The 141,190-nt window shown below is 48.0% G+C and overlaps 3 protein-coding genes and 1 long non-coding RNA gene across 14 annotated transcripts; 2 read left to right on the top strand and 2 right to left on the bottom strand.

Moving 5' to 3' along the window:
* Positions 1-24,250: 24,250 nt before the first annotated feature.
* On the bottom strand, positions 24,251-30,340 carry LOC113921931. Its single transcript, XR_003519867.2, has 3 exons — positions 29,475-30,340; positions 26,318-26,664; positions 24,251-24,828 (listed from the first exon to the last, which is right to left on the bottom strand). It is a non-coding gene; the product is annotated as an uncharacterized LOC113921931 (long non-coding RNA).
* On the top strand, positions 30,328-60,144 carry GTPBP4 (GTP binding protein 4). The gene is made up of 17 exons (XM_027593414.2): positions 30,328-30,479; positions 35,198-35,368; positions 37,912-38,015; positions 38,100-38,236; positions 40,089-40,189; positions 42,242-42,334; positions 43,097-43,288; positions 43,370-43,435; positions 45,315-45,404; positions 46,147-46,257; positions 47,996-48,073; positions 48,348-48,399; positions 48,797-48,897; positions 49,982-50,179; positions 51,269-51,334; positions 53,262-53,405; positions 54,137-60,144. The coding sequence occupies exons 1-17, from the start codon at positions 30,432-30,434 to the stop codon at positions 54,287-54,289; spliced, it is 1,905 nt and encodes a 634-aa protein (XP_027449215.1). The 5' UTR covers positions 30,328-30,431; the 3' UTR covers positions 54,290-60,144.
* A 10,634-nt stretch (positions 60,145-70,778) lies between these two features.
* On the bottom strand, positions 70,779-74,570 carry IDI1 (isopentenyl-diphosphate delta isomerase 1). Its single transcript, XM_027594629.2, has 5 exons — positions 74,332-74,570; positions 73,940-74,112; positions 73,675-73,767; positions 73,106-73,236; positions 70,779-72,379 (listed from the first exon to the last, which is right to left on the bottom strand). The coding sequence occupies exons 1-5, from the start codon at positions 74,460-74,462 to the stop codon at positions 72,065-72,067; spliced, it is 843 nt and encodes a 280-aa protein (XP_027450430.1). The 5' UTR covers positions 74,463-74,570; the 3' UTR covers positions 70,779-72,064.
* A 1,143-nt stretch (positions 74,571-75,713) lies between these two features.
* Positions 75,714-139,523, top strand: WDR37 (WD repeat domain 37). Of its 11 annotated transcripts, none has more exons than XM_027594626.1 (14): positions 75,714-76,678; positions 88,665-88,842; positions 99,032-99,128; positions 102,034-102,129; positions 102,476-102,540; positions 105,945-106,080; positions 107,170-107,241; positions 110,850-110,894; positions 112,600-112,676; positions 118,519-118,759; positions 120,049-120,190; positions 132,500-132,634; positions 133,085-133,199; positions 136,682-139,523. In XM_027594626.1, the coding sequence occupies exons 2-14, from the start codon at positions 88,705-88,707 to the stop codon at positions 136,811-136,813; spliced, it is 1,491 nt and encodes a 496-aa protein (XP_027450427.1). In that variant the 5' UTR covers positions 75,714-76,678; positions 88,665-88,704; the 3' UTR covers positions 136,814-139,523. The 11 variants fall into 11 exon arrangements, with proteins under 11 accessions (XP_027450427.1, XP_027450422.1, XP_027450423.1 ...); XM_027594621.2 differs by lacking the exon at positions 75,714-76,678 and adding an exon at positions 76,711-76,989; XM_027594622.1 differs by lacking the exon at positions 75,714-76,678 and adding an exon at positions 77,332-77,522.
* The last annotated feature ends 1,667 nt before the right edge of the window (positions 139,524-141,190 follow it).

Raw genomic sequence — 141,190 nt, 5'->3', positions numbered from 1 at the left:
GAACCGGGAATGATTCTATCTACACTTGCTGAAGGCCAAATAAAATGGCGGTTAATCCTGTCTGTCTCGAAGTTTTCATGTGTAAGTTCTTTGGATGTCTAGGTCTTTTCCAAATAGGTTAAAGTGCTAAAACACTGATTAGGTTTGTGCTTTTGAAGGATTTTTGGGTCTGTTGGTAAACAAAGTTTTCATAGGTATTTGTTAAGCAAGCTTTCAAAGTCTCTGGTAAAGGAAAACAACAGTTTTCTTAGAAATATTGAGAGAGTCTCTCATTAAATACACACTTATCCCCCCCAGTTCTCCCGAGGCTGAGAGAGAGCATGAGAGAGAGAGAGCATGAACAGGGTGGGGAGGGGCAGACGGAGAGGGAGAAGCAGACTCCCCGCTGACCAGGGAGCCTGATGTGGGGCTGGATCCGGGGACCCCGGGATCATGACCCGAGCCGAAGGCAGACACTTAGCCGACTGAACGACTGAATCACCAGGTGCCCCCGAAATCATTCTTAAAGGCCCAATTGGCCCCAGATATTCGGAAAAAAATGCAGAAGTCGGCTGTTCGCCCTGAGGGGACCCCAGAAGAGCTCTAAGGAGCTGCCAGCGGGTCTGTTACAATCGGGACCAAGAGCAGGAGCTAAAGAGGAAGTCCGAGGCTTTAGTTGCAGCCTTGAATGCTGTCGCCAGCTCAGCCTCCCAAGGATCTGGCCTCCGTGGCCGCCCAGGACACAGGAAGTGAGAATGTCCCCAGTGACAAAAACCAAGGCCCTGGAACCTTATCCTGCTTGTGGGGGTCACTGGAAATCTGAATGCCCTTGGGGACCTCCGTCTGCGAGGGTTCAGATGCCCAGCGCCCCTGATCGGGACTGATGGGGACCGGGGCTCTCCGTGGTGGTTCCTCCAAAACAGCCCACCACGGGGAACCCAGCGCCGCAGGCAATTTTGAAAACAGAGGGAAAACCGGTCGATTTCCTTCTTGATACTGGAGCCACCTTTTCTGTGCTACTCTCTGCCCCGGGCCAACTGTTTAACCACAGTGTTGTCATTAAGGGAGTCACTGGCCAACCCATAGCCAAATTCTTTTCTCACCTTCTGGGATGCACCCGGGAGACCTAATTTTCTCTCAGTCTTTCTTAATGCCTGAGGGCCCCACAGGTCTCTGAGGTAGAGATATTAAGTCTCATGGTCTGGAAGTGAGAGGACGCAGGTAATGTTACTTTCCCTATATCCCCTCAAAATCATAGTCCTATTGCATTCCTTCCACCCACCCTTCTCCATACAGTACGTGGGTGGTTCACTAAGATAGCCTCTATCTCTCGCCGGACGCCTGGCTGTACTTGGTCTTGCATTGTGCTTTGGGTCTTACCTCCTAAAGACCCTAAGCTGCTTTATATCTTCCTGAATAAAGGTCATCAAACTCCAAACTGTGGTTCAGATCAAGACTCACATGGGGGTCAAACCAGACTTACAGGGGACCCCTTGATAGATCAGGATGAGAGGCACCCTGAGTGTTGCCCCATCCAATGCCCTGAGCAGCAGGAAGTAGTTAGGGTTACCTCTTCAAGGGGGGCGGATGATGAAGGATAGCTGGAAGGCAGGCAGGCAGGGACACAGGGCCCCGCCCTAAGAGGGAACCACCCTTAAAAAGATTTTACGCCACCCTGGAAGGAGCCCTCCACCCTTTCCCATGTCAAAGATAGGTGACAAAAACCTGCCCGGATGACAGGCGCAGGGAGGGTTCATCAGATGAAAACAGCCCGCTAACAAGCCCATAAAAACCCCTAGACTTAGAAACTGGTGGCAACCCTCTTGGGTCCCCTCCCTCCTCTGGATCTTTGTACTATCACTTTGCTATCGCTCAATAAACCTTGCTTTGCTGCTTGACATAAGAAAGACAATAGGGTTTGAAGCCGACGGCCAAGTAAGATTTCTTGAGACGCCTTTGGTGCAAAAAGGTGGTTTTATTAAAGCACGGGGACGGGACCCGTGAGCAGAAAGAGCCGCACCGGGGTCGTGAGGAGTGGCCTGTGATATACTTTCAAGTTGGGAGGGGGTTGGGGATAGCGTGTCTCTAAGGAATTTTTGGAAACAAGGTTTCCAGGACGTTGAGGGGGCTAGTATTGTTGGGAAAAGTTATTTATTACTGTCTAGTAAGACCTTAGCCATGAGACCCTTCAGATGTATATCGGTGGGCCATATGCTTAGGGGGAGGGGGGTGATTGCCAACACGCATCTTGAGGGGTTTAGGGATAAAGGATTTTTCTAAAGGAATTTTTATATGTTAAAGTAGACTCCCAGGATCCTGGGGGGTCAGGCTACAGTTGCCTTTTGTTTGCCCTTAACAAAGTATTAACTTCGAGGCAGCCGAGGCCCTAGAGGAAGGTCACTCTGCCTCTTCCAAGGACTTGTCAATGCACTGTAGGTGGTAAGGAAAATTTCTCTTCTGCCTTTGTTTCCCACATCACCGCCCACCAAAATAAATAAATAAATAAATAAATGACAGAGAAAGACACACCATGCGAAATCTAATTTTTAAAAATGCTTGTGTGGCTATATTAATATAAAAAATGTTATAAGATTTTATAAACTTATATGAAGTACATAGACAGGCAAAAAGAATACACTTTAGAGAGGAATGGAGGTGCAAATTACTTTTTTTCAGGTGTTTTGCAACTACATAATAGAAGCAATTTATTCTTTTAGAAAAAGAATAGTTCTGCATAATGTTTGTAGTAAACAGTATTCAGATTTGGGTTTAAGCATCAAAATGTATGACATGGGTCTTAAAAAGGAAATGTTTTGGGGTAAGCAATGATCATCAAAAGGAAACCTGAAATTTGATACCCATCTTTATTGTATAATTTTTGCAATATTACATCCCTAAGAGGACTTCTTTAATTAAGCTAAATTAAGTATAACTTCAGAAACTTTTGGAAGATATGTTGAAACCCTTTGAAATAACTGAAGTGATATTCCAAGGTGTTACAAAACTAGGAATGGGAAATATTTTTTAATAAGTACATTTAGGTAGGTGATTGCATTTATTCCAGAGTACACCAAATTTAGTTATGTAGAAAGGTATATTCTCCTCATCCTTGGAATTTATTTTAAAGGGCCAGGATTAAAAAAATTGAAAGTTATCAAACTATAATGATACCAAAACCAGATACAGACATTGGAAGAAAACTATAGACCACCATCTCTTATGAATATTGATGCAAAAATCCTGAACAAAAAAAATTCAGCACACTGAATTCAGCACCATATTAGAAAGATCACACACCATTTCCATGTAGCATTTGTCCCTAGATTGCAAGAATGGTTCAACATATGAAGATTGATTAGTGGAATATGATACATTAATAGAATGAAGGAAAAAAAAAACCACATGATCATCTTAATGCAGAAAAGAATTTGATAAAATTCAATGCCCGTTTATGATGGAAACACTCAATAAACTGGGGCTAGAAGGAAACTTTCTCAACATGGCCCATATAAGAAAAACCTACAACTAAAATCGTACTCAATGGTTACAGAGTGAAAGCTTTAAAGTCGATACCCATTCATGATAAATACTCTCAACAGAGTACAGAAGGAACAACATCATAAAGGCCATTTACAAGAGACCCACCGTCATCCTCAATGGTGAAAAGCTGAGAGATTTTCCAATGAGATCAGGAACAAGACAAGGGTGTCCACTCTCACTTTATTCAACATGGTACTGGAACTCCTAGCCACAGCAATCAGACAAGAAAAAGAAATAAAAGGCAGGCAAATCAGCAAGGAAGAAGTAGAAAGTGTAACTATTTGCAGATGGCATGATACTGCTTGTAGAAAACCTGAAAGACTCCACCAAAAAACATTAGAACTAATAAAGGAATTCATTAAAGTCACAGGATTTTCTTTCCTGCCCTATTCCCTGTGCTGTCCTTTCCATCCGTGTGACTTACATTTTACAACTGGGTGTTTGTGCCTTCCATCTACCTTTCCTCTCTCCTCCCTCTCCCCTAACCTGCTCTTCTCTGGCAACCACCTGTTTGCTCTTTGTAACTATGAGCCTCTTTCTGTTTTTGTTTTGTTTTTTAGATTCCAGATATAAGTGGAATTATATGGTATTTGTCTTTCTCTGACTTATTTTGCTTAGCATGATGCACTCTAGGTCCATCCATGTTGTTTCTAATGGCAATATTTTATTCTTTTTATGGCTGTGTAATATTCCACTGTGTGGGCTTCTGATGGCTCACTTCTGGGCCCCAGAGCCTATGACAGTGCCCAGCATGTTAGTATGAAATAAACACATATTAAATGAACACATCTGTGTTGGGAGCATTAGCCGTGAGCTACCTGTTGTTCATCCTTGGGGTTGTTCTGTGCAAGTCAGGAATGGAAATCCTGTTCCATGACCCCAAAGGAGCAGCCCTGACACTTAGAACCTGGGACAGACATAGGGCCATAGCAGCTCATCTGAGGGCTTCCTGTAAATGGAACAGGAAGCTTAAATCACTCAGAAGTTTTTAATAAACCAGAGACACCTCCAATACTCAGGGATGGTGAGTCCAACGGCCCAATGAGACACCACGGGGCCCCAGCCTCATTCCATAGGCTCCCTGCACCAGGAGAGGACAAGCCCCTGCTTTTGAGGATCCTCAGTTGTAAAAGGGTTGGCCTGGTCATGAAGAGACATAGATTCAACCTGTGGGTTGACAGTAACGAGCTGTGTGGCAAGTCCCATACCATCTCTGGGCTTCAGGTTTGTCCCACGTGAAGATGGAAACTGATTAAATAACAATATGTCACTGATTAATTAGTTAATTACTTGACTAACATCTCTTGGGAGATGGCTATGCCAGGGATGGGTCTGTGGCAGGGTTACAGGGAGGCCCCTGTCCACGGTGACCACCTTGTGGGAGGCCCACAGCCTAGACTGCTTTCTCAAGAGAGTACTATTTACACTCAAGGGGATGACAGTAGTGACAGTCTTGACCTGGGGGTTATGATAGATCCAATTTAGGAATGGGGGCAAGGCCAGAGGAGTAGTAGCAACACACAAAATAACAGAAATTAGGAGAATCCGTTTGTTTGGCTCTCTTGTGCTTCACTATGAACGATTCCATTGCCTACTATTTTGAGAAACCACACCATTTGTATTTTAGGGGCTATATTTTTGATCATCATTTCTTCTAGTGTGCCAAGCCTATGAATTAGTCCTGAATCACCCAAAGATTCTCAATCCCTCCCTCTTGTCATCACCATTGTTCTGTTTGACAGATGAGCTACAGGTGAATCTGTGCTACACCAGGACCCTGTGAAAAACCTCTTACCCTTCACCTGCCCCTCTGGGGGCCTAGATAGGCCTGTGCTGGTGAGATACCTGGTGTATTTAATGAACTTGAAGGATACATGACATCCCGCAATGTTACATGTAATTTACCACTGAGATGTTCTGGTCTTATCCAACAAGGAGTTCTCAAACATCAGTATTTAACTCAGGTTAAATTTAACTCAGCCAACTTTTCTATTATCTATTGCTTGCAAAGAGAGGAAAAGAGAGAAGAAAAAGAGAGAGGGTTGAATTCTAATGAAAGGATTAAAATTACAAATTTAAAAATCCCATGAATATCTCAAAACTTCATTTTAGGCTGTTAGATATTTCATCCCTTCATCCACCCATGCACCATTCCATCTATCCATGCACCCACTCACCTGCCCATCTATCCATGCATCCACTCACCCATCCAACCATCTATCCATGCACCCACTTGCCCGTCCATCTATCCATGAACCCATGCACCCATCCATCTCTCCATGCATCCACTCGCCCATCCATCTATCAATGCACCCACTCACCCATCCATCTATCTATTCATACATCACATCCAAGCATCCATGCACCCAGTCGCCCATCCATCTATCTATCCATACATCCATGCATGCATCCATGCACCCACTTGCCTGTCCATCTCTCCATGCACCCACTCGCTCATCCATCTATCTATCCATGCACTCATCCATGCATCCATCTATTCACCCATCTATCTATCCAGCATCCATCCGTCCACTCACCCATCCAACCATTCATCTATCCATCTATCCATCCATCCATCCATCCATCCATCCATCCATCCATCCAGTATCTAGTGATTGTTTATCATGGTAGGATAAAATCATCAGAGAGACCCTCTCCAGTTCTAAATCTCTAAATTCTATGATTTTATGGACCCAGCACTGTTCTAGCTACTGTGAGGTATACTGAAATACAGAGCATGGATTTATCAGCTGACCTGGAGGTCACAATCTAGTTTGCAGTCAGACAATGGTTAATATTACCAAATTCTGGGCATTGATAATTGTAAGCTCGCTCACACACAAAATTTTTAAGTTGTGATTGCTAGCAAAGGAAATCAAAGTACATCACCAAGCATAGTGCCTTTCGTGTTGTTGGTATTGTAAATAACAACAATAGCTAATACATGTATTTATGGTTCTCAGCTGTGGGTGATTTTGCCTGGCTGGGGACATCTGGCGACGTCTGGAGATAGTTTTGGTTGCCAGACCTGGGTGGGAGGGTTAGGGCTGTAAGCATCCAGTGGACAGAGACTGTGGACACTGCTCAGCATCCTGCGGTGCAGAGGACAGCCCCACAACAAGGAAGTTTCCGGCTGAAAATGTCAGTGGTGCCAAGGTTGAGAAACCTGTATGTGCACATGTGTGAGCACCTAAAACACTGCCTAACATGTGCTGCTTTAACTAAGCACTTGGCACCTGTGATCTCCACCAACACAACAGTCCCATGGGCAGGCTACAGGCGTCAGGCTGCTGCCAACAATAGATCAGGATCTCAGTCGCTTGGAAGAACTCAGATTTATTATCATGTCTGTTAGTAGTCTGAGATGGGTCTCACTGGGCTAAAATTGAGGTGTCAGCAGGGCTGGTTCCATTTGGAGGTTCCAGTGGGGAGATCTGTTCCTTGCCTTTTCCAGCTTCTAGAAGCTTCCACATTCCTTAGCTTGTGGCCCTTCCTCCATCTTCTAAAACAGCAATGCCTCATTTCTCAGACCCTCCTTCTGTGGTCCCATGTCTCCGGGACATGGTGGGGAAAGATGTCCCTGCTTTCAAGAACTGGCATAATTCGACTAGGTCTAGAGAATTGAGGGCAATCTCCCCATCTCAGGATTCTTGTAACCTCAAATACATCCTTTTTCATGATATAAGGTAACACGAACGGTTCTGAGGGTTAGGACGTGGACATCTTTGGATGGCATTTTTCTTCCTGCCACACTGGGTGCTTTTATTTGTAATTTCATGAGGAGAACACTGAGGTACAGAGAAGCAAACAGCTCACTGAAGGCTCTGCAGATGCTGGTGGGGAGCAGGCTCCGACGGCAGCCCTTCGCTCCTGGCCTCTTGGTCACAAAGTCAGAACCTCTGATGAACAGACACACAGACAGACCAAGAACAAACTCTGACCTCGCTTGCACTGAGTCTTCTTGAGAGGAGCCTGGAGGGACATGGGTGCCTCGAGGGGGCAGGGACAGGGGTCTGAGTGACCCACACCCTCAGGTGTGCGGCATGGTTGCAGGGTCACAAGATGGCAGACACCCCTCTGTCCCCTTGGTCCTGCCCCTGACCTCTGGCAGAACTGACAGGACCTACAGCTCCTTTTTGTGTGTCTTCCCAGTCAGGTCCCTGGTGCCTCATTTCTTCCATTGGTGAATGTGTCTTGACTCACACAAACCCAGAGCCGGGCTGTGAATCAGCTACTGTCCCTCCTTCAAGGAGCAAATGTGTATCAGGAAGATGGCGTCCGAACCGTCCAGGACCGCGTACGTCTGTGCACGGAGAGCAGGTGGATGCAGCCCCGCGCCCAGGGGCCGGGCGTGGGCAGGGCACTCACCCGTTCTCACGAGCAGGAGGAGCCTGGGCAAGCGTGGGGCGGGGAGGGGGGCAGAAGCCAGCCAGACTATCCTAGGGTCCTGGTCAGAAGGGTGAGCGTTGTCCCACGGGAATGTAACGCGAGCCACATCGGTCATTGCCGATCTGGTAACTACTTTTCTAAAAAGTATGAAGAAACCAGTGTAAATTATTTTTGACTATACATGTATGTAACTGATGTAACTAAGATTTTATCTGTGTGATCAACCGCAAGTGATGACTGAGATTTTACACGCTTTACAGTAACTCTGCCATAGGAGGTGCAGCTCTGCGCTCACAGCCCACCTGGATTCCCACACCCCGGGGTGTAGACCTGGGGCCGGCATCCACACCAGGATGGAGCCTACGGGGCCATATTCATACCCACTGCGTGACGAATAAGGTGGGCGCAGAGGCCGATGGAAGGGGTGGTGCCCCGACCCCCCTCCGCGAGCCGGCTGGCATGCCGACATCTGTGTAGGTGGTGGCACCTGGAGATGGGTCACGACGGCGCCTTCCGCCCTTCACTGTGTGCAAACCCCAACCGCAGCACTTACCCAAACCCCAAGCCCGAGGCGCGCCGGGCCCCCGGGGAGCTTCATACAAGAAACTCTGGTCGGGCTGTGTCGGGCGGGGGCCCGGGCATCAGGCTTAAAACAGGGCAGGAAAGCCTGTGCGTCACACCCCGGCCGTTGCCAGGAACGCTCTCCTCTGACGCCCTGCGCGGGTCAACTCCTGGGGAGTTGGCTCGCGTCCTGACCCAGCACCAACCCCCCCCCCCCCGCCTGAACCTCCCCTTCTGGAGACCCGCCTGGAGTCCGCCTGTCACTTCCTGATTTCACCCCCGTGTTCGCTCTCGCGTCCGTGTTCCGAGGTGGCTATGTTACCCTGTGATACGCTGTTGTTTTCTCTTCAACAATCTATTATTTTTACAAGACAGGTATTGGCAGGGGAGCGCTGTGGAGCCCTCCAAGGCCCACTGCCAGCCTGCTCTGTGGCCGCAGTGAGCGCTGGCGGAGACGTTGACCCGCGCAGGGCGTCAGAGGAGAGCGCGGCAGGTGCTTGCTGGGCGCTGGGCGGACGCGGGCGGCGGGCGCAGTCTGCGCGCACCGCTCTGCTCCTCCGCCGACAAGCAGGAAAGGGTCGGTACAGGGGCCGGGCGAGGCGCGAGTTGCCACCTCCTGCGCGGCCCCGGCGCTTCACGTCAGGACGCATCTGCGCGGGGGCGGCCGCCTGGGTGCGGGCCCGCGTCTTCCTCCTCAGGCCCGGGCGGCCGCACGTCTGCCAGGCTGCAACTCCCACGGGAGGGGGGAGCTGGGGGAGGACGCCACGCCAGAGCACCCCAGCGTCTTCGGGGGGCGTGGCGGGTCGGATGGGCCCGGCAGAATGGAAACCCGGACCGACCCCTCTCCGCAGGTGCCATCCAGACTCAGGACCTTGGCAGGTTCAGTCTGATTTTTGTGCAGTGAGCACCGAGTGGAGTCCGGGACTCGGGTGGCTGCAGGATAAAGGTCCGGAAGGTTTTTTTGGGGGGCGGGGGTGCTGACAAGAGTCCAAAGACCAAGCCGCAGGGAGGCTTCCGAAGTGCCGCTGACAGGTTTGGCACGGGGCTTCGGGAAAACAGGCCTGTCACTTCAGAGCCCCAGTCGAATCCACCACGTTTGCTCACATTCCAAATTAGATTTGAAAACAGGGTTGTTAGAGTTGGAAGTGTATGGCCAACAGACAAATGAAAAGATGCTCCACAGCACTCATCATCAGGGAAATACAAATCAAAACCACAAGGAGATCCCACCTCACACCAGTCAGAATGGCTAAAATTAACAAGTGAGGAAAGGACAGATGCTGGCGGGGATGCGGAGAAAGGGGAACCCTCGTACACTGTTGGTGGGAATGCAAGCTGGTGCAGCCACTCTGGAAAACAGTATGGAGGTTCCTGAAACAGTTGAACATAGAGCTACCCTACGATCCAGCAATTGCACTACTGGGTATTTACCCCAAAGATACAAACGGTGGGATCCGAAGGGGCACCTGCACCCTGATGTTTAGAGCAGCAGTGTCCACAATAGCCAAACTAAACAATGGATAAAGATGAATGGATAGGGGCGCCTGGGGGGCTCAGTCGTTAAGCGTCTGCCTTCGGCGCAGGTCATGGTCCCAGGGTCCTGGCATTGAGCCCCGCATCGGGCTCCCTGCTCCGCGGGAAGCCTGCTTCTCCCTCTCCCACTCCCCCTGCTTGTGTTCCCTTTCTTGCTGTGTCTCTCTCTGTCAAATAAATAAATAAAATCTTTTTTTAAAAAAAAGATGAATGGATAAAGAAGATATGGTATACACACATGCACACACACAGTGGAATATTATGCAGCCATCAAAAATAATGAAATCTTGCCGTTTGCAACGACATGGATGGACCTAGAGGGTATTATGCTAAGCAAAATCTGTCAATTAGAGAAAGACAATTATCATATGATCTCACTGATATGAGGAATTTGAGAAACAAGACAGAGAATCATTGGGGAAGGAAGGGAAAAATAAAACGAAACCAGAGAAGGAGACAAACCCTAATCTTAGGAAACAAACTAAGGGTTGCTGGAGGGGAAAGGGGTGAGGGGATGGGGTGGCTGGGTGATGGGCATGAAGGAGAGCACTTGATGTAATGAGCACTGGGTGTTATGTAAGACTGATAAATCACAGACCAGTGACTCTAAAACCAATACTTCATCGTATGTTAATTAATTGAATTTAAGGTTTAAAAATTATAATAAATAAAATTGGAAGTGTAATGGGCACATTTCCCGATGACAACTTTGATGTTTTCCACAAAGCCCCCGGCTGGCATTGCCTCATCTAGCAAAGAATGCAAAGCCATTAAAACTGTGGGCGTGGGGCGGGATCCTAGCATGGCCGTGGCCACAGCCAACCCCGGGGAGAGTCCCCACTCACAGGGCGGCCGAGGGCACCCACCTCCCTGCACAGGTGAACCGCACTGGCCACTCGGAGTGCACGTGGCCCCTTGGGCTGACCCTCAGTGAGAGTGGGAAGAGGAACGTGCTGTGGCCACCCCCTCTCCCTCCGGACAGCGGAGGGGACACCAGCCGCAGCGTCCGGCTGAGAGGCAACTCCCACGTCCCCATCTTCGGGGACCTGCCCTCAGCGGTCACACGGAAGGGACGGGGGTTCCTGCTCCACGCTGCCTTTGCTCCTTCCGTGCTAATGCTTCCCTTCTGCTCAGACAGCATATGAACCCTGTCCGGAGGCGAGTACATGTGTGTGTAAGCATGACAACTCCCACACGTTTGTCTCTCCAGGTCCAGAGCCATGTCCTATCTGTTTCTTCTTCAGTGAGATGGCAGTTGGACTCAGTGGATGAACCCGCTGGTGTGTTAGTTTTCTGTTGCTGCCGTGGCAAATGGCTGCAAATGAGGTTGAAAACAACACAGGCTTGGTACCTTCCAGTTCTTCAGGCTGATCTGGGAGGGGTCTCCTCCTTTGCCTTCTGCAGCCTCTGAGGGCGGCCTGGTGCCTTCCATCTCCACGGCCGGCAGCGGCCGGGCGAGCCCTCACGCGGCCTGTATCTGACGCCCACCCTGCTGCCACCCTCTTCCCCTTCCAAGCACCTTGTGGTCTCCTGAGCCCACCCCGCGGAGGCCTCCAGGTCAGCCGGTTGGCAACCTCCATTCCACCTTCAACTTAGCTCCCCTTGCCACAGTCTGATGATGCGCGCACGGTCCCAGGGGTTAGACAGGATGAGGGCGGGGACGCTCTGGGGCCACTACTCTGCTGAGCTCACCCACCAATATGCCAGGCACAGTGGGGTATGCAATGCAGATTTTTTTAAATAAAGTAACTCAATCAATAGGCCTTGATATCCAAACTCTACTGAATCAACCCACTGTTTACCATTTTGTCTTGTTAATGGTTATGTCATTTTCTGTGCTTTTTCCTCATGCTCCAGACTAAGTCCTTACAAAAGCTATGGAAGTCTGCAGACACACCGCGTCCTGGGCAGCGGGCAAGCATGTGCACGCTCTGCAGTGGCACACAGTAGGTCTTGGCCTGGTGGCTCACCGAGCAGCAGGCGGACTCGGGCCGAGTTGCTGGCCGATGGGAGGTGCTGGGCTCGAGTCTGCTTCTCTTACCAGTGCCCCGTCTGCTCCCCGCTTGGTCAGAGACGTCCAGCCCGAGACAGTGAAACTGAATGATGCCCTTTGGAGACACAGCAGTACCAGGTCAGTGCTGGGGCGGGGCGGGGAGACCTGCTTTCCCTTTGGATCCTGTCTGGAAGTTGCTCCTCTCCCGGAGAACATGGACCCAGACGCACCCTCCGGGTGCTGCAGAGAGAGCTGGACTGTGCGCCGTGTGGCCCCAGGGTGCCGTTGGAGCAGAACATCTGGTATCTACTGAGTTTTTAAAGCATCGTTTGGTAGGAAGGAATCGATGGCGGGTACTTCGCAGGGCGCTGGAAGGCGGGGTGTGTTGGTGCACCAGCCCAGGGAAGTGAGTGAGAAGCACGGTGCATGGACGGTGTGCTCATGGAGCCTTGTCTGTGTCCCCGGCTCAGCGCGGGGCCTCACACAGCCCCTGTGCTTGCTGCAGGAGGTGAGGAGGCCGGGTTGCCACCCGTCCTCCAGCAGGCACCCAGAGTAGAGGAACTGGAAACGAGTGTCGGAGCCCACCGTGACAGTGTCGTTGGCCACGGGCCCGCAAGCTGTTCTGAGTGGGTCCAGCAGTTGTCCCTGATCTCTCTTCAGCAATGCCGTGTGGAAGAACCCTCGGTGATGTTCACAGGCCACGTGCGGGAGGGACAGGCAGAGCCCACTACAGACCGCATTCAGGAGTTGGCAGGAGGGCCAGTGGGCAGCACCCGAACCTGCCGCTCGCTACCCAGGCTGGGTTCCCGTCTGCAGGCCCTGCTGCCGGCACACACACGCCTGTCCCGCGCCCACGGCAGATTCGTTCACGGCTGGGATTCAGTTCACACCGAAGAAGGCTTTCTCTGCAACACCGGGAGGGGAGTCTCCAGAAAAACTTCCAGAAACGTCCCCTGTTGTGTGTGGTTGTGAGACAGTACTGGTCGCTGTGAGTCCTGTTGTCCCCACGCAGAGACTAGAGCAGGAACGGGAATCACAGCCTCCTTGCAGGGCCCTCCTCTGCTGCCGGCCCCTGACCCCTGCCACGCTGTCAGGGGTCTCTGTCCCGCCTTCTTCTCTCCCCCGAGACGCTCTCTCCAATCCGCCTCCGCAACCCGCATTCTGAGCTTCGCCCTGAACAGAGCTGGGGCTGCCTACGGCTTCCTGTCCCAGATGTGCCACATCCAAATGTTAGACCCTGCTCCCCTGGGCAACGGGGCCCTCCTGCTTCTTAACCAGGGTCTGAACCCGGCCCTCCTGCACGTGTGACGCCCCTGCTCTCACAGTACCCCCCCCCCGCCCCCACACACCTGCACTCTGGCCCCTGGCTGGACTCTCTGCTTCTGCCCAGGGAGGGGCTTCTCCTCCTTCCTGTTGCCCAGACGTGCCGGATGTGCCCAGAGGAGGGCATCTCACAAGCCCCTGGTTTCTCGGCCTGAAGGTGCCCTGGGCACCCCTGATGGGTGGTGGGTACAGGGGTGCACAGTGTATTTGCCCCTGCATGTCCATGCGTTCGTGACTCTGTAAGACAAACAGGAAGAAGGAAGGACCTGGCGGAGGCTGTGTGAAGGTGGCTGTGTTATGGTGGGTGTCACCTCACGAACATGGAGCTGGTTCCCTGACCACCCTCCCTGTCCTGCTCTTTTCTCATCTCTGATCCCATCAATAAGGCCAAGCACATCTGCCATTGCTGCACACTGCACAAAAGGTCTGTCCCCCCCGTCAGCCTCATGTCATCCTCAGAAATGCTGGTCTTTATGACAAATTTCAACAAAATCACATCACCCACTTTCTTGGACTTAGAAATTCAGGGTCGTATGGCTATGACTAAGTGTGAGAATTTGGAGATTGCATTAACATTTGAAGGGGGCCAGAAAACAGGGTTTGAGACATCCTTACTCCTAGTCACTGTCCAAGGAAGTTCCAAAAGCCCAGGACCTTGGCTGTCCAAAGGTGGGCCTTTGTTTATTTGGGGGAGGGGATGAGTCAGGAGGGTGGAGTCCATGAACCTTCTGAAATTGTTTGCAAAAATACATAGTGAGAACACATATTCATTGTTCTGAGAGTCCATAGCTCAACTATATTCTCAAAGGGCCCGTAACTCTAAAGATGAAAGGTCCACCTACTTAGAAGCCTGGGGATCCCGAGGGGGGAAGCTGGTCGTGAGCAATGGTAGATTCCAGAGGGGCATCCCCACAGTTTGCTCAGGGGCTTCTGAGCAATCATGTGTGCGCTTGGCTTGCATGAAGCACGCCCTTGCTAAGAGTTAGCTGTAGGGAACGTCACATACCCTGCACCCACATCTGGTGGAGGCCAGTGGATGATGGAAGGAAAGAGAAGAAAGGGGAGGAGAGCCATTGCTGGTCACCGCACTCTTGGTCTCGCTCTGTGCACAACCCTCAAGGCCCAAGAGTTGGGGAGAGCACTTGCCTTGCTCATTCTGAGGTTTGGTGTGAGGCTGAGCTACGGGGCATCTTGTATTTGTGCGGTCTGTGGAGACCAGCCAAGGAGCCCTTGCGAGCATGCCCTGCTGCTCTTCCCAGTGAGCACATCATCTCTTTAATTCTAAAATTTATAGGGGACTCAGATTGTGGCCAAAACCAAGATGACAGGTCACAATATGTCGCTCATTACAAGGCAGTGTTGGTGATGCGTGGGGTACACTGATGTGTGTGGTTGATATTGTTGGCAAAAGGAGTGTTTCTAATACCAGATTGTTGTGATAGCCACATCCCGAATTTCTGTTTCCTTATGGCTGGGACACCGTTGCTTCCTGGGCAGCAAATCCCAAGACTTCCATCAGAAAGGCTGAGGTTTCCCCGGAAGTCTGTGAAGGCCGCTTCCACACAGGTTGGGGGTTCCCGGGTGTCCCCAGAACATATCCTGTGGCCGTTTGCCAGACTCTGACACATGGGCCACCACCAGTGTGACTGTAGCACATCCTAATATGTGTCTTGGTTTTTAAATTTCAAATCTGAAACGTGCAAACAAGTGACTTCTAGCTGCAAGATTATAGCCTGGAACCAGGGGTTCTCAGGATGACTAAGAAGGGTGAATAGTTAGTTGCTGCCTGGTCCTTGGGCTGTCGGGCTAAGCCAGGCTTCTGGTGCCATCACAGCCTCAGACTCCAAAAGATGAACCTAACTGGACACAACTTCCCGTGAACACCCACCATCTCAGAGGACTAAGCTGTAGGGCAAACAGGGTGGGTAGCAAGGTTGGAGCACAGGAGGAACGAGGCGGTTCCACATGGTTGGTCAGACACGACACCTGCTGTGTGAAGGTGTGGCCGAGGTGGTTGGGAACAGCAAACACCCGCTCCGTCCCTAAACACTGTGAGGAGGTGCACGGGAGGGGCAGCTGGTGGAGATCCTGGGACGATGACTCAGCGAACCCTTGGAAACCACACCGCATGCTTGCGCCACACCACCGGTCGTCCTGTGCAAGCGAGCGTGGGTCAGAAGTGCTGGCGGGATGGGTTTGTCCCCGGGAGTTTGCCTCCTCCCCCACCAGCTGCTCCTGCAGACGTCACTGGGTCCCGCCTGCAGTGGAATGGAGAAAGTCCACTTCGCTTCCTGGTCCCTACATGCGGAATAACAAAACCTCTCCTGGGGGACGGTTGTGACTCTTACTGTGATAAATTATTAGAAGTAAGTTATGTAAAGCTCAGTGCCTGGCACGCACACTATCTGTAGGCGACTACCGTCACCTACTCCCCTGGTCAGAGAGCGGCATGGAGGCCATGACCATGTTTTCTGTTTTCAAAGGTCCAAAAAGATATAGTCTGACCCAACTGTAAAATGTCATATTGATACATACCTAGATGAGATTAGCAACGGGTGTAAGGGTTAAAGGAGTTGATGTCCGCGAAGCGCTTGGAACGCGGCCTGGCAGGGTCCGGACACACCCGCGTTGCCTGTCATGAGCATGTGCGCGGTTCTCCCACCTGTCACCGAAGGGTTCGGGAAAGCTGTGACATGGTCCTACCAAATGGGAACATAGTGGGGTGGGGGGTGGGGCGCTAGACCTGGGACTGACATTTAAACTGGGATTATTTTTACAGGTTCCCAGCAGCCAAGGAGAAAATAGCAAGTTTGTTAATTGGCGATGGTTTGCAATAGAGTTGCTGGTTTGTGTATTTACATAAATCTCCTGACTTAGTTGGGCTATTAGCATCCACCAGGGGCTGTCACTTGTTTTAGTTGCCCATGTGGATGTCCTCCCAGTGCTTAGTGCAGTGTCAGCCACACAGTTGGTATTTTATAAATATTTGTTGAATTGAAGTGATAACGTACTAAATTTCCTAAGAGTGTCCTAGAATTTCACATACCCTGTCATGGGGGCCCAGCCTTACCTACATTTTCAAATACAAAAATGCTGCATTTGAGGAAATGAAGGAAATGCTGTTTTCTCACATATAAGACAGGAATAACGAGAAGGGATCCCATGAAACGGTGAGTAGTTTGTCCACCTCTCATCCCCAGATCACGGCCCGTGGGGACAGAAGTAACGAAATCAAGGCCAGTCTGGTGCAGTGCGAGACAGATGGTGGACAGGGACCCAGAAGGTGTGGTCTGCGGTTAGCTGAGGTTAGGCCTGTCACTGGATGTTTGCAGAACTCACTTTCTCATGTGCACAATGAAATTCTTGAAGGACAGATAATTGACATAGGAACTTGGCCTCCCACTGACATTTAGTCACTCGGAATTGGCCTCATAAACTTGATTTTTTTTTTTTTTTTTACTTCTTGCCTCTTGATTGTTTTCCATTTTTTGAAGCGGAGTATAGTTGACATACCGTGTTCTATTGGTTTCAGGTCTAATGCAGCCGTGTGCTTTGCTCAGTGCTGCCCGTGCTGAGTAGGGTTCCCGTCCCTTGCCACAGAGCAGAGTCTTACAGCACGACTCACTGAGTCCCCTGTGCTGTGATCAACGAACGGTAGTGTATTTGAAGAACACTGAATTTCCCTCTATGTTTTCCAGTTGTACTGGGATATAATTACATACGACCGTGTGTAAGGTTCCGGTGTCCTGAGCGACGGTTTCACACGCATGTGTGTCCTGGAAGGCCTGCCACAGCAGTGCCAGGTGCTGACACCTCCCTCACCTCTCATAACGACCATCTCTTTCTTGTGATGAGGACATGGACGACCCACCCCTTACAGCTTTCAAGTATGTGACACAGCATTGTTAACGGTAATCATCACACCGGGGGTTAGGTCCCCGGAACTTACTCATCCGATAACCCAAGGTCTGTGCCCTTCAAACAACACCTCCACACTTCCCCCACCCACAGCCCCTGGCAACCACCGTCCTACTGTCTGTTTCTTTGAGTTTCATGTCTTCAGATTCCACAAACAAGTGATACCATGCAGTATTTGTCTGTCTGGCTTCTTCCGCCCAGCATAATATCCTCCAGGTCCACCCATGTTGTCACAAATGGCAGGATTTCCTTCCTTCTCCACCGTGTATATGTATATGCTGTATCTTCTTGGTCCACTTGTCCACTGATGGACGCTGAGGTTGTGTGCTTTGGTGAATATGCTGCAGTGAAGGTGGGGCTGCCGATATCTTTTCCGTGTCCTGATTTCATTTCCTTCGGACAGACACCCAGTAGTGGGATTGCTGGGTCACAGGGTAGCTCTATTTTTAACGCCTTGAGGAACCTCCATACTGTTCTCCACGCTGGCTTTCCCGCCAGCAGTGCACGAGGGTCCCCTGTCTCTGCCTCTTCACCAACACTTGTTATTTCCTGTCTTTTGGGGTCTAGCCGTTCTGACAGGTATGAGGCGGTACCTCATTGTGGTTTCGATTTGTATTTCCCTGATGACGAGTGATGCTGAGCATCTTTTCATGTACCTATTGGCCATCTGCGTGTCTTTGGAGAAATGTCTGTTTAAGTGCTCTGCTCATTTTAAAAATCAGTTTGTTTGGGTTTTTTGCTGTTGAGCAGTATGAGTCTCTGGATGTTAGCCTCTTATCAGAGGTATAGTTTACAAATATTCTCTCCCTTTCCACAAGGTCACTTTCTACTCGGTTAGTTGTTCCCTTTACTGTACAGAAGCTTTTTAGTTTCATGCAATCCTACTTGCCACTTTTTGCTTTTGTTACTTTGTGCTTTGGTGTCATATCCATAAAACCTTTGTCAAGATTTATGTCAAGGGTTTTTCTGGTTACAAGTGTTACATTTAAGGACTTAATCTATTTGAAATTAATTTTTGCTGCCTCCTCCCAAGACATCAGCACCACGAACTCATGTGTGACAGCCCCGGGGTGTGTGATGGCACTATGTGTATTCCTAATCCCTTTAAGCTCTGAAATAATTGCAATCATCCTTAAGCTGATATTTTGTAGAATAAATGTAGTAAATATTTGACGTGGTAGAAAATAATAACTTTTTTTACATTGACTTTTAAAATTCTTAGGTCATCGTATTAAAAGTGAATTTATTGTCATTACTAAGTAATATATTAAGGCATTTAAAAGTATGGCCCAGTGGAATCAGGTATGTTTGGTCTTGACATAAACAAAGATAATTCCCTGGAAATTTCATACAAAAGGAAATAAAACTCTGCTTCAACTCTGTCTCTTACACGGATAGATACAGAAGATGCTAAGCTACTGTAGGGGCTCAGCACGTTCACAGAGGCTGACGGTGTGGGAGGGCTGTGAGTTCTAAGGGGGATCATGGCTGTAGCTAGTGCTCCACGATACTCTAGTTCTCTGCAGCAAAGCACACCATCCCTGTCCGGAGCCAGTACCCTGTGGTGATGGAACAGATACCAACACTGTTCTACCTTGCTTTCTTTTTTCAAAAGCAGCGTTATGTGGGGCACCTGGGTGGCTTAGTTGGTTGAGCATCTGACTCTTGGTTTCGGCTCAGGTCATGATCTCAGGGCTGTGAGTTCGAGCCCAATGTTGGGTTCGCACTCACCGGGGGGAGTCTGCTTGGGATTCTCTCTTCCTCTCCCTCTGTCCTTCCCCCTGCTCATATGATTTCCCTGTCTCTCTCTCTAAAATGGATAAATCTTTTTAAAAAAAGAACAAATTCTTTTTTTAAAAAAGCAGCATTATGAAACTATCAGATACAGAGCATGTTATCATACTAACATCAGTTAGCTTCAAGTTGCTTTTAATAATTTTTCACTGCAGATTGTCCCCAACTTATGATGGTTCAACTTACAATTTTTTGACTTCACCGTGGTGTGAAAGCAATCCACATTCAGCAGAAAACATACTTGGAATTTTGAATTCTCTGATCTTGTCCCGGGTGAGCGGCATGACGATCGTCTGTGATGATGTGGAACAGTGGCTCACAGTCAGCCCGGTGATCACGGGAGTAACAGCTGATACACGGACAACCTCCTGCACCCAGACCATCATTCTGTCATGTTCAATACAGTATTTAATGAATCACATGAGATATTCAGCACCTCATTGTGACATAGGCTTTGTGTTAGGTGATTTTGCCCAGCTGTAGGCTGATGGAAGTGTTCTGAGCATGTTTAAAGCAGGCAGGGCTCGGCTGTGATGTCTGGTAGGTTAGGTGTGGTAAGTGCATTTTCAGCTTATGATACTTTCAACTTACAAGGGGTTGATTGGGACATAACCCCATCGTAAGTTGAGGAACATCTGTAGTCTCAGAGCTCAAACAGGCTTTTCGTCTAAATAGAAATAATATGAATCTCAAGCCTTTCATTCAGTGTTAGAAGGAACCCTGCCCACACATACCTTGACCTGGGCGTGCATTGATTTGGAAGAAGCAAAACATCTTTACGGTGAGCAGACTGGTTTCTGGACACCTTGAATTGCTTACTTAGGCATGGTGCTTTCAGAAGTTACGAGGAGAGGGACGCCTGGGTGGCTCAGTTGGTTAAGCAGCTGCCTTCGGCTCAGGTCATGATCCCAGGATCCTGGGATCGAGTCCCGCGTCGGGCTCCCTGCTCAGCGGGGAGCCTGCTTCTCCCTCTGCCTGCCACTCCTCCTGCTTGTGCTCTTTCTCTCTCTCTCTCTGACAAATAAATAAAATCTTTAAAAAAAAAAGTTACGAGGAGAAGTACATGAGCTGAGCTTGTCTTCAGAACTGCGGCCCCTGGGCCCCCACTGAGCTGCCCTGTGCTCAGGGTAGGCAACCGGCAGTGGTGGAGGGCTCTCCTCCCCGTGCCTACGCCCCCAGGGCGCCTGTCTTCGTGGGCACACAACACCACTTTCCTTTTATGAGCACTGTGTCACAGTTACATATGATGAATAGGTGAATCGGCGTTATCGTTTGCATTTTACAGATGAAGGAAAGGAGGCCAGGGGGGTTAAATAACTTGTCTACAAAGGAAAAGAAGAGAAATAAGCAATACCAAGCTCATTGTTGCTAATAAGGCAATTATGTTTCAGACCAGAGCGGAAAGAACCAGATCTGTTAGTCTTTGAATTGGGATCCAACAGTAACTGAAGTTGTTTTCCCTTGTAGGCTTGGTGACTTACTCCGTTCGGGCTGCTGAAACACCACAGATGGAGTGGCTTGTAAACCACAGGTATTTCTTCCTGACATCTCTGGAGGCTGGACGTCTGAGATCACTGAGGCATCAGATTCGGTGTCTGGTGAAAGCCCACTTCCTGGTCCACACACACGGTTCTTCTTCTGTGTCCTCACGTGGGGAAGGGGTGAGGGGGCTCCCTGGGGGCTCTTTCATAAGGACACTAATCCCATCATGGGGGCCCCACCTCATGGCCTCGTCACCCCCCAAAGTCTCCATCTCCTGAGGCCATCACCTTGGGGGTAAGGTTTCAACCCAAGACTTTTGGGAGTTGGTGGAGGTCACAAACATCCGGAGCATAGCAGCTGGTAAACATCTGGGGAAAGTGATTCTACTTCAGAGATAGGTTGAATATAGCTCTTAGCTATCTCATTCTGAATCCGGACCTTTTTGTTTAAAAAGGTTCTTTTTCTTTTACTTTTACTTCATGTCACCTCTCTCTGTTCAAGGCTGTCAGGTTTTTCCCTTTTGGTTGCTTTTAATATATTGTTCTTGTCTTTAGTGTTCTGCAATTTGACTACGATTTTTTATTAATCTCTCGGCACTTCTAGTGTTCTTTAATCTGTGTATTGCCATCTTTGTTGGCTCTGGGGACATCTTCGTTGTGAAGTCTTCACACGCTGCCTCCTTCCCTTGCTCCTCCCGTCCTTCTGGAACTCTTACCAGCCCGGTGACTGATCTTCCCAATCCTACTGGCCTTCTCAGTCTGTCGGCTTCGTATCTCCTAACCCTTGTGTTATGGGTCTCCACCCGCCCCCCGCCCCCCGCCATGACACACCTGCCCCAAGCCCAGGAAGCGAACCCTGCCGCCAGGGTCACCAGCAGCCCTGTCGAGTTAGCTCAAAGGCAGGCCTGGTGGCGGTGGGAGGAGAGACGGCTGGGCGCTGGCTGCCCTTGCCCTCCCTCCCGGCGCTGCATCCGTCTGTGAGAGGCCCTCCCTCCCACTCCCGGGGCCTGTGACACTCCTGGAGTTTCCACTCAACTGGCCCTTCGCCATCCTTTGCTGTTTTTTTAACTGGCCCACGGTCCTGCTCTCGGTCTCTTTTAAAATCTCCATCCATTTAAAAACCCTTTGAGTGTGCTATTTCCTATCTGAAACAGGAAATTTAATAAATCTCTTTATATGTTCCCCTGCTTTTCTAGGCTGTATCCTGAATAATTTCTTCACATCTACATTGCAGTTCCTTTTCATCACCTGTGTCTATTCTGTGTGAAATCTGCTTGTTCAGTTTTCATTTTCAATGATTACTTTCTTCTTTCGAATCAGAAACTTTGGGTTAGAATTTTGTCATCTCCTTGATTGTACCTTATTTTCTTCCTTCCTTTTGCTGCGTATATTTAAAGACTGTCTATTACCTCTTTACACAGAGGAAACAATACTATGTTGTACTCTGTGTCCAGTAATTCCAGGATTTGAACTCTTTGTGGTTCAACTTCTGTTATTTGTTGTTTCTGCTGGGTCTTGCTCTAATACCTTGTTTTCTTTTGGGTTTAATGATATTTTGTAGTACGCTGCTCATTTTCCATGGAAAATTATTTGTAGGGATTCTCTGAGGCCTGGCATGAACATCAGCTCCTTCGGGGAGGACAGCTTTGCCAGGTCCTCTGAAATCCTTGTGAGGCCCAGGGTTCAGTCACAACAACTCGGGGGTCCCCTTACCCATTTGCTAGTGCCACGTATGTACCCTTTGGGCCCCGCTCTGTGGGGCCAGTCCTCTGTTTCTTCTCGTTCGGTGGGCCCTGGGCTTTATTTCAGCCCCCTGCCACCAGGCTAGAACACCAAAGCAGGAGTTGTCCAGATCCGCAAATGCTGTGAGCACAGAAGCCAATGCCAAGTGCATCTGGGTATCATCAGCCTCCACTGGAAATGTCTTCCAAGTACTCTTTAGATCAATTCAAAGGACATCTAAAAATATTCTAGGTACCTTTCAGGGTTTGTGATATAAAACTGATCTGGGTCACCAATTCACCATGTGCCAGAAATGGAACTTCTTCATTGAAAAATTTGTTAGTATGTGTGTCACAGGTCAGCCCAGAATTGCCTGAATCTCTTAACAGTAAGTGAGCCTGAATTTAGTACCCATGCCAGCCAAGGGCTGCTCTTTTTTTCAACTTCTATAGCTTTTCATTTTTTAAATAAAATGGACTAGACCACATTTGCTTATACCAGCTATCGTAGAGTGGGCCCATGAAGTGAAAAGGGGAAAGACAGAGAGTTGTGCCAGGCGGAGAACATGGAAAATGCCCTGTGGATGAGGCCATATACACCAGGAGACAGTACACTGCCTGAAATACCCAGTGATGACGCGCTGTCCTTCTACCTCTGGATTTATTACTGAAAAGTTTTTAAAGTTCTGTATGACTCCATTTTCTCCATCCTCCAGGTGCTTATTCTAGTTCTTTTCCATTCTGAGTGTTTTAATTTACGTTTACTGAATATTGACATGGCACTCTGCTGTAGAAATTTTGAAAATGAGCATAACTCAATAAAATAAAAACAGAACCTTATGTGAATTAATCCCAGTGGAAAGTGAGCTTTGAAGACGGGTATTGCAGGAAGCCGACTGTAAGGAGAGAGGAAGCAGGAAGGAGCGATTCGTTAGTGTCCTCTCATGGTTGCCGAAGAACTCAGAACATCCACCTGCCAGTTCCCAGACATTCTGCGACATTTGTGAGGTTTTCAATGAATAAATAGTATGAAGAAGGTTTGTACCTGTATTATCCTGCGTGGTTGTGAGCTGGGGATGGGGGGGGGGGGTGAACAGAAAAGGCTTATTGCCTGCCCTTCATCAGTTTGGTTATAAATTCAAATTTTCTAGTTCAACAGTGTGTTTTGATACTCTCTTACATTTATACAATACTTGAATTATCAGTTGCGCCTACCCTTACAGAGTGACCACTTGAAAGGCCAGCACGGTGGGAAATAGCACTGTTTGCAAATACCCTTCTTGCCCTTCCTGCTGCATCCTGTCCCACGGGCTGTGGCTGGCCGAGGAACTGAGGGAGGAATACTTGACTGCCAGCCTCTCTCTTTCCCCAGCACAGCAGCCAGCAGGTGGCCTAGGTGGTCGCCTGGACGGACGATGGGCCTGGACCGTGCAAGACGAAGAGCACAGTGCTGCGACGGGGGCTCTGTCTGTTACCACGGCCTAGCTCGGACGACACAGACCAACACATCCTGAGAGACCAGCATGTTTCTATGTGGAACAAATACGGGGGAAGTCACGTGCCTGGTTGCTTCTCCAAAAGCTGGTGGCAGGGCTAGGGTGGGAAACGGAGTTGCTAGAACATCATGCTTTCGTCATGCAGCACTTCACAGTCAATAACTAAACTTGTGACAATGACATTTTGTCCTCAAAGTGGATATTCTTGCTGGTGTTACCCTGAGGCATGGTAGGCAGTGCAACTGTGAGCACCAAGGACTCAGGTGTCTGTTGCTACATGAAAATGTCAGTGCTTACGTTGGGTCTTTTTGGGTATCACACAGAATGTCAATCTTTTTTTAAAAGATTTCATTTATTTGAAGAAAGGGACAGAAAGAGAGAGAGAACAAGTTTGGGGGGCAGAGGGAGAGGGAGAAGCAGACTCCCCACTGAGCAGGGGGCTCGATCCCAGGACCCTGAGATCGTGACCTGAGCCGAAGGCAGACGCTTAACCAGCTGAGCCACCCAGGTGCCCCAGAATGTCAATCTTAAGGAATTCTGCCTGCAGATAATTCAGAATCACTGGGAAATTAGTCACACAAGCCAAAGTGCACAGATTACAAAACTTTGGTTATCACCTTTTATTTTCTTTTATAAAAGAGGCGCAAGATTTCATCAAAACTGAAGGTCCTTTAGGGAACTGTGAAATGGAGACAGTTTCAGCAGTGAGTTCCTATAACAGAGTGATGCATGTGCCATAGTTAATGCACGGAAACATCCCTATTGACAGCCGCCCACATGAGCAAGGGGGTCTCTTACCAGCATAGGCAGCACGGTCCTGCCTGCCCGTCCTTCCCGGACCCCACCCATGCACACACACAGTGCTTTGGTGAACTCCAGTGCCATGGGATCTTGCAGCATACGACCCCAAGAGCATTCCATCATGCATTTCCATTTGAATACCAAATAAAGAAGTAACACTAAAGAGGTCAAGAACAAAGGTACTCCTCAAATGCAGTGCGGTAGGAAAAGCAGCTTTGGATTCCATTTCCAACTGTGCCACTCAGTGGCTGGGTGACAGTAAACAGACCACTTGACCTCTCCAAAATCAATGTTCTTATCTGTAAAACAGAGAAAATCACGTCCACCTCACTGAGCTACTGTGACAAGTAACAGTTCCCTGGCATGTAGTAGAGATACCCTGCATTGCAATTATTATATAAGGTTAAATAAGAATTTAATAGAATAAAAATTCAGGGAATATTATTGTAACCAAGCGTCAAGAAGCATACAGATAACACTAACATACAGTTTTCCTGCATACCTACTATGTACCAGGCACGACGACAAAGGCTTTACACTTATTAATTTAGCCTCACACCAACCCTCTTCTGTACCCCCAATTTATAAGTGGAGAAACTAAGGCTTAGTGAAGTTGAGTGCCTTGCCTGAGATCGTGTGGGGTGGAGACAGGTCTCAAATACAGATCCTACAGTCTTAAACCACCGTGTAGCTCTGAAGAGCGTGTTACGCTGCCACTTTTGAGGGTGTTCTCATGCTATCACCACCCTCCATGGAATGAGGGCATGCCCCTGATGGATTCACAACACTGCCAAGTTAAGATGACGTCTGTCCTGTTGCTGCATTTCAGATCCAACAGGACTCACAGAATTGAGTTGACAGACACTGTGTGAATTTAGTGGTTACATTAACAAAATACACTTGCTGGGTACTATGGACTGAATGTGTCTCCCCAGAATTCACGTTGAAGAACCAATCCCCATGATGATGGTATGAAGAGGGAGAGCCCATGGGATGGGATGGTGTCCTTATAAAAGCGGCCCCAGGGAGCTCCATGCCCCTTCCAAGGCAAGGAAGGCAACAGCAAGAAGGTGACTCTTAGGAACCAGGAAGAAGGCCCTCACCAGCCTGCAACCATGCCGGCACCCTGATGGTGACTTCCAGCCTCCAGGATGGTGGAAATAAACATCTGTCCTTTTGAAGCCTCCCAGTCTGTGGTTATTTGTCACAGCAGTTCCAGTGGACTGAGGCACCAACTAACGTCATTAGAGTGAAATTCCCCTTGAGTTTTTAGCGCCATATTAAAGGAAAACAATGACAGGTCAACCTTTCATCTCTTTATCCTTCAGTGACTTCCCTTCATAACCAATCACACCAACAACTGAAAGACACACACATACAGACCTCTTATGGTTGGTTATGTCCCTTGGTCCAGCAGTTGAGGCACACTGATTCATGCCAGGAGACCATGGTCGGGAGACTGTGGGCCGGGAGACCGTGGGCCAAGACACTGGGTCAAGATGCTATGGTCAGGAGACCATGGGCCAGGAGACTGTGGGTCGGGAGACCATGGGCCAGGAGATTATGGGACAAGACACTGGGTCAAGATGCTGTGGTTAGGAGACCATGGGCCAGGAGGCCGTGGGCTAGGAGATCGTGGGCTAGGAAACTGTGGGCCGGGAGACCGTGGGCCAGGAGATTATGGGTCGGGAGACTGAGGGTTGGAAGGCGGTGGGATGGGAGGCTATGGGCCAGGCTGTGGGTGGAGAAACCAGGGCCTAAGCATGGGGAGCCATGGGGTGTGCGTACCTGCAACGTCATGAAGTGTCCTCCTGCCTGCTCTGTGTGCTCCTGAGCTACAGCTGTCACTTCCACATGGGGCAAGCTGGATCAGAAGTTGGCTTGCAGGCTGCAGGCTACTTGGGAACCAGGCCTGTCGCCTCAGAACACAAGACCTTCCATGTCCCTCATCACTCCGGCCGAGGCATCTACCTTGGCTGTCATAAGCAAGGTCCCATGAAGCTCCCTCATCTGCAGTGCGGCTCCGTGGGACAACACGAGCGGTACGGGGCCAGATTCCTATGTCACGGCCCCTATGGCAGCTTTCCAGTTGCTCAGTTCCAAACATTCCGGAATGCTCAGGGCACTGCTGCTTGCTGTGAGGAACGGCAGAAGGCTGAGACACACTCCCTGCTCTCCAAGAGGCAATCTCTTGGGAAATTAGATGGACCCCGGGAACATCTAGACAACAGCCCAAAGCAGCACAGATCCGTGCCAGATGTGTGGGCCAGAACAGTTTCTGGGGACCCAGGGACGTGGCCACGGATGTGCTGGAGCGGTCCTAATGCTTTGATACCGGACAGCTACCTTCGGCTGAGTGACTAATCCCCACACAAAGTCTCCTTTCAGGCAAGAAGCCTGGTCACACTTCCCTGGCACAGATGTTGCTGCAAGATGTACTTTTCACGTCAGAATTACAGCAACAGGAAAGTACAACAGAGGAGACCTGTTCCACAAAACAGCCTGGAAAAGAAACCTGGCTGAAGCCGCGAGGAAGCCCCGCAGGGCTCACCCTCTGAGGAGCCCTGGTAACCAGACACCTCCAGACATGTCAAAATCAGCTCAAGAATTGGTGAGCTGCCCTCACTGCAGGTGGCAGTGAGAAGAGGCCCCTATAGACCAGCAGCCTGTTCATGGATGAGTGGCTTGCTCTTAGTGCCCTGGGACACACCCTGCTCCCAGAAAGCCATTGTCAGCCAGGCAAGGTGCAGGTGGGAAGGGAAGGACGTTGATTCTCATCAACACCCGGGTGGTGTGGGATGTGAGGTACCTCCTCATGGGAGTGCTGCCCTGAGCCTGCGATGCTGGGGCCCTCAGACCCGCCTGGTGGCTGGGCAGCTCCTGGCACGGGGCCTGGTTTTCTCAGAGCCCCTCTCCCAACGTCACACCCACAGACGCACAAGGGGCGGAGGCTGCTTCATGCATCTCTTCTATTCACGTGCTAGTCCTCGCCCCTTACAAGGCTAGCAAATAACTCAGATTCTGCAAGACCCCACTCTCTGAGGGATGATTTCATTACCACCTGTGGGAACTGAGGATCTCTGATAAGAAATCTGGCATTTAACATACGTTATGGCAATGCTCAAATCATTGCCTTGTGCTGACCCAATAAAGTTTTGATATAAAAATTTATTAACTATTGTCATCATATTAACACCTCTTACTCTATGCCTTATGCTTTTGTGCACATGTCTTAGTCACCATAAGCGATCCTTTGGAAGTGGGCATTATTTCCCCATTTGGCAAAGAGGGGCCAGGGCCAAGAGTTGTTGAGTCTCCTGCCAGAGTTCACATAGCTTGTAGGGGGCAGAATCAGGATGTGGATCGGGGCCTCGGACTCTTCATCATCACGAGTCTTTATTGTTTTAGGCAAATAGGATTCCAAACTCATGAGAGAATAGTAAAAATGCCAAAGACCTGTCAGTTTTTCACTGATAGGATCATATAAAATTCTCTCGCATTTATTCTCTGATGCAAATGTTAATATACCTGCTCTTCGTCAAGAGTCCTGTTTTTGATTTCTTTCAATGAATGGTTCCTCTTCTCTTCTATGTGAACAAGTAGACTTCATCTATCATGCGTAAAACCAACAACATCACACATACTGACATTTTATAATGTTATCACCATTTTAAAGAATTCTGTGCCCTCCACGTGCTGTTTATATATAAGGATTGTGTTTACAGGGCAGTCGGATCCCATCTCATTTGCCCCTCAGAGCCATGTGACTTTGGGGAGAAGCAAGCCTGTAATCTCACATTACACCACATCACAAAGTTGTTGGGAATATCACTGACTAAAAAGGAAAACACTTGGTAAATGTTAACAACCTGTACAAATCTAAGAAGTTGCTTTGTTATTGCCTAGGGTGAAAAGCTAAAGAAAGGACAGTTGTATGCCTGAAGCCAAAGATTGGTTGGACTTATTGAAATACTGGAATTTTAAAAAGGAGGAACCAGCCACATAAGAGTGAGGGTGATGAGAGGCTGAGGGAAGGCACAGGAACCCAGGGGAGGGGAGAGCATGAGCAAAGCTTTGCAGAGCTGTCCTGTGGTTCAGCCGATGACTGTAGCTGGAGAGTCCTAATTATCCCAGAGGCTTCCTGCCGAAGAGCCGCTAAGACATGGGAGGCACGCTTATCTAACTTGCTGACTCACTGATGACACAAAGATGGGCCTTACAGTTTGTAGTTGAGACTCGTGAATCAAAATTGTTTTCAACATTGGAACATGTGCAAGTTAATGTAAAAATGATAGGACTTATTAAAAGGATCTAAGAAGATGACTGAGAAGCAGAGTAAGTAATGGTCCAGAACAGCGAGGCTGGGCCAGGCCATCTAGGTTCAAACCCAAGTCTGCCACCAATTGGCTGTCTGACCACAGGCTAGTGAGCAGTCTTGCTGTGCTTTGGTTTCCCTACCCACCTCTTGCGGTTGTAGGATTAAGTGAGTTAGTATGTGGTCAAGTGTTTTGAACAGTGCTTGGCACATGGTCACACCTACATAGGTTTACCACGACACGTGGTCCTGTGTTACCTGAGGGAGTGGCCACGCTGTTAACAGAAATTACAGTGGTGAGCGTCCAGATGCACCACCCTTATCAACCTGCTCTTCAGTCGGACGCCGGAGGGCTTGTCTCCACCTGCCCTTTTGACGCTAATGCTTTGTTGCAACCCTCTGTCTTACAACAGGCTTTTTCTTCTCTGCCCCCGGTTCTTGGGATCTAGCAAGTCCTTTGGACCATCTCTTGGGTTTGACCTCACATTTGCCCGTGGTGCTGTTTCACACTTGGAAGGAACGGGTCAGCCCGGCTCTTGGCTCCCAGCCACTCCCCTGTTTCTGGGGGGTGGGGGGTGTCAGGGTGCCGGCTGCCCTCTGGCACAGCCCAGGGAGGAGGGATCTACTTACAGAGAGAAGATGGTGAGAGTCTCTGATTTGGGGACATGCTGAGTTTGACACATCTGGAATCAGGCAGGTGGGCATTTCCCATTTGATTGGAAAAGTCAGTCTGGAATTGAGACAGCAGTTGGACTGGAGATGTCTGTGTCATCAGAGGGATCCATGAAGCCAACAAGCCAAGCTACCCTCAAAGAGAGACTCCAGGGAGGAAGAGCAAGGGGCGGAGGGCAGGCTCCAGGGAGGGCTGGGGGGCAGGGACGAGGTTAACAAAGGGCAGGGAATCAGAGATGGTCCCGGGAACGCAGAGGGAGGGTTTCAAGCAGAAGAGAAGAGCGAAAGCGATGACAAGGAATAGTCCGGGTCGGCGGGGTTGGCAGTTGAGGCTGGGTGGGAGGAGGAGCCCAGCAGGCAGGAATCAGACGCGGCCGGAGCCTCGGGGCGGGCGCTGGGCGCAAGGGGCGTGGGGACGCCGGCGGGGGTGGCCGGCCCGGCCGACTGCGGGGAGCGGGAGGGGCGGAGCTCGGACCGCCCCCTCGCGCGCCGCCGCCGCGCTCCGCTCCCGCGCTCCTCGCTCGGGAAGCTCAGCGCCGGGGCGTGCCGCAGGAAACGCGGAGCCAGGGCGTCAGTTCTCGGGGAGCCGATGCCAGGGGGCCACGACCCCGGTGCCCGAGTCCCCCGGGCTCCCGAGACACCCACGAGCCCCTCGGGTCCCCAAGACCCCTGAGTCCTCCGGGCCCCCCGAGCCCCTCGAGCCGGGGCGGCCTGTCCGGACCCGCCCCTCTCTCTCCCCGCCTCCCCTGCGGGTCCCAGCGACCTCCTCCGCGGGGGACCTCCGGCCGGACGGGGGCGCCGTGAGACACGGAAGCCGTGCCTGGGGACGCAGGGAGCACCCGGAAGTGACGCGCGGCCAGCGGAAGTCCCGCCCGCACGTCCGCGGCTCCCTGTCCCTCGTGGCGGGTCGCCGGCATGGCGCGCTACAACTTCAAGAAGATCACGGTGGTGCCGTCCGCCAAGGTAGGCGGCCGCGAGGGCTTGTCCGCAGCCGCCCCTCCCCTGCCGGGTCTCCAGGAAAGCCCGAGCCTGTAATTCTGGGGTGGGACCCCCCCGGACACTGAGGGGCCTTCTTCAGGCCTTAGGGCCCTCCCCTCCGGCGTTGGGGTCTGTCCGCAGGCATTAGGGCCCTTCCTCAGAGGTCAGGGTCCTCCCCTCCGGCGTTGGGGTCCGTCCGCAGGCATTAGGGCCCTTCCTCAGAGGTCAGGGTCCTCCCCTCCGGCGTTGGGGTCCGTCCGCAGGCATTAGGGCCCTTCCTCAGAGGTCAGGGTCCTCCCCTCCGGCGTTGGGGTCGTCCGCAGGCATTAGGGTCCTCCCCTCCGGCGTTGGGGTCCGTCCGCAGGCATTAGGGTCCTCCCCTCCGGCGTTGGGGTCCGTCCGCAGGCATTAGGGTCCTTCCTCAGAGGTCAGGGTCCTCCCCTCCGGCGTTGGGGTCGTCCGCAGGCATTAGGGCCCTCCCCTCCGGCGTTGGGGTCCGTCCGCAGGCATTAGGGTCCTCCCCTCCGGCGTTGGGGTCCGTCCGCAGGCATTAGGGTCCTTCCTCAGAGGTCAGGGTCCTCCCCTCCGGCGTTGGGGTCGTCCGCAGGCATTAGGGCCCTCCCCTCCGGCGTTGGGGTCCGTCCGCAGGCATTAGGGCCCTCCCCTCCGGCGTTGGGGTCCGTCCGCAGGCATTAGGGTCCGTCCGCAGGCATTAGGGTCCTCCCCTCCGGCGTTGGGGTCCGTCCGCAGGCATTAGGGTCCTTCCTCAGAGGTCAGGGTCCTCCCCTCCGGCGTTGGGGTCGTCCGCAGGCATTAGGGCCCTCCCCTCCGGCGTTGGGGTCCGTCCGCAGGCATTAGGGTCCTCCCCTCCGGCGTTGGGGTCCGTCCGCAGGCATTAGGGTCCGTCCTCAGAGGTCAGGGTCCTCCCCTCCGGCGTTGAGGTCGTCCGCAGGCATTAGGGCCCTCCCCTCCGGCGGTGGGGTCCGTCCGCAGGCATTAGGGCCCTCCCCTCCGGCGTTGGGGTCCGTCCGCAGGCATTAGGGTCCGTCCGCAGGCATTAGGGTCCTCCCCTCCGGCGTTGGGGTCTGTCCGCAGGCATTAGGGTCCTTCCTCAGAGGTTAGGGCCCTCCCCTCCGGCGTTGGGGTCCGTCCGCAGGCATTAGGGCCCTCCCCTCCGGCGTTGGGGTCCGTCCGCAGGCATTAGGGCCCTCCCCTCCGGCGTTGGGGTCCGTCCGCAGGCATTAGGGTCCGTCCGCAGGCATTAGGGTCCTCCCCTCCGGCGTTGGGGTCCGTCCGCAGGCATTAGGGTCCTTCCTCAGAGGTCAGGGTCCTCCCCTCCGGCGTTGGGGTCGTCCGCAGGCATTAGGGTCCTCCCCTCCGGCGTTGGGGTCGTCCGCAGGCATTAGGGCCCTCCCCTCCGGCGTTGGGGTCGTCCGCAGGCATTAGGGCCCTCCCCTCCGGCGTTGGGGTCCGTCCGCAGGCATTAGGGCCCTTCCTCAGAGGTCAGGGTCCTCCCCTCCGGCGTGGGGGGCCGTCCGCAGGCATTAGGGCCCTTCCTCAGAGGTCAGGGTCCTCCCCTCCGGCGTTGGGGTCCGTCCGCAGGCATTAGGGTCCGTCCGCAGGCATTAGGGTCCTCCCCTCCCGCGTTGGGGTCGTCCGCAGGCATTAGGGCCCTCCCCTCCGGCGTTGGGGTCCGTCCGCAGGCATTAGGGCCCTTCCTCAGAGGTCAGGGTCCTCCCCTCCGGCGTTGGGGTCCGTCCGCAGGCATTAGGGCCCTTCCTCAGAGGTCAGGGTCCTCCCCTCCGGCGTTGGGGTCCGTCCGCAGGCATTAGGGTCCTTCCTCAGAGGTTAGGGCCCTCCCCTCCGGCGTTGGGGTCCGTCCGCAGGCATTAGGGTCCTCCCCTCCGGCGTTGGGGTCCGTCCGCAGGCATTAGGGTCCTCCCCTTCGGCGTTGGGGTCGTCCGCAGGCATTAGGGTCCTCCCCTCCGGCGTTGGGGTCCGTCCGCAGGCATTAGGGCCCTTCCTCAGAGGTCAGGGTCCTCCCCTCCGGCGTTGGGGTCCGTCCGCAGGCATTAGGGTCCTTCCTCAGAGGTCAGGGTCCTCCCCTCCGGCGTTGGGGTCGTCCGCAGGCATTAGGGCCCTCCCCTCCGGCGTTGGGGTCCGTCCGCAGGCATTAGGGCCCTCCCCTCCGGCGTTGGGGTCCGTCCGCAGGCATTTGGGTCCGTCCGCAGGCATTAGGGTCCTCCCCTCCGGCGTTGGGGTCCGTCCGCAGGCATTAGGGTCCTTCCTCAGAGGTCAGGGTCCTCCCCTCCGGCGTTGGGGTCGTCCGCAGGCATTAGGGCCCTCCCCTCCGGCGTTGGGGTCCGTCCGCAGGCATTAGGGTCCTCCCCTCCGGCGTTGGGGTCCGTCCGCAGGCATTAGGGTCCTTCCTCAGAGGTCAGGGTCCTCCCCTCCGGCGTTGGGGTCGTCCGCAGGCATTAGGGCCCTCCCCTCCGGCGTTGGGGTCCGTCCGCAGGCATTAGGGCCCTCCCCTCCGGCGTTGGGGTCCGTCCGCAGGCATTAGGGTCCGTCCGCAGGCATTAGGGTCCTCCCCTCCGGCGTTGGGGTCCGTCCGCAGGCATTAGGGTCCTTCCTCAGAGGTTAGGGCCCTCCCCTCCGGCGTTGGGGTCCGTCCGCAGGCATTAGGGCCCTCCCCTCCGGCGTTGGGGTCCGTCCGCAGGCATTAGGGCCCTCCCCTCCGGCGTTGGGGTCCGTCCGCAGGCATTAGGGTCCGTCCGCAGGCATTAGGGTCCTCCCCTCCGGCGTTGGGGTCCGTCCGCAGGCATTAGGGTCCTTCCTCAGAGGTCAGGGTCCTCCCCTCCGGCGTTGGGGTCGTCCGCAGGCATTAGGGTCCTCCCCTCCGGCGTTGGGGTCGTCCGCAGGCATTAGGGCCCTCCCCTCCGGCGTTGGGGTCGTCCGCAGGCATTAGGGCCCTCCCCTCCGGCGTTGGGGTCCGTCCGCAGGCATTAGGGCCCTTCCTCAGAGGTCAGGGTCCTCCCCTCCGGCGTTGGGGTCCGTCCGCAGGCATTAGGGCCCTTCCTCAGAGGTCAGGGTCCTCCCCTCCGGCGTTGGGGTCCGTCCGCAGGCATTAGGGTCCGTCCGCAGGCATTAGGGTCCTCCCCTCCCGCGTTGGGGTCGTCCGCAGGCATTAGGGCCCTCCCCTCCGGCGTTGGGGTCCGTCCGCAGGCATTAGGGCCCTTCCTCAGAGGTCAGGGTCCTCCCCTCCGGCGTTGGGGTCCGTCCGCAGGCATTAGGGCCCTTCCTCAGAGGTCAGGGTCCTCCCCTCCGGCGTTGGGGTCCGTCCGCAGGCATTAGGGTCCTTCCTCAGAGGTTAGGGCCCTCCCCTCCGGCGTTGGGGTCCGTCCGCAGGCATTAGGGTCCTCCCCTCCGGCGTTGGGGTCCGTCCGCAGGCATTAGGGTCCTCCCCTTCGGCGTTGGGGTCGTCCGCAGGCATTAGGGTCCTCCCCTCCGGCGTTGGGGTCCGTCCGCAGGCATTAGGGCCCTTCCTCAGAGGTCAGGGTCCTCCCCTCCGGCGTTGGGGTCCGTCCGCAGGCATTAGGGTCCGTCCCCTCCGGCGTTGGGGTCCGTCCGCAGGCATTAGGGTCCTTCCTCAGAGGTTAGGGTCCTCCCCTCCGGCGTTGGGGTCCGTCCGCAGGCATTAGGGCCCTTCCTCAGAGGTCAGGGTCCTCCCCTCCGGCGTTGGGGTCCGTCCGCAGGCATTAGGGTCCGTCCGCAGGCATTAGGGTCCTCCCCTCCCGCGTTGGGGTCGTCCGCAGGCATTAGGGTCCTTCCTCAGAGCTTAGGGTCCTCCCCTCCGGCGTTGGGGTCCGTCCGCAGGCATTAGGGCCCTTCCTCAGAGGTCAGGGTCCTCCCCTCCGGCGTTGGGGTCCGTCCGCAGGCATTAGGGCCCTTCCTCAGAGGTCAGGGTCCTCCCCTCCGGCGTTGGGGTCCGTCCGCAGGCATTAGGGTCCTTCCTCAGAGGTCAGGGCCCTCCCCTCCGGCGTTGGGGTTCTTTCCTCTGGGTTAGAGACCTTCTGCAGACCTTGGGATCCTCCCCAGAGAAGACGGGGGTGGGGTGGGGTCAGGAGAAACTTTATGAAGCAGGTGCTTTTGAACGAGCCTCTTAAGGATTCATAGAATTCCTTAGATGGGGGGAGGGTACAGGTCCCCAGGCTTGATGTCTGTGTCCCTCCTGTTACAGTGTTGTGGGCGCCCGTCCACTGGGCAGTTCAAGTAAGAGTTTATATTCTCAGTGACTTTCCACATCTTAGGAAATTATAAGCAGTGGATTTTAGTTGTACTTGTTTTATATACTTTCAAAGTCAAAGATTTGCAAATTGAAATTGCAGGATTTTTTCTCTTTAATGTTTTTTCTGAGTTGTGTTTGAGTTACCTGATTAGTTTCAGAGGGCCCTGGGTGTTTGGAAATTAAGGTAACATCAAGAAAGTGTGGGATAAAATTTATTTTGGTAGCCATTTGCTAAGTGTTAAAGGCCAGAAACTATGAACATGATCAGAGTTGAATATAAAAGATTGAAGATTAGTTGGAAGTGTTTGTAGTTGAAAACATGTGGCACCTTTGTTAGTCTTTTGAGAGGGTTTCAGGTAAGTGGATGAAAAGTAGACTTTTTTGGTGTACTGTGTCTTATTTTATTTAATTGCAGGACTTTATTGACCTGACGTTATCGAAGACTCAACGGAAGACTCCAACAGTTATCCATAAACATTACCAAATCCATCGCATTAGACATTTTTATATGAGGAAAGTCAAATTTACTCAACAGAATTACCATGACAGACTCTCACAGATTCTAACAGATTTCCCCAAATTGGATGTAAGTGACTTGGGGACATAGATAGTAATGTAAATGTAAGCCATTAGATAATTGGTATTTCTGGCCAGTTTGTGTACTTATCTGACAAATAAGGAAGGAAACAAAATGATTCACTTGTCAGACTTCGTGAGTTAGTGGCAAAGCTGGGAACAGAGCGCGGGGTTTTTGATTCCTTAGTATTCTTCCTTTCCCCCTGCCAAACCCCACGTCAGAGGGCCCAGAGCTGTCTCTTCAGGCTTTCTCTGTCACTTCGAGGCCTCAGGTGCCCACCCAAGCTCTCTCAAAGCTGTGCACTCTGAATCTGGCAGCTCACCAGCTTACGTGGGCTTCCTCTCCTTCCTCTTTCCAAGGTTCCTTTTCCTGTGGCCTCAGATTACATCAGTGGCCTGAGGTCCACCACTGTTTGTGATCCTGTCGCTTCATCAGCCAGTGATGGTCAGTGAGAAGAAATTGTGTGGGGGAGCTGTGATTTGTGCATTGAGTCAAAACAGTTGAAATCTTCGCTGACAGCATAGTCGAGTTTGCTGTTGATGAAGCTGTAGAAAGCGAGAGCAGGCCCTGCTTATGAGGTCGCTGTGTAGGGTCCCACAGCTGCAAGGTGATTTGAGGTGGTGAAGGATGTGGGGTGGGGCAGCCATACAGGGTGAGAACCTAAATTTGCCACTGTCCCAAAACAGTCTGTAAAGCTAGGTTAAGGCAGAGGAGAAAAGTTCTTTTATGTGACAAGAGTTATGTAAGGTGACAGTAGTTCATTTAAACAATTACAGATGTGCTTAAGAGTAGAGATTTCTGCTAGCAGGCAGGCATGCTACAGGTGCTAAGTAGAGGCTAGTTGAACTCATGAATAGTTTCTGGGGAAAGGGTGGGTACCCTAGAAATTACCTGGAAGGAAACAGAAGAATGAGATTATTGGAAACTGGTGTGATATTCGAAAACACCTGATCTGAGCAAACAATGCTGTGAACTAATTAGTACCAGATTTTTGTAGTTCTTTGTAAGAAGATTCATCTTTCTTCATCCTTGCTATTTTTTTATACAATAGAAGTTTAAATTTGTGAACATTCTATTCCTTTTTTTTTTTTGAGGGGGTTGGGGAGGGGGAGAGAGAATCTGAAGCAGGCTCCACACTCTGTGTGGATATGGAACTTGATCCCACAACCCTGAGATCATGACCTGAGCTGAAATCAAGAGTCAGATGCTTTTAACCGACTGAGCCACCCAGGTGCCCCCTCCCTCCCGCATTTTTTAAACTAGAGATAGCTGTCTGAGAAGAATTTTAGAGTAGGAGGTTATGGTAGCTGCATTCGCAGCATGACTGACGTGTCTCGAGTTCTGTTCAGGCCCCGGGAGCACAGCAGTCATAGAGGCCCTGTGCTTGTCTAGTGAGGGAAGGACGGTAAGTGTGGAAATCTGCAGTGTGTCAGATGAGTAAGGAGAGCAGGGAGATTGTAGCAGAGGCGTGAGGGCAGTGAGGTGGTGAGCCATGCAGGGCTTGAGTTCTGTCTTAAGCCTTCCAGGTTGAGCCTGGGACGTGCCGAGCTTTGACTTAGCTTGTAGAGGATGAGCGGCCCGTGGGGTAGGAGGCCACTGGAAGGTTGGTGCACTGGGTTAAGCAGCTGGCCGTGGTGAAGAGTTGAGTGCTGGGGAGGAAGAGCTAATGGGTTTGCTCACAGCGCAGGTGTGGCCCGAAAGCACCTTGGACAGTGGAGTGGCCATCCATCCACGCGGGAACGGGGGGAGGTTTGTATGCGTTGATCAAAATGTGGGTGAGATATCACACAGAAGTGCATGCGGTCTGGAGCTTTATGAGCGGTCTGACCTGAAGATGTCTGTGCACTTAGATCCATGCCAGGTCACCCAGGACGTGAGTGTGGAGAGAAAAGTGCTCCCGGGAACCCTAATGTTGAGTGTTGGGTGGGAGCATGAGCCTGCAAGAGCAGAGATGGTCCCGGAGGCCAGTTGAATAGAAAGCATCAGGAAGCGTGAGTGCCCAGCTGTCTGCCATGCAGAACTCTGCAAAGATGAAAGGAGTTTGGGGAGGGGCTGATCTCATGAGCTGTTTTGATGGACTGGTGGAGACAGTCCTGACTAACTTGGGTGTAAGGGAAGAAAAGAGGCTTTCTTCATGATGTTTGCCAAGAGGGTAACAAAGGAGTAGAAGGGTTGTGGGTTCAAGGGGCTTGCAGACTTTTAGATTTGGGGGGGGTGGTGACGGCATGTTTGCAGGCCTGGATTCAGGTCTTGAGAAGTGGGGGAGGAGTCTGGTGCACAAATGGAGAGTTGGCTGGGTTTGTGGATGGGGTGAAGGGGGCACAGTGTTGGGCCCAGGCCAGGTGGGCAGACGGAAGTGAGCCCTGAGCTCACTTAGATGTTTCCTCAGAGAACTAAGCAGTCATCAGTCGGGAGAGAGCGCTGGGGAGAAGATGCAGGGGTCTGAGGAGAGGAAAGGTGGGGTGTATTTCCCTAGGAAATTATCCTGCAAGTATTGTTGATACAGCAGGACGAGAAACCTGTGCCGAAAGACCAATTTGTTTCTGTTTTAGGACATCCATCCATTTTATGCTGATTTGATGAACATTCTCTATGACAAGGATCATTACAAGTTGGCTCTAGGACAAATAAATATTGCCAAAAACTTAGTGGACAAGTAAGGTATTTTCTTAATACAGTATCTTTCAAATTACTGTCCAAAGTGAGAAACATCTCATATATTTGTTTTTATTTCTTTAAGTGTGGCTAAGGATTACGTGCGGCTCATGAAGTACGGAGACTCTCTGTACCGCTGCAAGCAGCTGAAACGCGCGGCCCTCGGGCGGATGTGCACGATCATCAGGAGACAGAAGCAGAGTTTGGAATATTTGGAGCAAGGTACCTATAATACATAAGCAAGAGCACTGTTTAGTGTGTGCTGTTACGATACTTGATTCTTGTCAAGAACTCATTTTTGGAATTTTTTTTTTTTTTATTTTAGACTTAACAGGGTCAAATTACTTTTCCCCATCTAGCCTATGAGAATTTCTGACAGGCTAGTTACTATTGAAAAAGCAGCTGGCAGTTAAAATGCTTATAAATTATTAGTACTATTAAGAGAATTTGTTTTTCGTATTTCATACATAAGGCACATACATTATAAATCACAGGAAAATACCAAGGAAATATGTAAAAAAATAAAATGACCCATAGTTTTAACCTATTGACATAGATTTAAAAAAAAAATTTTTTTTTTTTTTTTGCAAAAAATTGCAATATGGGGCGCCTGGGTGGCTCAGTCAGTTAAGCGTCTGACTTTTGGTTTCAGCTCAGGTCATGACTCACGGTTGTGAGATCAAGCCCCTGTTGGGCTCTGTGCTGAGTGGGGAGTCTGCTTGAGATTCTTTCCGTCTGCCCTTCCCCAGTCTGGTGTATGCATGTATACTGTCTCAAATAAATAAATCTTTAAAAAAGGAAAGCTTTGCAGTGTGTGTTAGCATGAAATTGCTACTCCAGTTTCATTACATGATTGTTTAAGAGGACAGTGCTGAATTAGTGTAGTATCTCTAATGAAACAGTTACATGCCTTTTTATGTATATTTTTATGATACAGATGTTTTTAAGTCACTGTGTTTTGTTCTTCCCCCGCCCCTCATCTTGCAGATGATTTGTAACAAGTTGTCCAACTTGACTGTTTTGACAGTGCTTCCAAGGATCTGTTTTGTTTGATCTTTTTTTTTTTTTTTATTAATTTTTTTTTTAAAGATTTTATTTATTTATTTGACAGAGAGAGACACAGTGAGAGAGGGAACACAAGCAGGGGGAGTAGGAGAGGGAGAAGCAGGCTTCCCACAGAGCAGGGAGCCCGATGTGAGGCTCGATCCCAGGACCCTGGGATCATGACCTGAGCCGAAGGCAGACGCTCAACGACTGAGCCACCCAGGCGCCCTTGATCTTTTTTTTTTTTTAAGATTTCTTTATTTAGGGGCACCTGGGTGGCTCAGTCATTAAGCATCTGCCTTCGGCTCGGGTCATGATCCCAGGGTCCTGGGATCGAGCCCCGCATCGGGCTCCCTGCTCCTTCTCCCTGCTAGTGTTCCCACTTGCACTGTGTCTTTCTCTGTCAAATAAATAAAATCTTTGTTAAAAACAAACCAAAAAAGATTATTTATTTGACAGAGAGAGACACAGCAAAAGAGGGAACACAAGCAGGAGGAGTGGGGGAGGGAGAAGCACGCTTCCCGCTGAGCAGGGAGCCCGATGTGGGGCTTGATCCCAGGACCCTGGGACCATGACCCGAGCCGAAGGCAGATGCTTAACGACTGAGCCCCCCAGGCGCCCCTGTTTGGTTTGATCTTGAGGATAGTCTAGTGATGGTGCGGTGCCTTGCAGATGACGCAGGTGGTCTTTGCATGGAAGTAGCCCAAGGCCTAGGCAGGAATCGGTGGCATGCATGTTTGCTTCAGAATTGCTTTCTGTATATCATCTCACTTAGTAAGAGTGGTCTGGGCACTTAGACATGTGATTCTGGGGAGGGACAACCAGATTTGGGAAATACTCTGTGTACTGTGGTGTGTCTCCAGCTAATCCTTTTTCTATTCATATTTTTTCTGTTAACTCACATTATAAATGTTGGAATGGGGTTAATAAAACCATGGGCCAGGAGTACACTAAGTGAAGCAGATCGTAAAGTTTGACTTTCTCCATTGTTCTTATGAAATTAAGCACATGTAATGTAAACTTCTCACAGTGCGGCAGCATCTGTCCCGTCTGCCAACTATTGATCCGAATACCAGGACCCTGCTCCTGTGTGGATACCCGAATGTTGGCAAGTCCAGCTTCATCAATAAGGTTAGTTTGGGGACGCTTGGGTGGTTCAGTCAGTGAAGCGTTTGCCTCGGCTCAGGTCATAATCCCAGGGGCCTGGGATCTAGTCTCACGTCGGGCTCCCTGCTCAGCGGGGACCCTGCTTCTCCCTCTCTGCCTCTCCCTCTGCTTGTGCGTGTGCTCTCTCCCTCCCTCCCCCCCCCCAAATACATAAAATTAAAAAAAAAAATAAGGTTAGGGATGCCTGGGTCACTCAGTTAAGCGTCTGCCTTCGGCTCAGGTCATGATCTCAGGGTCCTGGGTCGAGCGAGCCCCACGTCGGGCTCCCTGCTCCGTGGGAAGCCTGCTTCTCACTCTGCCTCTGTGTTCTGTCTCTCTCTCAAATAAATAAATAAAATAAAAAAAATAAAAATAAATAAGGATAGTCTGTGTCTGGCGTTAACAAGTGACCAAGGACCTGAGGCCCAAGGGCTGCTGTGTCCTGTCCCTGTGGGTTGGAGGATGGCCGGCCAGTGAGTCCTTGAGTCAGTACTACCCTCGGTGTATGCAGCCCTTTACTCGAGGGGAGGATTGCATCTGTCTGAATCCACATTTATGTTGCTGTTACGGAAAACATTGTGTTTTCTGGTACGTGTTCCATAAGTTTGTTTGGGATTCGAGACATTCAAGTTTGGGTTTGTTACACAGAGAGCCTAGTCTGGGAGCGGTAGCACCAGGAGAGCTAGTGCCGACTGACAGGTGGCACTTGCTGAATTGGACTTCGTGAGGTATTTCGTGGGTGTCACCTTGCTTGATGGGACACTTCTCACATGAAGTATTTGGTCCACGTTGTGGGGAGTGGCTGAGTTGCTCTTTACTTGAGTGAGTTTATTAATTGGGACTCGACCCTATTTAGTAACTTGGTCCTTCAAGACAACTTAGCTGAGCTTCAGGGACCTGAACAGAGTAGAAACAGCATTTAAAAAGGGGCGCTGAGGTGGCTCAGTTGGTTAAGGGTCTGACTCTTGATTTCTGCTCAGGTCATGATCTCGGTTGTGAGATTGAGCCCCGCGTCAGGCTCCTGTTCACTGTGGGGTCTGCTTGAGATTCTCTTTCTCTCTTCCTCTGCCCCCCCCCACTTGTGCTCTTGTGTGCACACACTCTTTCTAAAATAAATAAATAAATCTTTAAAAGAAAATAAAAGGTCGGTTCATAAATAAATAACGTAAAATATCAGTTCATAACCCACAGGAGCTCAGGTGCCAAACAATAGCAGTTACATAGGTGTGAATGTTGCTGCCAGGAACCCTTCCACTTTGACCCTATTTGCAGGTCTTTATTTTGTCCCCAAGTTGTGCTGACATGATAGGCTGAAGCTCTGCGGTGTCTGAGCTCATGGCTCGAACGCTTGCGAGCCAGTGGCCCCTTAATCCCTTACAATGAAATAGTAAACAGTTGAGTCCCTCGGTTGCACTGACCACATGTCGAGAGTTGGTGGAGATGTGTGGCTGGTGGGCCCCATATCAGCCGTGCAGGTACAGAGCGTTTCTGTCTGCACAGCAAGTTTGTTGGGGCTGGGGTGGATCAGAGCAGAAGCTGACAGACACTCTCCAAGTACTGGCCCCCCACCTCCCTAATAGCTGACGGGGACTGTTGCTGCCCTGGCCCGGTGGTGGGAGGAAGTAGATGGAGAATCTGTCTGTCAGAGAGCAGCAGCTTCTGTCCTCAGCAGTGTAATCATGCCAGGTCTCTCCTTGTTTGGTCTTGTTTTTTTTTTTTTTTTTTTAAAGATTTTATTTATTTATTTGAGAGAGAGAGAATGAGAGATGGAGAGCATGAGAGGGAAGAGGGTCAGAGGGAGAAGCAGACTCCCCGCTGAGCAGGGAGCCTGATGTGGGACTCGATCCTGGGACTCCAGGATCATGACCTGAGCCGAAGGCAGTCGCTTAACCAACTGAGCCACCCAGGCGCCGGTCTTGTTTTGTTTTAATGCCAAAATCATTCATCTCTATAACCCGTAGGTGCCACACTGACCTCTGAGACGAAATAAGGTAAGGAACTTGTGTAACTGTTGGAGTTATGATTGTTTTGTTTTAGGTGACGAGAGCCGATGTGGATGTCCAGCCCTATGCGTTTACGACCAAGTCTCTGTTTGTGGGGCACATGGATTATAAGTATCTGCGTTGGCAGGTGAGCGCTCCCACCTTTAAGCATAGAGCTCTCGTTGTTAACGGGGTTTGATTTTGGGGATCGCTAAAGAACTAGAGTGTCTCCCTAATTCCCAATGTGTTTAGGGAAAGACTCCGAGGAGGTGGGAGAGATTCTCAGGGTCACCAGGAACGCCCCTGCAGAGAAAACTCCCCTGAGCTCCCCGGCTGCCTGAGGGCTGCCTGAGGGCAGTTCTGGGGGAGGCAGCGGGTGGCCTGTGTTATGTTAGCAGTGGTACTTCCAGAGAAACAAGTCTCCTTGTAGTGTTGCTGACCATGTCATTACAGATGACGTTAGCCATTTAAAAGCATGGAGCAGTTTCCACAGTAGAATTTCCTTTCATAAACGGTGAGGTTGTTCCTAACACATGGGAGAGTTTCCCAGTTGCTCTTCTGTTCTGCTGTGTCAGGGCCCCTGGCTGGCTCAATCAGTAGAGCGTGTGGCTCTTGACGTTTGGCTCCAGAGCTCAAGCACCGCGTTGGGCACAGTTTGGCATATATCACAAGGGAAAGAGGAGTCCTTTCCTCCAGGTCATCGGCTAGTTCTTCAGTGAGCTCTGCGGGGTCCACTCATCCCCCATTCTGTCTCCATATTTAAAGCCTATTTGGTTACGGTCAGCTGGGAGATCTACGTTTTATGTACTGGTTCTCTGAGGGCTGGTTTGGGTGTTGAGTCCCTTCCGGGATGTGCTGGATAGGAGGTTTGTGGGTATGTGTGCTCTCGAGTAACACATCTGACCGTTAGGTTGTAGACACTCCGGGGATTTTGGACCACCCTTTGGAGGATCGGAACACCATTGAGATGCAGGCCATCACAGCCCTGGCTCACCTGCGCGCCGCGGTTCTGTACGTGATGGACCTGTCTGAGCAATGTGGCCACGGGCTGAAGGAGCAGCTGGAGCTCTTCCAGAACATCAAACCTCTCTTTATCAACAAGGTACAAGTGGGAGCCAGGACTTTCGGTTTATAACTTGCACCGTGAGGATGGTCATTTCATTAGTTGTCTTCCCTGTTCCAGCCTCTTATAGTTGTAGCAAACAAATGCGACGTGAAGAGGATAGCTGAGCTTTCTGAAGATGATCAGGTAAGTCACCTTAATGTTTTGAGTATTTCTTACCTACTCATTCCAAATCTCATTTCATACCACCGGAGGTTAGAAGGAATTTTAGCAATACTAGTCCATGTTTTTAGTCTAAGTTGAGGTAGTATCCTCAGCGGTTTATTGGTGGCAGACTAAACCTGGCCTTTCCTGACCTCTGCTCTGCCTTCAAGGCTGTGGGAATACCTGTGTGTTCAGCAGGATGGCACATTTAACCCACGGAAGGTCTTAACCTTGGTGCCTTAGAGGACACACAGCACCTTGACCTCGGAGCCCCGGTGCACTGAGCGGCACCTGCAGAGTAGGGCTGTAGGGAGGAGGGTTCCGGGGGTGTCATGTACCTGCTGCACAGACTTGTGGGGAAATGAGTTTGGGAAGTGAGTCGAGTGAGTGAGTGAAGGAGGAGGAGCATCTGTAAACTTGCCAGGACAGGGAGTATAGAGTGTTCGCTGTATTTTCTAGAGGCGGGTCGGGTGGTTAGCCCTCACTCTCCACACAGCTCACCCTGCAGCCCTGGAGAAGGTTTACACTGGCGCAGAGGTTCTCAGACTCTTGGGCACACCCAGGCCCGCAGGGTCAAAGCTTGGGAGGCGCCCCCCACCCGGGGTGGGTTACCCTGGAGCTTGGAGAACCTTGAAGAAGGTTATTGAAGAATAACCTCGCTGTGGCCCCATCTCCTGGAGTGCATGTCACTGACCAGCTCAACATGGAGGGTCTCCAAGGGGTGGCGTGCCATCCCTTCCCAGCGCCTCTGTCTTGTAGTAGTTGGACATGTCATACTTGCGAAGAGGGAGGGCTTTTTAAACAGCCATGCTGGATATCGGGCACTGCAGCACGTTCGTTCAGTTACTAATTAGGTACACACGGACATTAGAGAATTCACTTGGGTTGGAGAGGACCCAGGTCCCTACTAAGTGATCCCGGTTTTTAGGCGCTTGCACTGGAGGGGAGACAAGGGTAAAGCTTCGAAACCCAGATGTTAGGCTGAGCCAGCTGCTCAGGCTCCGAGGTCAGGCGCGCCCAGGCCCTGCCGTGTGCCTGCTGTGATGGGCATGTGGTCTCCGTTCTGCCTTCGCTGGTGCTAATAGCTGCAGCCCTGGGTGTTTCGTTAGCAGCGTCGACAGGCGGATTGAACAAAATTGGAAAGCACGTGGGCAGCGGATGCCATCGCGATGGTGCTGCCGGGGTAACCCAATGGCGTGGCCGTGTGCCCAGAGCTCTGGCTTGTTGCCCGTCTCATGTGCGATGAACGGGGTCACTGTGAGCTCAGAGGCTAGTCAGACCACGGTGTCCCCAAGACTACTGCTCTTGCGGGGGAGGGGGCAGTCTCCCTGGTAAGTGGGACCCCAAGGTGATTGTGCTGGCCTTGTTTGTGACAAGCTTTCCCGTCACAGGGTTGGCGTCTGTGTCTGGAGGAGGGGGCGCTGGTGATGAGGTGCACAAACGAAGCCCCTGCTTCCAAATCGGAGTGATTTATGTGTTTCCGTGTTGTTTTGTAAGGAATTCTCTTAGGTTGTAGAGGCCAAATGTTTTCTTTAAAAAGAGCGTTGAAAACATACTAAAAAAATTCTGTAGCTTGATGTTGCTGGATGTTTTTAGAAGATGATGTCTTACAGAAGAATGTTTCAGGAAGCCTCTGGTTTGCTTCTGTAGTCTGGTTTGATCTTCCCGGTAATGGGTATTTAATTGCAGAAGAATGTAGGGAAAGATCAGCATTTGGGGGAAATGTCCTTTAGAAGAATTTAGAAACGAACCGTGGACGTGCTAACTAGCATTTATGGAACCCGTGTGAAGAACAGTAAGAATTGTTCGTGGGGAGGTGGAAATAAATAATGGCCCTTTCGTTTTTCTTTTGTCTTCCCAGAAAATATTTGCAGATTTGCAGGCTGCAGGATTTCCTGTGGTTGAGACTAGCACCCTGACGGAGGAAGGGGTTATTCAAGTGAAAACAGAGGTCAGTGCTTCATCCATCCCTTTGTCGCCTTTGTGGTCAGAGGAGTCCACTGTGGGGAAGGAAGCGTTCTCTGCAGGTGTCGTGGGTAGGGAGCCCTCGAGGCGGCCGGGCGGGAAAGCATGTGCACCACAGTGAGCCTGGTCCCCACCCGTCCAGTTGAAGTGGGTCTTGAGGGGACACTCTGACTCTGGCACGGTGGCTTCGCTTTTCCCACCGCCTGCTGTCCTTCCTGACCTGTCACGACCTTGTGCAGAAGCCGAAGGAGCAAAAGGAGCATGGAGAGAGACATTTCCCATTAGGTTTCACATGCGATTCTGATCACTTACGTTGTTTTTATGTGAAATAGAAAGAAAGGCAGGTTTGATGCTGTGGTTGACTCAGCTCTGGTGCTCCAGTCAGAGTCCGAGGGGGGCCGTGGACCTGGCTGGGGACACAGCACGAGGGTTGCTTGTGGCGGGGGGCAGGCGTGGAAGGGCCGTGGAGTGTTGCCTCGGGGTGCTGTCCCAGCCTGGGCTGGCCTGGGAAGGGTGCCTGCTCCTGCCTGAATGTGCAGTCTGCCCCGAGGGGTGATCCGCAGGACAGCACCAGCCACTGTGACTCCTGAGGAAAAGCATGTAGTGGGGTCCAAAGCTTTGGAACACAGTCTGCTGGTGAGCGGGGGGCTCTGGTTCCTGTCCCAGCCCCCGCCTCCAGAGCAGAAGGCGGGGTGTGTTGTGAGTCTGGCCCTGTTTCCTCACCTCAGGCTTGTGACAGGCTCCTGGCTCATCGAGTTGAAACCAAAATGAAAGGAAATAAAGTGAACGAGGTGCTGAACAGGCTGCATCTGGCCGTGCCGAACAAGAGAGACGACAAGGTGAGGTTGGCCTTCCCAAGAGCCTGCGAGGCAGCACCTGCCTCACTCGGGGCTCATGGGTGCTGTGCGCACTCACGCAGAGTAAAAACGATGTGTGTCCTGACGTATAAAGTGCAGAGGTACCGTCTGCTGCTCACTCCACCAGGGGCGCTTAGTAATGTCTTTCTGGTGTGTAAGCGTACTTTTATAGAATCAACATTCCTTAACATTTTTTCTGTGCTGAGGCACCTGGGTGGTGCAGTCACTTAAGCACCTAACTCTTGGTTTCAGCTCAGGTCCTGATCCTCAGGGTCGTGGGATCGAGCCCCAGGGCCGGGTGGGGGGTGGTCAGCACTCAGCGGGGTTCTGAGATTCTTTCTCTCTCTCTCTCCCTGTTCCTCCCACTTGTGCGCTCTCTCTCAAGTAAATCAGTCTTTAAGAAAAAATTTTTGTTGTTGGTTTTCTTGCTGTTACAGTGCTCAGTTGCACATCTTTATCTATAAGTCTTTGCTTTTAATTGCAGATGTATACATGAGTGAATTTTATAGTAGGGTGTTGAGAAGGTCAGCGTCCTCTAGACACCCTTCCTGGGTCATGCTGTGCATTTCCCGGATCTTTGATGCAGAGTGTCCCATTGCTGGAATTTTCTTCATGAATAGCGCATGCGAGCATTCTTTTATTCTTAAAGATTTTATTTTTATGTAATCTGTACACATGGGGCTTGAACTCAGAATCCTGAGATCAAGAGTCGCGTGCTGCACTGACTGAGCCGGCCAGGTGCCCTGTCAGGCAAGCTTTTTTTCATGAGCTTATTGGGCTGTTCTTCAGGTGATTTATCTTTTACTCATTTAATGTATAATTTTTTTGTAAAGGAAATCAGACTCATATGTTCTGTAGGGTTTTTTTTTGTTGTTATTTTAGTTCTTTGGTTGGCTTTTTGACTTGGGTTTCCTTTTTCAGCCTCAGATTACACATTTTTAATATGCTATTTAGTACTTAATTTTTTACATATATGCTATTAACTAATACTGATTTTTTTTGCAGCTATTGGTCATGCATAGGAAGACCTACCATTCATTCCAAAAATATTCCTTAAGACTATTTTTTTTCTATATTTGAATGGTTTCATTTTTTAAATTTTACCTGTTTTGAACAGAAGTTTTTGCTCAGTCTTGCATTTGTTTTGTTCTTGGGAAGTAGGCAGCTACCCACGTATGTTGTCATTTATCTCAAAACTGATGATCGAATCCTGTATCTTTCCATTAAGTTCTCCTGTATACTGGGTTTCTGTCTAGATTGCTTTTGTCTGCTTTGTTTCTTCTGTGTTGCTCTTTTGTTTGTAATTTTTCTCGAGAATCTTGTTTAGTTTTTCTAAATAAACCTTGGAGGGACACCTGGGTGGCTCAGTTGGTTAAGCGTCTGCCTTCAGCTCAGGTCATGATCTTGGAGTCCTGCGTCGGGCTCCCTGCTCAGAGGGGGGTCTGCTTCTCCCTCTGCCTGCTGCCCTCCCCCCTGCTTGTGCTCTCTCTCTCTCTGTTAAATAAATAAATAAAATCTTTAAAAAAAATAAGCTTTGGATCAGCTATGGAGTCTTTCTGTTTCCTTGCCCAGCTGGCCCTGCGCCCCCACACAGTCATCTGCTGGTTTGGAATTGGTCTGGCTTTGCAGAGGGGGAGCGTGCCTATGGTTTTTCGCTTTTATGTTCCTTTTGCGTTCAGAAAGGCATTTCATGGAACTCTTTCCGGTGGTGTCCCCTCAGGAGAGGCCCCCTTTCATCCCTGAGGGAGTGGTGGCACGCAGGAAGAGAATGGACATTGGGGAGCCCAGGAGGAAACGGGTAGGTCTGCTTCAGCGGTGCAGAAGGCCACGTGTGCCTGGGGCGGGCACGGGGCGTGATGCTGAGGGCATCCAGGCCTGTGCTGTCAGGCTCCGCGAGTGTGGACATGAGTGGTGGGGCCCCCGGGACATGGGAGCTGGGCTGCACGGGCGTTACACGGATGGGCTGGCGGGTTGGAGGAGAGGTCGTCTCCTGGGGGCGAGGAGGGGCTCAGCACTTGTGCACCTGGAAGGCCATCGAGAGCTGATGGGAGTGCTCTGCCCCTTTGTTGCAGGAACGAGACCTTGAAGTGGAGCTGGGAGATGATTATGTTTTGGACCTTCAGAGTAAGGGCTGATGTCCGGGTCAGGAAGCTGCCGGGGGGGTGGGGTGGGGGGCTTCAGTGCCTGTGCACCCTGAAGCTGCGCCTTAATCTTTCTTAGGGATGAGGTTGTGTGTGGATGGACTTGAGGCTTCTTGCAGGTGGTTTCGGGGGCTTCAGGAGGGTGGTGTTTAGCTGGTGTGGTGCTTGGGTGCTGGTGCAGGCCGCTGCTGCTGACGGTCTCCTGCCCCTGCCTTCACCTCCCACTCTAGGCCCACTCTAGGTCCTGAGACGCTGTGTGACCTTGGGCATGTGTTTCTTTGCTGGGGTGTTCGGTGCAAGTGCTCTGTTGTTTTCCTGGAGAAATGTGGTTGAAGGTATTAAAAAACTACAGTAAACCTAACCTTTCTTTTCTACTTTAGAGTACTGGGATCTGATGAACTCCTCTGAGAAACACGATAAGATACCTGAAATCTGGGAAGGCCATAACGTAGCTGATTATATTGATCCCGACATCATGCAGGTCTGTGTCTCTTGCTAAATTGTGTGATTTTTATTCCTTATGTGACTGTGAAGGTACTGGTACAGCTGTTGACCTACCTGGACTTGTTGCCCATATTCCTTCTACACCGTGAGCCTCCCCACCCCTTCACCAGCAGCCTGCTTGTACCAAGGGTCCTGGAGACCCCAGGACTCTCCTTCTTCTCTGTTCTGAGCCACGGACTGCTTCGTGGGGCAGGTGGACTCTGGGCCGTGAGCTCCCTGTCCTCCGACCTGACCTGTTCTCGTCTCCTGGAGCTTTTCTCCTTAGCGGTGGCTTCCTCCTATTGGCTGTTCCTTAGTGGGTTCCTCTTTAAAAAATAGAACCTTCCTTAAACCCTGTGTCCTCCATTAGTTGCTCTCCCGCCCCTCTCTCCTCAGTCAAGGTTTCTGAAAAGATACAGAGTAGTTCCTGTCAATGCTCCCTCATTTCCTGCTCCTTCCCAAGTGCTGCCCTTCATTTACATTCTCAGTGTGCAGGCCGCTCTGCTGGGCAGGCCCCTCCATTCGCACACTGAGGCCCACACTGCCAGCCCCAGGAGCTCTTCATGGGCTCCTCTAAGTAATCTCTACGCCAGACGTGGGGCCTGAACACAGGATTCCGCAGTCAGGAGTCGCACACTCCGCCGACTGAGCCAACCAGGCGACCGTAGCTTGTCTTCCATAAACTGTGTAACCAGCAGTGGCATTTGTGTCTGGGGTGGCCCTAGAACAGATAAAGGGGCTGTTGTAATCCCATATCCGCTCACACCAATACGTTTCTAGTGTTTCTGCAGGAGGTGCTCTCGTGTGTGTGGGGTAGGGGGAGTGTTGGGGAGTGAGTGAGGCCTGGGCTCTTTCACCTTGACGTCTTCAGTAATTGTTGGTAAAGAGAAAGAAACAGCACAGGACAGCTCATGGGGCGTGTAGGCTCAGTGCTGGGAGGTGAGCTCTCTGGCGTTCCTGGGCGGGACCGTGCGCAGGTGCTCATCGCCCCCTGTAAGGCTGAGGGGAACCGAGCTCCCACAGGAACATTGCTACACTTGAGAGTTCTTCATTGTTGCGTTTAATGACAATTCTTTTTTAAGAAACTGGAAGAGTTAGAAAAAGAGGAAGAGCTAAGGACAGCAGCAGGGGAGTATGACAGCGAGTCTGACAGTGAGGACGAAGAGATGGGGGAGATCCGCCAGCTGGCGAAGCAAATTCGGGAAAAAAAGAAACTGAAAATTCTGCAGTCCAAGGAGAAGAACACACAGGGCCCCAGGATGCCTCGGACCGCTAAGAAGGCAAGTTCTGTGTATCAAGAGCGCCAGGACCGGCTTGTGCGGTGCCTTGTGCGGTGCCGGCTTCTCATAGAGTCATTGCTAAATGCAACATTTCAACCAAAATGTGGCTGTGGCCGTGGGATTGCACATACTCTGTTTTGTTGGTACATACTGGCGTTTGAGGTGCGTTTAGCTCTGGTCTGCTGGATTCTGCTGATGGTGCCCTTTCCCGGTGACTTCCAGGTTCAGCACTGTTGGAGTCAGCCTCTGCAGTCGAACAGAGTAAGGTTGTGGTTTGGGATTTGTGGCAGAAAAGCCATTAGTCACCGTGTTCCTGTTCTTTAATTTCTCTGTGAGTCAGGACTCCTCTTCTGCAATTTTGCAGAAACCTAAGCCAGTCCAGTTTAAATCCTCGGGCAATTTCTTGGCTCCTATGACTGGGTGGAATGGGGAGAGTCACACTTTAGGCACAGATTGGTCAAATGATAGAATTCTTTCCGGTCTCAGCCCCGTCTTTGTAGTAGTTTTCTCTCCTGCTGTGTGCTCATCAGGGCGGCAGGTGAGGCCAGGTCCTGTGGGCACCCTCAGACCGCGGGACGGGGTAGACAGGATGGCGTGCAGGGCAGCTAAAATGTGACAGGAGAGGAAAGGAAACTGACGTTCCAGACGCCTCTCTGTGGACCTTAGTGTGTCTGAAGTACTGTTTTCATGAGATGGCAAATGAGTGGTTCTTGGTAGACTGGACATTGTCTGTGTCCCCTGTGATGCTCAGTGGGTTTGGGAGGAACGCTGTGGCTGGAGTTTGCATCTTGGGGCACATCATGTGACCTCAGTGTCAGGGACCCTTCAGGCAGAGACTTCCCTGCAGAGTCGTGCAGAATCCGAGGACATGACGCGTAGGTCGTCTTACACATGGCCACTGCCTGGGAGATGCTGGTTTCCACGGTTTTAATGCTTGTCCAAAAATATGAACCTGAGCTCCATTAAAAGATTTAATTCCTAGAAAAAACGTACTGTACATCATTGTAAAAGGCACATTTTCCCTTGAATTTTTTTTTTCTAAACATTCATCAAAGTAATTTTGCTCAAATCCCTTTCTCCTGTGTTCAGGTTCAGCGCAAAGTCTTGGAGGATGAGATGCGCAGTCTTGGTGTTGACATGGATGACAAAGACAATGTAAGTGCGTGGACGTGGTCCTGGGACACGGACAGCTCTGTCTTAGGACACCAGGCTCTTAAAAACCCCGGGGGCTGGCGGAGCTGGTTACAGAAGGAAGGAGAATTTGGAGTGTGTGTGGAGGAGCGGCTTGGAAGTGCTGACTAAGAGTGGAACGTGCTTCTCCCGCCACCGTCCGGCGGCCCCTCGGGATGGCTCAGGGCACTCGGCTCCAGGGCCCCTGTTGATGGTGCGGGGACTGTTTTCAGGCTCCGTTCTTGTTGACGCAGGAAGACTTGAGGGACACCTTGCACACTCCGTGTGGCCCTGAGTGTGGGGTGGCCCCAGTGTGCTTTTCTTTGTGGGGTTTGGGGTTTTTTGGGTTTTTGTTCTTTTTTTATTTTCTTTTTGTCAGTGTTTTATCATTTGTGCCTACATCATTTTCCATTCCAGGTTAAGGGAAAATATGAAAAATACCAAAAACAAGAAAGGAAAAAAAAATCACCTGTTTTTACAGCACACAGAAATAATCTAGGTTGACATGCTGTTTATACCTTTTTGTTCAGCTTTTTGTACAGAGGGTTTTAATCCTTCTCTTTTTTTCTTTAAAATGTATTTATAACCGTATTCGTATTTCATGCTTATTTCCCATTGTGGTATAGCATTTTTAGGATAATTTTTGACTAAAAGAGTCTTAGTTTATCCTAGGCTTCTTGGGGTGGTTGTTTAAAAATTCATTTGCCGTCATGCAAACAATGAACAGTATGTCAAAAACTAGTGATGTAATGTATGGTGGCTAACTTAGTAAGATAAAATTAAAAATTCATTTGCTGTCAACTCAGAATATAAGGTGATGTGTAAGTAATATACAATAAAGTAGAAATAATTTGTGTCTGGGAAAAATAAAATTGGAATAGAATGTCAGAGGACAAAACGTAAACTTATTTTTTTTAATTTTTAACTTGAACTTTGATTTTGGTGACTGAAATCTTCATGTAGCATCTTAGCATCAGTTTAGTGACCACATAGGTATATGAGGGTATATTTAGTCTCAACATGAGAGGAGCTTGGGCTGTAAATAGTTCAGAACTGTTTTCCTGGGGGCCCAACTATTAAAAGGTATTTCAGATAACTATTGAAATTCTGATTTTTTTTTCTTGAATTATGCTGTAGCATATATATATATATATATTAAGTTTTTATTTATTGTAGAGAGAGTGTGTGTGAGTGGGGAGAAGGGCAGAGAGAGAGAATCTGAAGCAGACTCCCCACCAAATGCAGAACCCCATGCTGAGCTTGATCCCAGGACCCTGAGATCATGACCTGAGCCAAAATCAAGAGTCGGCTGCTTAGGGGGACCTGGGTGGCTCACACGGTTAAGCGTCTGCTTTCGGCTCAGGTCACGATTCCAGGGTCCTGGGATGGAGCCCTGCTTTGGGCTCCCTGCTCTGCGGGAAGCCTGCTTCTCCCTCTCCCACTCCCCCTGTTTGTGTTCCTTCTCTCACTGTGTCTCTCTCTGTCAAATAAATAAAACCTTAAAAAAAAAATCCTATTTGTAATGTAAAGCAGTGTGTTAAGTGAAAAAGAATATTTGACCAGTAACTAATGTGACGTTAAAAGAGCTTTAGCGTATTCAATAATGACTTTCTTTCTTTTTTTTTTTTTAACGATTTTATTTATTTATTTGAGAGAGAGAGAATGAGATAGAGCATGAGAGGGGGGAGGGTCAGAGGGAGAAGCAGACTCCTCGCTGAGCAGGGAGCCTGATGCAGGACTCGATCCCAGGACTCCAGGATCATGACCTGAACCAAAGGCAGTCGCTTAACCAACTGAGCCACCCAGGCGCCCTTCAGTAATGTCTTTCAAAACTCTTGCGTGTCCTGTCCCCTTGTCAGTATAATTTCGTGTGTGTGACCCCAGCCCCGAATTTGCTATTCGTGCTTTTCAGGCCCATTATGCAGTCCAGGCCAGGAGGTCCCGGAGCATTACTAGGAAGAGGAAACGGGAGGATTCTGTCCCACCCACGTCTGTAGCCCACAGCCGCAGCTGCTCTCGGACTCCGCGGGATGTCTCTGGCCTTCGGGACGTCAAGGTTAGTCTCTGTGATAGGGGCTCAGGACACACCCTGCAGCTGTCGTTCAGAGGGTAGGGACCACAGGTGGGGCTGGTGCCCCCTGAGAGGCGAGCTCGGCATTCTGGACCCTTGTCCTAGCGGTGTCCTCTCGTGGGTGGACGGAAGCATGGTGTCCTAGGGCGCTGTGCTCAGAACCTGGAGCTGGAGCCCCTGCAGGGAGCGGTTGTGGTTAGTCTTTTGGGAAAGACAGTGGATATATACAGTCTTTTTCATTGAAACTTTTTTATTAAATACAAAAATGGTTAGTTTCAGCATTTTGAAAGTTCAGGTACAGGAGAAAGTCTGTAGACTGGCAAACCATTTACTTGATGGAAGCCTGAGATTTCCATCTCCTTCTAGAAATCTGGATTTTAGTAGCACAGCATTGCCACTTGTCAGATGTGAGCGGTACGGTTTCATTGGCTGACTCTGTTTTCTTGTTCGTCTAAGAGGGAATTACAGCCGATGGGCCTGATCTTCCGGCTCCTGGTAGGCACAGGATCTGTCTAGACAGAGCATTCTTCTCGTCCTTGTGTGCACAGGGTTGAGTTCTGCAGCCCCCGGGCCCCAGGGCAAGCTGCAGCTGTTGAGACTGGCCAGCGCTTCTCATAGAAGAGATCTGGACCATGGAGACAGACTGCTAACCGGTCATGACAAGGCACGTGGAAACTCGGGAGCTCACGTGTGTTGTGTGTTCTTGTGTTTTACAGATGGTGAAGAAAGCCAAGACTATGATGAAGAATGCTCAGAGGAAGATGAACCGCCTGGGGAAGAAAGGAGAAGCAGACAGACACGTATTCGATATGAAGCCCAAGCACTTGCTCTCCGGAAAGAGGAAAGCCGGGAAAAAGGACAGGCGGTAGTGGCTTCTGCACCTGCAGCGGTCTGGCTGGTCGGGGTGGTGCCCAGCCTCGTCTGGTGGGGGGGTCCCAGGATCGGGGCACCGCCTGTAAACCACAGGACACCTGAAGCTCTGGCTGCTTGCTCTCGGGCAGGGGGTGTGGGTGCAGGAAGGTGTTAGCGCTGCCCCACGGTACGGGTCTTACGAGTGGACGGTGGGTTCTGCATTTAGGGAGTTCTGGTCGCTTCAGATCTGCAGAACCGGAAAGATGGACATCATGTGTGTTTTGATGGAGAAAAATCTTTTCGCAGGAGGGATCTTTGGTTCATGTGTGTTGGTCTTTTATTGCGAATAAAACCTCTCTGCTTGTGGACACGGGCAGAAGGCTGCCAGCCCTGCCCTGCCTTGCCTACTGAGAGCCAGCGCGCCATGATTTTCTAGTCTTTCTCTATGACGTGTGTATCCTTGTAGCCTGTCTCCAACTAGTTCATCCAGGATAGACCTCTGAAAGAAAGTGGTTTTGGTTGATTTAGGGTTTTTTTTGTTTGTTTAGTTACAAATCACTATAGTTTGGCCAAATGAAAAGGGAAAATAAATTAACTCTTTGTTTTGAAAACAAACAGTCCTCTGTGGGGTAAAACTTCACCTCAGGCACCGCAGCAGCCAAGCGTGGCCTCTGCCTAACAGACCCGTTTTCCGGCAAGACACAAACAGCCCCAACGCTTCCGCACAACCACCTGCCACACCCGTTTGTGGTTGTCCTGAACAGAGGTCGCTGTGGCGCGGGAGCCTGACCTTGCTGCCATGCCGGTGTGCCCGCCTCCGCGTGTGCAGTGCCTGGTGAGCCGTGTCCTGAGCACGTGCCAGGCGGCCGTCTGCAGCGTTGTGCCCCGGAGTGTAGTTGTCTTACAGGTATGTCTAACATGTGCTGCGTTTTGGGGGTACAAAGTAAGATTTTCACATGTGTGTACTAAAACGCATGTGGTATTGGGGAGGCAGGAGCCCACGTCTTCGTGGGGGTTGCAGTTGCGGAACCGTTCTGGAACTCAGGTCTCTGGAGGCTTGCGTCTTGCAGGGAAGGGCTGGGCTGGCAAATCCATCAACTTTGGTCGATTTTGGCCCTTGTGGCTTTGGTGTTCACGTATCCCCCACCTCCGCCCCGGGGTAGGCGCTATGCCTCTATTCCTGTGGCTGCTTGTGTGAGTCAGAGGGACTGCTTGTCCCCCAAAGATCAGAGTTCTAGGTTTACATTGCTGATTGTTGCTTCTGATGGCGGAGGTGTAGACAAACAGATGGACCCCATTTTTGCAGTCCCCGTCCACAGAATCAGATGCAGGGGGGTTTAAAGAGCCAGCGCCTGTTTCTTTTTCCTTTGCTTTTTCCTGCTTTACCTCTTTTGGGGGCCAGACACTTAAGGATGAAGACTTTGAAAAGCAACTGCATGTGAAGGGAGTTTGGAAAGACCACACACATGCCCCGGGAACGACATGTACTCAGAGAAGAACTACAGAAACCTTCAGTGTTTACCCCTGGCTGGCACAGTGATACCCTTAAAACAACAAAATCCCGCCATTCTGGTGAAGGGAGAGTTTCTGATTTCCAGAATTCCCACATTATGAGATTTCAGATGTCCAGTTTTCAACAAAATCACAAGGCATACAAAAGAGTAGGGAAGTAAGGCCCATTAAAGGAAAAAATGCTGTCTCAGGAGGATGAGATGGTTTAAAACCACCATCCTAAAGACCCAGAGCTGAAGGAAGACGTGCATGGAGTCAGGAAAATGAGGTGCCCCCAAAATTCCAGAGCTGGAGAGTACAGGTAAAACCAAAAAGATAGATGGGATGATACCAAACAAATCTCTCTGCTTCAGAGGAAATAACAGTAAGGCACCTTATGAAATGGAGAAAATGCTGAAAATCACTAATACAGGGAAAAGAAGATGAAACCTATGTGAGCTCACTCCCACCAGGATGGACACTTAAGAAAACTGTGGTGTTGGTGAGGGCACGGAGAAAACATTCAGTTTACCATCTTAACCCATTTATAAGTGTACGATCCAGTATTAAGTGTATTCACGTGGCCGTACAACAGATCTTTAGAACTTTGACATCTTGCGGAACTGAAACTCTGACCCCATGAAACTAATCCCTCCCCATCCCCTGGCTTCCACCTCTCAACTCCCTGTTTCTGGGATTCTGACAAACTTGGATTTTTCAGGTGAACCATGGAGCACTGGTCCATTTGTGAATGGCTTACTCCCACGCAGGGTCCCTGCGGTCCATCCACACACAGGTCCGGGCTTCCTATCTTCTTAAGACTGCACTGACACTCCTGCATGCCCTTCTCTGCATCCATCCACCTGTCCGTCCGTCCATCCATCCCTCCATCCATCATCCCATGACCCATCCATCCATCCATCCATCCATCCCTCCATCCATCCATCCATCCCTCCATCCATCTCCAGACTGCCGGGTTGCTTCTTCCTAGTGGCTATTGTAATTCTGCACCGAAGGTGAGGTGCACACGTCGCCCGGAGATCCTACTTTGAATTCTTTTGGGCTTCTACCTCGAAGTGGGATTGCTGGCTCGGGAGGACTCGAACTTCTGAGGAACCCCCAGGCTGTGTCCCAGAGTGGCTGCACCAGTTTGCATTCCCACCAACAGTGCACGATGTTCCCCTTTTTCTCTCTCTGTCTGTCATGAATAAATTAAATCTTAAAAAAAAAAACAGTTTTGCCCAGGTGGCTTCACTGGTGAATTCTGCCAAACGTTTAAAAAACCACACCAATCCTTACTCTGTTCCCCAGAAACGAAGAGAAGGGTATGTTTCCTAACTCATTCCATGAGGCCAGCATTGCCTGGATACTGAGGCCAGACGAAGACACCACAAGGAAACGAGACCAAGGTCCCTGGTGAATACGGACAAGTCCTCAACTGAAGGCTAGCAAACCACCCTGAGCATGTTGGAAGGACTACTTGGCATGAGCCCGTGAGGTTCCTGGGAATCAAGGATGGCCGGCGTGCGGATGTGACGTGTCACGTTAACTTGGTGAAGGACTGGAACCATGGGACCTTCTCAGTGATGCAGAAGAAGCATTTGATCAAATGCAATACCTTTTCCTGATAAAAGCACTCAAAAAACTGAGATGGAAACTACTTCAGAAGAGATGGCATCTCTGGAAAGTGTACAACCACCATCACACTCGGTGGCAAGACTGAACACTTCCTCTGAGGTCCGGGGCAAGGCTGGCATGCTTGTGCTGGGCACTCCTGCTCAACAACACTGCGGTCCTAGCCAGAGCAGGGAGACGAGAAGACAGAGCGGGCATGTGCATTGGGAAGGAGAAAATTAAATCATCTCTGTTCACAGACCCACATGGTTTTATATGTAGGGAACTCTAAATATTTCATACTCAAAAAAATGAACTCAGCAAAGTTTGCAGGATATAAAATCAAGCTACAAAAATCACTTATGTCTCTATACACTGACAGTGAACAACCAAAGAAGTACATTAAAATAATTCCACTTATAATAGGATGAAAAAGGAGAAAATTTGGGGAACTAAGCAAGGAGGTGGAAGATGTGTTCACTGCAAGGCATAACACTGCTGAAGGAAATGTGGAGATGAACATACGCCAAGACCCGTGTTCGTGGGCTGGAGGACGTGATATCGCCCAGCTGTCCGTGCTGCCCACAGTGGTCTGCGGATTCGGTGTAACCCTTCTCTCAATCCCAATGATGCTTTTTGTCAAAATAAACCCATCCTTAAAGTTCACGTGGGAGCTTCAAAGAACAGCTGAAATCTTCTGAAAAAGAATAAAGTGGAGGACTCACGCTTCCTGATTTCAGAACTTGATTCAAAGCTGCAGCAATCAAGGGCGTGGGCAGCTGGCGTGAGGACGGCTGGAGGTACCCATGCCAGCAGCAAAGCCTGGCGGCCTCGCAAGCATGGTCCTGCAGCGCCGGGAACCTGCTCTGTGTGGAATGAGGCTTCTAAAGGCAACTGGACCTCGAGCATGGCAGTGGGAATGGAGATAGTGAATAAGTGATAGCAGAGGCACCCCATCTGGGGGCAGCCCAAGGAGAGGGACCGTTCCCCGTGGCAGCACTTTTCTAAGACCTTGTCCCGAGGGAGGGGCCGTCAGGTCTGCAGCTGCAGTGAGGGCCTCAGCAGTCCCTTGAGCACCGAGGTCTGCCCTGGACCAGGCCCGCCAGGCTGGCTGCAGGCCCCTGAGCCTCGCGGTGTTGGTGACAGCACCCCTGTCCTGGGCTGTGGGAGTGGGCTTCAAGCTGCCTGCAGCCTGCCTGCTCAGCAACACTGTCCTCTCCTGGAAATCTGAAGGTAGCTTGACTTTTGCTTCACTTCCCTCCCTTGTCCCAACCTCTCCCTCATCCTCTCCCAAAGATGTCAAGAAGAAATGTAATCTTAATAATTCATTCAGCAACTTCAACAGAACTTAATGCACACTCTGAAGGTCATCTCTCTGGTTGCCGCTCTCCCAGGAAAACTACCGCTCGGGGTTTCGGTCTCACACCCTCGTGTGTGTGTGATAACCTGCTTATAAAACCTGCCATTTCCGGTGTGCGCGCAGCGGCATGAAGAACATTCACTGGTTGTGCGCGTGTCCCCCTTGGGTTAGTGCATTCTCAGATGTCGGCTGGGTAAGCCAAAGCACATACTGATTTCTGAAGTCAAGGACATCGGTGAAGTTTACGTTTACCTCATGGATTGGCATCAAATGAAGACAAGGAAAGGCAGGACTGGGATTTTGATGCTGCATTGAGTGCGCTTACCCCTTGACTGTAGCTGGGGGGCCGCTGAGCTGTTTGCGAAGCTTGATCATTTCAGGTCTTGGTTTCAGGATGTGTTGGGTGAGACCAAGTAGTCCTAAATCTAGGCTAACCCTCCCACCGGGACAGGTCACTTGTGAGTATCTACCCATTGCTGGGAACCAGTAAGCTTTCCATGCTGGCTGCTGGGTGGAGCTGCTCTTCGGGGTCCATGGGGGTACCCAGCACTGTTCCCTCCGATCCTTTGCGGGGATGCGAGGGCTGACCCGTCCTCAGCCGGAGCCTTGAGGAGTGGCTGTCTGCACAGCGCTTCTGTATCAGCTGCCCGAGTTTGGGTGTGGAAAGCGGTGAACGTGCTCCAGTTCGGCCCTTGGCTGTAATGGAAAACACAGAGCATGCCAGCATTTCTGATTTTCCTTGTTCCTCGGGGTTTTGGCAATCCCTGGTAGCGTCGTTTCTGCAGAAGGGAAGCGTAAACATGAAACAGGCTTCAGGAATCATGCCCACTGTCTGGGTCTCGTTTTGTTCTGTTCTCTTTGATTTTAAGCTTGCCTTATTCCAGAAAGGATTTTAGAAAATATGGGGGAATTATGAAGGCATCTGTCTGAAGGAGGCGGCTGGGAGACCACTAAGGCAGGGATAGGAAAGGCATGAAGCACCATTCTCCAAGCAAGGGTACCAGGACCCACAGAAGCACCTGCCTCTTCTCTGCAGCTGGAGGACAAATACCGTACGATTTCACTCATGTGGAATTGAAGAAACAAACCAAATGAGCAAAGAGAAAAGAGAGAAATAAAGGCAAACCAAGAAACAGACTCTTCACTCTAGAGAACACACTGGTGGTCACCAGAGGGGAGGTCAGTGGGGGGATGGGTGAGACAGGTGATGGGGATGAAGGAGTGCACTTGCTGTGATGAGCGCCGGGTGTTGTATGGAAGGGTTGAATGACTACATTATACACTGGAAACTAATAGAACACTGTATCTTAACTATGCTGGAATTAAAATAAAAACTTTCTAAAAATGAAGTCCAGGGGTGCCTGTGGCTCATTCATTAAGCGTCTGCCTTCAGCTCAGGTCATGGTTCTAGGGTCCTGGGATCGAGCCCCACGTCGGGCTCCCTGCTCGACAGGAAGCCTGCTTCTCCCTCTCCCACTCCCCCTGCTTGTGTTCCCTCTCTCGCTGTGTCTCTGTCGAATAAATAAATAAAATCTTAAAAAAAAAATCAACAGCACAAGAAACAACAGGTGTTGGTGAGAATGTGGAGAAAGGGGAACATCGTGCACTGTTGGTGGGAATGCAAGCTGGTGCAGCCACTCTGGAAAACTGGAGGTTCTTCCAAAATGTTAAAAATAGAGCTATCCTACAACCCAGTAATTCTGCTACTGGGTATTCGTCCAAAGGAAATGGAATCAGGACATGGAAAAGATATCGGCAGCCCCACGTTCACAATATTACTTATGTAATGTTCTTCCCAAAACTGTTTAATCTGAATCTAGTCATGGGAAACAATATGGTAAATCAAAATAAAGTGCATTTTGGAAAATAATTGGTGTGAGATCTTTAAAAGTCAGAGTCGTGACAGACAAATGGGCTGGGGACCTGATGGAGATGGAGAGACGGGTGTGAGTGGCTGCGGGAGTTTGGGGGCGGAAGGACAGAGAAGTCATGGAGAACATGAGCTGGGGAGACATGAGCTGTTGTAGGGGCCCCCCCGCCCCCCACCCCCGAATGTGCCACCAGTGTACCGGTCATTTTGGATCGAAGCTACTGGGGAAAGAGCTGCTGGGAGCGCCTCAGGCCCGCCTCTGTCCCTTGAACGCAGGACATGAATCTCCCGTCAGAAAAACACCGCCCCAGACTGAGAAGTAAATGACAGGGCCCGTGAAGCCAAGAAAGCTGTAGAAGTAAAACCTTGTTGTTGTCCTAATCTTCTACCTCAGCCCACATTTTTATTTAGAATTCCATCCTAATTAAAGCTCCCAAACCCCTCTTTTCCTTACCCTGTAAATCCTGAGTTCCTCATGAACCCATCATCTTGCACACACTCAAGAAAACTTGTTTTTTTCCTCCTGTTAATCTGTCTCATGTCGACTGAGATTTTTAATTTTTTTATTGTTATGTTAATCACCATACATCATTAGTTCTTGATGTAGTGTTCCATGATTCATTGTTTGTGCATAACACCCAGTGCTCCACGCAGAACGTGCCCTCCTTAATACCCATCACCAGGCTAACCCATCCCCCCACCTCCCGCCCCTCTAGAACCCTCACTTTGTTTTTCAGCGTCCATCGTCTCTCATGGTTCGTCTCCCCCTCCGACTTACTCCCCTTCATTCTTCCCCTCCTGCTATCTTTTTTCTTTTTTCTTAACATATCTTGCATTATTTGTTTCAGATGTACAGATCTGTGATTCAACAGTCTTGCACAATTCACAGCGCTCACCATAGCACATACCCTCCCCAATGTCTATCACCCAGCCACCCCATCCCTCCCACCCCCCACCACTCCAGCAACCCTCAGTTTGTTTCCTGAGATTAAGAATTCCTCGTATCAGTGAGGTCATATGATACCTGTCTTTCTCTGATTGACTTATTTCACTCAGCATAACGCCCTCCGGTTCCATCCACGTCGTTGCAAATGGCAAGATCTCATTCCTTTTGATGGCTGCATAATATTCCATTGTGTATATATACCACAACTATTTTATCCATTCATCTGTCCATTCATCTATCGATGGACATCTTGGCTCTTTCCACAGTTTGGCTATTGTGGACATTGCTGCTATAAACATTGGGGTGCACATACCCCTTTGGATCCCTACATTTGTATCTTTGTGGTAAATAACCAGGAGTGCAATTGCTGGATCGTATGGTAGCTCTATTTTCAACTGTTTGAGGAACCTCCATACTGTTTTCCAGAGTGGCTGCACCAGCTTGCATTCCCACCACCAGTGTAGGAGTGTTCCCCTTTCTCCACATCCCCGCCAGCATCTGTCGTTTCCTGACTTGTTAAATTTAGCCATTCTGAGTGGTGTGAGGTGGTATCTCATTGAGGTTTTGATTTGGATTTCCCTGATGCCGAGCGATGTTGAGCACTTTTTCATGTGTCTGTTGGCCATTTGGATGTGTTCTTTGGAAAAATGTCTGTTCATGTCTTCTGCCCATTTCTTGATTGGATTATTTGTTCTTTGGGTGTTGAGTTTGATAAGTTCTTTATAGATTTTGGATACTAGCCCTTTATCTGATATGTCATTTGCAAATATTTTCTCCCATTCTGTCGGTTGTCTTTTGGTTTTGTGGACTGTTTCTTTTGCTGTGCAAAAGCTTTTTATCTTGATGAAATCCCAATAGTTCATTTTGCCCTTGCTTCCCTTGCTTTTGGCGATGTTTCTAGGAAAAAGTTGCTGCGGCTGAGGTCGAAGAGGTTGCTACCTGTGTTCTCCTTTAGGATTTTGATGGACTCCTGTCTCACGTTTAGGTCTTTCAACTATTTGGAGTCTATTTTTCTGTGTGGTGTAAGGAAATGGTCCAGTTTCATTCTTCTGCATGTGGCTGTCCAATTTTCTCAACACCATTTGTTGAAGAGACTGTCTTTTTGCCATTGGACATTCTTTCCTGCTTTGTCAAAGATGAGTTGACCATAGAGTTAGGGGTCCATTTCTGGGCTCTTGATTCTGTTCCATTGATCTATGTGTCTGTTTTTGTGCCAGTACCATACTGTCTTGATGATGACAGCTTTGTGATAGAGCTGGAAGTCCGGAATTGTGATGCCGCCAGCTTTGCTTTTCTTTTTCAATATTCCTCTGGCTATTTGGGGTCTCTTCTGGTTCCATACAAATTTTAGGATTTGAAAAATCCTATTTTTTTGAAAAAGGTGGATGGTATTTTGATGGAGATTGCATTGAACGTGTAGATTGCTCTAGGTAGCATTGACATCTTCACAATGTTTGTTCTTCCAATCCATGAGCATGGAACGTTTTTCCATTTTTTTGTGTCTTCTTCAATTTCTTTCATGAGTATTTTATAGTTTTCTGAGTACAGATCCTTTGCCTCTTTGGTTAAATTTATTCCTAGGTATCTTATGGTTTTGGGTGCAATTGTCAATGGGATCGACTCCTTGATTTGTCTCTCTTCTGTCTTGTTGGTGTATAGGAATGCCACTGATTTCTGTGCATTGATTTTATAGCCTGCTACTTGACTGAATTCCTGTATGAGTTCTAGCAGTTTTGGGGTGGAGTCTTTTGGGTTTTCCACATACAGTATCATATCATCTGCAAAGAGTGAGAGTTTGACTTCCTCTTTGCCGATTTGGATGCCTTTGATTTCTTTTTGTTGTCTGATTGCTGTGGCTCGGACTTTTAATGCTATGTTGAATAGCAGTGATGATAGTGGACATCCCTGCCGTGTTCCTGACCTTAGGGGAAAAGCTCTCAGCTTTTCCGCATTGAGAATGATATTCGCTGTAGGTTTTTCATAGATGGCTTTTATGATATTGAGGTATGTACCCTCTATTCATAGATGGCTTTTATGATATTGAGGTATGTACTCTCTATCCCTATACTCTGAAGAGTTTTGATCAAGGAAGGATGCTGTACTTTGTCAAATGCTTTTTCTGCATCTATTGAGAGGATCATATGATTCTTGTTCTTTGTTTTGTTAATGTATTGTATCACGTTGATTGATTTGCGGATGTTGAACCAGCCTTGCAGCCCAGGGATAAATCCCACTTGGTCAAGGTGAATAAACCTCTTAATGTACTGTTGGATCCTATTGGCTAGTATTTTGGTGAGAATTTTTTCATCCATGTTCATCAAGGATATTGGTCTGTAATTCTCTTTTTTGATGGGGTCTTTGGTTTTGGGATCAAGGTAATGGTGGCCTCCTAAAATGAGTTTGGAAGTTTTCCTTCCATTTCTATTTTTTGGAATAGTTTCAGGAGAATAGGTATTAATTCTTTGAATGGCTGATAGAATTCCCCTGGGAAGCCATCTGGCCCTGGGCTTTTGTTTGTTGGGAGATTTTTGATGACTGCTTCAATTTCCTTAGTGGTTATAGGTCTGTTCAGGTTTTCTATTTCTTCCTGGTTCAGTTTTGGGAGTTGATACATCTCTAGGAATGCACCCATTTCTTCCAGGTTATCTAATTTGCTGGCATAGAGTTGCTCATAATATGTTCTTATAATTGTTTGTATTTCTTTGGTGTTGGTTGTGATCTCTCCTCTTTCATTCATGATTTTGTTGTTTTGGGTCATTTCTTTTCTTTTTGGTAAGTCTGGCCAGGGGTTTATCAATCTTGTTAATTCTTTCAAATAACCAGCTCCTAGTTTCATTGATCTGTTCTCCTGTTCTTTTGGTTTCTATTTCATTGATTTCTGCTCTGATCTTTATGATTTCTCTTCTCCTGCTGGGTTTAGGCTTTATTTGCTGTTTTTTCTCCAGCTCCTTTAGGTGTAGGGTTGGGTTGTGTATTTGAGACCTTTCTTGTTTCTTGAGAAAGGCTTGTATTGCTATATACTTTCCTCTCAGGACTGCCTTTGCTGTATCCCAAAGATTTTGAACAGTTGTATTCTCATTTTCATTCGTTTCCATGGATTTTTAAAATTCTTCTTTAATTTCCTGGTTGACCCATTCATTCTTTAGTAGGATGCTCTTTAGCCTCCATGTATTTGAGTTCTTTCCGACTTTCCTCTTGTGATTGAGTTCTAGTTTCAAAGCATTGTGGTCTGAAAATATGCAGGGAATGATCCCAATCTTTTGGTACCGGTTGAGACCTGATTTGTGACCTAGGATGGGATCAATTCTGGAGAATGTTCCATGGGCACTAGAGAAGAATGCGTATTCCGTTGCTTTTGGGATGGAATGTTCTGAATATGTCTGTAAAGTCCATTTGGTCCAGTGTGTCATTTAAAGTCTTTATTTCCTTGTTGATCTTTTGCTTAGATGATCTGTCCATTTCAGTCAGGGGGGTATTAAAGTCCCCCAGTATTATTGTATTGTTGTCAATGTGTTTCTTTGCTTTTGTTCTTAATTGCCTTATATGATTGGCCGCTCCCACGTTAGGGGCATAGATATTTACAATTGTTAGATCTTCTTGTTGGATAGACCCTTTAAGTAGGATATAGTGTCCTTCTTCATCTCTTATTACAGTCTTTGTTTTAAAATCTAATTTGTCTGATATAAGGATTGCCACCCCAGCTTTCTTTTGGTGTCCATTAGCATGGTAAATGGTTTTCCACCCCCTCACTTTCAATCTGGGGGTGTCTTTGGGTCTAAAATGAGTTTCTTGCAGACAGCAGATTGATGGGTCTTGTTTTTTAATCCAGTCTGCTAGCCTGTGTCTTCTGATTGGGGCATTGAGCCCATTTACATTCAGGGTAACTATTGAAAGGTATGAATTTAGTGCCATTGTATTGCCTGTAAGGTGACTGTTACTGTATATTGTCTATGTTCCTTTCTGATCTATGCTGCTTTTAGGCTCTGTTTTTGCTTAGAGGACCCCTTTCAATATTTCTTGTAGGGCTGGTTTTGTGTTTGCAAATTCCTTTAGTTTTTGTTTGTCCTGGAAGCTTTTTATCTCTCCTTCTATTTTCAATGACAGCCTAGCTGGATATAGTATTCTTGGCTGCATGTTTTTCTCATTTAGTGCTCTGAAGATCTCATGCCTGTCTTTTCTGGCCTGCCAGGTCTCTGTGGATAGGTCTGTTGCCAATCTTATGTTTCTACCATTGTAGGTTACATATCTCTTCTCCCGAGCTGCTTTCAGGATTTTCTCTTTGTCTCTGAGACTCTATTAGATGTCGGTGTGTTGACCTATTTTTATTGATTTTGAGAGGGGTTCTCTGTGCCTCCTGGATTTTGAGGCCTGTTTCCTTCCCCACATTAGGGAAGTTCTCTGCTATAATTTGCCCCAATATACCTTCTGCCCCTCTCTCTCTCTCTTCTTCTTCTGGGATCCCAATTATTCTAATGTTGTTTCGTCTTATCGTATCGCTTATTTCTTGAATTCTGCCCTCGTCATCCTGTAGTTGTTTCTCTCTTTTTCTCAGCCTCTTTACTTTCCATCATTTGGTCTTCTATATCGCTGATCCTCTCTTCTGCCTCATTTATCCTAGCAGCTAGTGCCCCCATTTTTGATTGCACCTCCTCAATAGCCTTTTTGATTTCGACTTGGTTAGATTTTAGTTCTTTTATTTCTCCAGAAAGCGTTTCTCTAATAACTTCCACGCTTTTTTCAAGCCCAGCTAGTATCTTTAAAGTCATGATTCTGAACTCTAGGTCCGACATCGTACTAATGTCCGTATTGAGTAGGTCCCTGGCAGACGGTACTACCTCTTGTTCTTTTTGCTGAGGTGATTTTTTTTCGTCTTGTCATTTTGTCCAGAGGAGAAAAGATGAATGAGAGAACAGAATGCTATCAGGTTAACAACGTCTCCAGCAAATACACTCTATACAAATTAGAAAAGACCTGAAATCAGGGCACAAGAAAGGGAAAGAAAGAAGAGAAAAAAAAAAAAAAAGGAAAAAGAAAAAGATAAAAACAAACAAAAACAGAACAAAACAAGAAAAACCAGAATATGATCAAATATGATCAGGGTAGTGCATAGATCAGTGCCGCACACTAGATTTTGGGTGTATTTTGGTCTGTTAGAAGAAAGTGCCTGCTAAAATTTTAAAGGAAGAAAGACTTATATATGTACAAAATAAGGGTTGATACAATGAAGGGATGGTAGATGACTGTAAAGGTGATAATTATAAAAGATTTTATAAAAGAAATTGATACGATAAGTTGTTTGAAAAAAAGAAGATTTAAAAAAAGGGAGAGAATGTGATCAGGTAGGAGACTAGAACAAAGCCATACATTAGTTATTTAGGGTATATTTTGATCTTTTAGAGGAAACTATCTCAACATTTTAAAGAGAGAACAACTTATATATATATGCCAAAAATAAGGGTAACTACTATGAAGGGATAAAATATGACTCTAAAAATGAAAAATAAAAAAAAAATTTTTAAAGAGGGATTGATAAGATGTTGGTTGAAAAAGGGAAAAAGAGAAATTAAAAAAAAAGTTAAAAAAATTAACTTTGAAAAACTAATGAATCATGGTAAAAAAAGCCATGAATTCTATGTGCAGTATTCCCCTAGCGCTGGAGTTCTCCTATTCTCCTTGATCGGTAAACTTGGTCTTGACTTGCTGGCTGCTCGTGCTGATCTTCTGGGGGAGGGGTCTGTTGCCGTGGTTCTCAAATGTCTTTGCCGGAGGCTGAATTGCCCCGCCCTTGTCGGTCCGGGCTAAGCAAGCTGCTCGGGTTTGCTCTCAGGAGCTTTTGTTCCCTGCAAGCTTTCCGTAGGGCTTTGGAGGACGACAGTGAAAATGGCAGCCTCCCAATCTCCACCCGGAGGAGGTGAGAACTCGGGGCCCCGCTCCTCAGTGCGCCCCCAGAGAAAAGCAGTCCCTCCCATCTCCCCGGTCTCCGGCCGCACTCCGTGCTCACCCGGCCTGTGACCGAGCGTTTCTATCTCTGGCACCTGACCCCATGTGGAGTCTCCAAACCCAGCAGATCCCTGCGGTGCGCTCCCGCGCCGCTCCTCCCGGGGGAGGGAGGGGAGTCTCCCCGGCTCTGCCGCTTGTTGGGTCCCTGCTGGAGGAGCAGTGGCCCGACTGGGCCGCGGATCCCAGTTTATGGCCACCCCGAGCTGAGAGCCCGCGCCTCGGCTCCGTCTCTGCAGCCGGCTTCCCCGCTCTGATACCTGGGAGCTCTGCCGCACTCAGGCTCCCCCGGTCTTTCTGTGACCCCGAGGGTCCTGAGACCACACTGTCCCGCGAGGGTTCCACCCCCCGCTTAGCCACTGCAGCGACGTCCCTCAGCGGAGCCGACTTCTAAAAGGTCCGATTTTGTGCTCCGCGGCTCTAGCACTTGCCAGAAGCGGCCGACGGAGGCCCCCTCCCCCACCGTCTATCCTTCGAATATCGCCTCGGATTCACTTCTCCGCACGTCCTACCTTCCAGAAAGCGGTCGCTTCTCTGTTCAGAGAGTTGTTGCTACTCTCCTCTTCGATCTTCTGTTGAGTTCGTAGGTGTTCAGAATGGCTTGATCCCTATTCAGCTGAATTCCTGAGACCAGACGAAATCCAGGTCTCCTACTCCTCCGCCATCTTGCTCCGCCCATGTCGACTGAGTTCTTAAACCTTGAAGATTAAGGAAGAATTCTCCTTCTGTGGTACTGTATTTTATTTATTTTTAAAAAAATATTTGAGAGAGAGAGAGCGAGCACAAGCGGGGGGAGAGGGAGAGAGGAGCCGACTCCCTGCCCACTGGGATCATGACCCGAGTCCAAGGCAGACGCTTCACCAACTGAGCCACCCAGGCGCCCCCTATTTACTTTTAAAGTAGGCTCCATGCCCAGCGTGGAGCTGAACACGGGCCTTGAACTCACGAGCCCGAGATCAAGACCTGAGCTGAGATCAAGAGTCAGACGCCCCACCGACTGAGCCCCCTAGGAGCCCCCCAGGTGCTGTATTTTAGATGAAACTATTGTGTGTGTCAAATTTCCTTGTGCCAACTGGATTGTGCTTATGTAGAGTGACTTCTTGGCTATATTCTAAAGATGTCATTAAATCTGGAATAAGTTGTCAATATCTCGAGAGCAGATATGCATGTGGCAAACTTCACAATTGACAAATCTATGTCAAGGGTATATGGGGCCCCGGTGCTGGGCACAGCAGGGCCTGCAGGCCGCTGGGGGCTTCCTCTGGAGCCTGCTGAGGAGGGAGAGGACACTCACTAGCTGCTGTGTTGGCAACAGATATCAAGAGGCAAGAGCAGACGGTCAGGAGGCCGTCCAGGGATTGTCTCGATTCAAAGGAGCAGGAAAAGTGACTCAAAGTTCAAATCCGGGTTAATTCAAAGGATTTACTGACTAATTGGATACAGGGTGTGAGGGGGAAGGGAGTTAGAAGTGACTGCAAGGTATTTAGCCTGGGTGATGGGAGGACAGGGGTCGCCATTTCCTGAGAGCAGGAGGAGTGGTGCGTCCCAGGACTTGGTCTGCGCGGAGTCATGAGATCCTGTTTAAATATCCGGGCAGGGGCGCCTGGCCGGCTCAGTCCGTGGAGCGGCTGACTCTCGATCTCAGGGTCCTGGGTTTGAGCCTCCTGTTGGGTGTAGAGATTACTTAAAATCTTCAAAACAAACACACAAGGGTTGTCACAGACAGCCGGCCATGTGAATATGGAGAATTGTGTAAAGATTTAAATGTGGGAGTCTAGGGGCGCCTGTGTGGGTCAGTGGGTTAAGCATCTGCCTTCGGCTTGGGCCATGGTCCCAGGGTCCCAGGATCGAGTCCCGCATCGGGCTCCCTGCTCAGCGGGGAGTCTGCTTCTCCCTTTCCCACTGCTACTCCCCCTGCTTGTGCTCTGTCAAATAAATGAACAAAATCGTAAAAACAAATGTGGAGTCTAAAGCGTGAGAAGTAAGTGTGTGAAACTGTGAGGAACAAAGTTGTGTCAAGATAATTCAAATGTGCACAAGTTCACTCTGTGACACGTGAGTGAGAAGTACAGGCTTAGGCTGACAAGGACCTAGCTGAGGTGGCACGGGCTGTACTGAAACACTAGGTACCCCGTATGTGCAGAGGGGGGATCCGGGTGGGCATCTAGACCCACACAGGAAGTGGGGTTCCCCATCCCTGGGAATGCCCACCAGATGGGCCCACCCGCATTGGGGGGGAATGAAACCATCAAGCAGGTGTGCCCTGGGGAGCAGATGGAAGGACCACCTCCACCTGAGCATTACATGGCGTGCAGCCCAGGGTCCTGCTCACATGCCTCGGAGTTCTGTGCCTGTGCCCATCTGCTGGGGGCTGGGGCCACGCAGGGCAGTAGCACGTGCCCCCTCCCTACAGCGTCTTGGTTTTCACTCTGGTTCTCTGGCCAGCAGAGGCTTGAGGACAGAATAATCAGTTTTATTTATTTTTTAAAATTTTGAGAGAAAGAACCCTCATAAGCAGGAGGGAAGGGGGAGGGGGAGGGGCAGAGGGAGAAGCTGACTCCCTGCTGAGCAGGGAGTGGACCTTGATTTCAGGACCCTGGGATCACAACCAGGCAGACACTTAACCGACTGAGCCCCACAGGCGCCCCCAGAATAATCAGTTGTATAGAAGACAACTTCTGGCCCTTAAAGAGCTGTCAGACAGTTACAGATTGTGGAGACCATGAACTTTAAGCAGTTGAAGATAAAAATTTAAAAAGATGAAATATTAAAATATTAATCTGTTGATATATGAAGTTATTACATAGTTTCAAGTGCCTAAATTTTATTTCCCCGCAAGACCAAGAATTTAGGTTGATTTTATTAAAATAATTGTATTAAAAAAAAGCAGTCACTCAAACTCAATGTGTGGCATTCTCCTTCACATCTTGATAGTACTTTTTGGGGGGGAATAGTATTTACCATTTTAACTAGATGATATATACTATTTATTATTTATTAATTTATTTATTATGAATTCTAAGGGGTTCATCAGGTCAAAGAACATTCATCCTCCCGTGTTCTGGCCAGGCCTTTCAAGAAAACACCAGTGGTAACACCTAATGCTGGCTGAGCATTTACTGAGTGAGCTGAGGTACGCTGTCTGCTGGTGCTGCTGGTTATGGATCCCCTAACTTTATTAAAGGGTTAAATGATGGGATTGAAGTTTTATCAAACCAGACCACAATATTAAAATGTGGTAATTCTTTTTATTGTTTTTGCTTTTCAGAAAAATTAATACTTGACACCAGTCTTTCCTGAAGTTTTAAGTCAACTGTTCAGTGTTAACAAGAAATGAATTTTTCTACTGAATTTACAGAACATTTGTTAAATAGTTTCTTTTTCTTCATTATTTATTATGCAACATTCGAGGATAATACGGCTGTCTTAAGACTTCAGATCTGAGAAATCTATGGCAAGACTTTTAGAAAGTGCATTAGTCAAGGTACAATTTAAATATGAATATACACATATTCCATAACCCAAATCTATAACATGGACTATAATCTTTCTCCCTACAATATGGCCTGACTTTGTAGAACACTGGATTTCAACTGGGGGCGCCCTGTGACCTCCAGGAGCCATTTGGCATCTGGTGTCACCGTGACTGTCACAGGGGGAGGGGTGTTAATGGCTTTGAGTGGGTAGAACCCAGGGATGCTGCTACACATCCTACAACACACAGGATGAATTCTCACAACAAAGAATTATCCAACCCAAATGTCAACAGTGTCAAGGTTAAGAAATCCTGTTGTAGAGTATCACCCAATTGACTCAATTTCCATTTTACAAAGAACCTGCCTGTCCACTGTCATTTGGAAAGCACACGTTACTAACTAGCAAAACCTATTTAAAAGATTTAACCCGACCAGTATCATTACCAAAAGCGAAGTCTGACTTTTGGTATCAAGGTACTTCCAGCATGATTAAACCACAAAATCAGCTTAGAATGACAGAAATCAGGATATATACCATTTAATTTCCCTTGAACCTGCTCTACGTTTAATCTGCTCATATGGAAAGTTAATTTGGACTATTTTGAAGTAGCTAAGCAAATAGTTCGCACTGCACATTCTTCTAGACTATGATAAAAATGTAATGATTTATAAAGCATTTGGTAAAGAGCAAAGTTCTCTACAAGTGTGCTGATAGTATTTATCACAACACACCGAAAATGAAGAGCTTCATTTATTTTTTGGAGTTTGTTAGGACCATGCGATTAGACAGGTAACATTAATTTGCCCCTGATATTACAATAACCTCTCACAGATGTCTTTTACAAATAGCGGTGCACACATATGGGGTGTGTGATATAAAATTAACAAGCTGGTTGTATTTTCCATACAAATACTGGTTGTAAATTATCAATGTTTCAAGTGACGAATTCTTATGGGGAACCAAATTTTTAAAGAATTATGTTAAGTTTACTAAGTGGAGAAATTTCTCAGTATTTTACTAACCATTCATTTTCACATTCACATTCTATGTATTTTATGGTCAACAAACTGATTCAAATGATTTAAATTATCCCACCATTTAAAGAGGAAATCATTGGCAATAATCTGAAACCATGGAGTTAACTTAATTTCACCACGGGCTGCGTTTTTCAGAAGTTCTCTTAGCTCTTCCTTTGTCACATAACAGTAGCTCTTAATCTCATTGGGATCTGGATTCAAAGTTACGTTCTTCCTCACAAACAGAATGTAATCAATTTCATGTTCCCCCCAGATACCATCTGACTGAGCCTTGTAGTGAATTCGTGTTAGGTAATTAATTTCTTCTGGAGGAACCTAGGATGAAAATAAAACAACAGCAAAAACATCAATAACACAAGTAATGTAAATCAGCCCACCACATTTAAGTAAGATCCTGAACAACAGAACCATAGTTTTAGAATTAGAACTCTTAAAATATTAATCTGTTGATGATATATGAAGATATTATGACATAGTTTCAAGTGCCTAAATTTTTTTCCCCACAAGACCAAGAATTTAGGTTGATTTTATTAAAATAATGGTATTAAAAAAAAAAGCAGTCACTCAAACTAAATGTGTGGCATTCTCCTTCACATCTTGATAGTGCTTTTCGGGGGGGGAATAGTATTTACCATTTTAACTAGACGAGATATACTTTATTTACTCAGGTCTTATTTAAAGAGGACAATCCCAGGAAATAAAGATTATTTCAATTTACCCAATCAGATTTGTAGTTTATATTTATAAGGATTTTCACAAGAAAACTATCATCTTTGATCTGCTCAATTATAAAAATAATCAACTTTATATACTGGTTAACAGACCAATCCATTTTAACACTGAGCTAAATCTTCACAAGTAATATGAAGAAGTCAAAATTTAAATAATCTTTAACGGAGGTGCTTTCTAGGACCAATAACTCACAAAGTTATAAAGCAGAGACCTACCTTAAATTTAAAATTTTAATGAAAATGTTTTAACGTATGTTTGGATTTCTAAACAAGATTTCAGCTTGTACAGTTGTGTAGTAAAATTGGTTACCTCTTCCATGGGAATTCCTAATTCAGCCTTTAATCGCCTCTGTGCCGCTCGTCTTACTCCAATGGCCTCTTTTTCTTCCAGCTCTCCGGGATTACTTAACGGATGACTACAGCAAGTGTTGGTAAAACAGCCTGGAACATGTTAATACACATGTAGATTAACTTTTCCTCCAAATAGGTCTAAAAGATAAAAAAAAAAGTTTTAAAAGTAACAGAAAAATGAAGATTTCTAAATCAGTTATAATGAGCTATGGGTAATCAGTCTGTGAAACAGACAAGTGTAGGTAAGTTCTTTATTAACGCAGTCTTAACCAGAAAGATCAAAGAGTATAAAGACAAACCTACAACACAGATAAAAATATACATTAGAAATCTATGTGAATATACACATACTAGCCATCTTCACTGCTGGCTCATTAGCTTGTGCTCAATGCACACACTTCTTTATGCGGAATATGAAATGCTGCCATCCACAGGATTTCCCTCTGACTTTGGCTACCAAGCACGCCCCGGACCGAGTCACGCCGGATCCGGCTCCCTACAAAGTACTCCGGGCAGAAGCACGCTCACCTGGAAAGGTGATTTTAGCGTCTGACCTCTGCTGCAGCAGGAGCTTATTTTCCGTGTTGAATAAGAAGACGCTGAAAGCTCGATGTAATAACCCTGCGCGCCAAAGAAGGGAGATTACTGTAAGACAGCAGTTACCTGCCCCTTTCTCTACCTACGGTCCAGAGCCCCTGGAGCCTGCTGCCATCGTCGCCTACTCAGCGGGTCTCCGCCCGGCCCGGGCAGCGGGCACGAGGGGCCGCCCGGGCCGCCGCGCCTGGCCCCGCACCTCTGTCTATGTTCTCGTTCAGGTGGCAGTTCCGCTTGGTCTCCGCCCCGATCCGACGGTCCTCCTCATCGATGAGGATGCACATCTCCGCCAGCAGCTGCACCTGCTGCGCGTCCAGCTTGTCCACGTCACTCTCCGGCATGCTGGCAGCCCGCCGGGCCCGGCCCGTGACCCTGGCGCCGACAGACGAGCGGGGCTCAGGACCCCCCCCGGCCCCGGGAGAACCACCACCCGGGCCCCGGGGGACCTCCCCCCCACTCCCACCCGACACCGAGGGTCCCCCGGGAGGGGGCGGCTCGGCGCCCGGGACGCCGCGCAGGCGGGCGGCCACACTCGGTGCCCCGGGCCCGCGGGGACCGGCCGGCCGCCGCCCTATACCCCCGCCGGCCTACCTCAGGCTGCTGCCCTCTGCGTACCCCCGCTCCGCCGCGTTTTGCTCCCGCAGGCTCCGCCCCCAGGCCTGGGGCCCGCCCCTTCGGGCCGCGCGCCCAACCTGCAGGGCCCGCGCCAGAGCGCGCCACATGCTTCGCGGCCAATCGCGCGCCGGCCACGCCTGACGCCACGGTCGCGCGAGGGCGTGTGCAGGGCCTCCGTCACGGAGGTTCCGCTCTTCCCTCTGCCTTCCAAGCGCCGCTGTACGGAGCTCGGGGCCTTGCAGAGCCTTTTCCAGGAGGCCGCCCGGAGACGGAGGGCGGAGCGAGCGGCCCCGACCACGTCCGCGCGCGAGCCCCGCGCGAGCGCACGCTCCAGGTGCCCGAGCGCTCGGGCTCTGAGACGTCGTGACGTGTGTGCGCGGGGCCTTCTGCGCAGTTAGCGGACCGGCAGGCTGAGCTCCCGCCGCCCCGGGGGCGGGCTGCAGGAGGACCGCGCGGGACGGCGCGGTGCGTGCCCTGGTTCGGAAGGCCGCGACGCCCGCACGCCCGCACCGTTCACCCCTCCCCGAACCCCCCTCGTGAAGCCCACGCCTGTACCCCATGTCACACCCGCCCTACGGCCCACACGCAGACCCAGCACATCCCCCTCACAGCCCACACACAGACCCCACATCACACCCCTCACCCCACAGCCCATTAACAAGGCCTTGAAAAAGGCAGCGTGATAGTCTTCTAGGGACTCAACTGCCTTGATGTTAATACTTTGCTCAGGGCAAAAGGCAACCTCTGCCCAAACCCCAGGATCCTGGGAGTCTACTTTAACATATAAAAATTCCTTTAGAAATTTTCTTTATCCCTAAACCCCCAAAATACATGTTGGCAATCACCTCCCCCCACCAAGCATATGGCCCAATATACATCTGAAGGGTCTCATGACTAAGGTTTTACTAGACAGTAATACACAACCTTTTCCCAACAGTAGCTAGCCTCCTCAAAGTCCTGGAAACCGTGCTTCCAAAATTCCTTAGAGACACGCTATCCCCAACCCCCTCCCAACTTGAAAGTGTATCATGAACCACTCCTCACGACCCCGGTGCAGCTCTTTCTGCCCATGGGTCCCGTCCCTGTGCTTTAATAAAACCACCTTTTTGCACCAAAGACATCTTAAGAACTCTTTCTTGCCTGTGGGCTTCAAACCCTCATGCCTTTCCTATATCAAAACCACAGCAATGAACATTTTATACTGTTAAATTAACATTCATTGCTTTGGACTAAATTTCGAATGCATATTTTCCCACGCATGATTTTGTAATATTGGGTCACTTGGAAAATATTACTTCACTAATTAAGCAGATCTTGCAGATGTTGACACATTTCATTACTTAATACCAATCACCTTTAACATCACCACTTTCATCAGAAAAGTCCTGTGGTGCGTGGGTGGCTCAGTCGTTAAGCATCTGTGCCTTAGGCTCAGGTCAGGATCCCAGGGTCCTGGGATCGAGTCCCATATTGGGCTCCCTCGGAGCCTGCTGGGAGCCTGCTTCTTCTTCTCCTTCTACCTGCTGCTCCCCCTCCCCCGGCTTGTGAGCGCACACGCTCTCCCTCTGTGAAATAAATAAATAAATACATCTTAAAAAAAAAAAAGTCTTTAAGCTTTGGGAAGTCGTCAAGCCCCCGGTGGGCAGGCAGGAAACTAGCTACGTCCGTTTCATCAAAGTCCTCTCTGTGCCCCATGGCTCCTGGGCGACTTCGCAAACATTTATTTTCCACCCTCCTATGAGTTGCTCTCCCTTTTAAGTCCCAGACCCACTTCTCCTAGGTTCAGGGTGACCTATGAACCTTATTTCGACTGTCTTTGGAATCTCTCATGTTTATGTGGATTCTCATACATGCATAATTTTAATTAAATTTGATATTCTCCTGCCAATCTGTCTCATGTCTTCCACCAGCCAGAAGAACCTTGAAGGGTAGAGGAAAACGCTCCTCCTGGTGAAATGTTTGCCACAACCTCCAAAAGTCTGAAACCCTTACAGAAGGGTTTCTTAGTGCTAAGCTGAGCTTTTACTAAATGTGTAAATGACTTCAGGACTTATTCTAGTTTGTGGTTATTTGGGTCCCAAAATGTTAAATCTGTTTCTTGTGCAACCATCTTACGAGGGCTTCTTGAATTTGAATGGCGAGCTTTCGTTTTTAAAGGAAGGAGTGAGAATGTTGACCCACGTATCAGGAAACCGTTCTCTTGCTTTCCACGTACTGTAGGTCAGCTTTAACGCCCAGGCAGAGTCGTTCGTAAAGAGGGGGGTGGGCGCTCATGAAAGGTCTCCAGGCCATTACGTCCCTTGCCAACCTAGATCAAAGACGAGTAAGTCCCACCTTTTGCAGTGAGCAGCTGATTTTGTTTTTTCTTTTTAGCCAATGGCGAACAGATATTTCAGAAAGGAAAGTGGATGAGTCATCCTCTGCAGATAAAGCTGAAATATTAATAGTTCTACCTCCACCGGGAGCCCGTGCGGACCGGCAGCCTCCGCCACAGCCCCGCGGGGAAGAGTCGCGGCCGGCAGCCCTGCGGCCGCGGGGAGCACACAGGGCTGGACGCCCGTCAGCGGTCCCCCCGACCCGAGCCGATGGACGCGAACCTGTGGGGGTCGAGGGCCCCCGCGGGAGCCCGCCGCAGTGAGTACCGGGGGCCGCGCCCGCGGGCTCCCTGCGAGTGCCGGCGCCCCGCTCCTCCCAGTCCGCGGCTCGGCTCTCCCGGGCGCACCTTCGGGCGAGCACCTACCCGCTGGGGCGGGGGCGGGCAGTCACGGGCGCTGAGCAGCGCCACCGCGGCCCCCCTGCCCCCGGCTCCCCGCGCGCCGGGGCGCGGCCAGAGCGGGCGGTCGCGGGACTTCCGGCGCGAGCGCAGGACGGGGGCTGGACTTCCGGCGGTCGCGGCTGAGACGGAGGCCGCGGGAGGGACTTCCGGCGCGGGGCGGAGGTCGTCGCGGGACTTCCGGCGGCCTGGGCGCGAGGCGAGGCCGGAGCTTCCGGCTGTGCCGGAAGTGCAGGGCGTCGGGCTTGCCGGGTCGTGGGGCCGCGTCGGGGCGGAGATTCGGTGTCCTGCGTCTCCCGGTCTGTCGCGGGCGCCGTGTGGTTGGGGACGGGCGCGCTGCAGCGCAGGGCCCGGTTGGCATTGGGGGTCGGCGGGCACGGCGGCGGCAGGACAGGTGAGTGCCGGGCGGTCATCTTCCACCCCCGAGGGGCACCCGGGGTGCGGGGCGCCATGGCCTCCGAGCGGGACTGGGGGCGTGCCCGCGGGGCCTGCGGCTGCCCCGCGCCCGCCCCCCACCCCCGACCCCGCGTGCCCTGGTCCTTGCTGTCGGTGGAGGGCTGGGGTCGGCCCGGGGCGGGGGGACGGCGCCTCGCTCAGAGCCCCAGGTTACGTGGTGGGCAGGGGCGGAGAGGTCCGGTCGCGCAGCCTCGCAGCAGAGGCTCCCGTGCCCGGCCCGGTCAGCTGAAGCTGAGCTTGTCGTGGGGAGCGCGGCGGCCCGGGAAGTTTCATCTGTGTCCGTTCCAGCGAACGCCCCGTAAATCCAGGATGGTGGCCTCTGAGGTGTGACCTTAGAAGTGTCCCCGGAGTGGTGTGCCTGCGAGGTGGGCCCGCGCCTCCGGAGTGTCTTCTCCGCGCCCGGCCGCCGCGCTCTGCACGCTGCGCGCGGGCTGGGGCTCCGCAGGGCTGGCGCGGCCTGGCCTCGGGGCAGTCGTGCGGGCGCCGTGTCCTCCTTGCGCTGGGCCCAGCCAGCGGGGAGAGCGGCGGACCCCGGCCGCACTGCACAGCAGCTGCGCGACCTCTGCGAGCCGCGTCTTGATAGTGAGAAGGGCACGTTACGGTGTGTGTGCCACGCGTTCTTGCAAAGTCCTGGACACGGGAGAGCTTCAGTGAGAGCGCTTCCTTCCTCTTTTCTCAGCCTCTTGGCACCTTCCTTCGGGTGGCCCTGGTAGGCTGTTCACTTGCTTTGCACTTGCACGTGAAAATCTTGGGGGTCATCTTCCGATTAGTGGTGTCCCCCAGTTCACTGTGTGGATGAGGGACAAAACAGTGTCCGCAGGTTAAGACCGATGGCACGTTTCTGCAGGGGCCTCTCTCCATAGATGCTGCGGAGCAGTTGAGGTTGCTGTTGGAGCCCGCCCGGGATTGGCAGCACAGCGCTGTAACAGTACGGTGTTAGGGAGAGCTGGACTGAACGGCGGGTGGAAAGTCACATTTGATACTGTTAAATGCCGCACACAGATTACGTTGTTTAATCATTCTTTTGCATCAAGTTAACGTTCGTGAAATTAAGTACTCAAGTGTTCTTTTCTTGCTAAAAGAAAATGTTTAAAAGTCCCACCGGGTATGAAATTGTGAGTAATGTTTTGTACATGGGGTCGTGTGTGTGTGGCACATGAGTTGTGCAGACTTTATATTAAACCTACTTATTTGAAGGGTGGGTTAGGGAGGTTGAGTTTTTGGAGGGAACTATTTATAATTCCTTGAAAATAATGTTTTTTAAAAAAAGTAGGATTTTTTTTCCATAAACCTGTTCAATGCCTTATAATAGTGGGTTAGTACGAATAGTTTGAAGAAATATAATTATCTTTTGGAATTTCAGATATTTGTTTTTGATTATATTTAGGTAAAAGGCACAGCTTTTAACATTGGTTACAATAGATTATTTTTAGAGTAAAGACATTTTTTTTTCCCCTTTACAGTTCTTTTTTTTCTTCTCCCTGCCCCTCAGGGCCCCCTTTTTTTCCTTCTCCCCTTTACAGTTCCTTTTTTTTTTTTTTTGTATTTTATTTATTTATTTAACAGAGAGGGAGAGAGCACAAGCAGGGGGAGCGGGAGGCAGAGGCAGAGGGAGAAGCAGGCTCCTTGCTGAGCAGGACCCTGGGATCTTGACCTGAGCCGAAAGTAGCTGCGTAACCCACGGAGCCACCCAGGCGCCCCTCCCCTTTACGGTTCTATGACCAGTTTACTAAAGTGTTTGGCCTGTTGAACACTTGGGAACTGTGCCTCACAGCGTTGTTGGAACAATAGTGGCTGTTTTTACTGACCCTTGTGAGCCTCACAACACACCTTTTGGAGCAGTTCTTCTGTCTCAGAGGGACCTGCCCATCCGTTACCGTGTCTGCTGTACTTTCTAACTGCACTTCCCTCTTTGTCTAGCTTAGAGTCCATGCTCTATCAGTTCAGTATTCCTTTTGCAAACACCTGCAATTTCCTTGCCTCTCTCTGTGATCTCAACCTGAAAACACCCTAAACTTTTCAAACATTTAAATAGGATTTATACTAATACTGATCCATGCTGAGGTGAAGGGGTTTGTTCTCCCCGGAGGGTCTGGTGTGAAGGGAAAGGTGGTGTTGGCACCAGGGTAGACTGCTGGAGGAGGGAGAGGATGTGAATGAAGAGGGCAAGAGTAAAATTTTAAAAAAGGTTCAAGAAGAAAATTGTGTTGGAAAGATTAACAAAAGAAAAAGAGGAAATTGGAAATAGGTTATAACGAAAAACTAGAGGATCCTGCCACTCCAGTTTCTGAAGAATGGTGAGTATGGCTGAAGACCCGAGTGGAAGAGGCAGAACTTGAATTCACCAGGTCGTCTTCAAGTGTTAATAATACAGTGCTTGGCACAGGCATTATGAGCCCATCGTTGAGATGGCACTTCACAGGGCTTAGAAAGGTCTTAAGGGATAAAATCACTCCGGATGAAAAATCTCCATTTGATGCCAGGTTCTTGTTCCAGATTTATAATCTGTAATTGTGAAGTGTACGTATTTGGTTGGAAATGGATCAGTGTGAAAAGATAACCAGTGTAATGGACTGTGTGGTGGAGTGACAAAAACAAGCAAAGGCCAGAACAACACTATATGGGGTTCATGGGGGGGAGGGAGGTTCAAGCCTCAGTGCAAGGCAGAGGGTGAAGATTTGTTTATTAAAATTTTATTTATTTAAGTAATCTCTACACCCCAATATAGGGCTTGACCCTGAGATCGAGTCACACACTCTTCCAGCTTGAGCCAGCCAGGCACCCCCAGAGGGTGACGATTTTTAAAGTTAGTTGTATAGAAGACTGCTTATTTCTTACTGAAGGTGTAGTGTCTGGAAAGCCAGTGGTATGATACTGAAGACAGAAAATCATTGATTCAAAACCTACAACTTTGAGGGGCGCCTGGCTGGCTCAGTTGGTAGAGTGTGAGCTGGCTCTTGATCTTGGGGTTGTGAGTTTGAGCCCCATGTGGGGTGTAGAGATTAAAGAATAAAAACCCGAAAAGCCTATGACTTTGAGGTGAAAGGAAGGTAGGTGTTGCCCTTCTTGCACTTTATATAACCAACTTGTGAATCTTCAGAATGTGCTAACCTTCCCACTGATACTTAGCAGAGTATTTCCACTGATGCAGGTCTTCAGAGAGGAAAGAAAAGACCTTTACTCTGTTACTTACTTGATTGAAATGTCTGCAGATAAAGTCTCCTCTTTATGGCTCCATTAGGATCTTTTTCACAGGGTTTTGATATTTTCCTCCTTTACAAAATGTGACTTAGAAACTGCAAGGTAACTGTTAAATTGTGTTAATGATTTTGACAACTGAGATGCTTTATGAACTTACTAATTTAAATATGTGTAATCACTGAAAAAGAGTTATGTCTACCTTCTTCTTTTTATGAAGAATATAGTTTCTGGGTAAGGTTCCATTAAGTCAGTTTGGTTTTTTGGCCAATTTTTTTATGTGGCACAGTTAAATAGTTCTAAATGTTTCCATTAAAAAAAATTACTGAAATACTCTTTTAAGTGGTTTAATATGAACTGTTTAACAGTTTAGTTTTGTTATATTCAAATTTGTCAAATTTAATATCAATGTAATCTTTGTGTCTATAAAATTCTGCCAATTACAGATTCTGCCATTGTTTTGCTTTATGTCTTTATTTCAGCCATCTCTAATTTCTGTAGCTCAAAATTTTCAGACCTAAATTTCATAAAAAAATTTGTTCTTTAATTTTTCAGTCAAAAATAATTTTTCCACTGGGGCACCGGGGTGGTTAAGGCATCTGTTGGTTAGGCATCTGCCTTCGGCTCGGGTCATGATCCCAGGGTCCTGGGATCGAGCCTTGAGAGCCCCACATCTCTCCCTGCTTGTGCTCTCTCTCTCTCTCTCTGTTAGATAAATAAATAAAATCTTTAAAAATAATTTTCTATCTACTATGAAAATGAAACATGATTTAAGATTGAATCAGTTAATTAAAATGATTCTACTTTAAAAAAATAATTTTTCCTATGTCATTTGAGGGAGTGCCAGTTTTATTACTTGTTGCTTATTTCTACCCATAATGCTCATTGTAAGGTGTTTTTTTTTTTTTTTTTATCTTATTAAGAATAGTATTTGGTAAGTCATAGACTCTGGAGGCATGATGGGGTCAAAATGCCTATCTCCACTTTCAGTGTAGACCTCTCCCAGATTTATAAATTTAGCCCAGTTCTCTTTTCATCTCTAGACCTGTGTACTTCCTGCCTCTTCTGTGTTTTAGATGTTCAGAGGCATTGCAAACATAATACCTTCAATATTTAATTCTTGATTTCTTCTGCAAGTCTGCTGCCTCAGTATCTCAGTACCTCAATAATCTGATCTCTTTTTCACCTTCTTCTTACCTCAGAAATGAGGGCTGTTCTTGACACCTCTCTTCTGCCCCACCTGCCCTCCTCACCCCAAATCCATTCATGTACCCCTCTAATCTTATGGATCATCATTAATTGCCTGTACTGCTTTAGTAACTTCCTAACTGGCTTCCCCATTCCTAGTCATCTGATTTTTCCATGTGTTTTCTACACAGCAGGAAGAGTGATTTTTCATGCAAATCTGGTGTCACTTATTTACGACATGGCTTCGTTTTTGTTTTAGGATAAAATCTAAACTTAAAAGACAGACTCTAAGCCTCCCTCTACCACTTGTACTGTTCTCTCCATTGTTTGCTATGCTTTAGCCACATTATCTCTTTTTTAGTTTTTCTGGTTAATTAGTTTCATTCCCAGCTTAGGGTATTTGCACATGCTGTTCCTGTTCTTGGAATACCCACTCCCCCTCTCTCTTTCCACATGGTTAACACTAATTCTTCAGTTTCAATTTAAATGTCAGTTTCTTGGAAAAACCTTGCTCTTTGGCTTGCGTCTTCTCATAATAGTTGTGTATCTTTCAGAGCAGTCACCAGAATTTATAATTTCTCTAATCAATTCTGAGATTACCTTTAAGGTCCATCTTATAACTCTAAATAACATGAAAGTAGGGACCAAGTCTGTTTAGTTCATTGCTGTATTCCTAGTACCTAATGCGTTTATGAGCTGAAGAATATTTGGTGTGTGACTTAAAGAAAGAAAGAAGTGCTGTTGCTGTCCCTGCTTTTAAAGATGACAAAATTAAGCCTTAAGAACGTGGTTAAGTAACTTGACCAAGGTTACACAGCTAGTTGGGGATAGATGTGTTCATTCATTCATTCATTCACTTATACATTCATTAAATATTTTGGGATGTATTTATGTCAGGCCACATGGTCGGCCCTACAAGTACCATAGTGAGCCCAAATAATGTCCCAGGTGGGGGACATCGGTGGTGTTGTGGGGGAAACATTCATTAAGTGAGTAAACCACAAATAAAATCTAGGTGTGGAGGTGGCAAGGATCATACAGTGCTGTGACTAGCAGTGGCCAAAGGAAGCTGTTTTGAGGAGGTAACATTTAAGCTGAGGCTTCATGGTGAAGCCGAGCCAATGCTTTGAAGAGTTGGGGGTGGGGGTTGCATGGCTCTAAAACTAATTAACTGTTGTGCTCTTCTTTGGATTTTATTCCTAGTAGGTGTTTAACTTAACTGGATTATTTATATCTATTTTACTCCGCTATGTATTTGAAGTGGCAAAACTAGTTCCATTCGCTGCCATTTTTTAGGGAAGCAAAATGTTATTCATTGTATAGCCAGAGTTTGTAAATGGAGTAATGTGTGATGGATTAAAGGTGTCTACAAGTTCTTTCTCATTTTTCTTTCAGTAGGTTAAGTCTGTTTGCCCTCCACTTGAGTCTGTGTTGCCCTTGTGATTTGCTTTGACAAATGGAATATCCAAAAAAGTGAGAGAAATAGAAGATTAAAAAGAAAACCAAATGAGAATTTTAGAGATAAAAGAAATACGGTTATTTTATTCCTATTTCCCCCTTTTTTTTAGATTGGATAGTTGAATGTGGTTTACATAATGCTATAGAAAATTAGGTGATAATTTTAATAAATTCACAAATTTTAGAGTTTTAAACCTAAAAACACAGAATTAGTTAACCTATTTGAAAGTTTTTAGTGTGTTGTAAAACACGATTTACTTTCTTATTGCCATTTTAACACAAGGTCTACACATGTATAATATGAGATACAAAAGGTCTCTGATTTTGTACTTATGGAAGGGTAGAGTAGAGGTATTTCCTTGTTCCACTAAGTATATCTAAGGCAGTATATATAAAACACATAGAAGACTGAAAGGTGGGGAGAAGGGAGTATAGTGATACTGGTATATTGGGACCTCAGAAATGACACAGAGCTGAGTTCCCTGGATTTTCTTTTTTGCCTCACATACCCCAGACTTGGGCCTGAAGAGGTAACAACCCAGCAACACCAAAGGACTCACCTCAGAAGACCAAGAAAAGCCTGCTCTCTAGTCAAAAGACCAGGAAAGGGAAAGCCCCGGAGACAACACTTTTAGAAAACACTGCAGCGCCTACCCTCATCACTCTTCTTGTCTAAGGCTGGATGGAGAATCTAGGCTTTCACCCTTGACAAGCTGTGTTGAGGTGACACTCTCTGCTGGGTGGTGTCGGAGAAGGCTGAGTGAGCAGGTGGGATTCTCATCTGTGTTGGGTGATGAAAACACGCTCTTCCTGCTGGGGTGGCATTAGAGGAAACCTAGTAGGGATTCAGGAATTTCACCACCACTCGGTGCTAATGAGGCCACGTAGGGTATAGTGACAGGGACCTCTGGTGCAGTCAAGATGGTGTGAGTGGAGGCCAAGGGAGAGGTTGAACTCTCACCCCACTCAGCAGCAATGAGGCGTATCTCCACCCAGGGTCAGTGGAGGCTGAGCGGAGAACCCTGACTTCCAGATCTCCACCTTTGCAGTCCACCTGGCAGAAACGAGAAATTGTTGGGACATCATCGTTAGAGGCCTGCTGTAATAGAAGACTTAAATCAGATCCCGGGTCAACATGGAACCCAAAATGTTGAGGCTTCAGTTGAAAATTATATGTCATATGAAGAACTGGGAAAATCTCAGTTTGAATGAGAAAAGACAACTGACAGCAACACAGAGATGTCGCAGATGTTAGAATGATTTGACAGGGATTTTAAGGCAGCCAAAATGAATATGTGCCAGCGAGCAATTAGTGACGTTTGAAACAAATGAAAAAACAAAATCTCAGGAAGAAAACAGGGATATAAAGAAACAAATGGAAATTTAGAACTGAAAAGTATAATTGAAATGAAAAACCCAGTGGATGGCTGACCAGCAGAATGGAGAGGGTAGAGGAAAGACTGAATAGAAATTACCCACCTTGAACAACAGAGAGAAACTAGCCTGGAAGAAAGAGAACGTAGTATCAGGGACCTGTGGAACTTTGACAAAAGACCTATCGTTCTTGTTACAATCCCAGAAAGAGGAGAAAGACGGTGGGGCTGAAAGTGTATTTGGAGAAATACTGGCTGAATATTTCCTAAATCTGGCAAGCCATAAACCTACAGAATCAAGAAGCTTAATGAAACCCAGACAAGATAAACCCAAAGAAATTCATGCTAAGACACATCGTAGTCAAAACTTCTGAGAACTAAAGACAAAAAAGCAGTGAGAGAGAAATGTCACTTTACCATTAGTGGAAAAACAATTTGACAAGTGGATTTTTCATCAGTGACCATAGAGGCCATAAGGAAGTGGCATATTTTTCAAGTGCTGAAGGAAAAGAACTGTCAACTCAATTCAGTAGCAAGTGAAAACCTCCTTCATGTGATCAGTCACAAGCAGACCTATCCTAAGATAATAGGTAGCGGAATTTCTTTCAACAGAACGGAAATGACAAAGCAATGTGGGAACACCAGGAAGGAAGTACAAACAACGGAAAGAGGAAACATACTGGTAAATTCAGTAGATACTCATGTTTGAAGGTTGAAGCATAGCTCTTGATGTTCTCAGTGTATATAGAGGAAGTATTTCATTTGACTGTTACAAGTGCAAGGAGTTAGGAAGGTAAGGTTTCTATATATTACCGTGAACTGGTAAAATGTTGATAATCAGACTGTGATAGTTGTGAAAATTTAAAGATTTTATTTATTTATTTGAGAGAGAGAGAATGAGAGATAGCACGAGAGGGAAGAGGGTCAGAGGGAGAAGCAGACTCCCCGCTGAGCAGGGAGCCCGATGCGGGACTCGATCTCAGGCCTCCAGGATCACGACCTGAGCCGAAGGCAGTTGCTTAACCAACTGAGCCAACCAGGCGCCTTGATAGTTGTGAAAATTTAATACCTAGAACAATCACTAAAGAAAGTTACACAAAAGAGGTAAACTCAGAAACTATACTGTAAATCAAAATGAAATTCTGTCATGATCCCAGGGTCCTGGGATGGAGCCCCGCATCGGGCTCCCTGCTCCGCGGGAAGCCTGCTTCTCCCTCTCCCACTCCCCCTGCTTGTGTTCCCTCTCTCGCTGTGTCTCTCTCTGTCAAATAAATCTTCAAAATGAAATTCTAGAAAATGTTCAAGTAACCCACAGTAAGGCAGAAAAAAACAACAAAATGAGAGAACAGAGATTGACTTCTATACTAGGAACAAGTGGGGTTTACTTGTATGTGCAAATTTGGATTAGCGTTTGAAAATCATCAGTGTAATTGATCTGTTAACAGGCTAAAGAAAAGCCACACCATTAGATGATGCAGAAAAAACAGATGACAAAATTCAACGCATTTGTGAGACTCAGGAAGGGGGGAGCCTTCTCATCTCAGTAGACAAAATCTACAATTGACCTACAGCTAGCATCATACTTAATGGTCAGAAACAGAGTTTTTTTACCTTGAGATCAAACAAGGATGTTTGTTGTCACTGTTTAGAGCATAGTACTGGAATTTCTAGCCAGATCAATAAGAAAAGGAAATAAAGGCTTACAGATCAGAAAGGAAGAAATAAAACTGTTCTTTTTTAAAAATTTTATTTATTTATTTATTTATTAAAGATTTTATTTATTTGACAGGGAGAGACACAGTGAGAGAGGGAACACAAGCAGGGGGAGTGGGAGAGGGAGAAGCAGGCTTCCCGCTGAGCAGGGAGCCCAATGTGGGGCCTGATTCCAGGACCCCGGGATTATGACCTAACCCGAAGGCAGACACTTAACAACTGAGCCACCCAGGCGCTCCTGTTCTTTTTTTTTTTAGATGGCATAATAGTCTACATGAAAAATGCCAAAGAATCTATAAAAAAATCTCCTAGAACTCATAAATGACTTCAACAACAATGTAGGATACTAGCAATTAACACAAAATGGAAATAAAAATACAATGTTATTTAACATTACTCAGAAAATAAAAGCACAGACTTCATTGTAAATTCGAAAAGGCATATGTAGGACTTCTTTGTGGAAATCTACAAAACTGAGGGAAGAAAAGATGATCTAAATGAACTGAGACATATACTGTATTCATAGATTGGAAGGCTCAACATGATAAAGGTGCCACTTCTCTCCAAATTGAGGAACAGATTAAACAGAATTCCTGTTAAAATTCCATGAAGATTTTTATTTTTGTAGGTATGGGAAAGATTATTCCAAATTTATATGGCTAGGCAAAGGAACTAGAATAACTTAGATAATTTTGAAAAAGATTTAAGTGATAGGAATCACTAATGATTTCAAGACAGCACAGTAGTCGAGACCATGTTATTGGCAGGGGTGCGTGGCTGGCTCAGTTGGAAGAGCATCCGGCTCTTGAACCTGGGGTCATGAGTTCAAGCCCCACGTTGAGTACAGAGATTACTTAAATAAAACTTAAAAAAATACTGTTATTTATAGAGAGATACGTAGATCAGGTGAACAGAATAGAGAACCAAGAAATAATCTCACCTAAGTATAGCCAATTGATTTTTGACTAAGGTGCCAAACTTTCTCGACTCAATGTAGGATGGATAGTTTTCAACATGTAGTGCTGGAATAATTGGATATCCTCAGCAAAGAAACAAGAAAACCCAAAACAAAAATACTCCTGGATCTAAACTTTACACCTTAATACAAATATCAACCCAGAGTAGCTCGTAAATTTAAATATAATGTATAGAACTAAAATTTTAAGAAGAAAACAACATTTTTAGGAGCTAGGATTGATAAAAAGTTCTTAGACGTGACTCTAAAATATCCACTGGAGAAAGATAATCGATCAGTGATATTTCATCAAAATTTAAAAGTTTTGCTTTGTGAAAAACCCTGTTAAGATAAAAGACTGGGGAAGCTTGGTAACCCGCACACCTGACACGTAACGCATGAAGGCTATATGGAATACTCTCAAATCTCAACAGTGAAAACCCAAAGTCCTATTAGAAGGGCAAAAGATGGGAGAGGACATTTCCCTAAGAAGGGTATTTAGACTGCAGATAAGTACATGGAAAGATGTACAGTGTCATCAGCCACCAGGGAAGTGTGTGTGAAGACCGTGACACAGTACTGCACACCTGTCAGAGCCAGTGAAATTAAAACATAGTGAACATACCAAATGAGGCCGTGGAGAATAGAATCTCCTATGTTGCTGATGGGAGTATAAGGGGTTATAGCTGCTTTGGAGAATAGTTTGGCAGATCGTGTTTTTCCTGTTGCCTAAAGTGATAATATTTTAGACACAGTGGGCTAAATAAATCATTAAAAGTGATTTCACCTGTTTTTACTTTTTTAAATGTGGCTACTAGAAAATTTGCCACGTGGCTTGCATTGCATTTTTCTTGGACAGCATTGCTCTTAAGATCTGTGGTCTAGAACGTGTGATTAGAATTGGTTCTCTCTGGGGAGTAGGCTGAGGTTGGGGAAAATTGGTTAAGGGAGACTTGTTCTTTAAGCTCTTCAAAAACTTGATAATCAGATTTGATAAAAAGTTACCTGTTTGACAAAGGCTGGGGTCTTTATCTAAAAAATGGTTAATTTGTTACTTTCTAAATTAAATAGTAAATATTGCCATAGTGAAGAATGAAGAAGTTTGGAATTGAAAGTAATTATTGTCATCTGTTTTTCCTTCATTTCGGTTTGCCATATCAGAAATTAAGTACTTGTTTTTCCTGCTTTTGTTTAGCTTATTGCAGGAGCGACTGGGACATCACCTTCTAGAAGTAATGCCCACAGAAAGCGGGAGTTGCTCCACTGCTCGCCAAGCAAAACAGAAACGCAAATCTCACAGCCTTTCTATACGAAGAACTAACAGCTCGGAGCAAGAGAGGACGGGTCTGCCAAGAGAAATGTTAGAAGGACAGGTGAGTTAGTGCTGATTGTGTTTGTGATGTTCCAGAAATAGCCATATACATATAGGTCTCCAAAGTAGAGAAAAAGAGTGGGTTACCAAAACAAAACCAAACCAGCTCCTCTTCCCTTCATAACCGATTAAAACAACTGTCAAATATAACGCCTACACAGAGACCCATGGGTGGCTAATGTGCCTAAGGAATTTTTAACATTTTAATTAATTTACGTTTAAATTTAAATAGCTGCGTGTGGCTACTGGCTACCATATTGGACAGTGCAGGTAAACAGTCTAGTATACGTTTTTTTTTTTTTTTTTAGATCTATTTACATTTCTTTCTTTTTTTAAAATTTTTTATTGTTATGTAAATCACCAAACATTACATCATTAGTTTTTGATGTAGTGTTCCATGATTCATTGTTTGTGCATAACACCCAGTGCTCCACGCAGAATGTGCCCTCTTTAATACCCATCACCAGGCTAACCCATCCCCCCACCCCCCCTCCCCTCTAGAACCCTCAGTTTGTTTTTCAGCGTCCATCGTCTCTCATGGTTGGTCTCCCCCCTCCGACTTACACCCCTTCATTCTTCCCCTCCTGCTATTTTCTTATTCTTTTTTTTATTGTTATGTTAATCACCATATATTACATCATTAGTTTTTGGTGCAGTGTTCCATGATTCATTGTTTGTTCATAACACCCAGTGCTCCATGCAGAACGTGCCCTCCTCAATACCCATCACCAGGCTAACCCATCCCCCTCCCCCCCCTAGAACCCTCAGTTTGTTTTTCATTCTTTTTTTTTTCTTAACATATATTGCATTATTTGTTTCAGAAGTACAGATCTGTAATTCATCAGTCTCGCACAATTCACAGCGCTCACCATAGCACATACCCTCCCCAATGTCTATCACCCAGCCACCCCATCCCTCCCACCCCCAACCACTCCAGCAACCCTCAGTTTGTTTCCTGAGATTAAGAATTCCTCAGATCAGTGAGGTCATATGATACATGTCTTTCTCTGATTGACTTATTTCACTCAGCATAACACCCTCCAGTTCCATCCACGTCGTTGCAAATGGCAAGATCTCATTCCCTTTGATGGCTGCATAATATTCCATTGTGTATATATACCACCTCTTCTTTATCCATTCATCTGTCCGTGGACATCTTGGCTCGTTCCACAGTTTGGCTATTGTGGACATTGCTGCTATAAACATTGGGGTGCACGTACCCCTTTGGATCCCTACATTTGTATCTTTGGGGTAAATACCCAGTAGTGCAATTGCTGGATCGTATGGTAGCTCTATTTTCAACTGTTTGAGGAACCTCCATACTGTTTTCCAGAGGGGTTGCACCAGCTTGCATTCCCACCAACAGTGTAGGAGTGTTCCCCTTTCTCCACATCCTCGCCAACATCTGTCGTTTCCAGACTTGTTAATTTTAGCCATTCTGACGGGTGTGAGGTGGTATCTCATGGAGGTTTTGATTTGGATTTCCCTGATGCCGAGCAATGTTGAGCACTTTTTCATGTGTCTGTTGGCCATTTGGATGTCTTCTTTGGAAAAATGTTCATGTCTTCTGCCCATTTCTTGATTGGATTATTTGTTCTTTGGGTGTTGAGTTTGATAAGTTCTTTATAGATTTTGGATACTAGCCCTTTATCTGATATGTCATTTGCAAATATTTTCTCCCATTCTGTCAGTTGTGTTTTGGTTTTGTGGACTGTTTCTTTTGCTGTGCAAAAGCTTTTTATCTTGATGAAATCCCAATAGTTCATTTTTGCCCTTGCTTCCCTTGCCTTTGGCGATGTTTCTAGGAAGAAGTTGCTGCGGCTGAGGTCGAAGAGGTTGCTGCCTGTGTTCTCCCTTAGGATTTGGATGGACCCCTGTCTCACGTTTAGATCTTTCAACGATTTGGAGTCTAGTTTTGTGTGTGGTGTAAGGAAATGGTCCAGTTTCATTCTTCTGCATGTGGCTGTCCAATTTTCCCCACACCATTTGTTGAAGAGACTGTCTTTTTGCCATTGGACATTCTTTCCTGCTTTGTCAAAGATGAGTTGACCATAGAGTTGAGGGTCCATTTCTGGGCTCTCGATTCTGTTCCATTGATCTATGTGTCTGTTTTTGTGCCAGTACCATACTGTCTTGTTGATGACAGCTTTGTGATAGAGCTGGAAGTCTGGAATCGTGATGCCACCAGCTTTGCTTTTCTTTTTCAATATTCCTCTGGCTATTCGGGGTCTCTTCTGGTTCCATAAAAATTTTAGGATTATTTGTTCCATTTCTTTGAAAAAAGTGGATGGTATTTTGATGGGGATTGCATTGAATGTGTAGATTGCTCTAGGTAGCATTGACATCTTCACAATGTTTGTTCTTCCAATCCATGAGCATGGAACGTTTTTCCATTTCTTTGTGTCTTCTTCAATTTCTTTCATGAGTATTTTATAGTTTTCTGAGTACAGATCCTTTGCCTCTTTGGTTAAATTTATTCCTAGGTATCTTATGGTTTTGGGTGCAATTGTCAATGGGATCGACTCCTTGATTTGTCTCTCTTCTGTCTTGTTGTTGGTGTATAGGAATGCCACTGATTTCTGTGCATTGATTTTATAGCCTGCTACTTGACTGAATTCCTGTATGAGTTCTAGCAGTTTTGGGGTGGAGTCTTTTGGGTTTTCCACATACAGTATCATATCATCTGCAAAGAGTGAGAGTTTGACTTCCTCCTTGCCGATTTGGATGCCTTTGATTTCTTTTTGTTGTCTGATTGCTGTGGCTCGGACTTTTAATACTATGTTGAATAGCAGTGATGATAGTGGACATCCCTGCCGTGTTCCTGACCTTAGGGGAAAAGCTCTCAGCTTTTCCCCATTGAGAATGATATTCGCTGTAGGTTTTTCGTAGATGGCTTTTATGATATTGAGGTATGTACCCTCTATCCCTATACTCTGAAGAGTTTTGATCAAGGAAGGATGCTGTACTTTGTCAAATGCTTTTTCTGTATCTATTGAGAGGATCATATGATTCTTGTTCTTTCTTTTGTTAATGTATTGTATCACGTTGATTGATTTGCAGATGTTGAACCAGCCTTGCAGCCCAGGAATAAATCCCACTTGGTCGTGGTGAATAATCCTTTTAATGTACTGTTGGATCCTATTGGCTAGTATTTTGGTGAGAATTTTTCCATCCATGTTCATCAAGGATATTGGTCTGTAATTCTCTCTTTGATGGTTTTGGGATCAAGATAATGGTGGCCTCCTAAAATGAGTTTGGAAGTTTTCCTTCCATTTCTATTTTTTGGAATAGTTTCAGGAGAATAGGTATTATTTCTTTGAATGGCTGATAGAATTCCCCTGGGAAGCCATCTGGCCCTGGGCTTTTGTTTCTTGGGAGATTTTTGATGACTGCTTCAATTTCCTTAGTGGTTATAGGTCTGTTCAGGTTTTCTATTTCTTCCTGGTTCAGTTTTGGGAGTTGATACATCTCTAGGAATGCACCCATTTCTTCCAGGTTATCTAATTTGCTGGCATAGAGTTGCTCAGAATATGTTCTTATAATTGTTTGTATTTCTTTGGTGTTGGTTGTGATCTCTCCTCTTTCATTCATGATTTTGTTGATTTGGGTCATTTTCTTTTTGGTAAGTCTGGCCAGGGGTTTATCAATCTTGTTAATTCTTTCAAAGAACCGGCTCCTAGTTTCGTTGATCTGTTCTACTGTTCTTTTGGTTTCTATTTCATTGATTTCTGCTCTGATCTTTATGATTTCTCTTCTCCTGCTGGGTTTAGGCTTTATTTGCTGTTTTTTCTCTAGCTCCTTTAGGTGTAGGGTTAGGTTGTGTATTTGAGACCTTTCTTGTTTCTTGAGAAAGGCTTGTATTGCTATATACTTCCCTCTCAGGACTGCCTTTGCTGTATCCCAAAGATTTTGAACAGTTGTATTCTCATTTTCATTGGTTTCCATGAATTTTTTAAATTCTTCTTTAATTTCCTGGTTGACCCATTCATTCTTTAGTAGGATGCTCTTTAGCCTCCATGTATTTGAGTTCTTTCCGACTTTCCTCTTGTGATTGAGTTTTAGTTTCAAAGCATTGTGGTCTGAAAATATGCAGGGAATAATCCCAGTCTTTTGGTACTGGTTGAGACCTGATTTGTGACCTAGGATGGGATCAATTCTGGAGAATGTTCCATGGGCACTAGAGAAGAATGCATATTCCGTTGCTTTTGGGATGGAATGTTCTGAATATGTCTGTGAAGTCCATTTGGTCCAGTGTTTCATTTAAAGTCTTTATTTCCTTGTTGATCTTCGGCTTAGATGATCTGTCCATTTCAGTAAGGGGGGTGTTAAAGTCCCCCACTATTATTGTATTGTTGTCAATGTGTTTCTTTGCTTTTGTTCTTAATTGCCTTATATGATTGGCCGCTCCCACGTTAGGGGCATAGATATTTACAATTGTTAGATCTTCTTGTTGGATAGACCCTTTAAGTAGGATATAGTGTCCTTTCTCATCTCTTATTACAGTCTTTGTTTTAAAATCTAATTTGTCTGATATAAGGATTGCCACCCCAGCTTTCTTTTGGTGTCCATTAGCATGGTAAATGGTTTTCCACCCCCTCACTTTCAATCTGGGGGTGTCTTTGGGTCTAAAATGAGTTTCTTGCGGACAGCAGATTGATGGGTCTTGTTTTTTAATCCAGTCTGCTAGCCTGTGTCTTCTGATTGGGGCATTGAGCCCATTTACATTCAGGGTAACTATTGAAAGGTATGAATTTAGTGCCATTGTATTGCCTGTAAGGTGACTGTTCCGGTATATTTTCTGTGTTCCTTTCTGATCTATGCTGCTTTTAGGCTCTGTTTTTGCTTAGAGGACCCCTTTCAATATTTCTTGTAGGGCTGGTTTCGTGTTTGCAAATTCCTTTAGTTTTTGTTTCTCCTGGAAGCTTTTTATCTCTCCTTCTATTTTCAGTGAGAGCCTAGCTGGATATAATATTCTTGGCTGCATATTTTTCTCGTTTAGTGCTCTGAAGATATCATGCCAGTCCTTTCTGGCCTGCCAGGTGTCTGTGGATAGGTCTGTTGCCAATCTCATGTTTCTACCATTGTAGGTTACATATCTCTTCTCGCGAGCTGCTTTCAGGATTTTCTCTTTGTCTCTGAGACTCGTAAGTTTTACTATTAGATGTTGGTGTGTTGACCTATTTTTATTGATTTTGAGAGGGGTTCTCTGTGCCTCCTGGATTTTGAGGCCTGTTTCCTTCCCCACATTAGGGAAGTTCTCTGCTATAATTTGCCCCAATATACCTTCTGCCCCTCTCTCTCTATCTTCTTCTTCTGGGATCCCAATTATTCTAATGTTGTTTCATCTTATCGTATCGCTTATCTCTCGAATTCTGCCCTCGTCATCCTGTAGTTGTTTCTCTCTTTTTCTCAGCCTCTTTACTTTCCATCATTTGGTCTTCTATATCGCTGATCCTCTCTTCTGCCTCATTTATCCTAGCAAATAGTGCCCCCATTTTTGATTGCACCTCCTCAATAGCCTTTTTGATTTCGACTTGGTTAGATTTTAGTTCTTTTATTTCTCCAGAAAGGGTTTCTTTAATAACTTAAAAGCTTTTTTCAAGCCCAGCTAGTATCTTTAAAGTCATGATTCTGAACTCTAGGTCCGACATCGTACTAATGTCCGTATTGAGTAGGTCCCTGGCAGACGGTACTACCTCTTGTTCTTTTTGCTGAGGTGATTTTTTTTCGTCTTGTCATTTTTGTCCAGAGGAGAAAAGATGAATGAGAGAACAGAATGCTATCAGGTTAACAACGTCTCCAGCAAATACACTCTATACAAATTAGAAAAGACCTGAAACCAGGGGACAAGAAAGGGAAAGAAAGAAGAGAAAAAAAAGAAAAAGAAAAAGATAAAAACAAACAAAAACAGAACAAAACAAAAAAAAACAGAATATGATCAAATATATCAGGGTAGTGCATAGATCAGTGCCGCACTCTAGATTTTGGGCGTATTTTGGTCTGTTAGAAGACAGTGCCTGCTAAAATTTTAAAGGAGGAAAGACTTATATATGTACAAAATAAGGGTTGATACAATGAAGGGATGGCAGATGACTGTAAAGATGAAAATTATAAAAGATTTTATAAAAGAAATTGATACGCTAAGAAGTTGTTTGAAAAAAGAAAGAAGATGATTTAAAAAAAAAGAAAAAGAAAAAAAAAGAGAGAATGTGATCAGGCAGGAGACTAGAACAAAGCCATACACTAGTGATTTAGGGTATATTTTGATCTGTTAGAAGAAACTGTATCTCAACATTTTAAAGAGAGAACAACTTATATATATATATATATATATATATATATGCCAAAAATAAGGGTAACTATTATGGAAGGGATAGAAATATGACTCTAAAAATGAAAAATAAGAAATGTTTTTTTTAAGAAAGGGATTGATAAGATGTTGGTTGAAAAAGGGAAAAAGAAAAATTAAAAAAAAAAACAGTTAAAAAATTTAACTTTGAAAAACTAATGAATCATGGTAAAAAAGCCATGATTTCTATGTGCAGTATTCCCCTAGCGCTGGAGTTCTCCCGTTCTCCTTGATCGGTAAACTTGGTCTTGGCTTGCTGGCTGTTCCTGCTGATCTTCTGGGGGAGGGGCCTGTTGCCGTGGTTCCCAAATGTCTTTGCCGGAGGCGGAATTGCCCCGCCCTTGTCGGTCCGGGCTAAGCAAGCTGCTCAGGTTTGCTCACAGGAGCTTTTGTTCCCTGCAAGCTCTCGGTACAGCTTTGTAGGACCAGGGTGAAAATGGTGGCCTCCCAATCTCCACCCGGAGGAGCTGAGAACTCGGGGCCCCGCTCCTCAGTGCGCCCCCAGAGAAAAGCAGTCACTCCCGTCTCCCTGGTCTCCAGTGCACTCCGTGCTCACCTGGCCTGTGACCGAGCGTTTCTATCCCTGGCACCCGACCCCGTGTGGAGTCTCCAAACCCAGCAGATCCCTGCGGTGCGCTCCCGCGCCGCTCCTCCCAGGGGAGGAAGGGGAGTCTCCCCGGCTCTGCCGCTTGTTGGGTCCCTGCTGAAGGAGCCGTGGCCCGACTGGGCCGCGGATCACAGTTTATGGCCACCCCGAGGTGAGAGCCCGCGCCTCGGCTCCGTCTCTGCAGCCGGCTTCCCCGCTCCGATACCTGGGAGCTCTGCCGCACTCAGGCTCCCCCGGTCTTTCTGTGACCCCGAGGGTCCTGAGACCACACTGTCCCGCGAGGGTTCCACCCCCCGCTTAGCCACTGGAGCGACGTCCCTCCGCGGAGCCAACTTCTAAAAGTTCCGATTTTGTGCTCCGTGGCTCTAGCACTTGCCAGAAGCGGCCGACGGAGGCCCCCACCCCGCCGTCTATCCTCCTGAATATCGCCTCGGATTCACTTCTCCGCACGTCCTACCTTCCAGAAAGTGGTCGCTTTTCTGTTCAGAGTGTTGTTACTCTTCTTCTCTTCGGTCTCCTGTTGAGTTCGTAGGTGTTCAGAATGGTTTGATCCCTATCCAGCTGAATTCCTAGACCAGACGAAATCCAGGTCTCCTACTCCTCCGCCATCTTGCTCCGCCTGCCCATCTATTTACATTTCTAGTGAAAATCCCACACCCTCCTTTGCTAGCATCTTCTGGCGTTAACTCCCGTTTGAGGTAAATGTGTTCTTTGCTTGGCCTTCTGAATGCCCCTCCTCCATTGTGATGTAGGACAAGTATGTAATTGCATTTCAGGGTAATGAAATTCTGAAGGTCATTCAGAGGCCTGCAGGCTGAACATCAGCCTGGCTGCTTCGCTGCTCATAGGGCCCTGGTCTTCATGTCTTCAGTGCTCTCTAGACGGTTCCTTTTTGTTGAGGAGGAGTTTCCTGGATGGCTGGTGTGTGGTGCTCTGTCTGGTGCAGCGGCAGGAAGACAGTAGCAGGGGTGCTTGTTGCAAGCAGGTGGCATGGTAGGTGGAGGTGGACATGGAGGGATCTAAGAATCCACGTGGCCAGTTACCAGCGGATTCACTTTCCAGACAAGGTTACAGTGATCTGTTGGGGAGCAGTGTCCTACCACGCGAAGGTAGTGTGAACGAGCAGTGGTGGTAGTTTTACACATCTTAGATTCATAGCATTTAGGAAGTGCAGGGCTCAGCACGGGGATGCAAGGCCTGTGCTTGCAGAGTACTGCTGAGTCCGTTGTGTGCTCCAAGTGCAGACTGGCCTGCTGCATCCCTGATGTGCTGATGTGACAAAGTGCGCATGCCTTTAGAAGCTTTGTCGAATCACTAGCTTTACTGTCCTGAGTTTTCTGAGGTGGTGCCCAGAGCTCAGCACCGCTCCGTCAGGGTCTATGAAATGGTACGACACCATAGCCCGGCCTGGAGTGCTCTCATGTAGTGGAAAAGGTCTTGTTTCACTGCACATTTCGCTTCCTGATTGTCAAGTGAGGCTATTGCTGACATCCCAGTTTTGTCTCCAGTTACAATGATATTCTGCATTTATTGCTCAAGTAAATGTAATACTTCAGTTACTGAATAATAAGGATCTGAAAACATTGTGGGTGTATGTGAGTAGGAATGGCTACAGTAAGAGGAGATTTGGCCTAGTTGTAGGACGCAGAAAGGCCTCTCACCAAGTGCTTCGTGCAAGGGGGACTGGCTGGACGAGGTGCAGGAAGAACGTGGCACAGAGAGGGAAGAGATATGCAAAGGCCACGAGGCAAGGTGGATAGTGTGGTAAATCTTCATTGTGATGGTTTATTTGACTTTTCATTGTTATTTCAAGTTTTTTTTTCCCCATATTTTTCATTGGTACTTTAGAGGGATGTTGAGGAGGGAGGCTGTGTTACCTGTTCTGCCAGATTTCAGTTTTGAATATGTGGCTTCATATATAGTTTTAATTAGCTTGTTAAATTTACTTGGACATTATGTGATTTCAAAGATATTGCTGAGCTTTGTTTATGTCATTAGAGATCATTTTGCCTAAAATTTTCGTCTTCCTAAGAACTTAATCTGAGAAGGGGCTCCTGGGTGGCTCAGTCGTTAAGCGTCTGCCTTCGGCCCAGGTCATGGTCCCAGGGTCCTGGGATCGAGCCCTGCATCGGGCTCCCTGCTCGGCGGGAACCCTGCTTCTTCCTCTCCCACTCCCCCTGCTTGTGTTCCTGCTCTCGCTCTCTCTCTCTGTCAAATAAATAAATAAAACCTTTAAAAAAAAAACCTAATCTGAGAAGTTTAATTTAATAAACAGTGGATATTTTTATTTGCAGCTCATTAAACATCACAAAGTTTGTGCTGCATGTAAATTTGAAGTGTCACTTAGAAAGTTACATTGGCAGCAGTTAAATATTGAAACCTTATTTTAGAAATCTCCGTGAAGAATTCTGTTTGAAAATACTCTTAAGTGCGGAGGTACACAAAGTAGGCCATAGGCCGTGCCCTCTGGAGATGTGAGTGTAGTGTGGACTCTGCAGTTTCCTCATTACCAGCAGTGGCCAGGATGTATGTGCTTGTGAGCACAGGTCGTGCTGAGGACACTGCCCACACCTTTGTACATAAAAATTCAGCAGAGGTGTTGCTTCTGCTCACGGGCTTCCCATGTGGTGTGGACGGGGCTGCAGGTGTGCAGAACGCGTGGGGAGGCAGGCATGAAGAGCATGGTGCTCCTGGGCACTTAACGCAGTAAGGTTTTTGTTTAGCTCACACGTTTTGCTCTTACAGGTCAGATTTCTTGTGTTTCCTTCCTCATAATCTTGTAGGCGTTAAGTATAGTTACAAGAAATATCCAGTATTGTGCTTGAAGCACAATAGATGGGAGAACTCTATGAAAGCACCTCTATTAGTATATAGCTTATTCAAATTAACTTATAATATCGTATGATAGAACTTAGAGACTGTATAATAAAACTTCATTTATGGGAACTATCTTCCTTCTCTACAGATTTGGAAGTTTTTGAATAAGGTAGGCTTATTCCCTCCCTTGTTAAAGAAAAATGATGTTGTTTTGAAGAAATGCTTGGTTTTGAATCCTGTATTACGCTGGGTGACCATTTATACCATTGGATTGTAGCTATTACGTCTGTAGTCTGTATAGATGTGAAACTAAGTTCTTTAAGCATTTTATGTATAAGAAATAAGAATTTAAGACGTGATAATTCACTTTGGAAAAGAGTTTCTTTTTCATTTTAAACAGAATCTTCCTTTTTTCAGGATTCTAAGCTGCCTTCCTCGGTTCGCAGTACACTTCTGGAACTGTTTGGTCAAATAGAAAGAGAGTTTGAAAACCTTTATATTGAAAACTTAGAATGTGAGTATCTCCTGTCTTCATAAACTTCTATAAAATTTTTGGGTAGACATCACCACTGTATCTGTTTTCTGTACTTCTGCATCACGTGTAGTGATTTAGAATAACATAAATTTATTATCTTACAATTCCTTAGTCAGAAGTCTGTGTGGCAATGTCACCAGACTCAAATCAAGGTGTTGGTAGGGCTGTGCTCCTCTGGAGGTGTGAGGGGGGAGGAGTCTGTCTTCTGCTTGTTTGCATTGTGGCAGATTTCGGTTCTTTGCAGTGTGAGGACGGAGGTCCTCATCTTCCTGTTGGCATTCCCGGTATCTAGAGCCTGCCTCGCTCTTCACCTTGAAGCCCTTCCACTCCCGCCTCCAAAACCATCAGCAGCGGGTAGAGTCCTCCTGGCACATCTCTGAGTCATTCCTAAGGACGTGAGGGAAGGAAGGGTCATCAGGTCATGCAGGGTGACCTCCTCATTGAAGATCCCTTACCTTAGTTACATCTGCAGGGCTCTTTTGCCATGGAGGCCACATGTTCACAGGTTACTTTTGGGATGGGTAGTATTCTCCTGACAACACTTTCCCATTCAAATTGTGATTTTATGAAAAATAAATATATCTTATAACCGTTCCTACATAAAGTATACCAGAAATTGAGAAAATGTTGGTTCGTGTTTCTCTTTAAAATATACTGTATTTTGAGAATTTCCTAAAATGTATTATCTGTTTGACTTACTAAAGGTAAATCAAAGAATTTTTAAATTAGCTTAGCTTTAGTTTCTCTTTTTAAATTTATTTGAGAAGGAATGTCTTCCTTTGCTTAAAGAATCAAGCAGCATAGGGACTCCTGGCTGGCACATTTGGTGGAGCATCTGGCTCTTGATATTGGGGTCGTGAGTTTGAGTCCCACATTGGGTGTAGAGATTACTTTAAAAAACAACAAAGGAGTATAAAAAGATAACTACCATTACCCTTACCTTTTGACCCATTCCATTCTGCAAAGGAAAGCATTCTGTGTGCTTTTTGCTTTTAATTCTTGTGATTATTTTTGTAAACTGAGTCCACTTTTACTTTTAGCTTGTCAGCTTTAGGCCACGTGCACTCATGCCTCCCTCTGAAATGTCAGGAAACAAACCTATCCTTTACCCATTCATTGCTCCATTACTTTATAGTGTTTGTTATTTTCATAGGGTTTGTGTTGAAATCTATATTATGCGAATGTAACTGTTATCTGGTCTTCATGCTTTATACTGTGATTTCAGAAATTTAATCCTAATAAATAGCATTTCCATTATTAAAATATTTTTTCTTTATTAACATATAATGTATTATACTAAAATATTTTTTCTAGAACTGAATGATGTAGTTGAATCAGTAGTGAAGAGAATGTAACTCTGTGTCATTTAAACTCTGCTAGTGGACAATTTAATGTTTTATTTTTGGATTCTCTTTATAAGTCCATCTTGGAAATTTACAGAGGGAGAAATTATTCCAAGTTTTTATAAAGTAAAAATTAGGTACCGTGCACTACTTCTGATCTTAAGGTTTTTGTTTTTTTTTTTTTAAGTATCAGTTGTAATGACCCAGGCGCTATTGAGTTTCTATTGTGATCTAAGGCCTTATGTTTTATGAATTCATGCAGTTTGTTCAAGAAAAACGATAGAATTACAGGGGCGCCTGGGTGGCTCAGTCGGTTAAGTGTCCAACTTTTGATCTCAGCTCAGGGTCATGAATTCAAGCCCTGCGTTGGCCTCCATGTGGAGCCTACTAAAAAAAAAAAAAAAAGAGAAACTATAGGATTACAAACGACTGTGCTAGAGGAACTTGAGTTTACACAGTCTCCTGCTGCCTGGTTTGGATGGCTCCCTGCGGTCTGTGAGGAACAGTCTAAAGCGCTCAGGTGGATCTGCTCAGAGCCTCTGCCCTCAGCCTCTGCTGCCTGACGCAGCCCCTGCATCTCACGGGAGCCCGAGTAGAGGGTGCACGGTGCTGGCAGGTGTCATGGCATGGTGGCAGGTGTGCAGCCCTGTTGTGGGGGGCTGTGTGGCCAGGTCATGGTCCTGCTGCCTTGCTGCAGTGGCTCGTGTCCTTGGCCGAGTCCCTTCCCCAGGTGTCGCTCATCCTGTGGTCCGCAGGCCTGTTCCAGAGAAGAGCACCAGCACGAGTGTGTCTGCTGATTCCCTTGATGACTCACGGCCTTCCTCTTCCTTCCTTCCCTGATGGTTCTGTACTTGTAGTCATGTTTCATAACTCCCTGAATTGTCTGTCTTCATTAGATACCATCCTTGTCTGGGGCTCTGTGTTGCCACACAGCAGAGTTGCATTTTGTTATGGTATATGTTTTCCCCCAATTTCAGTGTTCTCAGCTAGACTGTACAAATTTCACTGAATTTTGGATAGTATCAGAAAAAAGTGTTTTTATTTTTTATTTTTTTTTAAAGATTATATTTATTTACTTGACAGAGAGACACAGCGAGAGAGGGAACACAAGCAGGGGGAGTGGGAGAGGGAGAAGCAGGCTTCCCGCCGAGCAGGGAGCCTGATGGGGGGCTCGATCCCAGGACACTTGGATCATGACCTGAGCTGAAGGCAAACGCTTAACTATTGAGCCACCCAGGCGCCCCAGAAAAAATGTTTTTAAGTGTACAGAAGAAAGTACAAAGGAGATGACCTAGACTGAGGCCCCGGAGCCCTGCCTGTGTGCCCTGACAGCGCAGTGTCTTCCCGGTGCGGGGAGAGGGCTGGAGTTTGTATTCTTTGAAAGGTGTCTTGAGGTTTGTGAGAACTCTAGGAACTGTGATCTTGTTTCTTAGGGTACTATTCATGTCTATGTGGAGACAGTACTTCTCTATTAATGTTTTTATGTACTCGGGTTTTGGAAGTGGCATGTGTTACCTTTCTGAAAAAACTTTTATTCCCAGTGCGTAGGGAAATCGAGACTCTTAACGAACGTTTAGCTGCTGAAGGACAAGCGATCGATGGGGCGGAACTGAGTAAAGGCCAGCTCAAAACGAAAGGTAAGGGTGAACACTCATAAAAGGATTGCCCTGCACATTCTGTGTTGGGGGGGAGTTTGGACTTTAGTGAAGGATGTGGATTGATGGGCTTTGTGCAGTGGGCAGGACTCGGGGCATGTAATCAGCATGGGCGTAGAGAAAAGGAGGAAGCACCAGGAAGCTTGGCTTCCTGTTGTAACCGTGCTCTGGCCCACACGACCGCGTGGACAGGCCCTCGCGGGTAACTGTCTTCCTGTGTGGGATGACAGATGGGGTTTGCTGTCCCCAGTCTGTCCCTACTCTGACGAATATTCTGTGGCCCTGTGGTTGTACAGCGTTCCTGACTGTTGCTTCTTTGTCTCTGCAGCCAGCCACAGCACCAGCCAGCTTTCACAGAAGCTGAAGACCACTTACAAGGCCTCCACCAGCAAGGTATGCCGGGCGCTGGCTCTTGGGCCGCTCCTGTGGTATTTGAGGTGTGCAGATGTGTACCTGAAGCTGCATATTTTCCAGTTAGAAATGTGTAACAGACAAAGAGGAACTTCTGCTGTGTAGAGAAATTGGATTTTTGCAGGGAATATCGTAGGTATGTTAAGTGGCCACAGCCTCTGGACACCTAGATGCTCCTCTGCCCGGGTCCTTCCTGAGAGTCCAATGTTGTGCGTGAGTAAATAGATTGTCTTTTTTGAGGGAAGAGACAGTTTGTATTGTTCTGTGGCTTGATGCAGAGGCTCTGAGTTTGGAGAACGGGGCTGGTGAGAAGCAGTCTGGGCCACAGTCACGTTTTCCTGTTTAGCCTCCTCTTCTCTCTCATTTTCTAAGGATCGTGCAGAAGTGAAGGTCTGTCTCCAAGGCTCGTAAGGACGGTGGTGGTATCTTGTTTTTTTAAAAATTATCTTGTTCTGACCTTCTTAAAGTGGCAAGGATTTAATCGTTTGGGAGTAAGTTTATCTGGGAGGGAGGATTGCTGTAAGGTAATATTTTAAAATGATTTCGTGTACATCTTTACTTCAGAGTATTTTGAATGTACAAAAGTTAAATTAATTATCTAGCTGTAATAAATGGACATTTCTTTTGCTGAACCTGAGGGAAAAGCTGGCATTTGTGGTGTGCGATGACAGCATAAAGAGTTCTTGTTAACTTTCTGTATTTCCAGCTTTTCCAGGGAGCTTGAAGTTACTGAGCATGGCATCCACAGCGAGGTTAACTACGATTAATAGAGCAGATTCAGTCTTATGGCTACTTCTGCTCATTTGAAAATTCTTAGTACTTGTTTGTTATTAAAAAATATGAATATTGATTCCCTTTTCTTCTGTTTTCTTTGATAACTCTACAGTATAAGTGGTTCATTTAAAAATTTTTTTATTATGTATTATCTAGCTTATACTTACTAGTTTTTAAGTTTAAACAACTTTAAACCTGTCAAAATGTATTGTAAGATTATGTTCTTCCTCACCTAACTTCTCGTTTTATTATCTTGACTTTATTGTTTATTGCCGTGGGTACAGCATACATATTCAACATACAGTCTTAGAATTTGGAAACCTTCAGAGCTTTTCTGAAGTAGGTGAAAGGAGTGTATAAAGTTGTCCCTTACTAGCAATAATGAAAAACAAGATTTGGGCCAAGGGAAGGATATGTACTATAATACTTGGCTTAAAAAAAATGTATTTAAATATATTTAAAGCCCCAGTCATTTCAGATCCACAAATTAATCTCTGTGTATAAGAAACATGTAATTAATGATCTTTATTGTGTGCATTAAAGAATAACGTTGTAAGGTGTTAGCTGAAAACTGAAGAAAGACTCCGATACCAGAGTGTATTCTGATCCATGCTGCAGTGTGTGTATTCTTGGTGGTAGCACTGAGTGTGTGTTCAACAAGGAGGTAGTGAGCTTGAGGGCAGCATTACCTGCCTCCTCACTCAGCCCTGACAGCAACTAGTGTGCTTGGTGCTTGGTGCACCCACGTGCTCTCAGCAGACCAGAAGACTTGGGGGCCTGAGGAGGGATCGCTCATGTCTGTCCAGGGCTGGAGGCATGCCCGTCTAACTGGCAGTCACTCTAGAGAAACTTGTGAAATGTTCACACGTGTTTTTATAAAGATGACTCTCTCTCACTGTGAAGAACCCCTCTCTGATTTTGTTGAAGTACTTGAGATTGTATCTTAATTAAAACCATAATTAGGTTGATAGGCGTAAGCATCACTTTGTCACTTCGTTCTGCTTTTCTGTCATGAATGTTCACTCTGCAAGATCGAGTCTTTTGTGGGGCCTCTTTGCTGTTGCGATGGAGTCAGGATTTTTAAGAACAGAGAGTTAATAGGTATTCAAAGTGTAGTGGGCAGTTGGAAGCAACACGTGAAATGATTTGTTACAATATTCATAAATTGCATATTGTCCACTTGCAAAATCCCACTGGAATCGGGGTTGGCATGAGTCTTGAGCAGTGACCTTCTGTTCTTCCTGTCTGGGTGGGGTTGGCGAGGAGCGTGGCTTCAGTAGCTCATGTCTCCGGACAACAACGTCTGTGTTAGAAATGGCAGGAGGCTTCACACTTAACTGTGGGGTAGGCTTTGCACGTTCTCCAGCTCCATTCTGTCCTACGTGTTACGTTATTGAACATCCGATTGGCACCTTAGGCCAGCCAAAGCACTTTTCCTTGTCATGGAGGGACGGTTTCGCTAGTTTGGGTGGGATAGGAGCTTTCAGAGGGAAAAAGAAGATGACGGGTTTCTGTTTGAGCAAGTCCTTTTGTAAAATTCAAACCGAGTCAGATGTATTTCTTCCAAAAGAGCCTGTCTTTGTTAAACATGTTTTAGTCATTCTCGGCGTCAGAGGACAGTTTGAATGTTCACACCCAAATTGATGTAACAGTAGATTGTGTTGTAATGTCTTTATTCTAAGAATGAACTTAGATTCATTTTCAGGGCTTTGCTAAATCAGTGTTTGAAATAGCTGTTTAACACCAAGTTTTCTTTTTCACTTGATTTTATAGTTTCATTAATCTGATTAATCTCCATTATTCTGATTTGCTTAAAAGCTGAAAAGTTGTTCTGTCTGAGAACAGTTTAAAAACCAAACTCTGAAGAGTTGTGTTTCATTAGTTTCTTTCTCATGCACTTCTGTTTTTCCTTGTACGAGAAAGTGGGATTTGTTTGCTGTGTGTATCGTATGGGACGGTGCCTCACCCTCGTGCACACCTCTGTGGTTCTCCTGTCTGTCTCCGTCAGACTGTGAGCCGCCCGGGGCCTGCCGCGCTCTGTGTGTGTCTCCTAGTGCAGCGCCGGCACCAAGCACGCGCTCAGTAAACAGTGCTGGACAGACCTCACCCGGTGGAAGTGTCGTCTTTGGACTCCTCCCCACCTTGGGCTCTTTGCCTCCTGATAACACGTGGTTGGTGTAAATGACCAAAAATGGGAAAAAAATGAAGGTTCCCCAATAATAAAAGTGGTTTTAAGGGTGTGGGTATACTCTCCTGACTTTCATGTCCTGGTTGCTCTTTTTTTTTAAGAGAATTTGGAAATTTGATGGCTTGGATTTGTGGAAGAGACTTGCAGCGTGTAGACAGACCCTTCTCTCCATGGGAGGACACACGTGCTTTGCAGGGGGTTGGGGGGGGTCTTTCGAGGCCTTAGGGTGGCCTTCGTTCTTACTTTGTGACGTCCGGCTGGAGGGATGCTGCTGTTTGCCCTTATGTTGTGTTCCCTTAATGCTTTAAATATCCTGCTCAGGGACTCATGCAGTTCAAGACCTCTTTTTCTGTTGTACCTTTTTAAACCTAAAAACATTCAGCCAGTAAATTGTCTATAATACTCCTTCCCGTCATGGTTTTAGATCGTCTCCAGCTTCAAGACCACCACGTCGAGGGCCGTGTGCCAGCTCGTGAAGGAGTACATTGGCCACAGGGATGGTATCTGGGACGTCAGTGTGGCGAGGACACAGCCCGTGGTGCTGGGCACCGCGTCTGCTGGTGAGTCTGCAGCGAGCCCCTCTGCTTGCCGGGCGCGACGGCCCTGCCGGTGTCGGTGGCGGACCGGAGGCCGAGCATCACCGTCACCAAAGCAGTCGGCGCTGCCGTGCCCTGTTGGGCCTTGCCGCCGTGACGTGGTGTCGGGTGGGCGGACGCTGGCTCTGGGGTCAGGCAGCTGCATCCGCCATCACTGTTCACGGCAGCATGAGGGAGCGTGTCTGTTACACAGAGTAGGTATTTTTTTGACTGGCTTTCTTGTTAGTCACGGTCGAGCGCATATCTGCCTGAACTGATGTATAGCTGAGGGAGGGGCCTTGTGGTCTCTGAAGCGGGCCCGTTGCTCTAGGGTTTAGGTGGAAGCTGGACCACTGGTGGCCCTGTTTGCCTGTGGGACTCCTGGCGCAGGCGTCCGAGAGCCTTTTTTTCTCATTAAAGAAAAGATAGTTTTTGAAAGCCATCCAAGGTGCATAACCTAATACCCTTTCAGATAAAAATTGCTAAAGTTAAAAATGGTGCTCACTTGTTGAAAATGACTTTACCAGCCTGTGAGATGTTACTAGGTTCTACTTTTTGAAGTAGAAGTGGAAAATGTTGCAGCAGTTAGACCCATGAAGAAAGTTCTCTTTCTTGTTTGAAATTATATTCACACATAAGCTCCCCAGCGTGTTCTGGAAATTACAATTAGAAAGAAAAGAAAGGATTTTCCTGTTATGTAAGAGGAAAGGTCCAAAGGAATATTTGTATCTCAAATACTTGTAACTGGATTTGAATTTGCATTTCAGTGCTGCGTGATGCTTTGGAAAGTGTTAATTCAACAAAACAATGGAGCTGTCACTTAAGGACTCGGGGGAGGTGCAGTCCTTGTGACAGTACGTTGAGGGTCCAAGTCTCTGGGTTTCCGTTTGCCACTTCCCTGACCTCGGACAGGTCACCAGCTTCTGTCTTCTGGGAAATGTTTTCTTTGGTCAGTTGAATTACAGAGTAGTATAGAGTTGCAGAGACACTAGTGATAATATAACTTCTCACTTATGTTAAAAAGACCATAAAATTGGTTATGGGTCAGTTACTCTTGTTTTTTGGATCTTGCAGATCACACGGCTCTGCTGTGGAGTATAGAGACGGGGAGGTGCCTCGTCAAGTACTCGGGCCACGTGGGGTCAGGTGAGCACCACAGGGTGGGTGGTGTCTTCTGATGGGAGGTGTGCCGATCTGGCTGTGGGGCCCACGGGCACTCGTGGGCGGTCAGAGCGATGCTGCCTGCGCAGCGGGAGCCTTGTCGGGGAAGAGCATGCGAGTAGGAATTGTCTGTTTCTTTTACCGTTGCCTAGAAAGCCGCATGTCAGCAAATTTGGAACTGAAATGTCTACTTTTGTCAAAGACTGTGTGTTCATTTCAGAGGTTCCCCTTCAGGGTGATGTTGCTTTGCATGTAGTAGGGCCCAGGGAGGGCTGCCGTCCGTCCCCGGGCTTCCTCCCTGCAGGTAATGCACGGCGGTTGCAGCAGCTCTGCCCTGCCCCCTGAGCTGCCCCCATGCCTGCACCTTGTGTTCTGACCGCATCTCGCCCACTTCCTTCCGGGTGCCCTTGGTGGTTCCTTCTTCCTGGCCTACTGTCCGCTCCCGTCTGTCAGGTCGCCTCCCGGCTCCCTCTCCCCTCGCCAGCCACCGCCACAGCCCTCCCCTTCGTGGACACGTGCAGGTGGCGCCTGCCTTCTGCGTCCGTGGCCGCGTGTGCCCCACCTGCAGACGTCGCCCGGTGGGGGCACGTCTGTTGTCCTGTCTGGGCTGTGACCCACACTCTTCCCTCTCTCCAGGTCTCGTTCCCTCGGGGGTCCCGGCTGCCTCCTCACGCCCCTCCGCATGCAGCTCTGCCTCCACAGGGGGTGTCTGGGCGGGCGGGGTCGACGCTCACGGCTTTGCAGACGTTCTCAGGTGAACGTGTGCTGAGCCTTTGTTTCCCCACTGCGCATTTATTCGTTGAAGAACATTGATACGGTGAAACTCGTACACATCGCCTAAAAATTAAGAGGGTGTTAGCAGTCTGTATAAAATGTTACTGCAGGCTCCTGCCTCTCCTTCGTACTCCATTTCACTTCCCCAAAAGTGAAGCCCCTTTTAACAGCTTTATGTATTCTGCTTTTTTCTTCCATTTTCCCAAATAGCCTATTTTATTATTTCTGAGGTTTTGAGTCTTAGACAAGTGATTCTTACAGAGGCAGTGAGGACCCACTCCCTTGCCACATAGGTTACTCTCCACTCTTGTCCTTGCAAGTAGCTACAGTGCGGTTCTTACTCAAATCTCAGGATGGCCACATGGGTATTGTTCACAGCTGCTCATGTACGTGCCCTCCTTGCGGTTGCCTTATTTTTATTTGGTCTGGTTTCTGTGTCTATTCCAAATCCATCCCCTCGCTCTACCCCTGTGGTCTGGCCACGGGATGACCGTCTGCTCCCATGGCCAGACTCGACAAGCGTCTCTGTTCCTTTGTTGTGGCTCTCGTCCCTTCCCTAGAGCCTCCCATGCCGCCAGACGGCTTCGATGCCCTGCTCTTCGTGGGCTGCCCTGCGTGTGTTCCTTCCACGTCCTGCGGCCAGCGTGTGGGGTGCGGCGCTGCCCTGGGTGTGGTGAGGCTGGGTGACGGGAGTTGGGGCACTCGTGTGTCTGGCCTTCCCTTCTCCCGAGGGTGCTGTCCTCCGGGCGCCATCTGTGTAGGGCTTGTGTCCCGGCTTTTGCTTTACCCACTATGTGGTGCTCTGATGACATGGTGAAGGTCCGTTTAACCCTGCTCCGCCCCACCCCGGGATTTCTCATCCATGTGACTCACCACAGGTGGTTTAACATGTCTCTGTCCTGGCTCGTTCCTCTCGTATCACCTGACCAAGCGCCCTCCTGTGCATTGGCCCCTCTGCCTCAAGGGTCCCATGCTGAGCGTTGCAGCTGCCCCTGCTGGAGCCCTCCCGAGTCAGGCCTGCTGTGCAGGAGATGGTGCTTTCTCCCATGTCTTGTTTTCTTTCACGTTTGTGTTAGAGTTAGGCCCACAAACAATAGATGAGGTGTCTTCGAAGCTCGTCGTGAAGACCGTTTGTCTCTGGTGTCCTCTCCCTTTCTGCTCCCTCTGTGGCCACTGTGTGTTGAGTTAGCTGCATGTTGGGGGCTGCTGCATGTCTTTAGGGTGCTCGCGGGGCTCGCCGTCCTTTTCTGCATTAGCCACAGTGCGCTGACTCTGGCGGGGGGATGGTGTCGCTGCAGCCCGCCCTCTGCTGGTGGCACCTGAGCTCGCCTCTGGTGCAGTTGTGGCACTGTCCCTTGGGTAAGATCAGTGCTCAGTTTTCACTTTATTAGACCTGTGCAAACACTGCTGACAGTTAGCCAGCACTGTGGCTGTGAGCAGTCATTAAGCACCCACTGTATGCCAGATTCTTGGCCGAGCACTCAGCGTGCATTCTTTCACATCTCACGGAGCCTGTAGAAACGTGGTGTCCATGCTCCCTGTGTCACTAGGAAGGTGCTCAAGGTCACACAGACATCAGGGTGCAAAGTGGCCGCTGGTCTTACCAGTTGCTCCTTGGCACTGGGAGTGTTATGTTTATTGTAGGCATTATTTATGGTTTGCTGTTTTTAAGGAGGTTGTTTTCCACGAGTTCTTCCCACATTTTCTGTCGTCTAGAGTTAATAGTGAAAGCATCTTCTAGCATTTTCCGGTTCCTCAGAAAAACAGAATTCCAGGGGCGCCTGGGTGGCTCAGTCGTTGGGTGTCTGCCTTCGGCTCAGGTCATGATCCCAGGGTCCTGGGATCGAGCCCCACGTCGGGCTCCCTGCTCAGCGGGAAGCCTGCTTCTCCCTCTCCCACTCTCCCTGCTTGTGTTCTCTCTCTCCTGTCTCTCTCTCTCTGTCAAATAAATAAATAAAATCTTAAAAAAAAAAAGGAAAAACGGAATTCCAGTGGCATAGCTGACAGAATCATCCTGAAGGCACTTGCTGAAGTTTGCTGAAACTTCCTGTGTATTCTGTGCACGCCGTGCGTGTCTTCCCTGTGTGGGTGTGAGGGCTGGCTGCCCCACGTGCCCGGACCCAGGTCAGCTCTGTGTTGGGGTGCCTGGAAGCCGCTCCTTTCATTCCTCCTGGGAGAGCTCGGTGGCAGGCAGGGAGGTTCCAGCAACTGGGTTCCAGTCTCGGCACACTCCCGCTGCCGTCTCATCGCTAAACTGTCGGGACGAGGGGAGGGCTGCTCTTCTCTCCTGCTCCCTCATCCCAGCAAAGGAGCACCACCTGGGAAGACTTGGGCAGATTGCCACAGCTGTCCACACTGATCCTGACTCTTCCCAAGCTGGCAGGCGCCTGCCAGCTTTGTCCGTTCCTGGGGTCTCCTGGAACGGGACAGGAGGCAGGGTGGCCTTTTGCCTGATGGGCTGGGCAGTCAGCCACGTCCCTGCTATATTCTGTCTCTGTCTGTTGTCATAAGTGTTTTCACTTCTGTCCCGACTTACTTTTAACTCTAGGTGGCTTCCTTATCTATAAAAAGAAGTAGATTATTTATATTTTTCTTCCGTGTGTCCTCTACTTTGGCAGTGTGATAGTTGATAATTGTGTTTTCATGTATCTCTAGTCTCTTACATGTTTACTCATAGCTTAATTATATGGGAGGATCTAATATTGAACTCTTACAGTTCTTTTAACTTTTAAAGTCACCTTGTAGTTTGTGCTGTAGCTTTGATAAATATTGTTGATATGTTATTTTAAACCTGTTTTTGTAATATTTTTATTTTGCAGTAAATTCTATAAAGTTTCATCCGTCTGAGCAGTTGGCTCTTACTGGTATGTTGATTTTTTTCTTTATTGAACAAAATTACTGATAATTTTGAAATAGCTGTGTAGTCATCCCTTTCTTGTCCGTGCCTCATACGAAAGTCAGATGGTCACTGGTAGCCATTTTATGCAATACTCGAGGAATGCAGAAGGAAAAGCAGGTCAAATAGAACCTTTTTAAACCATAGTGGATTGTGAGTTAGATGAGCTTGACTCTCGTGTGAGATTGCAGGTGACCCACCGTGAGGTTGCCTTACAGAGCACGTGCTGGTCACTGGCCTTCCCGCTCACACTGTGGTATTTCTCAGAAGACTGACCTTGCTTTTCTCCTGCCCTGTCACTGCTGGCAAGTTCCTAATCCTGCATGCACCTGAAGCAGAGACGCGGAAATAGCCCCAGGTCATGGCGCTCTGCAGGGCCAGTGTTTTTACTTCTTTCTGGGGAGCGCTCCTGGGCCCTGGTAGCATGGGTTTGCCATAATTTTATGTTGGACGGAGGAGTCTTCCTGTAAAATCATCTGACACCTGATTTTTGGGGACCCTGACAGTAATCTTGAAGGATAAACGTTTGGTGAGTGGAGGTCAGTGAGCTTTCTTGTGAAGGATCAGAAGTAAATGTTCTCATTTTTGAGGGCCCCATGGTCCGTGTCACAACTTCTTAGCTCTGTGTTAGTGTGAAAGCAGCAGAGGGGGTGCCCAGGTGAGCGGCCATGGCTGTGGGCAGTAAGCCTTATTCTCACAGTGGGTTGTTGCCTGGCTTTGGCCTGTAGGCCAGATTTTGCTACCCTGGGGTAGAGGATGAAAATGGGGTTGATCAGGTGCTTTTCCATGTGAGCAGAGTATGGTGGGAAAGTCAATTTGAGAGCCTTCTGTGTGAACAGGCCTTGACCACAGTAGCTAGTTGATGCCTGAATAAACAATTGGAGAACTTTACACCTTGTGAAATGGTTTGGTGTGTGACTGTGAAGAGGGAGGGTGGAGGGAGACCAGTGACAACCAGAGGTGGGGCAGGGAGGAAATCAAGACATTCTCATAAGGGCTGATGGAAGCTGAAGCAGAGCATGTAGTGGGCTGGAGAGCGTCACGTGGGCCGATGCTAAGCGAGCTCGCAGGTCAGGCCATGAACTCGCTTGACACCACAAGAAATGTGCCACAGTCCACGTGTGGCCGCTTTGGGGAACTTCTGCAGCCACAGAGAGAAGTGGGTTCAGGCAGGTCCTCCGTCTGGCACATCTGTGGGCCGGTGTGTGCCCGTGTGTGCCCTTCACTGTCCTTTCTCTTTCCGGTCTCCAGTCTGAAGAGCACTTTGCACACTTGGCTCGTGAAAGTAAGGTCTCAGTACTCAGTGGGGGCCCGGCAGGTTGTGAGCCCATCAGTGTGGAGTGGAAGAGAGCACACGTTTGTGTGAGACTCGCTTTTCTAAAATACCTCGAAACTACTGTGGTCATAAGCTGAAGTGTAGTTGGGTTCCAGTTTACTTAGGTTAGATAGATGGAGAATAAAATCTGTTTGTAAATTTCTTACAACTTTTTACCCTAAAATGAAAGGGGGGATATTTTTAACCACTGTCTTAATTATATACATTTAGCCTGTTGTCGGTAGTATCATGCAGTCTCAGATGTAGCTCAGGATCACTGAGTTACAGAGCCTAGCAGAAAGCACATTTTACACATGGTGTGCACTTCGGGTAATTGTGCCCTAATTTCTGTCCTCAGCTTCTGGAGATCAGACTGCCCACATTTGGAGTTATGCCGTTCAGCTGCCGACACCCCAGCCCATTGCCGACACTACTGTAAGCAGCACCTTTACTTACCCTGAAAGCGCGACATGGGGTATGTTGGTAGGGTTCTGGACATTTGCAAAGTTTAGGATAAATTTATAATGTCTTACAGACTGGATGTATGTGACCCCTCCCCTTGCCCCCTGCATCCCATAGTTTGAAGCCCTCACCTCCCAGTGTGACTGTATTTGGAGGTGGGCCTCTATGGAAGTAATAAGGTCCTGAGGCTGGGGCCTGATCCCAGAGGATCGGTGTTTCCTCTCCCTGCGTGTGCCCAGGAGAGGCCATGGGAGTATGTTGTGACAAGCCAGGAAGGCCACACCTTGATTGTGGCCACCCAGTCTTGGTGTTTTGTTCTGGCAGCCCGAACAGACCAAGACAGTGCCTTCCTTTGTGTGTGTGTGGTTTGTTCTCACCCCCCTTTCCATTGGCCATTAATGTTTAAAAATTGTACGATTCCGTCCTATTTCTAAATATTTCGTGTATTTTAGACAACATGTCTTTCATGTAAGGTAAACAGTGTGTGTCATTATCACGTGGGTGAAGTTTTAACGCAGGTAACGGGAGGTTGCATATGGAGAGGAATGGTGGGTGGGTTTAAACCACAGAGCCTTCGATGACCTTTGTCCTGTCAGATGCAGCGGTTCCCCTAGCCCAGCACCCTGTGTTTACTGTCTTGCAGAGACCACTTCCCTAGCTTCCTCTGCAGGGCAGTGTTCTGCCATCTGGGGTTCACGAGTGGTTAGCCTGTCCCTATGTTGCGCACGCGGGTGGGGGCCCGCGCCGGGCAGCTGAGCGCAGCTGGAGCATGGTGTGCACTCTGGCTGTAGCTTTCAGGAGGACGGCAGTCACCCTGCGCTTGGGGTGCTTCCACCTTTGAACATTCCGTGGTTGCTTTTTTTATTTTGTTCTAATTATTTTAAAAGATTTATTTATTTTGAGAGAGACAGAAAGAGAGCATGAGTGGGGGGAGAGAGTATCTCAAGCAGATTCCCCCCTGAGCAGGGACCCTGACGTGGGGCTCGATCCCACGACCCTGAGATCATGACCTGAGTAGAAATCAAGAGTTGGACGCTCAACTGACTGAGCCATCCAGGTGCCCCTATTTCTTTTTTTAAAGCAGCTTAAACATCGGTTTCTTTGAAGATAAGTAATTAATACATTCCAGTGATGAGTAAGAGTTTTCTTTAGTGAAGAGGTCTGAACAATTCTTTTTTTGAAGAGTTTATTCATTTGTCAGAGAGCGTGTGCAAGAGCAGGGGGAGGGTCAGCGGGAGAGGGAGAAGCAGACTCCCTGCTCAGCAGGCACCCCCCCCCCCCCCCCGCCCACGGGGCTCGGTCCCAGGACGCTGAGATCATGACCTGAGCCAAAGGCAGACGCTTCACCGACTGAGCCACCCAGGTGCCCTGAACAGTTCATTTTTAATTGAGCACGTTGTGTCTTTTGTCTTAACATGTTTTTCCCTTGTGGAATAACCAGACTGTCACCTGCTGTGGGAATTCACTCAGGAAGTAGTGCTGACAGAGGACGGGGCAGAGGGGAGGCGAGGGTTCACGCTCAGAAAGTTCAGAGAAGGTGTTAACACTGTATGGATTTGTTTTCTTTTTCTTTTTTTTTTTTTTTTGAAAGTTTTATTTATTTATTTATTTGACAGAGAGAGACACAGCGAGAGAGGGAACACAAGCAGGGGGAGCGGGAGAGGGAGAAGCAGGCCTCCCGCGGAGCAGGGAGCCCGAAACAAAATAAGAAACATGCCAGTTTTGGCAGAGGAAGACATATTTCCAGTACTTAAGTTACAAAAACTGAACGGATTATTTACAGTATTAAATCGACTTTCTTTTTTTCTTTATGATTTTGCTTGCCTTGGGCTGCCTCAGGTTTTGGGGGTAATCCAGGAGAGCACCTTCCGAATGGAGCTAAGCCTGTGTCCATCAGTGACCAGAGCCGCCCCAGCAGCCCGGCCATGGAGGGGTCAGAGGGGTCGGAAGGGTTGGCACGGCCTGCCTTCTGTAGCCCCACCCAGCACAAACCCTGCCGCTAGTCGTCATAAGCTTTTGCTGGCTGGTCTTGGCTCAGGTTTTCTTAACAGTTCTCCCGCATGTGAAAACAAAACTCTCATCTGCTAAGATTTTGTTCATTTTCATCAGTACAGCTTTTAGACAGATGTTTTATCTTCTTTTCTTAAAAAGATTTTATATTTGAGAGAGAGGGAGGGAGAGAGCCTGAGAGCAGGGCCGGGGGAGAGGCAGACTCCCTGCTGAGTGCAGAGCCCGACGTGGGGCTTGATCCCAGGACTCCAGGATCATGACCTGAGCTGAAGGCAGACGCTTAACGACTGAGCCACCCAGGCGCCCCTGTATGTTTTCTTTTTAATTTGGACCAGCGAATTTCACTTGGCATCCACCACACTGATAAAGAAATACTTGCGTGGTGTAGTGGAAACAGTTCTAGATTATCTGTTAAGTCACCATGTACCACCAGTTGTGTGATGTTGACTAACTAATTTAACCTAGTGAGTGGCTTAATTTTCCTCTTTGGAAAGTAAAAATTGAAGCGAGTTACCTAAGCAGCTCGCAGGGGCCCTTCCTGCCCGGGAGCCCCGATTTCAGTGAGTGAATCAGGGCTTCCTCAGTTCTGGGGCTGCTGGTGCTCAAGAGATACTTGGTGTGGACTTGGCAGTGCTGGACGTTCAGTTCCAGTGCTGCTGACAGTGAAGGCGGTTCAGCTTAAACAGATCGTCCCTAAGACACTAACACATGAGCAGTTCTCACCCTCCATCCCCTGCCTTTTGTCACGTTAGTGTTAAAAGATCTTATAATTATTCATGAATAGGATTTAGCACATTTGCATTTTAAGATACCTTTTAGTTCCTTGTGTAGTTTGGGAAAATGACTTCTGTAAAGGTTCTGTCACCTTTCCAACATGGATCCTGATAGCTAGACCTTTCTAAAGTGGGAGCTCCAGGCCACTCTTCTGAGACCCGAGGTCTCTCCCCTGGACCTGTGCTGAGGACATCCTTGCGTTCATGCTTACGTGTTACCTTTCCTTCCACATACTTGGGGAGGAGCCCAGTAGGTGCACTGCTGCGGGTCTGGGTAACTGAACAAAACTCTCGGGATGTTTGGGATTATCTTCGACCTGTCTCTTCTTTCCCTTCCTGTCTTCCTCTTCCACCGTTTCCACTACTCTGACAGCTTACTGCTGCCGATTCTTATGTGATGCTTGGATGCACTTCTTTTTGTCCCCGGGATACCCCTTCTGTAACATCAACCCAGAGATGTCTGTTGAGCCGTGGCCCCACCCAGCACCCCTCTTCTGCACCTGCCCGAGGCACCGTCCAGACCACCCCTGCCTGCTGGGGGCAGTGAGGTCGGGAAGCTCCTCAGGAGCGGCCGTGGGAGCTGAGAAGCCTTGTGGCCCAGGGGCTGGTGTTTCCTGGAGGAAAGCCCTGAGTTGGGGCATCCGCATGCGGGATTTGTAGTGACTGTGTTGCTCCTCCTGTCTGGAAGTGGATACCAGTCAGGGTCCTTTCACCTTGAAAACAGTACACTTCTGGGACCTGTCTTCATGCTGAGGGGCGGGTGCTGTGTTCACCCCAAGCTGTCTTCATGTCTGGTGCCCACCCCTAACTAACTAGTCTCCCTGGCTCAGGCCTGGCTGCTCACATTGTATTGTGTCTGCACAATGTCAGGAGTGGTCTTTGTGGAGTTGCACTTGTCACCTTGGCTAGCCCTTTGCCAGCCCCTAGTCCTTAGTTGGTGGCTCTCCCCGGCTCCAGCCCCGACGGGGCGCTCTTGCTGTACCTCCCTCTCCATGGGTCCGCTCGGCCTTTTTCCTGGGTGCTCTCCACCCTCCTGATGCTGCTCCGCACAGACCACCCGCCTGACTCAGAGTGCCTTGCATCTTGCTTCGTAGTCTTTGCGGCAACTCTGCATAATTACGTATGTCTGACTTCACTGTGGGGTTGTGACTCCCTGTCTCCCTGGAGGTCTGACTTCACTGCGGGGTTGTGAGTCCCTGTCTCCCTGGAGGTCTGACTTCACTGCGGGGTTGTGAGTCCCTGTCTCCCTGGAGGTCTGACTTCACTGCGGGGTTGTGAGTCCCTGTCTCCCTGGAGGTCTGACTTCACTGCGGGGTTGTGAGTCCCTGTCTCCCTGGAGAAGTCCCTCCTGCGGTTCCACCAGGCTCTCCCTCAGCTTCCTGCACTTGACCTGTGAGCGCCCCGAGCTGTGCGCTCCCGGGCATGCTGCCTCAGTTGGCCACTGCCACACTCCTCAAGGATTTCCACCTCCCTGCCTGCCTTTTGTCCGGATCCTCGTAGGCAGTGCTCAGACCTGGCACAGCGGCATCCATCCTTACGCCCGGTGTTCCTCCACAGACCTTGGGCCTTTCATGCTCTGAGTACCTCCCGTTGGCTCGGCTGTGTGTCCCTGCTGCGTGGGGCTGTGCTCATCGGCATCCCCTCCACGCTGCCCAGCTCAGTCAGCCCTTGGACTCCTTACTTACATTTGATGCTCTGATCCTCTGTTAACACCTGTGTTTCTCCCACTTCCTTTCTCTTGAGTCTTGTTGGTTGGGTCACATCCGGACCCGTGTGAGCTGTGCGCCTGTCGTTTCACCTCTGCCCCTCTGCCCCCGTGACCTTGTTGGTGCAGCGCAGTCTGCTCCTGTCGTGGGGCTTTTGCGTCTGCTATTCCCTCGTCTGGGGGTGCTGTTCCCCGAAATGTCTGTGTGCCTTCCTCTCTTGTTTTCTTCATGTCCCACCTCAAATGTTACTTTAGCAGAGTCTTTTCCGGATAATTCTGTATAAAAGAGCAGCTTTTATGACTGTCCATCCCTTCATCTGCTTTATTTTCCTTATTAATGCTTATTACTGCCTGACTGTGTGTGTGTGTGTGTGACATATCTTTATACTGCGTGTGTGTATGTGTGACCTGTACCCCCCTTGTGTGTCCATGTGACATATATCCTTGACCTGTGTTCCTATGTGATGTTCACATGTGACCTGTATCTCTATACCGTGTGCGTGTATGTGGGACATAGTTCTCTGTGCCCTGTCTTTAACACTAGTGTGTGTGATTAATGGTATATTATATACTTCCATACTAGTGTGTGGGCAATGCGTGCATGCATGCCCGTGTGTGTGGTCTGTCTTCCTTGCTAGCGTGTAAGCTCTGTGACACGAGGATGTTGTCGGTCCCTGGCTCCAGCGCTGTCCACACCGGCCTGTCCGTTGTTCTGGTTGTCCGTGTCAGACAGTGGTTCTCTCTCTCCTCTGCTCTGAGACCGGCATGTGGCCTGGCAGTGTGTAAGGGCCGGATAAAGATTCGTTGAAGGAGTAGATAAACATTTTTTTTAAGAGCCGAAGCCTTTTATGCTTTTATTTTAACTTTTGACAAAAGACCTCATTCATACTATAGGAAAATAGGTGAACTCTTGTATCTATTCCTATAGCAACGGGATTCTAAGTAGCTCCTGAGAATTGAAATGTTTCTTTTCTTATTGTGATAAATTACTGACTTTCAGTTACATATTACTACATTTCTATTAATACATGGTGAAAACTCAAAATCATTTTATTTGCCATATTTTGGTTAGTGGAAGTGGACGGTAGCTCATCTGATGTCATAGCGGCCTTAGTTTTTTTTCTTATACTTGGTCGTGGTTTTTAGCCAAGTAGATAATCATACAATTGATAAATTGTGAGCTCCAGTTAAATACCAGATACTGTGCTGGTAGTGGTCATAATGAGGATCGAGTCCTAGACAGACAAATGACAACAGTCTGATTGTGTAGCCGTGTCAGAAAAGACGCAAGATTCCCAGGGAATTTCTTCTCTGCTCTCACCATCAGCAGCAGATCTGTGGCGAAGACGAAGTAGAGTGTTCTGATAAAGATGAGCCTGATGTGGACGCAGACGTGTCCAGTGACTGTCCTACCATCCGGGTGCCACTGACATCTCTTAAGAGCCACCAGGGAGTGGTCATAGCTGCTGACTGGCTGGTTGGGGGGAAGCAGGCGGTGACGGCCTCCTGGGACAGAACGGCAAATCTGTTCGACGTGGAGACGGCAGAACTTGTGCACTCTCTGACAGGTACTTTAAACATTTGCATTTTCCAGTTGTGTTTTTTGATTGATGTGCATGTGTTTACATCTTACCTTGCCAATTCCCTCTTGTTCAGTTCCCATGGTACTCAGGTTGTGATTTTTCAAGGATTCTTTCTGAATTATAGAACTGTTTGTTAGCTAAATTTGTTCTGTCTTTAGGGGATTTAATTGTAGCACTTTATATCTAGATATTTGAAAAGCTCCCTATTGCTTTGTAGCCAATTTCCAGAAAATTAGTGTCTTAAGATAACAAGAATTTATAACGTCATGGTTTCCCTGGGTCAGGAGTTCTGGGCATATGCTCGCTGGCCCTCGTGGGTGAAGTGGTGTTTGCTGCCTGGGGCTATGATTTCATCTGAGGGTTAGAGTCCGCCCTCCTACTTACCGTTGTTGGAAGGATTCATTTTGTTGTGGCCCATGGCTGAGGTCCCCGTATGGCTGAGGTCCTTATTTTCTTGCTGTCAGCTGGGGACTGCTCTTAGCATCCAGAGGGTGCCCTCAGGTCCCTCGTGGCCCCCTCTAGAGGTGTTTCCCCACATAGGTGTTTGCTGTCTCTCCAGCTTCCTGGAGAACATCTCTTCTAAAGGGCCCGCCTGATTAGATCAGCCCACCCAGGACAGTTTCTTTTGATTAACTTAAAGCCACCTGATTTGGAGGTCTTAGTTACATCTGCAAAATCTGTTTTGCCTTTTAATGTACCGAGCTTACCGGAGTGATATCTCGTCACATTTACAGGTTCTGCCCAAACTCAAGGGAAGGTATCATCCAGGGTGTGTATACCAGGGATGGGGGTCACCGGGACATCTTAGAATTAAGCCCACCTCAGATGTTTTTGCAAATTTGTCAGTAAGTGAATTTCCTCATTGAGTGTTAAAGATTGTATTTTACTAAGGGCTCCGCATATCATATTATTAGAAGTTATTCTGGAAGTGAAGAATTAAGACTTAATCTGTTCACACACTTAGCCTGCTAAAGAGATTTGCCAGACCTTCTAACTGTCAGGATCAGGAAGTGGGTTACACTCACACTCCTTTTCCTGACCCTTTTAAATGCATGAATGAAAGGACTTCCAGTTCCTGAGGGAAAACCAATCCCACCGTGAGCTCACATGCTATTTTTAAGTGATTTCTTACTTTTTCCTGCCTCTATTCACGTTTACAAAATTAGCAGTAAGAGACCATAAAGACTTGTTTGATTCTTGTGTTCTTAAGAAAACATCACTCTAACTGTACCTGCAGGTGGATGATCTTGCATTTTTGTCATCTTTGGTTGTAGGGCATGACCAGGAGCTAACGCACTGTTGCACACACCCCACCCAGCGGCTTGTGGTGACCTCCTCCCGGGACACGACTTTCCGTCTTTGGGATTTCAGGGACCCTTCCATCCACTCCGTGAATGTCTTCCAGGGCCATACGGAGTGAGTCACAGTCATTTAGAGATCTTTCTTTAACTATTCGTGAAAAAGGTTTTGCCGGGTGGATATTAAAACTTAATTCTTACCTTAATTTCCAGCTCCACTGTCTTCCCAAATGGCTGTTCTTTTCCTAAACGTTTAGCTCCATTTGTATATTTGCAAGAACTTAGAAGACAAAGTCACTGAAGTTCCCACAAGGAATTGGATGGGGGTAGAATGGGGCAGTGGGGGAGATCAGGAAATACACTAGGGTTGGTGACACTCATGTCCTCTGCTGAGAGGGCCCAGCCAGAGCTGGGGAAGAGACACACTCACCCAGACACACACACGCACGCACATGCGCTCTCACACACTCACACACAAATGCACATGTGCTCTCACACACACATGCACACACTGTCACACACAATCTCTCACATGCACAAACACTATCACACATGCACACTCAGACTGTCACACATGCACACGCTCACACTACCACACACGCACACACACTATCACACTCACACTATCTCACTCTCACACAACACTCATGCTCACACGCGTGCACACACACTCTCTCTCACACATGCACACACCCCGGCCTTCATCTTGTAGTGCCTCCCTCTGCTTGGCCATCTCTTGGGCAGCTCAGGCATAACTGTGTCTTAACAGAGCTCTTATTTCCTTCCAAAAACTTTTCTCCTGGCCTGACCATTCCTGACAAATTACATGGGCCTCTGTTCGGTTACTCGTCCGACAGATGTCCCTAGTTCCCCACTGTGCCCCATCCATTCCACGAGTCCTACCTCCTGACTGTCTTGTCACCTGTTCCCATGCCACTATTGTCCCTGCACGCTGCCCCTCAGGACCGGACTGTGCCTGTTTCTCCATGGCCGTGTGTGTCCTGCTTGAGCTTCTGCATGTCCAGAAAAGCTCCCGCATGCTCAGTAAACACGTCTTAATGAATGAACACTTGCTTATTTGGCTGCTTGAAAATACGGGTTTTCTTCGTTCTTTCGTATGATGCAGTAAATGAGTCTGTTTTATGTGTTAGAACGCTAAGATTTCATGTTCAGGATTAATGAAATGTTCGCAAGGGAACTGGGACAGAGCTTTTTAAGAAGCTTGAGATTGGAAAAGAAGTGGTGTCTTGCATCTGAGGTGTGCTGCAGTGTTGGTGGTTGAAATCTCGGTGTGTTCTGAGAGTTTCCACGGTTATTGAATCGTGATTTTTTGCGACCAACTAGAGTAACCATAGCCCCGAAACAGAAGATGGCTAGTTCTCTGTGGTTGATCAAGGGCAGTGTTGCCACCTGTGTGTAGGGCGGCTCTTGCCATGCCCCTACTTTCACAGGTTTCGGTCCCGCGGGCTCTGCTCTTGGCCATGGAGGGAACGGCTTCCAGTGAGCCTCGCCTGGATGATGCGGGGGGGGCAGCGGTGGGGCCGAGGGGGCCAGGAGCAGCTGCCCGTCATCTGTATTTGGGGAGAGGTTGCTCTGGGCCTGGAGGACGGGAGGAGCCCTGTGCTGTCTGTCACTGGTGTGTAAGGTGAGCTGGGCCCCCTGCACGCACAGCCCTACGCTGAGCCTGCGCTTCTCTTCTTCCCGGTGTTTTATTTTGAAGAGTTTCAAGCATAGGTGAAATTGAGGGGAATAGGGCAGGTGGTGTCATGTTTCGCATGTCTGATTGGGGGTGTCGTGTTGCAGCTGGTGGATATATGAAATAATGGCTGTTTTTGAAGAGGTATAATTATGAGGGAACATAATTGATTATGAAGGCTTGTTACTCTCACGGAATCAGGAGTTCCGTAGAGCGGGCGTGGACCTGTGTCTGTCCCTGGGCCTCTTGCATCAGCATCCCCCAGGATAGAAGTTGATGCTTCCGTTCACTATAGCTGAGGACATGTGGGCTTTTGAGCAAACACAGAAGATTTATACAAGCACCACTCTTAATCAGACCATGTGCGTTTTCTCTTAACCGAATTAGGATGAATGAGCATGTTCGTTGACGTGTAGTTACAAAGATAAGGAAACGTTCTCCCTTTGGCGCTGATTTCCCATGGTAAGGTTCAGAGAAGGGGAGGTTTTACCTTTTTTTAAGCCTTTGGGAATTGGCAGGGCCCAGCTGGGGCTTGTTTCCTGTGGCTGCAGCCCGAGTCTGTCCTCTGTTCCCTCATCATGATTGTGTGCAGGTGGGAGCCTCTGCTCCCACAGTGTGGAGAGGCCCCTGCCTGGTAAGACCCCACGCTGCATGGTCAGCAGGTGGGGCTGCAGCCTGCGTGATCCCTACTAAACAACCTTCCTGTGTTCTGATTGCCGTAAGCCTCTGCGAATCATTGCAGTTCGGAAGAGTAGGAGGTGAGACATGGAGAGGGTGTTTAGGTGAGCCTCTTCTTAGTCAATAACTGTTGCTTTCTTGTCTCTGGTGGGGGCTCTCTAGGTTTGAGCTCATAGGACAAATAAATCCTACGCCGTACGGTACGTGTGCAAGTGATGTCAGCATGTGCCCACCCAAGGGCATGCTTTCTTTTAGAACACAGGAGCCTAAGTCCCGACTAAGTGCACAGGAGCGGCTGATTTTGACTGTGTGTTCAGTTTAATCACTCACCTGTGATGTTCTGAGTGTGGCTTCTCAGACACACTTAGGCTCTCCTGCCTCCCCTCAAACCTTTGGTCCCTCTGACAGATGCCCCTGCTGCACCCGTCTCTTCCCACTGGCCACGGCTGCCATCACGGACCCATGGCCGCCTCTCTGGCATCCATCAGTGCTCACCACTGTAGGAAATAAGTCACACTGTTCTCTCTCGAGCTGTCTTCTAGCCTGGGAGGTAACTTGGTTTCCTGGGGTGATTTTCTTGAGTTCTTTTAACCCGTTTCTTTTCTGAACATGAAAAGCACAGCTCCGACAAGAGCTTTTCCATTCCTTACTTGTTGGTGTCACCTGAAGAGTTATAGGCGGAGTGTTCTTTTGGTGGATCTTAAGCAGAGGCAGTGTTTCTTAAAAATACATGACCACATATTTCACTTTGAGATGATGTGGGACACACTATGCAAAACTACTATCTTAAGGCATGTTTTCATCTATAGGAACTCATCACATATTATGTAAAGTTATGTTAGAATCTGATGTTTTATAATGTCATTTACTTAGTTGTCCAGTTATTTTGAATTTCTGTATGTTGGGTTTTCTTGTTCTGTTCTTTTCTTTCTTTTTTTTTTTTTTTTAAGGTTTATTTGAAAGAAGAGAGCACAAGCAGGGGGTTGAGCAGAGGCAGAGGGAGAAGCAGGCTCTCTGTAGATCAGGGGGCCCGATGCGGGACTCGATCCCAGGACCCTGGGACCATGACCTGAGCTGAAGGCAGACGCTTAACGACTGAGCCACCCAGGTGTCCAATGTGTTTGGTTTTCTTAAGGCAAGATGTAGCTGTATAGGTTTCAAGATTATTGGCCTAATTTTATAATTTGATTTTTCTGGGGTCTGGGAGAGATTTTTTCCTTTTCATTTTGTCGTACTGTTACCTGTGCTGCTGCGAATTCTGTGCCTTTTGGTAAAGGAAGAGTTTGAGATGTAGCGCCTCGAAGTTTGTGCTGCCGTGATTTCTGCTTGACATAAGCTCTGTGTAAGGTTCTCATTGGAAACGTTTAGAAGGCCAAATAGTGTTTTTTCCGTCTTTTGTGTTCCCTTTCGGTTTTCACTGTGTATTGTGAAAGCCCTTTATTATAATAGGAACGTTACCGTGATAGGATTTCCTCAGCGCAGCTCTGGCTGTGACTGTGGGAGCGGCTGCCGGTCGGGCCCAGGGTGCACCGAGTTCCGCCAAGGTGGATTTTAGATACTTTATGTCACTGGTGGTTTTCCCAATAGCAGGAATGAGAAATTGTGTGTACTCTTCTTGGAAAGAATAAAAAGATTTAACTGAGGTGTTTTGGAATGTCAGGAATTTGAACTACCAGCGGTTTGTTTTCGTAATTTCTGTCTTCATCGTCAGGAGATTGAACTGAAATCCAGTGCTTTTCATCTGAAATCAGCTAAATCCTTCCATGTTCGTGTGTGCGTCCCCTGACAGTAGGATCCAGTCAGTGAGCTGTGTGGGGAAGGCTTGTGCTGTGAAGGACAGCTTGCCCTTCCCTTCCCGAACAGTGGTGCATGCTCCGTGTGGTGGGGTGCAGCACCCCACTGATCCCAGCCGGACTCTGGCCTTGAGGGTTGTGCATACAGAGACCTTCTGCAAGAGGCTTTGATGGTAATAAAGCTCATCGTAAGGTTCAGTCCACTAACTGTCCTTTGAAAGGAACATGAGAGCTGCCAAAATCTGGATTGTCCTCTAACAGGAGGCCCTGCCTTCCTCCCTCCTGGCACTGCCCTTCTCTGTGGGTCGTGGTGAAGGGCCCCCCACTTTTCTTAGTTTTTGTTTTGTTTCAATTGCTATAAAAAGGGACTGACAGTTGAGGCAGTCACTGGTCATTAAGCTTCCTCCGTGGGTGGCCAATGACTCCAGTCTGTACCCAGCTGACAGTATTCATAAGTGTGAGTAAACTCTGGCATTGAAGAAACTCTGAAATTAACTCAACATCGGTAAAATATCTGAGAATGCAAAGTTGGTTTTTTTTTTTTCCTGTTTTGCTTTAATTCTTCCCATATGATTATAACTTTATCCTCCAAATGTGAACTTTGGTGTTTTCTTCTAAAGAAAACAAAACACCACATCTAACAAAACAAAATTAAAAAAAAAAAATCAGATGAGAAATGATAATGATTGCTCTAAAGCTAAGACATTTTCATATGCTTTTATTCCCAAATAACCAGGGAAGGTATTTGATACTAAATACCAAATTCTAGGTCATATATGTATGAGATGAAAATAGCTTTAAATTTTGTGTCATGCGATTAACAGTTTTCTTTGTGCTTTTGAAGAGAAAAAGCATTTTTTTTAAAGATTTTATTTTCTTATTATTTACTTGAGGGAGAGAGTGCGTGAGAGAGAGAGAGCATGAGAAGGGGGAGAGTCAGAGGGAGAAGCAGACTCCCCGCTGAGCAGGGAGCCCGATGCGGGACTGGATCCTGGGATGCCAAGGGTCATGACCTGAGCTGAAGGCAGTCGCTTAACCGACTGAGCCACCCAGACGTCCAGAGAAAAAGCATTTTGACAGCATGACATTTTTAACTGGGTGATGGTGGATTTTAAGTGTTCTGTGTGCAGGCCCATGGTGGGGGTGTATGGGGGCTGTCTGGTGATGGACCACCTTGGAGGCTGAGATTTTGGTAGACTGCATTTGGTTTGTAGGTCCGGTATTCTTGGTGATCACTTGTGAGCCCTTGTCTGTGAGGAGGGTGAGGAGATACATGTTGTACTGCATGGTTTCTTCTGGGTGTACTGGAGGGTAGCTTCAGAAGAGCCCCTGGGCTGGGAGCGACAGTTGAGGAAGAAGGGGGCCTTGTAGCGTCACAGCGGCTGAATGCTCATTGAGCCTAAACTCCTTTCACTTTTACACTCCCTGCCCAGGTGCCTGAGAGTCTGGAATTGTCTTCTTTTTAATTAGATGGTTCGAAAATAATTTTGAGACGGTTTAGCATGTCATGTAATTCCTGGTAATAGTTGGTTAATAAAGTTACCATAAAACCAAGGTCGAGAGAGACTAAGGACACCCCCAGTATACTGCCCCAGTGGTTGTGTTATGGTGTATTTAGGACGTGTCATTTTTAGTGCACATTTTCATGGAAATGAGCAAGGAGAGGTTAGTGAATACAGTGAGCAACTAGAGCTGCTGGGGGGCAGCTCCACACCTCGCGTTCGCAGACAAGGCTGTGGTTTTCCTGTAAATGCGGCCGTTTTTCAGGTGTCATTGGATTTTGCGGAGAGATTTTGCGGGTTGTCCTGTGTCGGCACCCGCACCTCCCCTTCACCTCCGGCTTCTAGTCTGTAGTTTGGGGACTTGAGAATTTACTTAACAGTCCCCTCTTGATACATTTAAAAGTTGTTTCCAATTCAGAGTACAGTTTTTCAAAGTAAGAGGAGATTTAATATTTATTTACTCTTTGAAAATTCCTCATTTAAGAAGGGCTAATAGGTACCTAATAAAAATAAGGACTTTAAGGAAATTCATGGGTTTAAATCACTTTACTTGACAGATTTGTTGTGAGTTATCAGTTGCTTCACTTTTCACTGAGATGACCTGAAGAAGAATCGTCAGGCTGTTAACACAGACTAAACACTTCCTAACTGTTACAGACTCACTAAGATGGACCTGAGATGTGTGTGGACCAGCCTGCTCCTGTTGGCAAAAGGCACCGAGTGAGGTGTGCGGCGAGCAGGGTGGGGAGGGAGCAGCCGCCTGAAGGCAGTGCTTGCTTTTGGAAGATGGTGGTGCTCATGGTCTGTGCGCCTGGCGCCTGACTGCCCATGCCGGGCCCAGGTGGGCCTCAGATCACCCACTCAGCATCTGCGCTTGCTTTTGCACTCAGCCTTGCCGTTGGGCCCGCAGGGTGCAGATGCTGCTGACAGCGGAGTAACACTCCATTTCCCTCTGTCCTCAGAGGCTCCACCGAGTGGTTTCTCCAGAATCCCTCAAGGACCAGAACTTTTTTAAAAAGACTCTTTTAAGTGTGTGTGTTTTAAGTGTGTGTGTGTGTGTGTGTGTGTGTGTGTGTGTGTGTGTGTGTGTACAGAGAGGGACTTTGGACACTTCCAGCAGCTTCCGGAGCCCCACACTGTGCCAGATGTTGGCACTCAGTCCAGAAACTCCAGGGCTGAGTGTTATTAGTACTCATTGCAGAGTCCATGGAGTTGAGTGCTGGTACTTAACCCAGAGACTGTAGACCCCGTGCTGTTACCCAGCTGGTCTGATGAAGCGTGAAGCGTCCCTGCAGAGAAGGCTGGGGAGCAGTATGCGCGAACTTCTTGGGATGGCAGTCATCCCCCTCCCCCCGCCCCCCAGCCCTTTGTCTCCTGGGTTCCTTGCCTAACACACAGGGCAGGGCACTGGGACTTGCAGCCTGGAGAGCTGCTAGCTTCGGCCATGCCCCACAAGGTCTGAACCTTTGCTCAAGGGAGTCTAGTCTGGCTAAGGCTTAGTAAACTGAAGGAATAAAAGTATCTTCCCATCGTGTGTGTGGCAGTCCCCCACCCCCGTGATTGTCACAGCTCACGTGACTGGTGAGTAGAGGCGGCTGTGGTCCCCAGTCCAGGGCAGCGCCTGTCTTGTTGGGCCCGTGAGCACCAGGACCCCCAGAGAGTCAGTCCTCGTATGATCAGGCACAGAAGGTGCCTGTCGCTCGGGTCCGTCTCCCACGTGAATAAGGAGATGGGGAGTCAGAAGACTGATGATAGCTAACTCTGACCTTTCAGCATGACCTGGGGTTTTCCGTCGCTGTCCTTGCTTGGGTGTGGGAGCCATGGGTGCTCCCTGGTGCCAAGTGTTTCTTGTCTCCTCAGGCTCCTTCAGTAGCAAATCGAAACCCTGATTACAGGACACTTGTTCGTCAGAGTGGCTGAGGTAGCGGCCCCTTCAGTGTCGGTGTGAGCTTGGTTCTGGCTTGTTTAATGCATACGTGCACACATATTCCATGTTCCATGCAGCCAGCGCCCCTTCTCGTGGGCATGCTGGCACATCCGTGTGCACATATCTGCACGTCACACGTCATCTTCCATGTAGCCCGTGCCAGTTTGGCCAGGCGCATGCACACTCCCGGTTCTGAAGCACATTTGCACGCAGTCCTCGGGCCATGAGGGCCCCCGGCACCTGCAGTCCAGTGTTTAGGGGCCGTCACCCCCACTCCGGCACGAGGGACGTCTAGGTCAACCTCTCCCATAACCAGTGAAGAAGAGGGACCTTCCTGTGTGTATGGCAGGTCACCACGGACCCAGGGTTGGGCTTGCTGCCGTCTGGGACGTCTTCAGGAAAGCACCAGATCTTTCTTTGATGCAGTTTTTGGCTCATCTCCTGATGTATTTGAGAGTAAAAATCTTAGGGCTCCTAATACATTTCTGACTTTAATTTTCCTGATTATTCTGATGAATAGGGCTTGTCTATATTCTCGTCCTTTCAAAGTGGTTGTAAAAGTTTTCCTTTTGAAAGATTTAAATAAACGAATCCTTTTAAATTCTTCACTTCCCAGTTTTTATACACAGAATCACATAACGGTGATATTGGGACATTGGCTGTGAGTTGATTAGCATGTAACCAGTGAAGTTACGTTCAGAAACCAAGGGAATGAACAGTTAGCTTGTTAAAACCTGAGGGAGATCATTCTTTACCTCATTTAAATGGAGTACATTCCGATTTTGCCACAATTGTTGATATAATTACAAATATTCAAAACTTATTTATGGTTGGCTGTTAACACCGTTTAAGAAGAGTGAAACGGACACCTGGGTGGCTCAGTCGGTTAAGCGTCTGCCTTCGGCTCAGGTCATGATCCTCAGGGTCCTGGGATCGAGCCCCACATTGGGCTCCCTGCTCAGCGAGGGGTTGGCTTCTCCCACTGCCTCTGCTGCTCCCCCTGCTGGTGTTCTCGCTTGCTCTCTGTCAAATGAATGAATAAAATCTTTGAAGGAAAGGGGGAAAAAAAAAGAGGAAGAATGAAACAGTGACCAGACTTCACAGGAAGGAAATCAGAGCCTTGACCCTTCCTATTACAAGCATGAAGTTACCCTGTAAATCTTACTAAATTTAACTTTTCTGTTTCCCTTTTAAATCAGGTTGTGTGGAATTACCCTCTTTGAATAACCTTCTTAATTCAGTTAATCAAATACCAAGGAGGAGGATTTAGCCAGGTAAACTAAGTGTTGTTTGACACATTCCTGAAGCCACTCAGGAGCCATCTCCCGGGTGTGGGGGGGTTGACCCTGGTGATGGTGGAAGCTTCTCTGAAGCCTCGGCACAGGTCTTCGCCGCAGCAGGTCTCAGCGGCCTGTCACGCTCCCTGCTGCCTGAGAACTGCACGTGTGCCGTTAGAGTGAGGACTGTCGCCGCCCCGCCGAGATGTGTGCTGTGTACGTTCTTCGTGGTGGCGTGCGCTCTCACACGAAGCAGGCCTGGCCCATCGTGGGGACTAGAACCCTGGGGAGTGAGCGGTTCTGTCGTTTGGTCCTGTCGGTGGCGCAGATGGGGCGTCTGTCCGTTATGCCGCAGAGGGAGGTTCAGAGAGCAGTGTAACCAGCCTGGAATATTGAGCTCCTGCTGCTGTAACTTCTTTTTCCAGGGAGTGCTTCAGATTTAAATCCTGAAAAAGAATCACGTGTGACACAAGTGTAACTTTTCCTTTGAATGCCTTTTATCTCAGGGCCTGCTTTTGTGAGAGTTAGCCACGGAGCAGTGTTCAGAAGCGTGTTTTGTTTGGAGAAGAGTTTTTGTTTTCTCATTCAGGCGCCTGAGATCTGAAGACCCAGGCCACCATTGCGCCATCAGCGCCCTGAGAGGCACCCGGGGTGGGAAGGGCCGAGGCGAGTGCCCTCTCTGGCCCCCTCCGTGTTAGTGTGGCTGGCCTGGAGACTTGTTTCGTCGGTTACAAGTGTAGTTGATGGAACACACTGGGAAGCGGTGGTCGGAGAGGACCGTGGCCATGTGACGATGTACCCAGACGCGCAGTCACCGTCCGCGTCTTCCCTGCAGGTGTGTGAGTGCGTCTGGTCGGCTGGTCCGAGAGCCCTGCTCTGTGTGTCGTGCCGGCGTGGGTGGGCCACAACCGTGTTGAACGTGGCCTTTTCTGTGAATGTGGCCACGTACTTGCCAGGTTGACAGGCCAGAGTGAGAAAGCCACACTGACCTCTCCCTGGATGTGCTTTTCCAAGGGGGCTCTGGTGTGTGTGTGGAGAGGGAGGACGCCCCTGCCCGCCGGGCGTCTCTGTGTGCTTGCTCCTCTAGTCTTTTCTTCTGGTGTAAAAGTAGGACTTGTTTGTGGGAAGCTCTGCAGTCCGTTTCCTACGCGGGGCTGGGAAAGTGCACTGCTTCAGCATTTTCCACATCATGTGTTTTTTTTTCTGAGCTGTGAAATTCCGGCAGATTGTTATGCAAAACAGTCTTGTGTCTCTGTGTGACTGGGAAGACAGCTGTTCGTCCTAATGAGGAGTGCTAGCATTACAGTCTTTCCGTTGATTGAGACCCACGGAGGGAGCGGAATGTTCCAGACCAGGCAGTGGTGTGCGGTGAGAAGGTACCGCGCTGTCAGCTGGAAGCACATGCTCGGCTGCTCTCGGCGACAAGATAAATGAGTTGGCTGGAGTTGGGCAGAGTCTGGGCTTTTCCAGCGAGCGGTCGTGGCTCGGCCGCTTCCCCGTGGGACCCGAACCTGAGGGTGCCTTTAGAACGATTGCCCCCTCACCAGCTTTTCCCTTTGATGCCCGACAGTACCTGTCAGGATTGTGATTTGTTAAAGATCTAATGGCTCTCAGCATTTCATTAACGTAAGCTGAGGCGGTCTCATGTGGAGACTTTTTCCATTAATGTAGCAGAATGCTTACAACCCCCTGAGGACGAGAGTCCATGGAGAAGCCCCAGGCGTCTGCACAGCCCTGTTTGCGGTTGAAGTCCTTAGAGCTTGTGGCGGCCCCTGCACCTGGCGCAGCAACCTCGTTTCCAGGCCAGCCCTCACCTTGCTCTTTGTGTTTGGAAGAGGGGGTTCAGGTGCGTCGTCAGGTTGAAGTTCTGGGCTTGCCCCCCTCCCCTCCCCGTTCTCGGTGCATCACACGTGGGTCCCTCTCAGGTCTCAGTGACCTCCACATTTGTCCACGTGTGACAAATAGCAGGATTTCCTTCTTTTTCATGGCTGAATAAGATCCCATTGTTTATACAGACACCACATCTTCTCTGTCCATTTGTCTGTGGACAGCCGCTTAGGTGGCTCCTGTGTCTTGGCTACTGTGAGTCTTGCCGCAGTGAACATGGGAACGCACGTAGCTCTTCAAGGTACTGAGTTCATTTCTGCAGGATATGTGCCCAGTTGTGGGTAGCTCCATTTTTAACTTCTTGAGGAGCCTCCATACTGGTTTCCAGAGTGGCTGCACCAGCTTGCGTTCCCACCGACAGTGCAGGAGGTTCCTTTCTCCACGTCCTCACCAGTGCTCGTGTTCTGGTTTTTTTTTTGTTGTTGTTTGTTTGTTTTGATGGTAGGCCTTCTAGTGGGTGTGAGGTGGGATCCCGTGGTTTTCGTTTGCATTTCCCTGATGATCAGTAATGTTGAGTGTCTTTTCATGGGCTTTTTGAGCATTCATAAATCTTCCTTGGAGAAAGGTCTATTTAAGTTCTTTGCACTTTTTTTTTTTAAGATTTTATTTATTTATTTGACAGAGAGAGACACAGTGAGAGAGGGAACACAAGCAGGGGGAGTGGGAGAGGGAGAAGCAGGCTTCCCGCCGAGTAGGGAGCCCGATGCGGGGCTCGATCCCAGGACCCTGGGACCATGACCTGAGCCGAAGGCAGACGCTTAACGACTGAGCCACCCAGGCGCCCCAAGATTTTATTTATTTTTTTGACAGAGACACAGCGAGAGAGGGAACATAAGCAGGGGGAGTGGGAGAGGGAGAAGCAGGCTTCCCGTGGAGCAGGGAGCCTGATGCGGGGCTCGATCCCAGGACCCTGGGATCATGACCTGAGCCGAAGGCAGATGCTTAATGACTGAGCCACCCAGGTGCCCCGCTTTTTTTTTTTTTTTTTTTAAGATTTATTTATTTATTTTAGGGAGAAAAGAGAGAGTGCATGTGTTAAATGGGGGAAGAGCAGAGGGAGAGGGAGAGAGAATATGCAACAATCTCTTGCAGACTCCCTGCTGAGCGTGGAGCCCAATGCGGGCTGGATCCCAGGACCATGAGATCATGACCTGAGCTAAAACCAAGAGTCGGACGCTTAACCGACTGAGACACCCAAGTGCCCCTCTTTGCACATTTTTAAGCTGGTGGTAGTGGTGGTGGTTGAGTTAAAGGAATAAGTTTTTCTCCGGTGTTCTGGTTAAACTGAAAGTTGGCATGGATTTTTTTCCTTAATCTTCTGGTATCAGGTGTGAGTATATAGACGTTTGGCAGGTTCTGTGTAATCCATGTCTTCTGGTAGCTTCTCTTCACTCCGTTGCCTGAGAAGGTGGAACAGAATAGAATGGACTGATTTTCTTGTGTGCTGAGAAGTTGGGTGTGCTTACGTTTACTCTTACAGAGAGGTTTCAGCAGGAGGAGCAGTTAGCAGGGACAGCCATCAGCTTCCGTGTCTCCAGTCTCCTTCCTTTCTGCTGCGTCAGGGTCTCTGGCAGCGAGCCCATGTGCTTGTTCCACGGTGGAGAGGACTTGTGTCTGCCCCCTGGGACTTCCTTATGGTCTTCTGACCCTGCGCCCTTTCCTTGCAGCACCGTGACCTCTGCTGTGTTCACCGTGGGAGATAATGTTGTTTCGGGCAGTGATGACCGCACCGTGAAGGTCTGGGACTTAAGGAACATGAGATCTCCCATTGCGACGATCCGCACAGACTCCGCCATCAACAGGTGAACGGAGCTGTTTGTCGTGCGTTGAGAGGGTGGGTTACAATGTGCTGTCTTGTCCACATAAAGTTAGCGTTTAATAGATCTTTGGAACCGCAGCTTTGACTTCTGGGGAAGTGTGTTTTTGGGGGTAATATTTTTTATTGATCCTCTAATGTATATTTTCGTATCTCCTGTATGCTGAAATGTAAGTATAAAATCCGGCTGGTGAAGTGAGCTTCGTGGGCCGGGAATGGGCTGTGTTTGAGCCGCTATGTAGCGTGTGCGCGTTACATGTCAGCCATGTGGTCTCTGCGTTCTGATGCTGCCGACGGCTGATACCTGCGGTTTGCCCATGTGTTTTGCTTGGAAATGTGAATGGTGTGGCATCTCCTACTGCGTGATGCTCTGTAAATTCAGACACGCGTGCTGTCACTGCTTTGTATGTAACCCCCTTTTATCTCTTCTTTGCAGGATCAATGTATGCGTTGGCCAAAAAATTATTGCCCTCCCGCATGACAACCGACAAGTGAGATTGTTCGACATGTCTGGTGTGAGGCTAGCGCGACTCCCCCGGAGCAGCCGGCAGGTAACTGTGCTCTTGGTCCGTGTGTCGGCAGAGAGCCTTAGGGACAGCTGGGAGTCTGCGTCCTAGGTCACCACTAACAGAAATAGACTGTGAGCCCCATGTCCTTTTATGTTTTCTAAAAAAAAAAGAAACTCATTTTAGTAGTGTGTTTAACTTATGCTGATATACTCGAGATAATATAATTTCAACTAATCAATATAACAGCATTAGAGATTTTGCATTCTTGTTTTCCTATTGTCTTTGGATGCTAGATTTTCGTTGGAAATACTTGATCTGTATTTAGAGCTCATAAAATTTAAAGTTGAAACTGTTTCCCAATCCCTCAACTGAGAGTGTCAGGTTTTTTAAAAACGTCAATTAAGATTGCACACTCAGTTCCTCACTCTGATTTGCAGAGCTGTTTGCGTGTGTGGTAGTGGTTTCCACATTGGAAAGCAAACTCAGATCTTGGCAAGTGAAAGTATGCAGCCGGAAGGGTGTTAGGCGAGGAGTACTGAATGTGGTGATACAGAAGCCGTGGTGCGGACCCACCTCCACCCACAACCAGAAGACACCTTTCCATGGCAGGTCCAGGACAAGGGGACCCCATGTAGATGTAGCTCAGACGATGCACCGGGAGCAGCCTGGTGTCTGCTGTGCTGGCTGGACCGCCCGCCAAGGTGTCTCCGTGTGCTGAGAACTGGTTGGTGCTCGTGGCACCAGCTTACACCTGCTGATGCGGGATCTCTTGAGGGCCACCTGGGCCCCTGTGCGTAGCTCGTTCCTGGGCCACTGCAAGTGTGGGGAGAGGCTGGCTCCTTCTGTGGGAGCAGTGTCTCTGCAGGCTCGGTGCTTGATGGAGCCTCACCCTGCGGCCCCTCTCCTTTGCTTCCCTTGGTGTTTTCTGTGTCGCTGTGGCACACAGCTTTGTGGGTGAGCTGGTACCCTCGGGCGGCCCCTGACCCTGCCGTCAGGGTGTCTGTGCCCCCCGGCGCCCGCCACCCTTGCTGCTGACGGCCGCAGCTCTGCTGACCTTCACGGAGACACCCCGTGTCCTCCTCGTGCGCAGCCTCACGGACAGTGACCATCAGGCCGGCCCTGCGCGGGCTGTGGCTTCAGGAACGCTCGACTGAGGGTGGTCTCGGAGGACGACTGTGGGGGACTCTGCTGTCAGCGGGGCAACGACTTTTCTTTAAGTGGCACCGACTTTCTGTGAAAGGCCTCTGCGCTTAAGATGGGATTGTTTCATCTGTTCTCCCCTTTTAGGGCTGGCACATGTATTGTTGGAAGTGGGTTATTGAACTTTTACTTGAGTACACATCATCGAAACTACTCATGAAATTTAGAGTACCCGATAAGAGCTTTACACCCGCTAACAAGGGGAATTTTTCATGCTTGGTTCCCGCCGAGAGTCTCGGGTGTGCCACCCACGTGGCATCGCTAACATGGTGGCTTCTCTTCCCGATGTGCCCGTGTGTTCCCTGATGTTGCCCTGCCGCACGGGAGGTCTGCCCTTGAAACACAGCACCGTCTTGTGAGTGTGGAACCTCACTACTTTGACAAGATTTTCTGCAAGAGAGGTTCTCGGTGGTACTAATTCCACTGAGGTGATTTCAGCCTTGTTGAAACTGTAGAATTTGTTGTGCTTGGATTTATACCCTTTTAAAGCGGTGTGTTAAATAGTTATTTTTAAGAGTAGTGAGTAACATTTCAGTTCATTCTGAGCTTGTAACGCCTCTTCTGAGACACAGATACGGTTTTCAGTGTCACAGAACCCCAGCTGGAAATCCCTGGGTTGTATTGCCCCAGCTTCCTTCAGCTGACGGATTGGAGGCAGAGAAAACAACAACCCGTATTTGATCTTGGTAGTGAGAGTGAAGGTGGCTAACAGTGTAAAGCTGTCTTACTTTGGGGAGAGTGCCTGTGGCATTTCCCAAAAGTGGGTTTCAAGCGAGGCGAGCTCTGTAGAGTCCTAGGAGAGACTGGGCAGGGAGGCTCTGCGCGCGGTGTCAGAGGTTTTATGGCAAGGACACAGGGTCCCGGGGTGGGCGTGCCGCACCCTCTCCAGGATGCGTGCCATGACCCTTGGGTGGGTGCACGGCATTTTCAGAACACATGTGCCCACAGAACCTCTTTGGATGCGTGTCCCACACATGTCCCTGCACACTCAGGCAATCCATGGGAGATGGGAGGCTGGACTCCAAACCCGAGTTGGCTTCCAGCTCCGTCCTGGGTGAGCTGTGCATACAGATCATTGTTCTGGGTGCCACGGGGTCTCTTCCACACACTCATTTGCTTTCTACCGTGAATGCCTTGAGTTGATTGATCATCTTTAACTGGTTCCTGCGCAGACTCTTGAATTTACTACCAGTTAACAGATGTGTTGTTCACTCTTTTTCCTTGGGTTCTTAACAGAGAAGTGATAGAATGTTGCTCTTGAAACACTTTGTGATGTGGGCTTGCATTTGCAATACCTTTATTCTGTGGCCTGTTGTTGTCTCTCTCACATGTGTGGATAGCATTGTTCATATGTGAAGTGTTAGCAGAGGGAACTTTTGTGTCATTCTTTTGAGTGTTGTGTTTTACTTACTGAATTTCTGTGAGTAGTAGTAGTAGAATTTCTTAATTCTACTTCCATTACTTTATTGTGTGTTGCTATAGTAACAGCAGCATATTCGACCAACCGCGTTTCTGGAGTGTATGCACGTGTCCTAAGGCGCTGCTCGTATCTCTCTACATATGCACTAGGGATATCCCACTATAAACTTTGCTGATATTTTGCAGTAATTTTTTCCATAGCTGGAATTCTGAAGGTGGCAGGAATTTACTTGGAGGGCTGTTTATTTATTTATTTATTTATTTAAAGATTTATTTATTTATTTGAAAGAGAATGAGAGAGAGAGAGAGCACATGAGAGGGGGGAGAGTCAGAGGGAGAAGCAGACTCCCTGCTCAGCAGGGAGCCCGATGTGGGACTCGATCCCGGGACTCCAGGATCATGACCTGAGCCAAAGGCAGTCGCTTAACCAACTGAGCCACCCAGGCGCCCCCGGAGGGCCGTTTATTTTATCCTTGTTTTACTTGGTACCAAATTTATTTTTGTGGGTCCTTAATTACCTGAGTCAGTTATTTGTTACAATTATCTTTGAGGTCTTTAAATGAGTTTCATTTAATATATTCCCAAATATCATCTAGCCTCATTAAAAAACTTCAAATTCATCATTTATTCTTTTTTTCTGACTGTAATCCCACTCATTTTTAAAGAACCCCGGAATGGTGTAGGTGTGAATCTCACTGACTTCGTCATGTGTTCTCACGCCACTCTCTTCGCCTCCACTCCCCCATGGCACATGCGCAGTGTTTCTGGCTCACTTTGACTAATGCTGCCCGTGAAGTGGTGCTCTTTCCATTCTGTCGTGGTGTAGTTGTTAATTTGGCTGAAGTTTTATAGTATGTGTGCTTTGGGAATAATATACTAATTCTGGTTTGTGTGATTGGAAATAGGGCCACAGAAGAATGGTGTGCTGCTCGGCGTGGAGTGAGGACCACCCCATGTGCAATCTGTTCACCTGCGGGTTTGACAGGCAAGCCATTGGCTGGAACATCAACATCCCTGCATTGTTACAAGAGAAATAAGGTCGCCGGCGTCCTTAGCTGCGTAGTTCACCATGGACCTATGGACTGGTGTCGCTTTTCTCCTATTCGTCAAGCCCTTTTTGTGAGAGTTGCACCCTGGAAAGGGTGGTTTGTATGTTCTTTTCTCATTGTGCCGAGCTTGCATGAAATGTACAGCAAAATGTATGGTCACATGTCTTATTTTCATCTTGTGTGTGTGTGTTGGCACCCTCTGGTCAGTGGACATGAAGCCCCCTTCCCCGTAGCGCGTTGTGTGTTGTGAGTTCCTGGCGTTCGACAGATGACAGGAGGGCATTACGTTTGCGGAGTTCAGTGTGAACCCGTGTACTTACTGTGAGGCGTAAGCAGTCTGTGGCATTTCTGGAATCGTCTTACACATCTACCTTGTCCCGGGAAGGTCATGGAGCTGTATAAGCATTGGCTGGCGATTGGCAGGTGTGATGAGAGATTTCATGTTTACTTCCGTCTGAGGGTTTAGCATGTGCTGTGGTGTAATTCAGCTTCAACTCCATATTCTGGTATAGTTGTGTAAAATTTACCTGGAATCGAGAAGTTAATAACAGAATGCCAACATTGCAACATTTGGAAAGTTTTTTTTTTGAAAAGGAAAAGTTTCTGCTCTTTTTATAGAAAATCATGTCAATCTCCTGAGGTCTCATATTAGCAAATTCAAAAATACGATTCCAATCACTGATTTCAGATACTAAGCAAAATTTAAAGCACTTTAGTTTATAGCTATGGTTATAAACAGTTTTTAGAAATTTCAAATAACTTATCCAGTGAATGTGACTTGAGCTTGTAAAGAAGGCCCTGCCTGCTACCTGAAAACAAAACCTTATTTATTTTCTACACTTTGGTTTGTGCATTTCTAAATGGGTTCACTTCCTTGGTGGTGTTTGAGAGCCAACAATGCAAATAAATGAGTACTACCTCAAAAATCAATGTATTGGGAAAACGTGGGAGTCTCACTGTTGCCTAGCTAGAGCACTTTTGACTGCCGAATTCAGTTCAGAAGGCAAGAAAGACAATCATAGCAAATGTATCCTGAGGACGAGAGCTCTCACATTAGCTGATAAGGCGGTAGCGGAAACCATTCTTCGCGGGGTACAGGATGCTCCTGTTTCGGCAGCTGGGGCACCTCTCAGCGCCAGTCCTCCCACTGCCTGGGCGAGCCTGTCGCTCTTGCCTTCTTAGGAGTTACTGTTGTCTGGTGTTTGTGAGTTCATGTTTCCTGCTCAGTTACAGTTTTGATAAAGAGCCATCTCCGTGTACTGCCCTCCTCATTGTAATATTTTGAATGTGTCTGCTTGGAGAGGCCCAGAGGGGAACAGTGGCAGTGATCATGGGTGCCCCCCACCTCCAGTGGTGACCGCTGGTGGAGTGCCGTCTGGCAGGGTGTGGTGTGAGCAGAGTGTGTGGGCTGTCCTCAGTCCTGTGTGAATGCACCTCTCTCGAGGCTCCTTTTGCTCAGGTCCTGTGTGCGGTAGCTCATCTTAGTAGCTTCAGCCCTGAATTATCTGGAATGATTCTGAAATGACTTACAGTCTGGAAGGGAAGAAGGGCCAGGAAAAACCCATCATGATGTAGTTAGAGTTGAGGTTGCCGGCTAAAGACTAGAGGACAAACAACAAATGCTTCAGAGCAGCTCTCTTTCCAAAGCCTGGCATCTCCCCGCACCACACCTGAGAATGTGGGCCAGAACGTCAGTGTCCAGCCCCTGCCGACCCGAGTGCACCATGCCCCCCGGCAGCAGAGCGCCGGTGACTTCGGATGCTGAGCTGTGCGTCCACACTCTTGGGCTCCTGTTGTATTTTAATTTGAATGTCTGAGTGTCTTAGAATCATTGTTAGGAACATTGAAAAATGTATACAGACACAGCAAAATCAAACTTAAGAACCAGATTTCTGCCAGATTAAAAAAATTTGAAGCTTTTAACTCCAACATTTCTGATGCTATTCAGTTCTCTGCAGACTAGTGCCCTCCGTGTCCAGCAGCTGCTGACCTTCTCGCTAGCAGGAGGGGCCAGCCTCCTCCCTCCTCACTTCTCCACGGGGGCACGGGCCTCATGGTGTTTGCGTGCGGTCCCAGGAGCAGGACACCCTACTGCTAATCACCGCGTTGTCCTCGGACATGGTTCCGTTCAGCTGCCGCTGTGGCCTTGATGGTGTTTTCAGGAGTCATGGAGATTTGGGATAGGGAGTGCATGTGTGTGTGTGGATGTGTGTGCGTGTGTGTGAATGTGTGTGAGTCTGTGTGCATGGATGTACCTGTGTGGCTGAAATTAAGCCATGTGATCAGCCACACGTGATCTCATCTGAAATAGTGTTTGGAAATGAGAGTGGTTTTGTCCTATGTGCTCACATGTCCAGAATTTCATTTTTAATGGAAGGAAAATGTGTGGTTACTGGAAAATGTGTATTGATAGAGAATTTCGTAAGAACTATGTTGTTGGACAAAACAGCACTCTTTCTCAAACCACTGCACATCAGTTTCTGGAGAGACAAAAATTCTGTACATATTTTGGAATTTGAAGAATCCTATGTAAATCATTTGTTGCTTAAATCTGTGAAAAACAAGTTTTTTTGGGGGGAAGTATGCATTTATAAGTGTTGTGTAGAAGCAAGTGTTTTTAATGTATTGATGTAATTGTTTTTAAGTGTTGACTGTCTTCATTGCAATATGAAATTCATTAAAAATCCACGTTCCTTAATCACTGTTGTCAAAGTTTTATTTTATTAGGACTCTCTTTTTTTATTATTTTACTTATTTTTTTTAAATGTTTTGCTTTGATGAAATATTGTTAACGGCTACTAAACACCACAGTGATGTAGAAACAAATTATAGAACTGCCCACTTGAAAAATTTTAACTTTAGACTTAAAAGATCGGTTGTGTTCTATTTCCTGTCTGTTAGGCTAACGTTAAGTGACACGTAATAATGCTTCTCCATTCCAGCATCACTGCCCCGACAATTTCTGGAGGGAGTTAACACTTTGATATAATGCAGGTGCTTGTCAAAGTTCATCAGAGTTTTATGAGACGTTTGTCCTGTTCTTCCTACAGTTAAGCTTGTACAAAAGTTTTAAAAAAATTGCAGTGGCAGAAAGTAGGCCCCATTCATCCCCTGTGAGAGAATATGCGTCTGAATTGGTGGTGGCTGCGTGGTCACCATTCGTTCCTACCCCGTGAGCAGAGTGTTGTGGCGGGTGCAGGAACCTCAGGAGATGTTCATACACAGCTTGCCAGGGTACCCTCTTCAGACTGGTAGGGCACGCTGCCTTTATTCAGTCCCCAGAGGGTGGAAATTCACTGATTACTTATTTTTCTTATCTTAGTCTTTAGAAACCTGTGATTATTGTCCACATTTCAGAATAACATCTTCAGTTACATTTTAAAATTTCATCTGTTAGCATACAGAATCATGAAGATGGTCCTCAGTTGGAAGAGCATGCGACTTATCACAGGGTCATGAGTTTGGGCCCATGTTAGATGTAGAGATTACTTAAATAAATATTAAAAAAAAAAAGGAATCACAAAGGTAAAACTTAAATTGCTATAATTTCATCATAATACTACCAAAATGTGTCTTGCTTACTATGCATAGATTTTCTGGTTTCCCTTAATAAATTAAGTTAGATTACTTCAGAAACTGGGAACACCTCAGTTATATGCAATGTGTGATATACAGTCCATATGATGGTGGGAAGAAGCTGAGAACGAAATCCTATGAAAATGTTGAGTAATTTAAAACTAACTTTATGAAAACATTTTTAAGCAGCTTTTGGTCAAAATGAAACCAGAATAGACAGATCTCCAGCTCTGGGAGCTCTGTGAGGCACAGGTGATGCCTGTGGAGTTTGTGGGCCCAGGAGGCATCCTCTGAAGAGGGGAGGCTTAACCAGGCCAAAAGGTTGACGGAGGTGTCAGGAACCAAAGAGAACACCTCTCTAACACTTGGCACTGAGTCCCCTCACTCCGAGCAGTCTTTTTGCACTCTACCAAACCCTCCCTCGAAAGTTTTGGAACCAGAACCAGAAGTCTGTGTCTCTCCACAGTCGCTTTGTCTGAGCTCCAGAGTGCTGAGAGGAAGAAGCCAGATTGGTGAGCTCAGCAAGCTATCTCTCAAGAATGAGTCTGATAAACAAGGATGGTGTTCACTAGTGCTCCTTCTCTAATGCACCTTCTTGAGAATGCTGTAGGAAGAAAAAAGTCACAGAGGAGGGCTGTCAAAATGGACAAAATGCCGACATACCTACATACAGCAATGTCTGGAGGTATTGGTTTAAATTTCTATTTTTGTTTGGCTGGGGAATTACAATTTTAACTTTTTGTCTTTGTTAAATACATATAGTAAAATTTCAAGGGTAACCACAAAGAA

The sequence above is a fragment of the Zalophus californianus genome, chromosome 9 (genome assembly GCF_009762305.2).
Source record: "Zalophus californianus isolate mZalCal1 chromosome 9, mZalCal1.pri.v2, whole genome shotgun sequence".
NCBI lineage: Eukaryota > Metazoa > Chordata > Mammalia > Carnivora > Otariidae > Zalophus > Zalophus californianus.
This window is presented reverse-complemented; position numbering and strand designations above follow the sequence as displayed.

Excerpts from the sequence above, each read along its gene's own strand:
- GTPBP4 (XM_027593414.2), top strand. The coding sequence starts at position 30,432 with ATGGCGCGCTACAACTTCAAGAAGATCACGGTGGTGCCGTCCGCCAAG. Across the intron at positions 38,237-40,088 it reads TTTGGAATATTTGGAGCAAG|TGCGGCAGCATCTGTCCCGT; the intron begins GTACCTATAATA and ends AACTTCTCACAG. Across the intron at positions 42,335-43,096 it reads ATAAGTATCTGCGTTGGCAG|GTTGTAGACACTCCGGGGAT; the intron begins GTGAGCGCTCCC and ends TCTGACCGTTAG.
- IDI1 (XM_027594629.2), bottom strand. The coding sequence starts at position 74,462 with ATGTGGCGCGCTCTGGCGCGGGCCCTGCAGGTTGGGCGCGCGGCCCGA. Across the intron at positions 74,113-74,331 it reads GCAGAGGGCAGCAGCCTGAG|GGTCACGGGCCGGGCCCGGC; the intron begins GTAGGCCGGCGG and ends TGTCGGCGCCAG. Across the intron at positions 73,768-73,939 it reads GAACGAGAACATAGACAGAG|GGTTATTACATCGAGCTTTC; the intron begins GTGCGGGGCCAG and ends TTTGGCGCGCAG.
- WDR37 (XM_027594618.2), top strand. Across the intron at positions 99,129-102,033 it reads TTATATTGAAAACTTAGAAT|TGCGTAGGGAAATCGAGACT; the intron begins GTGAGTATCTCC and ends TTTTATTCCCAG. Across the intron at positions 106,081-107,169 it reads GCTGGGCACCGCGTCTGCTG|ATCACACGGCTCTGCTGTGG; the intron begins GTGAGTCTGCAG and ends TGGATCTTGCAG.